The sequence below is a fragment of the Mus musculus genome, chromosome 19 (assembly GCF_000001635.26).
Source record: "Mus musculus strain C57BL/6J chromosome 19, GRCm38.p6 C57BL/6J".
In the NCBI taxonomy this organism is placed as follows: Eukaryota; Metazoa; Chordata; class Mammalia; order Rodentia; family Muridae; genus Mus; species Mus musculus.
This window is the reverse complement of record NC_000085.6, coordinates 12,393,087-12,537,265: the sequence shown is the minus strand read 5'-3', so window position 1 is coordinate 12,537,265 and position 144,179 is coordinate 12,393,087. Positions and strand designations below refer to the sequence as shown.

Here is a 144,179-nt window from a genome sequence, read left to right as displayed (position 1 = left end):
GAGAGATTGAACTTCTTCCTTGAATAAGACCCATATATCCTGGAGGCAGAGAGACACACCCACAGTGGGTATATAAATTATGAGAAAATCTGAGGTTAATATTACTGAGGTGGTAGAACTAAGGCCCAATCCTGTAAATATTGCTTTTATTTCCTCACATGAAGTGATGAGATGAGAGCCATACCAAAGCTATTTTAAGACACTTTTCCTTATTTGTTCTAACTATTTGAGGCCTAGGCCTGGAAGCTTCAAGCCTCTTTACAATCCAATCTTCCAATATGACTAAGTCAACTGCTTTGACTGAATTGCTCTGCCTGGCCTAAAGCAAACTTTGGCAATAAGTTCAAAATCTTCCAGCTCCTTCTCTTTCTGTAGCTTGTTCTCTCTTCACCTATGCCTAGCTTGTTCTCTCTGCAATCTATCTCTGTAAACAACTGTCCCAGTAAAATTTACACATACATACACACACACACCATCTCTCTCTCTCTCTCTCTCTCTCTCCCTCTCTCTCTCTCTCTCTCTCTTTCTGTCTCTCTCTCTCTCTCCCTCTCTCTCCCTTTAAGTAGCCTCTCTTTCCTTTGCCATTCTTGTGTGAGTTGGGCATAACCTATCTCTGACTCATTCTGTCAAATCTTTCACTAACTCTTCACTTTGTCTACCCATCAATTAGAAGTCACTTTCCAACACGACTGCTTCCTTCTACAAAGTAACCTTACCTTCAATGTTAGGGATTAAAGGTGCATACTGAGAGTGTGCCTGTATTCCAGCCAAATCATACCATAGTTGAGGTAGTGTCTGCATTCTGGCCGCATCATATATACCTAAAAGATCGTTGGATGTGATCCCTTGCCACAGTAGCCATGTTTCTGGATTAAAATTCCTCTACATAATCCTGAACTGCCTGGGGTAGAGCTGAGGAGTTTTTGGACCCCTCTTGGCTGAAAAAAGGGATTTGTATTATCCTCATTATCTGAGGGGCATACAGTTGTCCCTATAACCATTTTTCTTGGCTGGCAGACTGGGATTATATTACTATCATTAGCAAGTCTAAGAATTTCTCCTTGAGTCCTTATAAGAAGAAGCAATGTTCAATCCTTATAATATTTGGAATGGCATTCTCTTTCTCATTGAAAACTCTTTTTTTTCAATTAAATATTTTCTTTATTTACATTTCAAATGCTATCTCCTTTCCTAGTTTCCCCTCCAAAAATCCTCTATCCTCTCCCTCGTCTCCCTCCTCCTCAACCCACCCATTCCCGCTTCCTGGCCCAGGCATTCCCCTATACTGGGGCATATAACCTTCACAGGACCAAGGGCCTCTCTTCCCATTGATAACTGACTAGGCCATCCTCAGCTACATATGCAGCTAGGGCCATTAGTCTCCCTGTGTGTTTTCTTTGATTGGTGGTTTAGTCCCAGGGAGCTCTGGGGTTACTGGTCAGTTCATATTGTTGTTCCTCCTAGGGGGCTACAAACCCCTTCAGCTCCTTGGGTACTTTCTCTAGCTCCTTCATTGGGGACCCTGTGCTCTGTCTAATGGATGACTGTGAGCATTCACTTCTGTATTACTCAGGCATGACAGAGTCTTTCAGGAGACAGCTATATCAGTCTCCTGTCAGCAAGCTCTTGTTGGCATCTGCAATGGTGTCTGGGTTTGGTGGGTGTTTATGGGATGGATCCCCAGGTGCGGCAGTTTCTGAGTGGTCATGCCTCAGTCTCTGCTCTGAACTTTGTCTCTGTAACTCCTTCCATGGGTATTTTGTTCCCCCTTCTAAGAAGGATTCAAGTGTCCACACTTTGGTCTTCCTCCTTCTTGAGTTTCATGTGTTTTACAAATTGTATCTTGGGTAGTCTGAGCTTCTGGTCTAATATCTACTTACCATTGAGTACATATCATGCATGCCCTTTTGTGATTGGGTTACCTCACTTAGGATGATATCCTCCCGATTCATCCATTTGTTTAAGAATTTCATAAATTTATTGTTTTTAATAGCTAAGTAGTACTCCATTGTGTAAATGTACCACATTTTCTGTATCCATTCCTCTGTTGAGGGACATCTGTGTTCTTTCCAGCTTCTGGCTATTATAAATAAGGCTGCTATGAACATAGTGAAGCATGAGTCCTTATTACAAGTTAGAGCATCTTCTAGGTATATACCCAGAAGTGGTATTGCTACATCTTCCAGTAGAACTATGTCCAATTTTCTGATGAACCACCAAACTGATTTCCAAAGTGGTTGTACCAGCTTGCAATCCCACCAGCAATGGAGGAGTGTTCCTCTTTCTCCACATCATTGCCAGCATCTGCTGTCACCTGAGTTTTTGATCTTGGCCATTCTGACTGGTGTCAGGTGGAATCTCAGAAGGCTTTACAACATGATCCAGCACAACACAGGTCTACCCCATCCATTCCATAAACATTTTATGAATTTGGCAGAAGGTTATGCTTTATGACCAGCATTGTTCAAATGGTGATGTAATAAATATAGATCCAGAGAAAACAAAGATGGCCAATCACTGGCACCTACCACAGATCTCTGAGGAGAGACCATGGAGATTCTGAAGAGTGATGTCCCAGCAGAAAACAGCTGCAGCTGCTGCTTGCCCCTCTAGGAGACAGGGAGTGTGGGACAGAGGTGCTGCCAGCAGCCTTCAAGCACAAAGGTTGAACACTGTGAGCCTCATGGCAGCCAGGAGCTCCCATGGGACCTGCCCTGAGATGCCCCCCCTAGCTGTAAGATCATCCTGATTCTGGGCATTACTGTGTGACATACTAGTTTCTGTACAACTATGACAAACAAATATGTGATAGAGAGATGAGAAAGATGGAGGACTGGAGAGAGGAGTGAGGGTGGATGGAGGCAAATGTAGAGATGAGACAGTAGGGAGGGGTGTGAGAGAAGGTTGTGGTAATGGAAGAACATGTCATTGCTAGTAGAGCATAAAGGGTGCTGTGTGGCATGAAACTTGCACAGACACAGCCCCTGAACACCAGCTACACAACCACCATGGCTCTGAGGAACAATAAGATGTCTGAGATAAAGAACTGTTCATTTTCTTGATTGGACCTCCTCAAAGGACCTCAATGGTCCATACTGCCCCTGAAGGCCATGTTGGTATCTGTGGCTGACTGCCCCAGGCTATGCTGAAACCCGAGGTTCATGTGGATGTTCGTGGTCTGTGCTTCCATTAGAGGTAACGTTGAGGTCCACGGTCTGTGCTGCCAATAGAGGCTGTGTGTACGTCTATGGTCTGTGCTCCTGCAGAAGACCATGTCGATGTCTGTCATCCATATTACTACTCTAGGCCATGTGGATATCTGTGGTTTGTGCTGCTGCCTGAAGCCATGTTGATGTCCATCTGCTGAGCTGCCACCAGGGACCATATTGTTGTCTGTGGCCAGTGTTGTCCCAGAGACCATGCTGATGTTCTTGGCCTGTGCTGCCACGATACACATCATAGTCATATCCATGGCCCTTGCTACAGCAGAGGATCATGTTCATGTGTCCAGTCTATACTGCCACCAGACATCATACTAAGGTCTCTGGCACATGCTGCCTCTGGAGACCATGTGGGATCAGACCATGCTCTGTACTGTCACCAGAAGCCCATGTCCATGATCCATGCTCCTGATGACTGTAAAGGGCAAGGAAGCTACTTTTTCACTGGCATGGATGACTGCAGACTTACAGTTAAGAGAGACATAGAAGGTTTCTGTGAAAACCCCTATTCCCATATCACCTACACTGTCCCCCAAATGTAACAGCATAGACAAATACTCTTAAAAATTATGATAAGGATGCTGAAGTGTAGTTGCTCTCAACTTCTGGAGGGGTTGCCCATGGGATACTTATTCCTCTGCAAATTCCCCATTGCTCTGTTACCTCCATCTTAAAGGAAAACTAAGGCTTAACATCAAGGTAAGTATAACACTTTGAATTCCTGGACTGCAAGCTCCTATGTGGAAAGGTCCCATCTATATTTGAATTCTATCTCTGCTTCAGATTCTCGGCTTGGGCCTGTCACGTCTCTTGTCAATGATATACTTTCCAACCAACAAAATCCAAATATAAACTACTTTTCATGGCAGTTATGGGGCTAACAATTAGAGGTAATTTATGTTAAAATTTTAGGATAGTACTTGACATATAATGCTCCCTTTCTGTTGTTGGGGTTATTGTGCTTGGCGGGTAAACTAACGCTTATTGACTTAGTATACTGGGGCAAACAAGACCAGAGCTGAAATGGAATATGGGCCACCAATTTATCATTTCCTCTGTACAGTATATGACAGCTGTATAGATTCAGCCATAAATTGAATCATTTTGAAATTAGTGTTTCAGGTGAACCATCTGTTTCATCTTTAAGCTATCATGAGCTGTTAGGTGAGCGGGTCACAGAGGTACCTTTGTGATATAAAGACAAACATGAAAACCCTGTACCATTCTTCTCAGTTATACCACTATATCCTGCTATGAAATATACACATAACAGTTTTGGCCATCCTTGGTCAAAATTGCATAGTTTTTCCTGCCAAGAAGTTGCTTCTTTGTATGAAATTATCTCCATTTACATGATTCTTCCTATGTGAGTAGATAGGATTGTAGAAGGGATTTATATTTCAAGTCACATCATAGTAATCTTTTACTGAAGAAAAACTATTGTAATTTTGTCTAAAACAATCACAATGATGATAATAAAAAATCAGGTGTGATCTATTAAGAGAAACTGGAAAATGAAACCAATATATTCAATAGCATGGAAATATCCCGAGTCTAGATGATCTATTAAATCATAAAAACCTATATTCTTATAGTACTTGAGTTTATAAAATGATTTTTTGTATATTGATTCTCACTGTGACCTTATTAGGCAGGTAAGGAAGACTGTTTTCCATATGTTTTTGGAGAGGGACAAGAGAAAGGAATTGCTGGAGGAAAACTGAAGACTTGGGTAAGTTTGATGAAGTAAGAGCTCTTTCTATTCTCCAGCTCAGTTATAAAAATGACCCTTTTCTGAAACCACAAAGGTCCTTGAACTCATCAGGAAGATTGAGTATTGACAAGCATTTGAGAATGTCAGTTCAAATCCTCTGATTTGTTTCTTCCTATCCAAGTTTCATAAAGCTAGAAAACCTGAATAGCTAGAAAAACCATGCCAAGCCTAGATGTATCTCTGTATTACTCTATTGCAGATCAATAATCTGACAACCACATATACTACTTCCCTTTCCCTTAAAACTGTCAGGACAAGTAGACCTGCAATCCTAGCACTCTGAAAGCAGGAGGAGATGTTTACCTTCCTGCTGAATAGGGGCTCCATGTTTTAGGAAACAACAATAACCAAAATACGTATACACACACACACACACACACACACACACACACACACACACACAGAGAGAGAGAGAGAGAGAGAGAGAGAGAGAGAGAGAGAGAGAGAGAGAGAGAGAGAAGGAGAGAGAGAGAGAGAGAGAGAGAGAGAGAGAGAGAGAGGTCTAAATTGTTCCAGATGTCTTTAAATATTTGAAAATCATTTATAGCACTTCATACAGTGTGACAAGGTTACTGCTGGTGAAAGCATTTGGACTGCAGACATGCTTTCCAGGACTTTCCAGGCATGGCCAGAGTAAATTTATATTATCTTATGTTATTCTTAATCTCTACATCTGAAAATATTAGTGTTATTTCAAATGATAGCAGGTTTAGTCTTTACCATACTCTGTCATTGCTATCTTTATTACCACAGTGTAACATTGCTAGAATATGAACCCATGACTGTTGGCATCATTTTCACAATAACATGAGTTAGGAAAAATGAGATCACATGCTATAAAAATGAAAGTTGTGGACAAAAGTTTACAAAAAAGAAATGCATAGACCACCGGGGGATGGTAGGTAACTGAGCATTAGCATTTACACACTTGGTTCCTTTGCTGATTATTACGTGATGTTAGGGAAAGAAATTATAAGAAAAATGTTCAGTCCCTCAATATGTTTCCCAACAGGTCAGGGAGGCCATTTTCTTTCTTGCCTACTTAAAGGATTTAAGTATGGATGTAATAGAAGATATAGCAGATTCTTGCATGTTAGATGCTGGGTGAATGGAGGTACCTATTGCCAAAATAACTATCCCTTATGAGCAAACAATTAGTTAAGTAGTAACTTTTTATTATTGTCATTGAATAGTTCTAAATGATTGTACAGTACTCTTTCTGAATTTGGCATTTTAAAATGAAAACAATTTAAATCCTGGCATGATGAGGTATCCCTAGAGTGTAGGCACTAGACGGTACAAGCAAGACATTTATAAGTTTGAGAACAGCAGGGACTAATTGGAGAATTCCATGGAAACCTTGATTATATGATCAAACCCTATAGCAGAAAAACAGTAACAAACAAATGAATACAATTTCCAGTGCAATATGATAAAAATAATGCACTTGATGAATGGCTTGGCAAAGATAAAAATTATGTTGTTTAAAGTAATAAGCAAGACCTAAAGTACTCCATCAGGAAGTTGGTAGATTTTAAAATATCTGCACAAGCCCTCTGTCTTCTCTCATTTTGTTGGGAAATGACCCTATTAAACACAAGGTTTTTCTGACTGGTTTGATAGGAAACTGAGCTTGTATTTTGGATCCCATGTTAAATTCTGATTAATTATACTCACGGATCTTTTGAGGTTGGTGCTGACTTTTCCACAGGAATTTTGTGAATTGCTCACTAAAAAAAAAGAAAAGAAAAGAAAAGAAAAGAAAAGAAAAGAAAAGAAAAGAAACATTTATACCATTTATTTTTAGGGCCCCAAAGAAGAGCAGAGTGATTGCAGTATTTATCAAATTAAGATGGAATCTAGAAAAAGAGAAAGTGAGGTAACAAACCTGCAGAACCAATGGGAATATTCACTCAAGAAATGTCGGCAAGATCAGACATATAAGACAATTATCATTACCTTAGATGGTAATCAACAGAAAAATGAAAAATTGAAATATGAACTCACACATAAGATGACAGATAGTTTGTATGCAGCACTCAACACCCTTAATGCTGTCAAAAACGAAATAGAAAGTCAAGAGGACAAAGAAATGCTGGTGTATGGCCAAGAAGGAATCAAAGGATATATAAACCTTGGCATGCCCCTCTGCTGTTTTCCAGAAGACAGCCACGTGGTCATTACCTTTTCTAAAATGAAAAAAGAACAGAAAGAAGATAAGCAAGTGTATCGTTGGCAGGACCATGTGTGTACTGACTGTGTGAAATTTTATATTCATGCAGTTGGGAAGAGGAACAAAAGAATTCTCAAGTGTAGAGAACTTCACCAAGAGGGAAAAAAACTCTGTATATATGGCTTCAAGGGAGACACCATTAAGGAAACTCTGAGGAAGGATGGCAGGTTTTATTCCTTTGTAGAGAGTGACCACTGGAAGCTCATTAAAGACTTTGACACCATCATAGAAAACACCCAGATAGTTGATGAATTAGAGGGCAAACTCTTTCAGGTGGAGCTTGAGATAGTAAAATGTCCCCAAGCAGCAGACCCCATTGATTTAGAGAAGCCATCTTATAGGAAACTAAAAGAATACATTGTGGATAAGTACCCCACATTGAAGAAAGAGTGTGAAAAACTCAGAGCATACATCAAGGAAGAAAGTCAGAGAACTTCCTCATTTGAAATACATAAAGAAAACTTCAGGAAACTGACCAAAAACTCCACCCCAGCTAAAGTGCTCAAACTTCTTTCACAGTTCAGTGACTCAGTTGGGCTCATCATTTGGAACAACGGGGAAAATGAGGGTTGTGCTACCTGCTTTGTTTTTACAGGGCTGTACATTCTCACTTGCCGGCATGTGATCAATGACATTGTGGGTGAAGGCATAGAACAAAGTAAGTGGGCAGATAAAATTAGTCAATATGTGAAAGTCACGTTTGATTATGAAGAGTTACTGGAAAAAGACTCCTTCTTTTTTGTTGAACCCTGGTTTGAGATATCTGATTACATCATTGACTATGCTGTCCTGAAACTGAAGGGAAATGGACTAGAACCTGCAGGGCTGTATAATGGAATAACTCCTGTACCATCCAGTGGGTTGATATATATCATTGGTCATCCTGATGTAAAACAGAAGCTTAGTGATGGCTGTGTTGTGATTTCTCAAGATGAGCACATTCAAGAAACAAAATCAATGAAGGGCCTTAATACTATGCAGTATATCTATATATACACCCAAAGAAGTTTCCAAGAAACAGTTCATGAACCTGGTGTGGCTACCTGTGACAACACTTTCTACTGTGGATCTTCTGGATCTCCTGTATTTGATTCTAAAGGGTCTCTGGTAGCCATGCACACTGCGGGCTTCATTTGTGAGTATGAGAGTGGTGTTTCCAGTATTGTAGAGTTTGGCCCTTCTATGGAATGCATCCTCAGTGATATTCAACAAAAGCATAAAATATGGTATGATGAGGAATGTGTAAATCAGCAGGATGTAGACATGAAAAGTCAAAATTATTGAGGACTGGAGAGAATTTAATCTATTTTCTTTTTCCTTTTTATAAAAAAAAATAACACTCTTACTCTTTGAAAGTCTCACACATTTATACAATCTATATTGACCATATCCATCTACTCCCACCTTCTTTCAACTCTTCTAGGACCTATCTCAGTTTCATGTCTTCTTTTTAATTATTTGCTTTTCACAACTTCCTGAATTCAATTAGTACTACTCATATGCCCATAAATATATATGGCCACCCACTGGTACATGAGCAACCTACCAGCAGCCATGTCCTCAAAGGAATGTGACTTTCCTTGCATCAGAAGCCATCAACTGCCAATAGCTCCTCAACAAGGGATAGTATCCTGGAGGCCCCAGCTCATCTTTGCAGAAATTTTGATGGGCTTGATCTTGTTTGGGCAACCACAGCTTCTGTGGATGGACATCTGCTTCATCCTTGCCATGTCTAGAAGACAGTAAGCCACAGCTCTTCTCTCCTTCCTCTGCCTCTTAATATTCTTTGTGTCCCCTTGTTCATCAAGTTCCCTGAGATGATCAGGGTTAATGCAGATGACCCATCCACACATGAACGCTCACAGTTAATTATTCTCAGCACCTCGAGCATTGTTTTAAGTCTTCTCTGACCAATGTTGAGTATGGCACAAATCTCCCCGTGTCTGTAGCCTATTTTCTTCTGCTTTTTAAAAATAGATGTGTATTAGTTCTTTTAAAATCTAAGACATGCATACATTATATTTTGATCCTATTCACCTTTCTGTTCCTCTTCTTAACTCTTCCCAGATCTACCCCACCTCTCTTCCAACTTAGCATCCTCTTTTTTGTTAGTTTTTAAAGTAACACCAGTCCAATTTGTGGTCCTCATATACTGATGGGTGTTGGGCATTACTGGAGCATGTTTGAACTACCAGAGCCAGTACCCTTAAGAAACTGACTTTTCCTTCCCTCGTAGTCTTCAATTGCTAGAAACCCTCAGCTAAGGGCTGGAGTTCATAAACCCCTTCCCCACCCATTTCAACTGAAAATCAAATGATAACAATCTACTTTTATAATTAATCTAACTTAAAGATCTTATGATTTTATTTGGAGTTTATTAGCTTATAACAAATGTCTCCCTTTCTGTTCCAAGATTCCATTCATATTTACATTTAGTTATCATGTCTCCTTTACGTTCCTGAAGGCTGTGGCAGCTTTTCTGAGCTGTTAGTTTCAATGACCCTGACAGTAGGAAGAATACTAGTCAGCAACTTGTAGGATGCGCCTCTACTGAGATTTGCCCGATGACTTTCTGATGATTAGATTGAGTTATGAGTTCTGAAGGTGATCACAGTCAGGTATCATTTTCATGCTGTCACATCAAAGGTTTATTTAGTCACATGAGATTTCTTCTTAATGCTTCAGACTCATGGCACTTGCTGAAGTGGTATTTGCTAGATTTCTCCATTGTGAACTTCAACTTCAACTTCTTCTTCTTCTTCTTCTTCTTCTTCTTCTTCTTCTTCTTCTTCTTCTTCTTCTTCTTCTTCTTCTTCTTCTTCTTCTTCCTCCTTCTTCTTTCTTCTTCTCCTTCTTCTTCTTCCTCCTTCCCCTCCCCCTCCTTTTCCCCTCCCCCTCCCATCCTCTCTCTCCTTTCTGTTTGTACCCATGAGAAGGAAGTCACTATACATAGTCCTTTTTTAAAGAGTTAGGATTTGTGTTCCTCCTTCCTGGGGTAGGTATTCCTAGAATATCTACATAATTCATTAGGCTTATTCTGCAATTGGAATTTCTGTCTTCTTATTGACTCTTTTATTCAATTAGTAGGACTATCAGTAAAGCCACTGAAACTGTGCCCCACTGTCCTATGCACATGTGTTTTGCCTCCAGCCGTCTTCACATTTGTGCATCCATGCCTACCTCTAGTAATGCACTGTGCCCACCAAATTACAAACCTCTTTGCAGAAATTTGAACTCAGAGCTTTATGAATCCTAAATATGTCTGTAGTACTGAGCCACCCTGCTAGTCCCTGAGAATTTTCAGTAATATATTCTTTTCTTTTGTATCTATGTCCCTATATCATGGGAGGAGTGCTTTCCATCTTAAAAATACTGAATTAAAATATGGCAAAGAAATATATGTATATGTAGTAACCTGCATAGATAGATAGATAGATAGATAGATAGATAGATAGATAGATAAATAGATAGATAGGTAGATAGATAGATCTATAAATATTTGCACCCATAACCATTTTTATCTACAGTAAATTGCAGAACCATCATAGATGTCACCAAATCTGATTCATAACTGCATAAAATATTTCAACCACTTCTCAGGGCATCCTTGTAAATTCTCACTCCAACTTTGGGAAACAGATTTTTTTTTCCTACCACATCTCAGTAATTTAGAGAGCTGATTAATCAGAGTATAGATAGATAAAACATAGATGATACATACATATATAAAAGTATAGATACATAGATAATAGCTATTTAGATAACTGCATAGATACATAAGTAATAAATGCATACATAGATATATACAGTTATATGTATAAACATGATATACACAAATATATAAATGTTATATATAGATAAATACATACATATATATATATACACCCATAGATAAATATCTGCTATAGATAAAAATACATAGGTATAGCTACAGAGACATAAATTCACAGACATACATATTATAAAGATATATAATAGCTATTTTTATAAATACATGGATATATATACCCAAATATATAGAAGATAATATATAGCAGTAGCATACATGGCAGAATTTTTCATCTGTACTTGGATGAAAATTAATGTTTTATTAACTAAACAGTGCTCCTGTGCAATTCTTTTGCTTTTATCTGACATATGCCTTTCCCTTCTAAAGTTGAATCAAGGATTCCACCCACCCCACACACACCCCAATTGAGTGAGAGTCTTAAAGCATTTGGAATGGTTACGCAAATAATAAATTCTCTTAGGATAACACACATTCATGCTGTCTTCTGAGCCTTTGAGTTCCTAAATGATTTTGTAAATGTGTATAATTTAAAGCTCATAGTGTGATATTTGCTGGATTTAGCAGATAGTGTAATGTCATTTGTCTCCTAGAGTATCTACTGTAAATGTAACTTTTATTCACCTGATGTAATTGTCATATCTCAGGTTTACTGCCCCAGTCTGCTAACCTAAGCCTAGTCCTTGAAGTTTCTAGCCTCCATAGAAGTCTAGAAGGTTTTTAGCCTTTGAGACTGACTGATAAATAAGGTCACCCTTTCTTGTTCTTTCTGAGCTTGGCTGGCTGGTTTAAAACTCCTGTCCAAGCTGACTGGTTCAATCTGGCTTTTCTCAGGTGCTTACTGAATTGTTCTGCTTATTCTCATACTAACTCTGGTAATCTGTTCTAATATTCTATCTCCTCCTTGTTCTTTGGCTCATTCTGTCTTCATGTGTATCTATCTTGCATGATCAAATATCCTGCAACAATCTACAGAGTAGTTTGGCTATTCTATCAAGTCCCCATTCTATCCTTTCTTCTTCCTGAATGGTGGTGACCATCCATCGTCTTATAGTCCTCATAGTTTTACCTTCTCCAGAATGTCACATAAGTAGAGTCATATGGCATGTACCTTTTTTTTTTTTAACAAGAGCACAAATCTACTTTTATTTATTTACTCTCCATTAGTTTAACTCCGGGATGGATACAGCATCACACGGATTCTGTGTCCAATGGCTTTTGCAGGAAGGTTGCTTCAGAATTTGGCACAAACCACTGTTTCCATCGGCCCAAGTTACTTTTCCCCAGATCACTCTGGTTTTGTTTGGTTTGCCTCCAGGAGTCGCTGTATCATTTTTTTGCTTTATACACACAAACACATCTCTTGCCTAAGTAGAATTCCGTTTCATCTCGGGCATAAACGCCTTCAATTTCAAGAAGAGCCGTGTGCTCTCTTTGGTTTTGGAGACCTCACTTGTACCAGCAAAAATGGCCTTGCACTACAGCCTTCCAGGCATACTTGCTTTTAGAAGTCCTGTTCCCAGCAGGCTTCCACAGGCACCAAGATGGTGGAAAGGGCATGTACCTTTTAAGACTGCCAATAGACCACTAATGTTTCTTGTGTACTTTGTGGGATGATAGCTCATTTCTATTCATTACTGCATAGTGATATGTATATTTTCTACAATTTGTTTATTTACTCTCTTTTGCAAGAGATCTTAGTTGCTTCCAATGTTCTGTGATTAATGAATAAAACTGCTACAAAACTCTGTGCTTTGGTTTTTGTATGACATACATTTTCAACACTGTTGGCCCAATACCAACCAAAGAGTATAATTGGAGTCTATACTAAGACAATGTTCATCTTTGTAAAAATCTGCCAAAATTCTTCCAAAGTAATTACTATTTTGCATATTCCAACAGTAACAAATGAGAGGTCTTATCCCCAGCACCAACATTCAGCATCATACTTTGGACGGCTAGAGATCTTCTGAGGAATACAAGATTTACTGAAGAAGTGGAGGCTAGCTAAGGGGAGCTAGAATATAATGGACTTAAGAATGAGAGGCTCTCTGAGTGTGAGAGGAGGAAAGGGAAGATACCTTCTATAGAACTGCACCTAGAGGATGTTGACCCAAAGCCCTGGAACAGGGAGAAAACTTGCTGAGAGAGGTGATGTGCCATGCTGGGGGTGGGGTGGGGTGTCAGGCCTAGCAAGAGATTAGGAACTGAAGAGGGGCACAGCATCGAAATAAGGCTAAAGACTGATGATCTCTGGCCTTGTAACTCTCTTACTGTTCTGGGGGTCAGAAGTTGATGGCCTTTGGAAATTTAACTATTTTGCTATTCTGTCATTAAAATCTGCTTACTTCTGATAAAATTACTAAAACTGGTAACAGCAAGGGAATTACCAAAAAGGCTTCATTTCTCTCTGTCTCAAGGGCCCCTCCCTAGCCAGGCAAAAAGCTTGGAACTTGTTAACTCTTTGTGCGCCAGAGAAAAAAGAAGAGAAAGAAAGCGAGAAATCAAGCACTCACATAGACACATACAGACACATATATTTTGGCTGGGCTTGACCACCTGTCTCAAAAATTCCACAAGTGTTCAAGCATACTTACATACCTACCATATGGCATGCACCCCTCTCAGTCACCACCAACTGCTAACAGTTTCTCAATCAGTAGGGAAGGCCTCGGGGGTTCTCTCTCCTTGATGCTGCAATAGGGACTGGCTTGAACTTGTGCAGTTCTGTGTAAGCATTCGTATAGGCTGTGAGTTTATCACTGCACCAGGCATGGCACGTCAGAAGACAGTGTCTCATAGCAGTCCTTTCTGACCCCAGGCATTTAATCCTGTCTCCTCCTCTTATACAACATCCTGGAGCTTTGGAGTCAGCTGTGGCTGAGCACTGCACAGACATTTGTTCTCTGCATCTTGACAAGTTGTAAGTCTCTGCAGTAACTGCTGCACACTGTCAAAAGGAGCTTCTCTGACAGGGATTGAAAGCTGGTTTCGCCTATGGGCATAGAGGTAAGTTTTCAGAAGACAGTTTGATACTATATTAATTTAGTAAAATAACAGTAATAGCTTCTCCTCTAAGGCATATGACTTTCTCAATCACAGGTTCTTGGTCAGATTTACAATACCAGGCACAAGTTTCCTCCTATGAAATGGGTCTTAAGCCAAACCAGAAAACAGTTGGTGATTCTTACAATGGTTATACCACCATCACACACTTGGGCATATATCTGACCAATGATTATTGTACCTTACAAGGTTCACACCTAAATAAGATTGTTACTGACTTTTCCTCCAGAAGCCTTCATGGCACTTTCACATGATATGAGAGCTAACCAGCAAGGACTAAACTTTTAGGTTGAAACTAGTTTGTTTTCTTTGTGTCCTATGGACAAAATATGTCATGTCTTTAGCAGTAGAGTCACATCATGTTTTTGTAGGAAACCGAGAACAATGGCAAAAGCCTGTACTGCTTTGGGGGTCTCTGGGAACCACCAGCTTGAAGGGAGGTATTCTACATCTGGCACTGGAAGTCTATAACTTCCAGAAAAAGCATTAGTCACCATGTAGGATGAGTCCACTTAAACTCTCTCTCTCTCTCTCTCTCTCTCTCTCTCTATATATATATATATATATATATATATGTGTGTGTATGTGTGTGTGTGTGTGTGTGTGTGTGTGTAGTATATTACTCTCTCTATATATATATATATATATGTATATATATGATTTTTAATATATATGTGTATAAACATAGATAGATATACATATGTGTGTGTGTGTGTGTGTAAGGTTATATAATAATAATGAAGGGATAAGTTCAATTGGAAGGGCAATGGGGAGGTAGGGAAGACGGAGAAGACTAAATAATGGTAAGGATGTTTAAAAATACCAAAGAAAAACATCAACCTAAAATTTGAATATATATGTGTATATTATGTGTCATATTATGTATATATATATGTATATATACATACACATTTCTTTCTTTTTCCCACTGAAATGACACATAACCTACTTATTTTACATCTTTGATTAGTTTCTACATAGATATTTCAAGTGAACTCTAAAGGCCTTTTGTTTTATTTTCTATCATTCTATTTAATTTATTTGTATATTATGTGTTACATGACTGAAGGCAGAATTCTGTTCCCAGCATCTTCCTCAATCACTCTTTACCTTATTTGCTGGAGGCAAGATCCCTCACTCAGCCTGCACACTGACCATTTTGCTAGACTGGCTGGTCAGCAAGCTATGAGTGCAACCTTCACAGCAAGCACTTAGATCGCATGCAAACTTAAAGGCCTCTAGCATTTGTTTGTTTGTTTGTTAAATGGGAGTTCTGGTGGATGGAAACTATGTCTTCATGCTTATACTACCAGGGTTGACAATCTGAGCATCGCCCCAGCTCTTGAACTTCCCGTCTTTCTGCTTCCTCTTCACTAGTGCTTGAACTTCTGAGTCTCCTGCCTCCACCTCCCAAGCTGTGGGACTAAAGGATTGTGCTGTCAGACACAGTTTATGAGGTGTTGGGGATTAAATCCAGGGCTTCATTCGTGTTAAGGAAGCACTCTATCAACTGAGCTACATCTCCGACTGTCTCCAAAGGCCTACTTCCCTCCATTTCTCTCCCCTACCTTCCCCTCCCATCCCCTCCCCCCTTCTTTTCTTCCTTCCTTTCTTTCACAAAGTAACACATTTTCTAAGGACATTTTATACATACTAAGTTTTAGTTGGTTCTTACCCCTACTCCCCTCCCTTTCTTCTCTCTGCCCCTCCCTGCTGCCCTCTGCCCTCAGTATTTCCCCCTTTGCTTTCATATTGTGTCCTCAGGCCCACTGGCAGATGCTGTTGCCTGCTGAGCACCTCACAGGTCCTCATATCACACTTCCTATTGTTCTCCCGCCCTTCTTTCCTCCCTGCCCTTCTTAATGACCCCTCTGGGTTCCATACTTGTTCTGCCCATACTTACTCCCACTTAAGCATACCCACAGATGCTTTTTTTTAATTCCTTTTTTATTAGATATTTTCTTTATTTACATTTCAAATGCTATCCCAAAAGTTCCCTATATGCCCCCCCCCGGCCCTGCTCCCCTACCCACCCACTCCCACTTCTTGGCTCTGGCGTCCCCCTGTACTGGGGTATATAAAGTTTGCAAGACCAAGGGGCCTCTCTTCTCAATGATGGCTGACTAGGCCATCTTCTGCTACATATGCAACTAGAGACACGAGCCATCCCATAATCAGCCACCAAACCCAGACACTATTGCATATGCCAGAAAGATTTTGCTGAAGGGACCCTGATATAGCTGTCTCATATGAGGCTATGCCAGTGCCTGGCAAACACAGAAGTGGATGCTCACAGTCATCTATAGGATGGAACGCAGGGCCCCCCAATGGAGAAGCTAGAGAAAGCACCCAAGGACCTGAAGGGGTCTGCAACCCTATAGGTGGAACAACAATATGAACTAACCAGTAACCCCAGAGCTCGTGTCTCTAGCTGCATATGTAGCAGAAGATGGCTTTTTTCTCTCATTTGTCCTTTCTACCATTATTCTTTTCAAAATATTTACTTTTACTGCCTATTCTGATACACTTTTCATACTGAATCACAAGCTTAACTATTTTGCCAAATTTCCTTATTCTTATACATTTAAAAAATTATTTATTTAGATCCCAAACACTGCCCCTCCTCCGGGTCCCCCCCTCACAGAGTCCCTCTCCCCATCCCCTTCTCTGAGAGGATGCCCCCCCCCCCTTGCATGCCCCCACTCCAGCACATTAAGTCCCACTGAGGTCAGACGAGGCAGCCCAGATGGGGACTGGCTTCCTCAGTCAGGCTACAGCCCCTTCTGCAGTTGTTGGGGAACCCGAATGGAGATTGAGTTGCGTGGGTGCCGAAGCCTCCGCCTAGCCCATGGATCCGAATACATTTTTAAGATAATCAGGAAAAAAATGAATTTCAGATTTAGAAACCAATCCCAATCTGTACATCCCATAGTACTTAAAACTTTTGTCTGTAATTTACAAACAAAATCAACTAAAACAAAACTTTAAAAAAAAAAGCCAACCCATGGAACTTGTTGTTCATAGAGCAGGCACGTTTTTTCTTAAGTACTTTATACGTTGCAACTTAAAGTCCTGAGATGTGAGCTCCTCCACAGTATGGCTTCCTTCAGGAGGAAGGAAGCCATCTCACAACAATAAAAAAAAAATCATAAAGTACATTCGCTCACACTGAAGAAAGCTGTGTATCTACAAACAGAAAGTAGAGGAGTGGGAGAAGGCATGCGAGGGTATGGTAAGGTGATAGGAGAGAGAACTCACCATCAATTATAAGCTAAGAGAAGCCTTTCCCACAATTCTGTTTATTTTCTAAATATCAGCCAGCACGTGATGAGACGCTTCTCCTACTCTCTGTCATCTCCCAAGGAGATATTCTTGAAGCACAATTCAAATCCAGTGCAGCCACTGTGGTAATCCATCAAATCTAAGACAAAACGCAGTAAGTGATTTATCTTCAATCCCATATTTTCCCCCCAACCTAATATATATATTTTTAAATCCACCTACCTCTGCCTCCCAATTGCTGGGATTAAAGGCATGGGCTACCACTGCCAGGTAACACTGAAACAATTAATCCCCAAATAAATAACCCTAATTTTTAAAAAGATTTATTTATTTGTTTGTTTGTTTGTTTGTTTATTATATGTAAGTACACTGTAGCTGTCTTCAGACACACCAGAAGAGGGCATCAGATCTCTGTTATGGGTGGTTGTGAGCCACCATGTGGTTGCTGGGATTTGAACTTCGGACCTTTGGAAGAGCAGTCGGGTGCTCTTACCCCCTGAGCCATCTCACCAGCCCCCCAACCTAATATTTTTATTGACTCTTCGGGAATTTTACAACATGCACCCAAAAATGTACTTACTTCCTAAAAATGATGTTAACTAATTAACTAAACTCCCTAAAAATCGCCTAAGTCAAATCCTCCTTTTGCTGGTTTTTCCTCATTTGTAACTTTGCACAGAGAACTGAAGAATGCAGTCTCCCAGAGCAAATGGCACAGGACCTCCTTCTAACTTCTTCTCAGCCCTCATACCATGGGCAACTCTCCTCCTTGTGGATGTATTGCCACATTCTTTGTATTTTGTGATGTTTGTATTGATGGTTTTGCTGTGTAAGTGTCTTCCATGAATAATCCTGAAACTTTGCCTAATGTTCCTAACCAAAAAAAAAAAAAAAAAAAAAAAAAAATGACTGTGATCTACCTTATAGGGAAATATATATACATATAAATATATATATATATATATATTCAAACAAGAATGGACACTTACACATTTTCCCATACCCACCCACCACCACACTTGTACACATGATTAAAAAGAAAGTAAATCTCTCTCTCTCTCTCTCTCTCTCCCTCCAGAAATGAACATAAATGAATCTTTATAAATGAACATCTATGTGAGTCAAGATAGTAGTATTGTGTTGAAGCACACCCATTCTGAGGCTTTTCAGAGTTCTAACCCAGGACATGCATATAAGTTAGCTTATCTGGACAAAAGAACTTTGTAGATATAATAGGGGATCAAGAAATGAGATCACTATGAGCTATGTGGCTCTAAATCTAACTACAAGTACCTTCTCAATTACAGGAAAAACAAAAGATAAAATAAGGGGAGGAAGTTAATGAGAATGGAGGTAAAGATGGAGTTTCGTCCTGATCAACCTGCCATTAATTGATAATATTGAAAGTCTGACATGCATGCTGGTGCTTTGGTGCCATCTCTGGAGCAAGGAGCCAAAGGAAGGGCTGGTCATAGCTTTCTGTCCCTCTCTGCTATCCTTACTGCTGCGTTCTAGCCCTGCTTTGTCAGCATCTCCGTATTCCCCGGCTCCTGTGCAGGAATATTGTTCTAAACTTCTGATTTCCCCAGTGATCGAGTTGGGGAAAAGCATTAGAGTCAACTGATTTACGTGAAATTTGCAGTGGGGAAGGGAAAGCAATGAGAAAATTATGAATGAGAGCTCATGAAAGGTTTCAAGTTGCTGTTGTAGGATGTTGTGCTATGTGCTTCACTTCTCCACCTCAGAAGGCACCCTCCTGTTTACCATCGGCTTCCAGTGGACGTGTAGTGTATATCCTTAGTTGCCCTCTGCATAAACTCGCAAAAGCAACCCAGAATCGGAACCGGAAAGTCCTGCTGTGCTTGAACTGAACGCTTGTGGGTACATTCACGGGTTATTTCCAACACAATGTCTCCGCCTGCAGGAAAAAAGCAGCAAGTACACCCTTAAAACTAGTAAAAAAAAAATAAAGGAGCCAGGATTCTGTGGAATAACCTGTTGAAACTGTTGAAACAGAGCCCGGGGGTCCCAGAGGCCTTCTCCTCCATGTGTTCTCTTCTTGGTGTGACTTAACTGAGACTCGCCAACTAGAAAAAGGAACAGCACTTGTTAGAAAGAAAAGGAAAGAGGGTGGAAAGAGGGAGGGAGGGAGGGAGGGAGGGAGGGAGGGAGGGAGGGAGGGAGGGAGGGAGGGAGGGAGAGGGGAAGAGAGGGAAGAGGGAAGGGGAGGAAAGGAGAGGGAACAGGAGGGGAGAGGGGAGGAGGGGGAGGAGAGGGGAAGGGGTAGGAGAGGGGAGGAGAGGAGAGGGGAGAGGGGACTGGAGGGGAGAGGGGAGGAGAGGGGAGGATGGGGGAGGAGAGGGGAGGGGGAGGAGAGGGAAGGAGGGGGGAGGAGGGGGGAAGAGAGGGGAAGAGGGGGATGAGAGGAGGGAGGAGAGGGGAGGAGGAGGGAGAGGGGAGAGGGAGAGAGGGAGAGAGAGAGAGAGAGCTGTCCTTGTGGAGGAATTTTTTCCCTTATTTTCCTCAGATCTTGTCAACACAATGCATGAGATCCCCAGTATGATTCACCTCCGAATATGAGAAGCACACTCCAAGAATAACCAGAAATTCTATAAACTAGAGATATGCTGGGACCTCCTAACCATAGTAAAATCAAATCTTGCATATTCCACCTAGAAGAGAGATGTATAGACTCCACTGGGAAGAAGGAGATATGCCCTCTGATTGCGTTCTTTGAGTCTGGAGGCAGCACAGATCTCAGGGGCTGTACTGTCTCACCCATCTGCAGGTTCACACACAGACTGTCAGCTGTGTCACATTAGAAAAGGGATTGCACATCACGTTAGCCAAAATGCCCAACAACAGAGATCACCTCCAGTAGTCAGACAGGATCCCCAGTGGAGGGATGGGAACACCAACCCACCTACAAAACGTTTGACCCAAAGAAATACAGGGTCAAAGTCGGAGCAGAGACTGAAGGATGGCCAACCAGTGACTGGCCCATTTTGAGACCCAACCCACTGGCAAGCAACAACCTTTGATACTATTATGGATGCTATGTTGTGCTCACAGACCGGATCCTAGCATAGCAGCCCCCTGAGAGGCTCTACCCAGCAGCTGAGACAGATGTAGATACCCACAGACAAACATTAAACAGAGGTCAGGGATCCCTGTGGAAGAGTTAGGGGAAGGATTGAAGGCCCTCAAGGAGATGGCAACCTTGCAGGAAGACCAACAGTGTCAACTAACCTGGACTACTGGAAGCTCCCAGAGACTGATGCACCAACCAAAGGGCAAACATGGGCTGGTCCAAGGCCTCACGATACATATGTAGCAGAGGACTGCCATGTCTGGCCTCAGTGGGGGAGGATGTGCCTAACTCTGCAGAGATTTGGTGCACCAAAGAAGGGGGATGAAGAGGGCTGCCCTCTCAGAGATGAAGGGGAGGGGTATAAACTCTGTGAGGGGGGACCAAGATGGTAGGCAGTATTTGGGATGTGGATAGATAGATAGATATTTTCTTTAAAAAAAAAAAAAAAAAGGAGAGGATCTTCAGAAGAGCCATTGGTTGAGACAGGATACTGCTTTTGTCATGCATCCTGGCTGCTCTGTAGATACTAAAACTATCAGATTCAATACAAGCACAATGAACTGGAAAAAATCACAGCACAGATTTCTGGGATTTTGAACCAAGGCTCATTTTTTTTCCTGTGGGGAGAACCAACTCTCCTGTAAACAGCACCTATGGGTATTTAGCCTTATTCTGAATGACCTAACCGTGAGAACTCAGGTGACTATGCATCCAGAGCTTTCCATTTTGTGTCCGGATTTACAAATCATAATATCAGGAATGGACAAATCACACTCTCTGAGAAGATATACAATGAACACTTAGCCTTGAACATGAGCAACAAAGGGACTCTAAGTGAATTGCATAAGGAATATGGGAGAAGATGCCCAGGGACACACACCCTAATACCTAGAACTGTATGCTAGGCTCCATAGAAGAGAGGATATAAAGTGGCAAGTGAAATTAACAACATGAGTTAGTGGACTTTAAGATAGATAGTCTGGGATAGCTGGGTGGACACTGTAGAAGCACAGTGGAGCTTCCAGGAGAAAGTCTAACACCGAATATCTTGATTTGAAGGCAGGGAGGTCCACATCAGATTTCTGACACATCCCTGGGAAGCAAGGGATATAGATAGGGATGGCTTGCTAGAATACATTCCTGGCCTTTCTTCTTGTTCCTCAGTGTAGGACTCATCAGGCTGCCAGGTCCTGACCCCCTGTGAAGGGAAACACTTCTGCCAGGAGACACAGAGAGGTGTCTGTCACTTCACAAACTTAGCATCTGAGGAGCAGCGGGTAATGATACCAGCTCATAAGGAAGATGTAATTGAGCTTCTATGGCACAGGTAGGGAGAGAAGGAGGGAGGGAGGGAAAGAAAGAGATAGACAGACAGGGAGGGATGAGGAGAGGGAGGGAGGGAGGGAGGGAGGGAGGGAGGGAGGGAGGGAGGGAGGGAGGGAGGGAGGGAGGGAGGGAGGGAAGGCAAAAGAGGGGCAGACAGGGAGGAAGAAAGAGATGAGACAGCCAATCAAGTGATGTATATGGGTCTCTTGGGGACCTCCTTTGCACAAATTTGATAGTGAATTGGCCATGTCAACTCAAGCCTGAGAAAAGCATAACAGACAGGGTTTCAGATAGTCACAAAAGGAAAATTAAGATCACAAGACCATGGAAGATGCCAGTCCTGATTGCATTGCTAGATAAAGGTGTGGGGAGTGGACCGAATAGTGACAAAAATAGAACTGAGATAAACGTAATCCTATCACTGGGTACAGAAAAGCGTTTGGTAAAATCCATCAGGCATTCACAGGGTCTCTCAGCAAACTAGAAATGGATGCAAGCTCTCAAGCAGAAAAGGACAGATATGAAAATTATCCCTGTACCTGCTGTAATTAACAGTGGAAAACTTAAACACATTCCTACCAAGACCAGACACAAGGCAGTGCTCTCTCTCCTCACCATTCCTATTCAATATCACACTACACACCCTAGCCAATGTAATAAAGCAAGAAAGGAGAAGTGAGTACTGTGTGCACTAGGAAGAAAGAAGTGAAGTTACTTTACAGATGCCAGGATTGTATAGGTGATATGTACAAAAACATCATGGCATGAGCAAAAAAAGAAAAAAATGCTTTTCAAACACTTCTAGAATGAAAATAACTATTATCTTAGTCCATTCCTGAAGCAATAACAAAATTCTACTAGGCAGGTTATTTATAAATAGCAGACATTTGTCACTTACAGATGTGGATGTTGTACATATAAGATCAAAGCACTGATTTTAAAGATTTAGTCTCTGGTGAAACCTTCCAGATTCCAAGATGAAATTTGTCCACATCCCTAAAAAGAATATGGGAAGACGAAGACAGAAGGTAACTGGTTCCTTGAAAACATTTTCAGGGGTACCCACCTGCCTCATGGCACCTCTACCTCTTAATGGTATCATGGTGGGTCTTGCATTTGAACACATGAGTTCTAGGGGAGTCCTACATTAAGCCCACAGCCATGATTAGAACAGCCATAGAATTAGCAGATAATAAACAAAAGCTGTTTGCTTAAATATTGACAGGAAAAACTGGAATTCCATATTTAAACCAGCATATTTCCTTCAGCAAATATCTTCGAAATTACCTTGGTAGGATTTCTACAGGCATTTCACTAAACTTATTGAGCACTTAAAAAAAGTTAATTTAGCACTATTGAGTATTCCCATAGTGCATAGTTCCCAATTCATTTGATTATTCACTAGTTTGGTTTGGTGGCTTTCTTCACACAGACCTCATTCAGTACTTTTATATTTATGCATCAGTTGCCTTCTGCTGGTAAGCTGTATGGCCAGTGCTGGTCCTTTCAGCAACAATGGATGATACCACATATGCAGGATTGTCTACCAGGGAAGCTTGCTCAAGCTGTAGTGTCAGAGTTTTTAACTGGAAGGTCATGCAGACATGCCTGACTTTAGTCTCCCAACACTACATAGTCAGATCTGATACTATGGGCTCAAATTTACCCCACAGATATCAGATAAAACAGGCATCCAATCAAAAACAACTATGAGGGACAGAGGGCCATTATCTTATAATAAAAATATCTCACCTAGAAGACAATAATCTTAAAAATGGGCACACAAAACAGCAAGGTGACACGAAATGTGAAGCAAAGCCTATTAGAGCTGAAACAGAAAAAGAAAAGTTTATGGTTATGACTGGAAATGTTAACAGTTCTTTCTGAGAACCTATAGGGCCGTTACATAGAAAACTAGCCTGAGTATTGGTACAGAAGAACTAAATAAATTCCATAAACCAGCACAGCACAGTACAGCGAACACTTTTAGAGCCAACAATAACGCCCCGTTTTACTGAGCAACCCTTGCACAGGGGCAAAGAAAACATCTTGAATTACAAAACACACCTCAGTCAATCTGAAAAGTTCAATTGTATTAATTTATTTGGTGACCACAATGAAATCAAGTTAGGAAGAGTAACAGAAAGACACCAGGTCCATTTCCTCAATGTTGGGATACTAGCAAAACACAAGTAGACAATGCATGCGTCAAAAAGGAAGTCTCAAGAGAAGCACATCAAGCAAATATGAGCACATCAGAACTTGTGGGAAACGGCTAAAGTGGTTTTGAAGGCAAATTGTGTACGTAAATGCTTGAATTTGAATCAAATCCAAGTCACAGCTTCTACCTCAAGAATGTGGAGAAGTTGGCTGGGGAGGAGACCCAGTCGGTAAAGTGCCTGTTGTGCCATCATGAGGACCTAGGCTTGTATCCCCAGCACCCACATCAAGGTCAGGCATAATGGCACATCATAACCCAGCGCTGGAGAGGGTTGGGGTGTGGAGGGAGGAGGAGCAATGGCAATGGCAGGAGTGGTGAGCAGAGACAGGTAGGTCTTTAAAGCTCATTGACCAGCCAGCCCAGCCAATTGGTTGAGTATATTCTAAATCAGCCTGTGGCATCCACATTCACACACTCATGTGTATATATGCACACACAGGCATTTATATGCACATACAGAAACAAAAACATACAGAGAGAGAGAGGGAGAAGTAGAGGGAGAGAGAGAGAGAGAGAGCACTTAGAAAAAGAGAATGACAAAATGGATACACAAAGAATTTACTACTACTATTGATGATGATGATGAGGGTGATAGTAATAAAGGGAAAATGTTAAGAGAGGAAACAGGTGAATTTTCAATACAATATCATGAGTGAAATGGAAGATCATGATAGACCCCGAGGACATCATATACATAACAAACAAGGGTTGTGAACAACTCCACACAATACATTTGACAAACTTGAAGAAATGAATGAAGTAATTAAAACATACAAGCCAAACACCTCCTTAAATTATCCTATAACAACTAAGAAAATTTAACTCATAACAAAAATATTTCTAAAAAGAAATATCCACACCTAGATATTTTAGGGAATTCACATAGCTCTTCCGGAATTAAAATATCATAGAAGATTCCCCAACTTGCATAATGAAGCTCTTATTACTTGAATGTCAAAACCCATTCAAAGACCACAAAGAAGAAAAAGAAAAGAAATGAAAATTTTCAGAAGAATATCTCTCATAAATACATGTCCCCAAATCCTCAGTAAAATATTAAACAGAACTCAGCAATTATTTTCTATTTAGTCACAGACTAAATAGGTTTTATCCCAGGGAAGCAAGTCTACACTTCATTATTTGAAAAGCAATCACATCAAAGAAAATGACATGATTCTATTCATAAATGCCAAAGGTGTATCATAAAACTCTATATCTGTTTATGACTCCAAAACCTCACACTAGAGGAAACTTCACTTTAACAAAGAGAATCTAAATGAAAGACCCACAGTTACTATGATTCTTTTATTTATGTATTTATTTATTTAAAACTACAGATTTTATTCCCCTCCCTCTCTACCCTCCAACTATGACTGTTCCACATCCCATACCTCCTACCCACCCCCATGTCTCCATGAGGATGTCCCCACCCTTCCAGACCTCTAAACCCCCTGCACCTCCAGTCTCTTGAGGATTAGGTCCATCTTCTCTGACTAAACCCAGACTGGGCAGTCCTCTGCTGTATATGTGTTGGGGGCCTCATATCAGCTGGTGTATGCTGCCTGGTTGGTGGTCCAGTGTCTGAGAGATCTTAGGGCCCAGACTGGTGGTCCTCCTACACGGTTGCCCTCCTCCTCAGCTTCTTTCAGTTTTCCCCTAATCCAGCAGCTTCTGTCAATGGTTGGGTGCAAGCATCTGCATCTGACTCTTTCAGCTGCTTGTTGGGTCTTTTGGAGGGCAGTCATGATAAGTCCCTTTACAGTAACAGTGTCCAGCCTTGGGACCTCCCCTTGAGCTGGATCTTGCTTTGGGCCTTTCACTGGACCTACTTTTCCTCAGGCACCTCTCCATTTTCATCCCTGAAGTTCTTTCAGACAGGAACAATTATGGGTCAGAGTTTTGACTGTGGGATTGCAGCCCCTCCCTCACTTGATGCCCTGTCTTTCTGCTGGAGGTGGGCTCTACACGTTCCCTCTCCTCAATGTAGGACATACATGGTATGTACTCACTAATAAGTGGCTATTAGCCAAAAAAAGGTACAGAATACCAAAGATACAGTCCACAGAACTCAAAAGGCTCAAAAAATTGTAAATTGTGCCTAATAAAAAAATCCAACTCATTGAAGACTAGGCACTCATGCTTCCATTTATATAACATTCTTTTAAAACAAATCAGAACACAAAATCAGAGTCAGGAGAGATGGCTAAGAATACTTGCTGGTCCTTCTGATAACCTGACTTCAGTTTCCCAGCACCTGTAACAGGTGGTTCACTACTGTCTATAACTCCAACTTCTGGGGACCAGATGCCTCAAGACTTCTCAGGCATCTGCATGCACATACACACACACACACACACACACACACACACACACACACACACACAATTAAAATTATTAAAATGAAATGTTTTTTAAAACTACAAAATGAACATGGAGAATGTGTAGGTGACAGTCACAGACAGGATGACAGTAGGGAAGAAGTGGGTGTGGTTAGATGAGTGAACAGGAGGAAGGTCAGCATGAGGCATCTTTGCTATAGATGCACAATTGCATGCAAAACAAAATATAGTACAAGGATAGATCAGTAAAGAATCATGATAGTACCTTCCAGATTTTAATTGTGTCAGTATCAGTAATAGTGTATATTGTAGTTTCGCAAACATTGGATGATTATAATCGGATAGTGAGGGGAAAGGAGATACACAAATCTCAGCCTTTTCAACCAAGGGTGATTTACCATGATTTTTAAACAAATTTTAAATAAATAGTAATTCAGCTTCTATTAGTTTTTTTGTCTGGGGTCTCACTTAGCTAGAAGCCAGCTTCTTTGCAGCAAGGGTGCCATGACTGTTGCTTAGGTCCTTGGTCAAAAAACTCTGCCCAAGTTATCAGCTGACAGCAGAGCAAGCAAAGTAAGCAAGTCTATCCCAGTAATCTTATTTCCAGCTGCCTGCAGCTAATGCTGTGTGAGCCAGACGGAGTGTGTTCAGAAACCTTCGTCTGACTTCAGGTTTGGTGCAAAGAAAATGGTTGCTGCTGTTTTTAGCCACTAATTTCAGAGTGGTTTATTACATAGTGATGAATAACTGGAAAAAGTGATGTTTTGCTATGAATACTCCCTGGAAAAAGTTAAAACACTTTAAATAATTAAAACTTGTGGGAGCAATGATAACATTTTTTAAAGCATCACCAAATTCTTCAAGCCTGGCTTTATTCCATTAAATCTCAGGGAGGTTTCACTATAACCACCGTAAATCCAAATAACATGTTGAGTCATTTGTTTAAGGAGTTTTATGTCACGTGTCGGCAAAAGACACTATTTTGGTGATATAGTCTGGACATTCAAATGAGATGTTATTTGAATTTTAGGGGGTTTGTAACCCAGATTAGCTGAGGTTGGGGTATATTTGAAATAGTTTAAGATGTCGATACATTTATAATTATTATTGACTTAGAATTAGAAACTATTATTTGCAAATCGGTTTTTATGAGCTATAAGTTAGTGTGGCTTCTTGCCTCTGCTTCCGGAGTGCTGGGATTAAAAGCATGTGCCACCACACCTGGTGACCTAGATACTTTTGTAACCATAGTTTATGTATTAGTTGCTTGTCTGGTTCCTGTGTCAAACTATCTAAAAGAAGCTACTGTTTGACTCTTAGTTCAAGAACACAGTTCATCAGGGAAGTAATGGTGGAGCTGGTCAAAGTGTGACAAGTAATGAGAAAGAGTGACAGGCACTGGAAGGCCACTCTCACGCTCCCTTTACTTGGTGGGGAACTGAAGTCATGGAATGGTGCTGCCCAAGGTTAGGGTGGGTATTCCTACCTTAGTTAACTGATTCTAGATAACTCCTTACAGGCACGCTGGCAAGTCAGTCTATTGGGTGATTTTAAATCCTGTCAAGTTAACAATCAGTATTAAATCTTACAACTAATTACTATTTTTTTTTTTTTTTTTAGAAAGTTCATGAAACCTACCCAATTAGAACTAATTTTTTTTTCCATTTTTTATTAGGTATTTAGCTCATTTACATTTCCAATGCTATACCAAAAGTCCCCCTTACCCACCCACCCCCACTCCCCTACCCACCCACTCCCCCCCTTTGGCCCTGGCGTTCCCCTGTACCGGGGCACACAAAGTCTGCGTGTCCAATGGGCCTCTCTTTCCAGTGATGGCCGACTAGGCCATCTTTTGATACATATGCAGCTAGAGTCAAGAGCTCAGGGGTACTGGTTAGTTCATAATGTTGTTCCACCTATAGGGTTGAAGATCCCTTTAGCTCCTTGGGTACTTTCTCTAGCTCCTCCATTGGGAGCCCTGTGATCCATCCATTAGCTGACTGTGAGCATCCACTTCTGTGTTTGCTAGGCCCCGGCATAGTCTCACAAGAGACAGCTACATCTGGGTCCTTTCGATAAAATCTTGCTAGTATATGCAATGGTGTCAGCGTTTGGATGCTGATTATGGGGTGGATCCCTGGATATGGCAGTCTCTACATGGTCCATCCTTTCATCTCAGCTCCAAACTTTGTTTCTGTAACTCCTTCCATGGGTGTTTTGTTCCCACTTCTAAGGAGGGGCATAGTGTCCACACTTCAGTCTTCATTTTTCTTGAGTTTCATGTGTTTAGGAAATTGTATCTTATATCGTGGGTATCCTAGGTTTTGGGCTAGTATCCACTTATCAGTGAGTACATATTGTGTGAGTTCCTTTGTGATTGTGTTACCTCACTCAGGATGATGCTCTCCAGGTCCATCCATTTGGCTAGGAATTTCATAAATTCATTCTTTTTAATAGCTGAGTAGTACTCCATTGTGTAGATGTACCACATTTTCTGTATCCATTCCTCTGTTGAGGGGCATCTGGGTTCTTTCCAGTTTCTGGCTATTATAAATAAGGCTGCTATGAACATAGTGGAGCATGTGTCCTTCTTACCAGTTGGGGCTTCTTCTGGATATATGCCCAGGAGAGGTATTGCTGGATCCTCCGGTAGTACTATGTCCAATTTTCTGAGGAACCGCCAGACTGATTTCCAGAGTGGTTGTACAAGCCTGCAATCCCACCAACAATGGAGGAGTGTTCCTCTTTCTCCACATCCTCGCCAGCATCTGCTGTCACCTGAATTTTTGATCTTAGCCATTCTCACTGGTGTGAGGTGGAATCTCAGGGTTGTTTTGATTTGCATTTCCCTGATGATTAAGGATGTTGAACATTTTTTCAGGTGCTTCTCTGCCATTCGGTATTCCTCAGGTGAGAATTCTTTGTTCAGTTCTGAGCCCCATTTTTTAAGGGGGTTATTTGATTTTCTGAGGTCCACCTTCTTGAGTTCTTTATATATGTTGGATATTAGTCCCCTATCTGATTTAGGATAGGTAAAGATCCTTTCCCAGTCTGTTGGTGGTCTTTTTGTCTTATAGACAGTGTCTTTTGCCTTGCAGAAACTTTGGAGTTTCATTAGGTCCCATTTGTCAATTCTCGATCTTACAGCACAAGCCATTGCTGTTCTGTTCAGGAATTTTTCCCCTGTGCCCATATCTTCAAGGCTTTTCCCCACTTTCTCCTCTATAAGTTTCAGTGTCTCTGGTTTTATGTGAAGTTCCTTGATCCACTTAGATTTGACCTTAGTACAAGGAGATAAGTATGGATCGATTCGCATTCTTCTACATGATAACAACCAGTTGTGCCAGCACCAATTGTTGAAAATGCTGTCTTTCTTCCACTGGATGGTTTTGGCTCCCTTGTCGAAGATCAAGTGACCATAGGTGTGTGGGTTCATTTCTGGGTCTTCAATTCTATTCCATTGGTCCACTTGTCTGTCTCTATACCAGTACCATGCAGTTTTTATCACAATTGCTCTGTAGTAAAGCTTTAGGTCAGGCATGGTGATTCCACCAGAGGTTCTTTTATCCTTGAGAAGAGTTTTTGCTATCCTCGGTTTTTTGTTATTCCAGATGAATTTGCAAATTGCTCCTTCTAATTCGTTGAAGAATTGAGTTGGAATTTTAATGGGGATTGCATTGAATCTGTAGATTGCTTTTGGCAAGATAGCCATTTTTACAATGTTGGTCCTGCCAATCCATGAGCATGGGAGATCTTTCCATCTTCTGAGATCTTCTTTAATTTCTTTCTTCAGGGACTTGAAGTTTTTATCATACAGATCTTTCACTTCCTTCGTTAGAGTCACGCCGAGATATTTTATATTATTTGTGGCTATTGAGAAGGGTGTTGTTTCCCTAATTTCTTTCTCAGCCTGTTTATTCTTTGTGTAGAGAAAGGCCATTGACTTGTTTGAGTTAATTTTATATCCAGCTACTTCACCGAAGCTGTTTATCAGGTTTAGGAGTTCTCTGTTGGAATTTTTAGGGTCACTTATATATACTATCATATCATCTGCAAAAAGTGATATTTTGACTTCCTCTTTTCCAATTTGTATCCCCTTGATCTCCTTTTGTTGTCGAATTGCTCTGGCTAATACTTCAAGTACTATGTTGAAAAGGTAGGGAGAAAGTGGGCAGCCTTGTCTAGTCCCTGATTTTAGTGGGATTGCTTCCAGCTTCTCTCCATTTACTTTGATGTTGGCTACTGGTTTGCTGTAGATTGCTTTTATCATGTTTAGGTATTGGCCTTGAATTCCTGATCTTTCCAGAACTTTTATCATGAATGGGTGTTGGATCTTGTCAAATGCTTTTTCTGCATCTAACGAGATGATCATGTGGTTTTTGTCTTTGAGTTTGTTTATATAATGGATTACATTGATGGATTTTCGTATATTAAACCATCCCTGCATCCCTGGAATAAAACCTACTTGGTCAGGATGGATGATTGCTTTAATGTGTTCTTGGATTCGGTTAGCGAGAATTTTATTAAGGATTTTTGCATCGATGTTCATAAGAGAAATTGGTCTGAAGTTCTCTATCTTTGTTGGATCTTTCTGTGGTTTAGGTATCAGAGTAATAGTGGCTTCATAAAATGAGTTGGGTAGAATACCTTCTACTTCTATCTTGTGAAAAAGTTTGTGCAGAACTGGAGTTAGATCTTCTTTGAAGGTCTGATAGAACTCTGCACTAAACCCGTCTGGTCCTGGGCTTTTTTTGGCTGGGAGACTATTAATAACTGCTTCTATTTCTTTAGGGGATATGGGACTGTTTAGAAGGTCAACTTGATCCTGATTCAACTTTGGTACCTGGTATCTGTCCAGAAATTTGTCCATTTCGTCCAGGTTTTCCAGTTTTGTTGAGTATAGCCTTTTGTAGAAGGATCTGATGGTGTTTTGGATTTCTTCAGGATCTGTTGTTATGTCTCCCTTTTCATTTCTGATTTTGTTAATTAGGATTTTGTCCCTGTGCCCTTTAGTGAGTCTAGCTAAGGGTTTATCTATCTTGTTGATTTTCTCAAAGAACCAACTCCTCGTTTGGTTAATTCTTTGAATAGTTCTTCTTGTTTCCACTTGGTTGATTTCACCCCTGAGTTTGATTATTTCCTGCAGTCTACTCCTCTTGGGTGAATTTGCTTCCTTTTTTTCTAGAGCTTTTAGATGTGTTGTCAAGCTGCTAGTATGTGCTCTCTCCCGTTTTTTCTTGAAGGCACTCATAGCTATGAGTTTCCCTCTTAGAAATGCTTTCATTGTGTCCCAAAGGTTTGGGTACGTTGTGGCTTCATTTTCATTAAACTCTAAAAAGTCTTTAATTTCTTTCTTTATTCCTTCCTTGACCAAGGTATCATTGAGAAGAGTGTTGTTCAGTTTCCATGTGAATGTTGGCTTTCTGTTATTTATTTTGTTATTGAAGATCAGCCTTAGTGCATGGTGATCTGATAGGATACATGGGACAATTTCAATATTTTTGAATCTGTTGAGGCCTGATTTGTGACCTATTATGTGGTCAATTTTGGAGAAGGTACCATGAGGTGCTGAGAAGAAGGTATATCCTTTTGTTTTAGGGTAAAATGTTCTGTAGATATCTGTCAGATCCATTTGTTTCATCACTTCTGTTAGTTTCAGTGTGTCCCTGTTTAGTTTCTGTTTCCATGATCTGTCCATTGGTGAAAGTGGTGTGTTGAAGTCTCCCACTATTATTGTGTGAGGCGCAATGTGTGCTTTGAGCTTTACTAAAGTTTCTTTAGTGAATGTGGCTGCTCTTGTATTTGGAGCATAGATATTCAGAATTGAGAGTTCCTCTTGGAGGATTTTACCTTTGATGAGAATGAAGTGTCCCTCCTTGTCTTTTTTGATGACTTTGGGTTGGAAGTCAATCTTATCAGATATTAGGATGGCTACTCCTGCTTGTTTCTTCATACCATTTGCTTGGAAAATTGTTTTCCAGCCTTTCATTCTGAGGTAGTGTCTATCTTTTTCTCTGAGATGAGTTTCCTGTAAGCAGCAAAATGTTGGGTCTTGTTTGTGTAGCCAGTTTGTTAGTCTATGTCTTTTTATTGGCGAGTTGAGACCATTGATGTTAAGAGATATTAAGGAAAAGTAATTGTTGCTTCCTGTTATTTTAGTTGTTAAAGGTGGCATTCTGTTCTTGTGGCTGTCTTCTTTTAGGTTTGTTGAGGGATTACCTTCTTGTTTTTTCTAGGGCGTTGTTCCCGTTCTTGTATTGGTTTTTTTCTGTTATTATCCTTTGAAGGGCTGGATTCGTGGAGAGATAATGCGTGAATTTGGTTTTGTCGTGGAATACTTTGGTTTCTCCCTCTATGATAATTGAGAGTTTGGCTGGGTATAGTAGCCTGGGCTGCAGTTTGTGTTCTCTTAGTGTCTGTATAACATCTGTCCAGGCTCTTCTGGCTTTCATAGTCTCTGGTGAAAAATCTGGTGTAATTCTGATAGGCTTGCCTTTATATGTTACTTGACCTTTTTCCCTTACTGCTTTTAGTATTCTATCTTTATTTAGTGCATTTGATGTTCTGATTATTATGTGTTGGGAGGAATTTCTTTTCTGGTCCAGTCTATTTGGAGTTCTGTAGGCTTCTTGTATGTTCATATGCATCTCATTCTTTAGATTTGGGAAGTTTTCTTCAATAATTTTGTTGAAGATGTTTGCTGGACCTTTGAGTTGAAAATCTTCATTCTCATCCACTCCTATTATCCGTACGTTTGGTCTTCTTATTGTGTCCTGGATTTCCTGGATATTTTGAGTTAGGATCTTTTTGCATTTTCCATTTTCTTTGATTGTTGTGCCGATGTTCTCTATGGAATCTTCTGCACCTGAGATTCTCTCTTCCATCTCTTGTATTCTGTTGCTGATGCTCAAATCTATGGTTCCAGATTTCTTTCCTAGGGTTTCTATCTCTAGTGTTGCCTCGCTTTGAGTTTTCTTTATTGTGTCTACTTCCCTTTTTAGGTCTAGTATGGTTTTGTTCATTTCCATCACCTGTTTGTATGTTTTTTCCTCTTTTTCTGTAAGGACTTCTACCTGTTTGATTGTGTTTTCCTGTTTTTCTTTAAGGACTTGTAACTCTTTAGCAGTGTTCTCCTGTATTTCTTTAAGTGATTTATTAAAGTCCTTCTTGATGTCCTCTACCATCATCATGAGATATGCTTTTAAATCTAGGTCTAGGTTCTCAGGTGTGTTGGGGTTCCCTGGACTGGGCGAAGTGGGTGTGCTGGGTTCTGGTGATGGTGAGTGGTCTTGGTTCCTGTTAGTAAGATTCCTCCGTTTACCTTTCGCCATCTGGTAATCTCTGGAGTTAGTAGTTATAGTTGACTCTGTTTAGAGATTGTTCTTCTGGTGATTCTGTTACCGTCTATCAGCAGACCTGGGAGACAGATTCTCTCCTCTGAGTTTCAGTGCTCAGAGCACTCTCTGCTGGCAAGCTCTCTTACAGGGAAGGTGCGCAGATATCTTGTATTTGGACCTCCTCCTGGCCGAAGAAGAAGGCCCAAAACAGGACCTTTCTCAGACACTGTGTTGCTTTGGCAGTTCCCAGGTGGTACAGACTCTCACCTAAGCAGACTAAATTCCTAAGTTCCTTGGAGTCCCAGGACCAAGATGGCGACCGCTGCTGCTGTGGCTTAGGCCGCCTCCCCTGCCGGGTGGGCACCTGTCCTCCGGTCCGGAAGGTGGCCAGCTGTCCCCGGCCCACACAGGGTGCTGCCTCAGCGCCTCTGTGCTTCTGCCTGTTCCAGAAGCTGTCAGGTTCTCTGGCGCACCCTCTCACCTGTTCAGACTCACAACTAATTACTATATATTCACTCTCTCTAACAAGTTACCCAGGCGCAAATGTTTTCCTGTGTTGTCATTCATTTCACTTCTACTATACTACCCTGCCGTGTTATCGTGGTAGACACAAGAAGACGGAGTGCAAAAGAGAATGGTCAGAAAGTAAACGTTAGTTCTTTCTACTTCCTGTTTGTCCTGCAAGCAGACAGTTAAATATTTCTTAATACCCACCCACACCTTTCCCCAGTTTAAGTTTCCTCTATCTGGAAATTTCTAGTTTATCTGCTTAGGAGCGGTTTTCTGTTTGTCTCCTCAAATATAAAAGGAGCACATGAAACTATGGAAAAGCCATTCCAAAAAAGATTAACAATCTCATTACCAATATAAGATTGCTCCAAATTCCAGCTTCACTTTGTCAGAACGGATTCATTGTGCAGTTCCACCCACGGAGAAACAAAGTGTGTGTTTTCTGACAAGGTTAATACATAATTCTCTTTAAAATGTCTAACTTAATTCGTTTGGAGACCTGGTCTGGATATGTGGCATGAAATTCTCCATCTTCTTGCTTCTCAAGTGTGGAAGTTGCCCGTGTGATGTACCATGCCAAGCAATAATGTGCAATACAGGCTTCAATCCCCTTAGTCAGAACCCACTTTATATTACTTTCCTCTTTAGCCATTGATGATCAAAATGAGCGAGTCTAGCTTGCGTTTGTTCTGCTGTCTCATGGTTTTATTTACATAGACACTGCAGGATGAATTAGTCTACCTTGTGTCTTCTAACAGAAAAATTGGACAGCAAGAACTTCTTTTCTCTCTATGTAAACGCAGGGAACCCTTGGCACTGGCTCTCGATGGTCACAAGTGTGTGGCCTTTGACCTGCACTTGAGGATTTGGACCAGCAGGGGGCATGGAAGCTCTAGATCGCTGGTGCTAGTGGCCATGGGGCGTGGCTTTTGCATCTTTGATGGACAGCTAGGGAACGGTGCAGACGAGGATGAGGTAATAACGGACAGAACAAGGAGAGCGTGGGGCAATTCCTGTGTGTGTGTGTGTGTGGGTGGGGGGTGTTGCGTGCGTGTGTGGGTGTGGATGTATGTGTGTGTGACAGAGAGAGAGAGAGAGAGAGAGAGAGAGAGAGAGAGAGAGAGAGAGAGAATGCGTATGCATGCACGAGCTGTAGGGAGATGCGAGCCTCTGAGCTCACGCCGCGGACACGGCCGGTGCTGAGCTGAAAACAGACAGACAGACAGTTCCATATTTGAACAGGCTGCAAAGTTGGGTCCTGGCAGTGGCAGCTGGGACCGGGATGGCGCGCGTGCTCTCGAGACTGGGGGACCAGGGAAGCCTCCGCGGGCGCGAGCTCGCCTTGGCGCTCTGCCCGGGAGGGGCGACTCCTCCTGGAGGCCACTGAGCCGAGCCGCAGGGAGGGGGAGCTGTGCCACCGCGGTCGGCTTACTCGAAGCGGAGAGAGGGCGGAGGGCGTGACCGTGCGGCGCGATCCACGCGGGCGCCCGCGGAGCCCGAGGCGCAACTGGTGCGAGGCGGGTGCAGCGTCGCGCTCGGGCCGCGCGCCCCCGGGTGGCTTTGCAAGGCGGGGCGGCGAGTGCGCAGGGCCGGGCCTTTGCATGAAGCCGCTGGACCCCTCGGAGCAGCGGCAGAGGCGGCGGAGCCCGGCGGAGCGCAGTCGGAGACGGGCAGCTCCGGGGTCCGTGTCCCAGTGCCTACGCGGCTGCGGACTCCCCCATGGGCCGCAGCTGAGGCTTCCCGCAGCGGTGGGGCGCAGACCGGGGGGCGCGGTTGAGACCCGGAGGCGGCGGCGCCGGAGGAAGCGCAGAAGGCCGGGCCCGGGAGGTGGGCAGCACCGCGCCGCAACCCCGGGCTCGCCATGCTCCTGGCCTCGGCAGTGGTGGTGTGGGAATGGCTGAACGAACACGGCCGCTGGCGTCCCTACAGCCCAGCCGTGAGTCACCACATCGAGGCGGTGGTGCGCGCTGGTCCCCGCGCCGGGGGCAGCGTGGTGTTGGGCCAGGTGGACAGCCGGCTCGCGCCCTACATCATCGACCTGCAGTCCATGAACCAGTTCCGCCAAGACACGGGTGAGCCATTCACATCTCTTGTCTGTCCCAGGAGCTCCCGCCTCGTGGGTCCGCTGTGATCCACCCAGTGGCCAGCTTTGCTCACTGGTATCAGCTATAGGTGTTGAGGGCAGGTGCTTCTCTTCCCTAGGTCCTCACAGGATTCCAAGACCACCTCCAAGTAAATGTCCTTGCAAGTAGTTTAAAGAGTCTTGATTATACAACCCAGCCTCAGCCTAGCTGCAGGAGAACCCCTTTATGCCCCCATCAGCCCCTAGTAGCCGTTTGTGCAAGAACTCTAGGGTTTTGCAAACCGCCTCCCACCCCCCAAGAAATGCTGACTCTTCAGCAAGACATTACTTGAACCTCTTGGCTCACACCTGCTCACACTTGCTCACACCTCAGTTCACCCTGCTTTGCCTCAGGCACCTTTGGGCCTAACATACACTTGCCCCCACCCCCCACCCCCTTTCAACTTTAATGTCTATATGGCCCTCTTCTAGGGACCCAGCCTTCCCACTGTCAGCTCCTGGGTAAGAGACTTGGGGAGGCAAAGGGATCCCCAGTCTCCAATTACTGTCTATTGTATGAAAGGGCTGGGACAATACTGGGAGAGAGTGGAGCATGGGTTCCAGGACTGGAGCATCCTGGATGTGGTGGCATCCGCAGATGCCTCTGCTTGTACACTCCAAGCACTGAAGCAACAGGCCAGAGCAGATGGAGAGAGGAGGCGGGAGGATTGGGCTCTGGAATGCCTGGCAGGGAAGCTGCTCCCTTTGTCCATAGAGAAGGAGGAGGAGGAGGAGGAGGAGGGACGGAGGGAGGCAGCAAGAGAAGAAGAAAGGCTAAGAAGAAACTGTCCTTAGGTTTTTTGCTTAAAATAGCAAACAGGAGCCACCACTCTGACCTCCCAAGGCACTAAACTCCATAAAAATTAAGTTGCCACTAGGTCTGCCGCAAATCTCGCAGCCGTGTAGCTCTTCCAGATCCTAGCAAGGAAGGGAGCTCTATAGGTTACGTTAGAGTGAGGGTTGGGAGATACTGGAGAGAGAAGAAAAGCAAGGGTGCTGCTCTCTTCTTTGGGTCTAGTTTGTCCCGGCTTAACTGATGACTTGGGACAAGTTTCCGTCTCCATACAGTAATCTCTTCAATTGGGGGGTGGGTGGGGTCATTTCTGGAATTCTGGCTAGCCTGTCCCAAGGGTGTAACTGCAGAGCCTGGAGCAGGTGTGGGGGGGAGGGGGGGGGGGAGAAGAGGAGAAGAGGAGGAGGAGGAGGGCCCTGTGACTCAGGGAACAGCTGCTGGACAGGTCCCCCGTAGCTTCCTAGGAAAGCCTTCACATCCTGTGTGCTAATTGGGATTGTCATGGGAAAGAGGTGCAGTCCCTCACTCTTGTGATCTGTAGTCGTAACTCTGAGCAACCTCTTTGCCAAGAATTGTATGACCATGGCCAATAGAGGAAACCTTTCTGGAGGGGGGAAAAAAGTTCCAGAAGTTTAACATCTGGTTGGCTGGAACTTTGATAGAAAAAGCAGGGAAGAGGAGCTGAGAGACAGAGAAGAAGAGAAAATAAGTAGAAATGTTGGGAGATGGGGAGAAAGGATTAAATGTAACCTCAGAGGAAGAAGGAGATGCCCATTGTGTATTTGGTGGAGGATCTGGAAGTGATGCATGGTAGAGAGTGTGGGGTGGGTGTGGGGGGGGGTGCGGGGGGAGCAGCTGAGCCCTGGAGGTGGGATCAACAGACCACCTGACAGAGTTCCAGGCCTGCTCAAAATAAAACAGCAATTTAGCTCTTCTATTTCAGACTAAATCTGTGCAGCATATGGAGAGCTAGGCTAGTAATGGACTGGCTCCCATCCTCTGCCCCATTGTTAGGAAGTTGGAGGCTTAACCTGTGACTTAATGGGGTTCTCTCAGATGACCATAGATAGACCTAAGAGCATCCATGATGTAGAAGTTGCTCTTGACAGAAGTGAAGTTCTGGAGAACATAGAATGAGTGACAGACTCTCTGTCCCAGGGTCTGGCTGCTAGTAGCACTTGTTGAAGGTCAGGTACCTATTGCCTAGTAGTTATAGCAGGTCACGTGGTGTTGGATCTGCTTCTGTTTTATGTCTGCATCTGAGAATAGCCGTGATCCTAGGCAACTACTCTGCCACTGAGCTGTTTCTTCTGCATCTACACCCCTTCTAAAAAAATATGGTCTAAGTATTTATTCTGGTTGCCCCCAAACTGGCCAGCTACCTGTCTCAGCCCCTCACCCCCAGTGCTAGGATTACAGATGTTCACCACCTCCTCTGGCCTTAATTCTTTTTAAAGATTGCATTTGTGTGTTTCACATTCATACTTCTTTGGTTTCACCCCCTCTTTCCTACATCAAGATCACTTTCCTAGGTATCTACTTCCCCTATGTTGAGTGCTAGGCTAGGGTGCTGAAGGCATGGGGCTAAATTCCTAGAAAGGCTGTGCCTGCCAGAGAGCTTATAAATGAACATTAGAATTCTTTCATGTCAGCTCTGACCGCCTCGTGCTCCCCTTTTCGATGACACAAGAACTCAGTTCCTCTGAACATAGATCATTGATAAAATTATGACATGGAAGGAACTTTAAGCCACCAACTCCCAGGCAACCTCAGCCAAGCCTTGGCAATATTTAATTAAATTACCCATTGTCCCCAAGCGATACTTTAAAGCTGGGAACCAGAAAAATCTCTATAAAGACAGACAAGCTCAAAGTTCCTTGCCTAGCAGCAATCACTCTCTCTCTCTCTCTCTCTCTCTTTGGTTGTCTTGTTTTTATAGGCATTTGACGTGAGAGCTTTCTCTTTTCAGAACTGTATGCTTGGATACCTAGTAAGTCTTAGGTCTCTCCATTCCTTAGAGCTCTTGGCTGCATCCAGACTGTCTCCAGGGAGATGGTTGGGAGGTTGCAGACACCCATGTGCCTGCTTCTGTTTGCCCTGGGTTCTCCTTCCCCAGACTGGAGCTGATTTACATTCTAGGCTAGTTTTCACTAGGCATCTGGGCTGGAGAATATTTAGAAGGTAAGAAGAGAGGCGGGTAGGAACCAGTCTTGGCCATTTCTATAAGCCTTGGTAGAGTCTTCTCCATCCAAAGTTCTCTACTGTCTCTTTTCTTTTGTAGTGAGGCCTTTCCCTAACTGTTCAGGTCTTTTCCTTTGTAGATTGAAGAGAAGCCTTCAAAGACCTTTTTCTTCCAGCATAGGCATCTACAGGTGCATGGGCAGGACCGCCACACCAACAATGATGCTAATGAGAATAAAATAGGTTGATGCAAGAGTAAGTCTTTCCAGCTCTAAGTGTTTAGTACTAGCCTATCTCTTTTATCATTAATGCAATGAGAAAGGAGTGAGTGGTATTACAAGATTTGACAAAATCTCTTTTATTGCTTCCTACTTAATGTGGGCACAGGAATGGAGGAGGTAGACATTTGGATGACCATGTGGATGCTGCAGTAGAGAGGAGATGTGTCTATGATATGTTAAGCAAGTTGCAGAGGTGTCTTGTTGAAGGATTATATGAAGACTGTTATTCCCATTTTAAAGAAAAAGGGACAAGTTGAAAGAGCTTAAATTGCTCATGAGTTCAAGTTACTTAGTCAATGGCAGAGCTAAGAGTCTAATGACACATCCCTTGTCCCCTCTATGCCTTTGTGAACACTGTCCACTGACTCCTTGTGCAGTTGCAGGCATGTGGAACATAGCAGTAATAGAATACCCAATGTGTTGCCCATATGGAACATTCTACACTGAGGGTGAGCTGAGGTGGTGCTAGTAAGAGAAGCTTAGGGCCTGGATAGTGGATTTTATAAAAACACAGGTGTGGTTTACATGTCTTAGTGACCTCAGCCCGTGCCTGGAGCACTGTCTTCTCTTTCCCAAGATACAAAACCTCCTGGATGTTTTTGGATGCTTATGTCTGGGTACCTGGGGGAAAGCAACTTTTCCTTCTCTCCCTTCCTCTTAGTTTGTGAATATTCTATATTTCTACCATATTAGAGACCTTCTTCCTTGGTCATCACACAATAGTACAAGATGGAACTTCCTTCTTTAGACCATCTAATTCATGGTCCTGAATATCCCAGGAAGAGGACATTTCAAATAGAGCAGTCTCTAGAGCAATGGTTCTCAACCTGTGGGTCACGCTCCCCACAGGGGTCACATATCACATACCCTGTGTGTCAGATATTTACATTACAATTCATAACAGCAAAGTTACAGTTATAAAATAGTAACAAAAATAATTTTATGCGTGGGGTCTCCACAACATTCATAACTGTATTAAAGGGTCACAGCATTAGGAAGGCTGAGAACCACGGGTCCAAAAAGTGAGATCTCATCTTCTCTCAAATCTCAGATTCAGGGTTTTGACGTTGTGTATTTTTGATGACTACCCTGTAGGACTGAACTCAATTCATCAACTTTGTCTCCAAAAATGATCTCATGTTCACATTCCTCTGTTTGCTACCATTTTGCTGTTTTCTCACGGTCAGCCTCAGGATTCTTTCTCTTACCCAGAGCCTGGGTGGCTAATGTGTCCTGGGATGTGAGATGTGTAGCCATCAGTTGGAATTTTAATGTGCATGAACACAATTGGATTCCCAGGCCAAGGCTGTTGAGTCTTGAGGTCATTGCTGGTTCCCTGGGGATTATGAACAAGTAGCCTTGAAATCTTGTTTGCAGAGTACCCAGCTGTCCAAGCTCAGGTCCTTCCCAGTCCTTTCTGTAGAATCTCTCCAGCTCTCTTTTTGCTTTCTCCAGCAGGCATCTACTCACTCTGTACTGATCAGGAGAGCAGATCTGGCCTTGTCACTTACAGTTAAAACACTTCACTAGCTCTTCACTAACTGATAACAAAGTCCATCACAGCTTGAGGTTCTAGACTTTCCATGCCCTGGCTCAAACTTGCCCCTCTATGCCTTAGGTGTTTCCAGTAGCACTGAGGTTGTCTGTGCCCCTCCTCTTCACATGGGTTCCCCTTGAAGGGATACCCTTTCTTAACACTTGACTACTCAAGACTTACGACATTTGTCATCTATTTCTTTGTAAGTTCTGCAAACCACCGTTACTTCAGCTATTGATCACTATTTATTGAGCCCTCAGGACCAGTCAATCCTTTGGGGCAGAACTAGGATAAACAGTTTGGTGCCTACTGTCACCAGATTGAGGCTCTAGGGAGGGAAGCAGGGCTTTATCTAACTAGCCACATAGATAAATGAGTAAACTTCACATCGAAGTCAGTGCTGTTACAAAGTAGGAATTTGACTTGGTCGCAGACATTTCCCTTTGGTGAAATGAGCTTTATTTAACCAGAAAGAGTAAAGAAAGTGCTTGCTGAGTGCTTCTGAAGGAGGACCTAGCATCAAGAAGAGTCCCAGGGGCAGAGAAGAATAGCAACCGGGGGAAAGACTAGAGGCCAGCATACAAGAAATATGTGTAGACCATGTGAGAAGAAGGAGCTGTGGTGCGGAAGGGGATTGTTGTGCTAGCCTAAGAAAATAGTGTAGGAAGATTTAAACAGAGAAGGGGTCTAGTCATTTCTCTGCCACCTTGCATCTCCTTGACATCCCTTGGCTCCTTTTGTATCATCAACAGCCACTCACACCTTTGTCTCCTAACTGAGGAATGCTTGAGTTTTGCATTCTCCATAGCAACTAATGGGATGCTGAACAATAGGCGATCAATGAGTAAATATGACAGTAGCCAGAGTGTTCAGTCAATCATGGCCCAGTTTATGGTGCTTTTATAACTGCCAGACATAGCACTGGGGAGTGGACTACAAAGAGCTACACAGCTCTATCCCTGCCCCCACTCAGCACCTACAAGAAGAGAAAGCTTAGCCATCTGAAAACAGTCAAGTTCTGCATCTCCAGCTTCCTGAGGGGTGGGGCTCAGAGTAGAACATTTCAAGAATGGATGAACAGAGGCACAAGAAGTAAAAGAGAGGGAAGTTTTAGGACATGAGTGTGACGGAGGTGGGGGGTGGGGGTGGGGGTGGGGGTGGGTTGTAAGCGGGAGGTTGTGGTGAAGAGTTGGGGAGCTGCAATGGAGTGCCTGAGAATTAGGAAGTCTCCATTTGTCAGAAGTAGTGGGAAATGCAGAGGATAGAAGGAGCTAAACTAGGAGCTTGCGTGTGGAGCCAGCAATTCGTTTACGGAGTTAGAGACAACGTTCAGACTTTTCCAGGATTGATAACTGTATTGTCTAAAACCCAATCAAACATCAAAAGTGCAATTTGTAAGGACTAGTCAAGTGCATTGCCCGTGTTCTCTAGAGGGAATGTTAAAAAGTGTCATTAAACTCTCTTGAACTTAATTTTCTTATCTGTAAAAGATGCTCTGTAAGATTGCCATGGAAGTTGTACAGAGCTGGTACCTGTGAGCAGCTGTCTAAGTGTAATGAACGGTCAATAAGGGCAGGGTGATTTTATATTCTCCAGCTCTCTCCCTTATACACAGAGAGAGAGAGAGAGAGAGAGAGAGACAGAGAGAAACAGAGAGAGACAGAGAGACAGAGACAGAGAGAGACAGAGAGACAGAGACAGAGAGAGACAGACAGACAGAGAGACAGACAGACAGAGAGAGACAGAGAGAGAGAGAGAGAGAGAGAGAGAGTCCTCTAAACTGCTCTTTCCCTATAACATCTCAGGACGAGCTATGATAATGATCAGCAGCCATTTGGTTGAGCCCTTGCTGTGTGCGAGGTTCCTATGTGTGGTTCTGTACTTGTTTCTTCGTTTAATTTTCAAGTCCACCTGTTGAAGGAGCTTTGTAGAAACCTAAGAGATGAGGAAAGGAGGCTTCCTCCCACAGCAGGAAGCGATGGAAGCTCCTTATGGACCCTGTGCTTTGTTCCCCAGAAAGCTGACCTGCTGCTAAGGAAGGAAATGGAGGCTAAAACCGGGAACACCCGCCTCCCATCCTGATACCCAAGGGCCCCCAGCAGAGGTCCTGGCACTGAATAGAGGATTGTTCTGCTTCTCTGAATGTTGATGTTTTGGGTCATTAAGGGGCTTGGAGATGGGGTGGGGAGTGGGTTATGACCCTGGCAAAGGCCTGAATAACCATTGTTCCTTTCTTTCCCCCTTGAATGGGATTCTGTCCCAGTCATGGTGTCTCCCTCTGGGTTGGAGGAGGGGTTGGGTCAGAGGCCAGGAAAGGGGAGCCTTTTCCCACCACTTCCTCAGATGAAGCCTAAGTTGGCAGATACAGGGACCCCCTACCCCAGCATCTCAGAGCCCTCTTCAGTCTTGAGCCTTGATGTTGATGCCATGAAATGAGTCTTGATTGGAGACAGAATTTGGAATTAGGGAGGGGAGAGGAAAAAAGAAGCAGAGAATCTGACTCTGTAGGCCAGTTGTCTTGCTGTCCCGCTGGGTCATCTGTGCTGTCCTATTATCTTGTAATCACCCTGGCTCTTCCAAACCCACAGAGAGGCCATCAAATGAAGAGGATGCTATCTTTAGAAGGGTTGAGTTTCTTGGAAGAAAATCTTAGATAATTATTAAATGGTTCTCGTGACCATTGAGAATGTTATTCATGCTGATAAGAGGCTTAATTCTGGGAAACGGGTGAAAGTTTTCTTAAGAAGATGCCCCATCTCCCAATAACACATTTTTGTCTTTAATTTTTTTTTAACGTTTATTTATTTTGGCAGGACAGGGGCTGGGTGGGTTGGGCCATGGCATGTGTTTGGAGGTTAGAGGAAAACCTATGGGAGTCGGTTGTCTCCTTCTACCATGTGGGTCCTGGGGACCGAATCCAGGCCATCGGGCTTAGAATTAAATTTCTTTACCCAAGGAGTTAATCACCAACCCAGTTCTTCCTTCTCTTTAATGTGCTTTGAAAGAGTCGTGGTGAGCTTCATTGCCACCGCCTCTGGCCTTCTAGATGGAAACAAAGTTGTCCCCCTTTCTTCTAGACTTCCAAAGCTCTGTGTTCTTTTCTTCCATAGCCTTGGGTGCAGGCGTATTTACAGGAACAGAGATCGCCTATGAGCAGTTCTATTTCTCTCAAGTGAGAAATCCTGAGAAATCCATTCATAAGAAATCCTGGCATGTGTGAATGTATATTCATTGATTGTATAAACGAATCACCTTTAGTGTTTTTGTTTGTTTGTTTGTTTGTTTGTAAAAGCTCCCAGCAGGGTATTGGCTGAGGTATTCTGAATTAGCTGGAAAGTGAATTGATTTGTTTGAAAACCAGTACCTGAACCCCATGTTTGGAGGTGCATTCTGTTGTTTGGCAATGCTTGCCCTGCCCTCCATGTGGTTGCTTCTACTTCTACTCTGGATTGTTTGTACGCTTCTCTGAATAAGCCTTATTCAAAACTGACACACTACTAGGCAGCATAGGGCCTGCCACACAGTAGGACTCCTGTTATGTTTATCTGTGAATCTAATACAAATCAGTGGGATTCTATACAGGCTCTAATTCCTCCTCTCTCTGACTTTGACAGGGACCCTCCGCCCAGTTCGACGAAACTACTATGACCCATCCTCAGCCCCTGGTAAGGGAGTCGTGTGGGAATGGGAGAATGACAATGGTTCCTGGACTCCCTATGACATGGAAGTCGGCATCACCATCCAGTATGCCTATGAGAAGCAGCACCCATGGATCGACCTCACCTCCATTGGCTTCAGCTACATAATAGACTTCAGCACCATGGGCCAGATCAACAGGCAGACCCAACGCCAGCGCCGTGTCAGACGACGACTAGACCTCATCTACCCCATGGTCACGGGCACTATGCCAAAGACTCAGTCCTGGCCAGTCAGTCCTGGACCGGCGACGTCCTCCCCTGCACCACCTTGCTCCTGTCCACAGTGTGTTTTGGTGATGAGCGTCAAGGCTGCTGTGGTCCATGGGGGCACTGGGCCTCCAGCAGTACGAAAGAACATGGCCCTCTCTGGAGTGGGCAAGCTGCCCCAGCCACCTGGCCCTGGAGCAAAGCCACTAGACACCACTGGCACCATTCGAGGCCCAGGGAAGACAGCCCCATCGCAGGTTATCAGAAGACAAGTCTCTAATGCACCAGCTGGGGCGACTGTAGGCTCCCCTGCCAGCCCACAAGGAAGCAACAGGAAGACTGGAAGGGTGGCACTGGCCACTTTGAATCGGTCCAATCTGCAGCGACTGGCCATTGCCCAGTCCCGGGTGCTGATTGCCTCCGGGTAGGTGTTTCCATGGCTGTGACAGAGCACTTAACCACCTAAGTGATAGCAAGTGACTCACTTCTGGGTCAGACAGCAAGAGGGACTTGCCAAGACAGGCATGTTTAGTCTTCTCAGGCTGAGCTGTCCCTGGCAGGTAGAAGCCAGCCTGGTATGAACAAGGAGGTCTTTCATATTAGGGATCCAAGAGGTCTGGATCTAGCTGGGGTCTTACTTCTCATTTGCCTTGTGGTCTGAAGCCAGATCCACCCATGGAGCTCTGACTCCATCATTAGTGAAACATAGGGCATACCCATTCACATTAGTTCAGCTCACTGTGTTCTGGTTTGACAGTGTTATCATCTCATTTATAATCTTTATAATGACTCTGGTGACACTGTCCCATTTCACAGATAAAATCAAATATATTGTAGGAGTATGGCCTTATAATCCTCTTTCCCCTTTACCTCAGTACAATAGGCACCAAGCAAAGATTGCTTCTTTCCTGGCCCATTGTAGCATTCTCATGACGTGCTGGTGCTGTTGGAGGTGCCATTTGTGTTTCTTATGTTCTCCATCTCCCTCAACCAGCAAACAGGAATGCCCAGCTCCCTGCACTCAGCCTTTGCCTGCCATGCTGTCTTCTTGTCTTTCCATCACACCCAGCAGCCTTCCCTTTCTCTCCAGAGGCCTGGCCCTGCTGCTGTGTCCCAGATGGTTGAAAAGGCTTTAGAGCTGGAATGAGTCCCTAGACTGAAAATCCAGGCTGCCCTAAGGCAATACTATAGACACTCAGCTGAGTCTCCAAACAGAGTCTTAGCATAGGGACAGGAAATGAAAGATACACAGTTGAACTGAAGAGGACTGGGCTGGAACAGCCTCTCTTCCTTGCCTCTCATTTGTGTGAGCCCCAGGATCTTTGCAAGGGTCAGTGTCCTTCCTTGTATGTCAAATGATAGTCCCAAATTTACAGAACCTGCTCATGGAATCACTGTGAAACCCTCCATGGATAGAGGTCATTCCTTGACAAGCCCCCGTTGGGCTTGCCCATGTCCGCCCATTTCTTTTGCTGATGCATTTTAAGCATGGGCACTTTGCTTGAGAGATATCTTCCCTTAGTGGAGAGAAGCTGGAACACAAGCCTTTGTGCACTGTTCTGTCCTTGTTTTGGCTAAAGCCTCAGTGAAGGTGAAGGCAGCTTGTCATGCCGGCCAGAGGCATGGGATGCTCATGACTTCCTCCGTGGGGAAGCGCAGGACAGCGGGGAAGAGGCGCCTGGATCCCGCTGCTACTCTGCTTCTCTACACGGGGTTGCAGCAGAGTGCTGGGTGCTCTAGCAGATTTCCAGGGTGATTGCCAGCCCATAAGAGGAGGCTCAGTGTACGTAGGGGACTCCCTGACTCTTGAGCTTGAACCCAGTTCTTTGCTGTGCCACTTGGAATAAGTTTTGTTTCCTCTGTCTTCAGTGTTCTTAGCTGTTGAGCGACATTATAATAGGACTTCAGTGCTAGGGTTGTCACGTGGGTTAAATGAAGCCTTCAGTTCAGAGACTGCACAGAGTCCAATGGGTATTAGCTGCCGATGGTGATGATGATGATGATGACGACGATCTAATGACTATACCCTTGTGTTAGTGAACTCAAGGCTAAGCTGAGCCAATCCAACTTACACATCATTTTTGTCCCCTTGACAAATGCCCCAGTGACCCCATGCCATCATGAAGACAGATGCCCCGAGATCACCTTGAACTACAACGAGTGTGAGGAACTCAACAGGCTTCGTTTCTTTTGTTTGTTCCCCTGCCAAGCTGGAGAAGTGAGTGCAGTCCAGGCAGCACAATTCAAAAGGGGTATAGAAATGAGTTGCTTTTGCACTGTTTTTCTGAAAGGGGTCCCTCCCACCTCTCTCTGTCTTCCAGCCCTTTCTTCTCACCTTTTTTCCACCTCCTGCATTCCCATTGCCATCTTCCCTTGTAGCTTTTCTTGGCCACTAATGAGCATGTGTTATCCTCTTTGTCTGGAACTGCCATCAACCTTCTGTCATTACACAGCCCCGTCCCCATCCCCTCTGCCCATGACCTCTTCAAGCAACTTTCCCACAGGAAAGGGGAAAAAAAAAAAGGAAGATCAAGGATGGCAGGCAATGTGGGATGAAGAGAAAGTATTGGCAGGGGACAAAAGATACAGCAAATTATTCAGACACAAGCAGGAGGTTCTTAAAAGGGGTGGGAAGGTCGGTGCAGGGCAGCAGTCACCCCTCTCCCCCTCAGAGTCCAGGCTTCGGTACCTCCAGTTAGGCATGGTTGCTGGTTGCCTTAGAGACAAGGCCATTGTCCTTCATGAGGCTTCCTGGGTTGGTGAATAACTCAGAAAACACTAGCCTTCTCCGCATGAGGTCTGCAAGGATCTCTCTCTCTCTCTCTCTCTCTCTCTCACACACACACACACACACACACACACACACACACACACACACACACACACACACACAAACGGCCTGTTCAGGCCTCCTCTCTTTACTGTGTCAGTTCCTCTCAGTTTTACTTTATCAATGGAAATAAAAACTTGGATCCTCCATAACTGGGAACAGCCCAAGAGGATGGGGGAAGGGCTGTCTTCCGATTGGCCAGTGCGTGATTAGGTCAAAGGGCTTTGGCTTGGTTGCCTGGAAGATGGGAGAAGGAGGCTTGCTATTGGACCGCTGCTTCACAGAAGGAGGGGTTTGGGCTCAGATAGCTGAGGCCCTAGGGCAGAGGACAGGTTTTCTGGGATTTTCATTTTAACCAGGAACCATGGGGGAAGGGCAGGCAGGTGCTGCCTGCTCACAGTCCCCAGTACTGCTAGGCTTTCAACTCTGCCAGGCTTTCGACTCTGCCTTTTATACCTGATACCCTGTGGTCAAGATTGTGAGAAAACTGGATTATTAAAGCAGGAAGTGGCAGAAATCAAGCCCTTCGACAATTGGAAAAATAAAAGTGTAAACAGTTGCCCAAATTTGCACAAGGCTCAGCTGTTTATCAACTACTTGACCTAGATCCTACAGCCTCACAGGGACCCCAAGGGAGCAGACATTTATCGGACCTTGTTTACAGCTGAGGTTAAAGGCAGGCAGATTTGATCACAGAACACAGAGGATCTGGCCAGAGCTGCCAGAGGCAAAGCAGGCAGTGTACAGATGTGGGCAGTCACTTTCCATTTCTTCTCATTGTTTGCTGTTGGTATTTAGTAAAGCACACAGCCCTGCCCTCCGCTGAGCCCCAGTGCTGCCCACAGACCAGGGACCAGGTTGCCCCCTTCCTGACACACAGAGGAAGGTTGACCCCACAGGTTGATCCCAAAGTCTTGCTGAGTGTTCAAGGGTTCCACAAACAGGCTTCCCCTATCTCTCTCTCTAGACGCCCCCACACGCCACAATCCCCGGGCTGCTCTGAGGATTGGAGTACTTCCTGGTTGACCAGAGAGTGTGTGGAAACCTGCCAGTCAGGTTTGTGGAAACAAAGGTGGCCTTTGTCACACAGATCACAGTTTTTTATCAGCTGTGGTAGGGGCCCTGGAGATGGTGAAAGGAGGCAGGTGCGGGGGCTGTGCGGCACGTGCTGTCCCCTAGTGGTGAACAGGGGACATACCACAAGGGGCAGACTCTTCTAGCCTCTTCAGGTAGAGTGGAGAGGTGAATCTGCCCTGGAAGGGATTCAGGGCTTCTGACTCACCTTTCTCTCAAATAGTGTAATGGGAAGGTGCCAAGGCGAGACATTCTAACCCCAGATCCCTGAGGCTCAAGCAGTTGGCTGACTTCATGTTATTTGCAGTGCTTGGTTGTTTACACAACCAGGAATCAAGGCCGTTCCCCTTTCCTTGGTCTAGTGGCTTTTATTTTCAAGTCAGCTTTTCCCTCATCTCCCCACATCCAGTCTTGCTTTATTCAGGCGACAGTTGGGAAAGAAAAGTAGCTTTAGGTTTGGCCCGATACATAGCGTCATATGCTTTGATTAGCTTCACTGCTTCTGTCTTCACGGAAAGGCAACAGAGGAAGCGCATCCTACTGGACCTGGTGTGCTCCGGTAGAGAGACTTGGCTATCAGGCCTCTCTTCTGTCCTGATGGTGCCTTCGTGCATTACAGTATGGGGCAATGCAGAGCACGGCATCATGGGAGGCGCAGTGAAAGGACTCTGGAGCCAGATAGTGTGTGTTGGATTCTTGTTGCAATCTTGGTCTAGTTGGCGTAACCTCTTGTGTGCCCCAATTTTGTTACTTATGCAGCAAGATTGACTTTAACACTCCTTACCTAGAGACCTGGGAGGACTGAGTAGGCTTATTGTTGAAGAGTTAGGATTGCCCCCAGCCAGATATGAGCCCTGTGAATCATAGCCCATAGAGGAAGACCCATGGGGTGTCATGCTCACAGCTGCATCTCCAGCATTAAACATGATTATCCCAAAGTAGGGTTCAATGAGTTCTTCTCAAATAGACACATAAATAAATATTGCTTTTTTTCCTTCTGACTTCCCAGCACAGCCCTACCCCAGCTGGACTCTCAGGCTTCCTTGATCCCAGAGGCATCTATCTATCTATAGACAGGCCCACTGGCTTCTCCAAGCCAGCTGTGGAAGCCTGGGTGGCAGAGGGGAATGGCACAAGTCCCATCTCTATGTGTCTTGTATTTTCACCTTCAGTGCCTTCGCCGTGGGCGGCCTGGCCTTTCCCAGGCAGCTGTGTGGGCTCCTCTCCAGAGCTGGGGAGGTCAGCAAGGGGAGGAGTCTCGGCTTGCCTTTATAAGTTTCTGGGACAAGGAGAAGTGACAGCTGTTTAGGCAGTGTTTTCCAAATGCTGGACCAGGGATTGCAACATCTCTGCTCTCCGGGGAACATGGGGGTGGGGTGATATGGATTCCTGTGGTGCATGGATTTGGGGATAGGGATATAACTCTGATCATGGCTGAAGATCTGTATTTTAGCCAATAGTAAGGGAATGTAAGCGGAAACGGGCAGGGTCCTGGAAGAACATTGTAGGGAGAGGAAACGACATTTTCCAAAGGTGCGTAGGCAGGCATGTGACTGGCAGGGGTGAGGACCAGAAAGAACAAAGGTAAAACAACGATGAGAAGAGGCTGGCAGAAGGCTAAGAAGGTTGAGGTAGAGGAATTGGCAGACAGTGCAGAGCTGGGAACTCCTTGCTTTGACCGTGGGCATCCTGGACCCATTCTTCATTCTCAGGTTCTGAGTGGAGGGTGTCAAGATCTGAGTTCAGTTTGAACCTCTCACCTCCCATTGATCTCCTAAGAACCCACTGCACTTTGGTAGGTTTAAACACTGGTTCATTTTGTTCTGATGTCAGAGCCATAATACATCTGCCCTTTACTTCCACAGGGTTCCCACTGTGCCTGTGAAAAACTTGAATGGGTCCAGCCCTGTTAATCCTGCCTTGGCAGGTAAGAGCTCACGAACCTGGGTTTGACTGACGTAGGCTGAAAACTCAGAATCATGGAGAGACTAGTGAACACATATTTATAAAGAGGGGAGAATTTGGATGCTAATGGGAGAAAATGAGATCTTAGGAGCTGAGTAGGAAAGCTCAGTGGGTGGTGCTAAACACCGAGCATGCCAGGGGTCTTGAGAGATAGCTCATTTAATAAAGTGTTTGACTGGCAAGCATGAGGACAAACATTCTAGCCCAGAATCCCTGTTCTTTTTTGTTTTAAAACGGAAAGAGTAATGACAGGCATATAATCCCATTGCCTGAGAGGCAGAGATAGGCAGGTCCCTGGAGTTTGCTGACTACCAGTTTCCTGGTGAGGTCCAGGTCCATGATCTCACAAATCAAGGTGACCATCCCCTCTCAGGTTCAGGAGCCAGAGGAGGGGGTGAGGAGAGCTGTCAGTTCTATCTCCTCAGTATAACATAGACATTCCAGTCATGATCTTACATTAGCTGTGACTGCCTACACTGAGCCTACATAATAATGGCTTGCCATTGGTCAGGCAGGGACTGGGGAGGGCCTCAGAGCATCCTGCACATCCCCGTTGAACGAGTGCCTGGTAGATTCTGAAGGGAGGGAGAGTTGTTGCCTTCAGTTATGCTGTGCTCATGGGTGGTTTCACAACCATGGTCACACAGAAATCCCTGGACAAAATTAATGGGTCACAAAACAAAAAGATGTGAATGTGGAACAGCGGCTTGTTCCTAAAAGTAATTTGTTTTAAGTGAGGTTGTTGGCTTCTGAAGGACAACTTAAAAAAAAAAAAAAAAAAAGCTGACTTCCGGCATTTGCCCACCGGCACGCCCAAGCATGCGACTGCATATGTGTGCATACAGAATGCATGAATTATGAGGACTGTCTGCTGGAGAGGAGAGGAGATGAGCAGGAGGGGGTGTGTGGGGAATCTTGGGAGCGCATTCTTCAGCCCGTTCTCACCCCTGCCCTGCCCCTTCCAGGAATCACCGGGATACTCATGAGTGCAGCGGGATTGCCTGTGTGCCTCACTCGCCCACCAAAGCTGGTCCTCCACCCGCCCCCTGTCAGCAAGAGTGAGATAAAGTCCATCCCAGGGGTCTCGAACACGAGCCGCAAGACCACCAAAAAGCAAGCCAAGAAAGGTACAGGCCTCTTCTTCTGATTAGATAACTGGAGTGAAAAACTGGGCCTCCAGCCCTGGCTCTGCCTGCACCGAGGTCAAAGCCATGGCTTAGCCCACTGGGCTGTCAGTTCCATATCTGCTAAGCAGGTCTGGCTAGTAGACTATGATGAGTCCACCAAAGAGAGTTGGGTCTGGGTCAGAAAGAACTACCCGGAGACACAGAAACATACAAAGCAACAATAGCAAAAGCATGAAAATATTAACTGTTGTAAGTTAGAAGAGAAACATAACTTTGGTGTCAGAAAAGAAACATTGCATCTAGTCCCACCTTTGTCAGGAGCTAGTTGGGTGGAACTTCTGCCTTCCTGTCTTTGTGATGCCTGCAACCAGCAGGTGTGTGCTGGAATGTGCCTATGACAATTGAGAAATAGCCACTATTTCATGTCCCTCTGGAGCCTCTCCATCAACCTTCCTTCACAAATCACTGTGAACCTATCCACAATCCAGCTCTGGAGAGCGAGGGCATCTTCCTTGACCTCAAGGGACTCTGGGCTGGCCATCCTTCTTGCTGCTGTTGGTCATGAAGTGATCTGCTCTCTTAAGCCTTCATCGTATAAACTTCCTGTGAAGTTTCAGTCAGAGGCTGTGTGTAGCACTGGCAAAAGGCAATGGGATCTCAATTAATAGAAGCCCATTTTTTTTTGAGAGAGAGAGAGAGAGAGAGAGGGAGAGAGAGAGAGAGAGAGAGAAATGGGGCAGTGGGAGAGAAGGCCTTGCCTCTCCGCTTTTGGCTCTTGTCCACTAAACTTTCTCAACCGCCTGTCCTACTTTCCCAGTTCATTTCAATTTCTTTGCTTCAGTGAACTCACATGCCCGTTCTTAGTCCAATAAGTCAGGACAGGGCTTTACACTTCTGCCCTGGTTCTGGCACTATTAATAGCACATACTGTCTCTTTGGCAAACTGCTACGGGGCTGTGAATCCATCAGCTCATTAGTGGTCAAAGCATCCATTTTGTAGATACTACCAATCTTCCCTATTTAATGGGTAAGAAAACAGATGGGGAAAGCTAGAGGAATGGCCCAAGGTTTCATGGCTCTCCTTGCTCTGTGGTTTTTTTTTATAAAGCCCTGTGATCCTCCCCTCTGCCTTCAGTTTAGCTTGCTTCCTGAGGACCCAGCTCCCGAAGAGCCTTACTCTCCATGGCTCTCAGCATGTTTCCTGGAGCCTTACTCCTTTCCCCACTGCTGGACTGTGTCTGCTGGCAGCAACAGAAGGAGCTAAAGCCAGGAAGGACTGTCCTGAAACTGGGGGTCACAACTTCCTGCTTTCCCATAAAAATAATTTGACTGTGACACCATGTTACAAAACTTAAGATAGGGCTTTACGAGTTGTAAAAGAAATGCAGCCCGTCTGACTGGCAGTTGTAGAGCAGTGCCAAGAGTTTTTATTTCTTTTTTCTCAAGGGACCAAATGGGCACGTCTAAGCTCTTTGATTATCAGGAAGAGAAACTCAGTTTATCTCAGTTAAAATGCAGATTTGCTGAAATAGGCAGACATGTCAGACAGTGGGCAGGAAGAGGTCAAGACAGGCAGGGGCATCTCATCCTTCCTCAAGCCACTTTGACCGAGCTGGAACAACCTCTGCTCTCATTCATGCTCCTTAAACTGGTGCAAAATAATTTGACCTCCTTTTCTCCTATGTGTGCACCTGTATGCATGTGTGCTTGTGTGTACTTGCATGCACGCCTGCACATAAAACCAAAGTTCAGCCTTAAGTATCATTTCTTGGGTGCCATCTGCCTTGGGTATGTTGTTGTTTTTGTTTTGTTTTGTTTTGTTTTGTTTTGTTTTGTTTTGTTTAAAATCAGGGTCTCTTACTTGCTTGGGGCTTACCACTTAGGCTAGAGTGGCTGTCAGCAAGCCCCTGACATCTGGCCGACTTCAACTCCCTCTCTCTGGAGTTACAAGCCTGCTGTATTACACAGGTTTCCAGGGATCAACTTAGATCTTCATTCTTGCAAGGCAAGCACTCAAACTGAGTCACCTGTCTCCCTGATCCTTTTCTCTTTGAACTTGTCTCTTACTCTATCCTCTCTGAAGTACCTAGAATGGCAAGGTCACTTGATCCCATCTCCTCTGCCTTGGTGACCTAGTGACTCTCCTTTCCCCATAGGTAAAACCCCAGAGGAAGTGCTAAAGAAGTACCTGCAGAAGGTCCGGCACCCACCAGAAGAGGTGAGTTCAGGGGGTATGGGGCAGGGGTCACTTTCTCCATCACCAAGTGCATGACCTCTGTCCCCACATTCTGCAGGACATGGCAGGTACTGTTTCCTAAGTCCTGGCTGACACAGGGCAGATTTAGCTGATGTTCACTTCAAAGTTTAAGGTTTTGAGCTGCAGTTAATGGTTTAACTTTCCCCATTTAGCAGAATTCTAAGTGATTCTAAGTTATCTTCCATGCCTGTCTGAGTTTAAGTAAAACAGTATGCCAAGTCATGTGAACTCCCTTTAGGATGGATTTAATATGGACTAGTGGTTCTCAGCTGAAGTGATTTGTCCCTAAGGGAGCATGTGGCCTTGTGTGGGTTCTGATAACTGACTAGGGAGTGTGCTACTAACATCTAGTAGGTAGAAACCGTAAAAGCTTCTGAGCACTCTATAAAGCCCAGAACACTATCCATAGCAAAGAATCACTCTACCACAACATCAGTAGTGCCCATGTTGAGAAATAGGCCATAGATTTATTTAGATATAAGGCCCCTCTAATACACGTGAAGTTCAATACCTCTACAAAGTGCAACATGAGTTTATCATGGTATCTGTTGACAAGCCACTGGAAATCATTATAATGTAGTTAATGAGTTCAAGCTAGCCTGTATGCATGTATGGGAATTATTTGAGGAATATCTCTGCTGGTAAATTAAGACAACACTATATTTACAATTCCCCCTTTCCTAAACACAGCACCCTTGATTTGTGAAATTTCTAGAAGACTTTTCTGGTGCCTCCCTGGGCTGAGTGACAGTTGATGCCTGTCTGTTCTTCGTTTGCCAGGATTGTACCATCTGTATGGAGCGTCTCACAGCCCCCTCTGGCTACAAAGGCCCACAGCCTACAGTCAAGCCTGACCTGGTGGGAAAGCTGTCCAGGTGTGGCCACATCTACCACATCTACTGCCTGGTGGCTATGTACAACAATGGGAACAAGGTCAGTGTCAGCCATGAGGGCGAGCAGTGTGAGGTCATGACTGGTTCCCGAGTGTCCTTGTTCTCCCACACGTTGTTGGAACTCGTAACAGACACTCCAAGTATATTTGCTACTTTATTTTACTGACTGCTATGACAAAATACTTCAAAGCTGACTTAAAGAAGGAAGACTTTGTTTTGGTTCACAATTTAAGAGAGCTTACTGTGGTGAAGGCATGATGGGTAGGTGAAGTAGCTGGTCATGTTTACCCATAGTTAGGGGCAGTCATGTCTATTCATAGTTAAGGGGTGGTCATGTCTATCCATAGTTAAGGGGTGGTCATGTCTCTCCATAGTTGGGGGACTGAGAGGGATGGATGCTGGTGCTCTCAGCTCAGATTCTCTTGTTTATTCAGTCAGGGCTTCAGCCAATAGAGTGGAGCTGGTTGGCAATCAAGTTTAACCTTCATCCCGGGCAGCAGGAATGAACATGTGTGCTGTTTTCAGGGCTAATTAGATCCCACATTGCAAAATCTGTCTTCATCTTCCCCTTTGGGTCAAGCCTCCCCTTGTTTCTGGTTTGGCTATACAGGGTGGTCTAGCAGAGGTGAGCTCTGTCCATTAAGGTTCTGAGGGAAATGGCCCATCACTGAGTGAACTGGGTCCCCATCAGAGAAGGCTTTCATCATAATGATGAGAAATTGTTTATTCATGATGCAGTGCATAGGTTCCCAATAGCTTTTATTTTTCATTTTTTAGTGGTTCAAGTTGAAATCCACCTTCTCTGGACAGTCAAAACACCTTTGATTGTCCCTGGAAAGACATCGTTAAAGTGCTTAATAATCCCTGCCTTAGCATCCATTGTAGGGGGTTGAGATAAGGCTTCTCTCCATTAACTGACATAAGGTGATGCCCCTCAGTTATAGTTGGTTTCAGAAATCTGTCTGTCTCCCTAAGTGACACTTGCCCTCTTCATTATCTGTGCTTTTTAAAGACATTGACTTGCATTCTTGCCTGTGTCTGGAACCACCTATACCCTCCTTCTCTGTGAGCTTGACCACTACTCATGTCTCTGAACCCAGCTAACTTTGAAACCAAATATTTCTGAACTTCTTGCCCAAGGACATGTCTGGATTTGGGGGTTGCTCCTTATGTCTTGTGTAGTGGGGAAGAACGGAGGCGGCATGGCGGGAAGCACGCCTGAATTGAAACCTTGGCTTATGAGCTGAATGACCCTCAACCTTTTCAAGATTTTACTTTTCAGGTCAAATATAGATATGAAGCTGTAGCTGCATGTGTGTGTGTGTGTGTGTGTGTGCGCGCGCGCGCGTGCGCACGCGCGCGCGTGCTCATGTTTGTGCTCATGTTTGTACACGTGTAAAAAGGAGACTGGAGGAAAACTTTTGTGTGTGTATTTATGTTTCTGTAAGTACATTTGCATGAGAAAGCTGGAGGACAACCTCTGGTGCCATCTCTAGAACATTGCCTACCTCTTTTGAGACAATGGTGTCTCGTTGCTCACCAATTAGCCTGGGATGGCTGGCCATCAAGCACACGGGATCATCCTGTCTCCATCTCTCTAGCTATGCATGCCACCACTTCTGGCCTTCAGGCTTGTAACCAAGCTGCTTCCCATCTGTGCCATACTTCTAGACCAATGGCTACCTCAGAGTGTTATGACTGCTATTTTTCAAAATTATATCTCTTTTTTGGCTATGGCTCTCATTCCCCCCACCCCACCCCCTTTATCTTTATATAACCAGTAAGGTTGACTGGCTAACCTTGACATCTTCCCTGGTGTCTCAGACTTGGTGAAAGATTCCATGTTCTTTCACAGCCCAGGGCTGAAATATTTCACTAGAGCCTTACCTTTTTAGAGGTTTTATGGGGGAGGGAGGTCTTCAGATGTCTTAACACGAATATTTCCTTTTGTATGACTCTCTTCAAAACTGCCCAGTAACTCCATATTTCTATCTGTAGGGCTCCGAGCATGTTTCCCAAGCCACTGTGCTTTGTTCTCCCTTTCAGCAGTACTGAAGCATTTCTCTTCTCTTAAGCACATTGAAGAAAAACATGGGAGAGAATGGACTCACTCGCCCCAGGTCTTGAAGCCAATTAAGGCTAGAGCAGAAAGCAGGAGCGTGGTTGTAGAAAGCAGTGACCATGAATGCAAACTATTATTTGAAAGGAACCAACCATGAATGGAATCATGCCTGAATAGTCCTGAGAGGATCTTATCTCCTGCCCAAAGACCTCCGGTGTCTGCCAGGCCCTCGTTCCTAGCTGAGTAGCCTCACATTCTACACACATGCTTGCTGCCCATGCGCGCTTTCTTCCCTACCCCCCTTTCCTTTTCTGCGAACCTGAGAATTACCTTTGCTGTCTGGGATCTCTTGAGGGTTCTTGTCTGCCCTACCTGGTGACACTTCACCTGGTCCTGCTGCGAGACTACAAGCTTTTATATTACTGTCTCCGTCTGCAGTCCATATTCACATCAGTCTTTGTGGCTATGACATAATGCATGGGGAAGCGATAGAAAGGAAAAGGAAAGACTGGTTTGGTTTTGTTTTTTGTTTGTGTTTGTTTTTGACTCTTCACTTCAGGAAGTTAGTCTGTGGTTGACAACTTCTTTGCTGTGTGCTTATGATGAGGCAAAACCGTGGTAGCAAGCATGTGAGGTGTGACGGAGGGAGTACATCACTGAGGGCAAGCCTTGCATGGGTATATCATGTAGCCTCTGCTTGTGTCCTTCTTTCTCCACCTCTTCTTCTGTCTGGTCCTTTTCTTCCTGCTCTTCACAGTTCTTGGCTGCCTTCAGGTCACTATGTCAGTAGCTTAATCTACCAATAAGGTTCCAGTCCCCGTTATTCAGTCTCTCTACAAAATCTCCTCAGCAGGTAGCCAAGTCTTTAATCCATGAGCCTTGGGGAAGAATTCTGATTCAAACCAGTATAGAAAACTGGGGAGATCTGAGACTTCACTGGAATTCCAGTGAATTCCTGGCTGATGGCAAGTCCTTAAGCCTGTATGTTCTTCAGTTCCCATTACCTAAAGGGGCTCTCATTTCCTTCCCAGGTAAAGCCAATTTATAACTGTTTTTAAGAACCATTTTCTTTCTTAAGAACCATTTTCTTAAAGCCAGTTTGGTTCTTTTCCAACACAGGACCCAACTATTTGTCTCTCCACGGATAGTATAAGCAGCACACTAGTATCATTTAGATAGGACATACTGAATATTTTCGTCATGCATCTCACCTAACTTTCACTAGCCCACTGAAAGAGGATTACATTTCTTGTTTTTACAAGGAAACGGAGACAGGTTGACTTGTCCACGGCTACACGGCAGAGCTGAGACTCAGGCCGGGCAGCTTTATGGTAGAGGTCCTACTCTGAACCCCTGCACTTCTCAGGCTTCCAGTCCTGACACAGTAGACTTGATGCGAGTCTGGGGCTTAGCAGTTGGTAAATTGCTGCTCTTGAGCCGTTACCATGTGTTGCATCCATGTGGGCATTGGCTAAACCACAATTCCCTGTGCTGGCTTCCTGCCCTAGTCAGCTCTTCCCCTCCAGGACAGAGGTGACTCATCTGTGTGCCTCAGTATGGAACATGGGTTATTCATGTCATTTTCTTCCTGTTATCTTAGAGAAAGCCAAAAAGGCTTAAGTAGCTAGAGAGGGTTCGGGTCTGTTATCCACTGGGTAAGTTTTCCCTCTTGAGACCATTTTCTCTGGTGCTTTAGGCGGGTTGAGGGGAAGGTCATGAACAAAGCAGCTTTCTAATCTGACTGTACTGGATTTGGCTTCCCAGGATGGGAGTTTACAGTGCCCAACATGTAAGACCATTTATGGCGTCAAGACAGGCACCCAGCCTCCAGGGAAGATGGAATACCACCTCATCCCCCACTCCTTGCCTGGCCATCCGGACTGCAAGACCATCCGGATCATCTACAGTATCCCCCCTGGCATTCAGGTGAGCCTGCCCGTGGATGCTTCCATTCATGATTTCAACTTGGAATGTGGGTAAAATGTTGTGCTAGGAGAAGCCTCCTTCCCATCTTTGTCCCCAGACTGTGCCTCCCCCTTCACTTCCATTGTTCCTTTTTCTCTGTGTCTTTCCAGCATCCCTTGTAGTACTCAGTGGAGATTGCATCCTCCCCTCCCAGTTTTGCACAAAAAGCCACATTTAGGCACATTGTTTCACACTCCAAATAACAATATGAACCTTAGGGGTTTTTTGTTCTATGTTAATAGAGAATGTCCTTATTCTTATGTCTGTGTAATAATCCATTGTATATATATTTAATTCAACATCTCCGTTTGCTGTCTATTTACATTGTTTGTAATCTTTTAGTACAACAGATAATGTTACAACTAATAACTAATAGTAGTCATGTGACCATGTCTGTAGAATAATTTTCTGGAAGTAGAATTTCTTGGTCAAACAGTTATTTGCATTTTTAACAATTTGATGGTTATGCTTGGCTTTGTCTTTACTGGCATTTCTTTTTTCTCTGGTGTTTGGAAGACTGTCAGCCCTCAAACAAATATGAATGATAATCCTAATGAATAAACGCAATGTAGCTCTTCCCTCACACAGTGTGGAGCCTTTCCTAGGTGTTGTAGGGTGCAGACCAGATTTAACCCTAAGCAAACATTGGTTTGCTCACGCTTCTTCACTCCCACCTGTGCCTTCTTGCTTGTCTTCTGTCTGACAAGTGTTTGCATGTGGGTTGTGCCCGGGTTTGGGTTAGGTACTGGTGAAACAGAGCTCAAATTGATTACATCTTTGAACCTCGAAGTCCCCGTTGTGGTGGGGCCAGGAGGATGGTAAAATAAATAATATAAATAGACAAAGTACTTCCAGAGCACGGCAAGTTATCAGAAAGTAAAGCAGCAACGTGTGATAGTCCATAAAACATGAGGTTTCTTCCTTGGGGCACTTGTAACCAGGCAGAGCAAGATAAATACCTCTCACTCCTCGTCTGGAGAACAGAAACGGATATGCACCACTGATGAAAGTTACACAGACAAAGGGACTTGCAGGGCTTCAAAGTCTTGTGACCCTGGTCCCACTTCCTGGCTGTCTTCAAGGTGCCTGCTTCCTTCTCCTAGCTTCAGATCTTTTTTTATTCTTCATCTGTGCTGCTGGGAATCTGCTAGGCAGAGGTCCAAGGAGTGGGAAAGTCCACCAGGAGCTTCCCAGGCACTATTAAGGTGCCCGGGACTTTGCTTCCTGCTATCTGATTGGCTGAGGTGTGGTAAGGAGGAGGAGGAGGAGGAGGAGGAGGAGGAGGAGGAGGAGGAGGAGGAGGAGGAGGAGGAGGAGGAGGAGGAGGTTATGTGTAGTCTGTCTGGAAGGTGGGAGGAGACTTTTCTGGTGCAAAGCATTCTCTAGTGAATCCCTGAGAGAAATACAGAATACACAGTTAGTTAGCTGCAGGAGAGACAACCGTGGAGAAAAATGCATGCTGAAGAACAGTAGAATTTATTCAGTTGGGAGGTTGGGGCCTGAGACTTGCAAAAGTCATGGAAGGAGGGGACATGATAAGGATATAGGGGGCAGGTCACAGAAGACGTTTAATGCTAGGGCCAGCGATGGGGACTTTGCTTAGGCTCTGAGGAGTCCCTGGAGATGATTGTCTGATTAGGATTACAAGACATGTAACGTGTAAATATGCTTTAAGAGGCCAGTATGACTTAAGAACGGGAGATGAGTGGAAATAAGTCTGCAGTAATATTTCAGGCTCCCGACTAAGGGGAAGACCAGGGTAAAAAAGTAAGATGTGCTTGGCTCAGCCCGGGAGAGACTTGTAGAGTGATTCTGGGGCAGCTGGCTGGAATGATACGGAAGAATGAAAATGTGGGAGTGGGCTGGCAAGATGGTTCACTGGTAAGGGCCCTGATAACTGAAAGCCAGTTCTGATAAACAGAGTTCAATCCCTGAAACCTGCATAGTGGAAGGAAAAGAACTGACTCCTTCATGTTGTCTTCTGATTTCCACACACGTACCAAACACACACGCACACACGCATACACACACACACACACTCGCACATGCACTCTCTAAATAAACAAGTGTTTTTAAAAATGAAAGAGAAAGCAAGAAAGCAAGAAGGAAAGAGTCCAGCAAGGGTCAAAGTAGAACCAAATATCAAGGTGGGGCATCTGTTGACAAGAAGGCCACATTTTATTTAAGCCTCTGGAGTTACCGGACATAGAGAGTCTTCTTTGTAAGTGTACGGAGGGGTCAATGCTGCCTATGCAGGGCCCTAGCACCTCTAGTAACACCCTGGCTTTTGAAAAGGAAACGCATCTCTAAATGGTCAGATGCTCTGCAGACTCACCAGGGTGAGTCAGTAGAAAAGTGTTCTGTGCTTGCTTTGTGAAGCTCCACGGATCACGGATCACGCAGGCCTGGGCTTTGGTGAGAAGCTGAGCTCGCCAAGCACTGCTTCCACTGCAGAAAGTGAGTCCCTGTGGGAGGAGCTCTGGGCCAGGCTGAGGCAGAGTCGTGACTGCTTCACCTGGCAACAGGCCCAGAACAAACGAGCAGCCTTACTGGGTTGGTGCCAGACCTGCTGAGCTGGAAACAGCCAGCAGCCCAGGGCATCAGCAAGGCAGCTGGAGGCATGGTCAGGCGTGGTCCCTCCATGAGGGTGCCTGGCTTGGAGATGTGTGGTCCTGAGGATGAGGCACCTTTGTAGAGATTTTGTCTGGCTGTTAAGTTATAACTCAGTCTTTCCATCCCAGAGAACATTAGTTTCTTTTAGTTCACAGTGACATTGTTCTATCTTTTAACATTTTTCTATGATCAAAATTTACTTTGTACATAAGTAGAATTCTCAAAGAATAAATAAAAATTATACTTTAAAATTTGAATAGTTTTTCTCTTTGGCAATTTTATACATGTGTACACTGAGTTTGTGCATTTTCAAATGCTTTTGCCCCCTCTCTTCTCCTTTCCTTCTTCCAAAACACTTTCCCCAATGATCCCTCTTTCTTTTCTTTTTGAGCCAGTGAATTCAATTTCATTCATTCATTCACTCGCTCACTCACTCACTACAAAGCCATGATGAGTTTATTGATCTGTGAGAGAGCTTGTACCAAGAGCTGCATAAAATTGTCAATATTATATTCTTTGCACTTACAAAGTAAAATCTTTAAACAAGGTTACAGTCTCAAGAGATGAGAGATATTCAAAATTATAGACAAGCATTTGTATGGGTGGAAAGCTGTTACATCAGTCTTCATAAACCATTCACCCCTTGGAGCCTGTGATAGCTCTGTCAGTATGACACAATTTAGTATCATACAGGAAGATAATCCCAATGATGGGTTCATGGGATTACTGGGGAATTTTCTTGATTCTATTAACTGGGGTGGGAGGACCTGCCCACTGTGAGTGGCATTATTCCTTAGGAATGGGGATCTGTAATGTGTAAGCGTGGAGACAACTAGTCTGTCATGCATGCATTAAATCATAGCTCTCTGCTCTTGACTGTGGGATGTGATTATCTGATTTGGGTTCCTGCCGCTTTGACTTCCCCACAAGAATGGACTATAACCTGGAATCATGAGCCAAATAAACTCCTTTCCCTTTCGGTTCTTCTTAGGGTATCTTACCATAATAGCAAGAAGTGAGACTAAGACGGACACCAATTGGGAGGCCTAGTATCTTGTGCCTTTTTGCTGTTGCTATAACAGAATCTCAGAGCTGAGTGATTTACAAAGAAATGAGGTTAATGTGGCTCATGATTCTGAAGGAGGGGGAATCCAGCAGTCATGTCTGGTTGCACTGGGCAAGGATCTCCTAGTGCCTCTCCTCATGGCAGCAAATAGGCAAACAGATGTGTTCAGAAGAGAGAGAACACAACAAGCAACCTTGCTCTGAAAGCAACAGGCTTTCATGACAACTAACCCGTTCCCTTGAGACCAAGATGAGAGCTCTCAGGAGAAGGCCTCATCGCCTCTTACATTTCTCAGCTGCCCACAAGCCTGCAGTGGAAGCCAAATTTCAGCAAGAGTTTTGGAGGGGACAAACAACACACAGTACCATGGTATCTGGGTTCCGGCTCAGCTCTGCTTGGATGTCTTTCCCACTCGGTGTCCTGAGACAGCTTGTGTCCTGGAGTGTTGTGTGATGATAACTGATGTGTCACGAGATTTTTTTTTTTTGTCCTGAACATTGCAATCTATATTGTTGAGTAAGGAAGCAAAAATCCATGAAAACAAAGGAGAAATACCACAAGAAATGTGCAGAAAATTCTCCCTGATTGACTTGGGGCTCAGAAAACTTTAATATTCTGAGTAGTTGACTTACAAGCTCATGCCTCAGGGAACCTGGGCTTAAGTTAGTTTTGGCAAAGTCAGTTAACATTTTTGCAGCCAGTTGACTTTGGTGGAGTGCACTCTTCATCGTTCATAAAAGAGTAGAATAGGTGGTGTTGGTACTGTGATGAGGAAATTTACTGTGCTTTTCCCAAATATGGGCACCAAGCTCCCTGAGTGTTGGTCACATCCCATAGGGTGAGTTTTCCAAGTCACTGTCACCAGAGAGGGGAATTCCATATGATCCAGCAGGGAGCTACAGCTGCAGTCCAAACACAGGTCACATGCTCTATGAGAACATAGACTGTGGTTTTCTGGCTTTTTTTTTTTTTTTTTGGTTTGTCCTTTGTCTGAACTCTGTGGCTGTTGTTATTGTCACACCAAAGCCTGTACTAACTTCTCATCAGAAATGTTTTGCAAGCTATCTTTGTTTTCTTTCTGCTTTCAGGGACCAGAGCATCCGAATCCTGGGAAGAGCTTCAGTGCCCGTGGCTTCCCACGACATTGTTACCTTCCAGACAGCGAGAAGGGGAGAAAAGTAAGAACAGATGTTTTGTAGTAGGCCTAGATGGGGCATTTAATGCTGTTTCTGCATCCCACGGACCACAAGGAACTTGTTTCTTTTAATTCTGTACATATGCAGTAATGAGGTCATATTTGAGTCAACCCTAGGTAAGAATAGATATCATTACAAGTTGTTTTGTCTGTCTGTCTGTCTCTCTCTCTCTCTCTCTCTCTCTCTCTGTGTCTCTCTCTCACTCACTCTCTGTCTCTCTCTCTCTGTCTCTCTCCCTCACTCACTCTCTGTCTCTCTGTCTCTGTCTCTGTCTCTGTCTCTCTCTCTTTCTCTCTGTTGCATGAGTATGATTTCTATGGCATTACATGCACTTATGTGCCACAGTGTGCACATGAAAGTCCAAGGACGACTTTCAGGAGTCAGTTCTCACCCTGCCCTCTTGTTTCTTGCTGCTGCATTGACTACTCCAGACTAGCTAGCCTGAGAGCCTCCAGGTGATTCTTCTGTGTCTACCTCCCATCTCCCCACAGGAGTGCCAGGATTACAGATGCGCATCACGGCATCTGACTTCTAACGTGGTTCTGGGGATCTGAATTCAGGCCATCAGACCTGCACATCGAGTACTTTCACTCACTGAGTCACCTCACCAGCCTGATTAGAATGTTTGTGCAGGTGGTTGGGAGTGGAGCAACTTTTTTTTTTCTTCTCAAAATCTTATTGGCAATAATTTACATACTCTAGGATCCTTATCTAGAGCCCTGTTATTTTAAGGCTGGTCCTGGGGAAATACCAGTGTTAACTCCTAAGAGCTTTATAGAAACTCAGAACTGGAAATTGTTTTATCTTCTGAGGATCCCTGGTTGACCTGATCTGAACACACACCAAAGCATACGCCAAATGTTCTGGGATCCTAATTGGTGGGAAATTATTTTATTTGTTTTCAGGATTCCTTGTAATTCACGATCAGGGTTCTAAATTGTGTAGTTGAAGTAACTGGGCTTTCAGAATCTTGCCTGATGCTAAGAGGGTGAAAAACCACTTGTCTAGGGGAAGTGTTGGGGAAATGAAAGAGGCAAGATTTAGTCAGCTTCCTTTCCAGATCTGAGAAGTTTACTCAACAAATGTCTGCCTTTCTGCATCGCATGTTAGTGGTTATGTTGCTGCTGTGGGTGAAAGTTCAAGACTATGTAAGCATATCTGAGTTGTTCTAGCAAACTACCACAGACTGTAGTCAGAGTGGTTCATAAACAGCAGGTCCTTATTTCTCACAGTGCTCGGGTTTAGGAGGTCCAAGATCAAGGTGCTGGCAGATTCAGGATCTGGCAAGGATTCACTTCCTGCTCATAGACAAAGCCTCTTCTCTGTGTGTCCTCGCCAGGGAGAAAGGGCAAGAATTCCCTTTGCCAGCCTCCTTTTATAAGTGTGTTAATCTCATTCACTGACATTCATTCTCATGACCTAATAGACCCCAGAAAGTTCCATATGATAAGACTCAATTTGGAGGTGTTGGTGAGAAGTTCCCATGAATTTGGGGGGGGGTGTGCATAAGCATTCACCTGCAGACTCCTCATGTGTCTTCCTGCTATGGAAGTCAAGCTGATAGGTTTCCAAGAAGCCTGAACAAAACTTTAGGGTGGTCCCAAGGGACATCTGACACAGGATTCAAATTGATAAAGAAAACCCTAGACCACAGGGATACAAGAAGATAGGGCATCTTCATGATAAAGAAAATTAACAATTTGAGATACCCATAAAATAGGAAAATATTTCTACTCAAGGTCGTATTGAGTATCACGATTTTAATATTCTTATTGAAGAGATATCACATAAAAGAAATAGCTCTGTGTGAGCAACGTTTACACCAAGTGTTAATCGTGCTGGATTTCTTGATTCTCAGCTAGCCAGAGGTTTCAACCAGAAGAGTGGGGGTTTCCATTCCCTCCCTGTATCTCATAATACACCCTATTTTCTGTCCTGCTTCAATGTCAAAGGGTGTGGCTCTGCTCTGTCCTTCCAGGGAGGCAGAGGATAGTTTGTAACAAAGAAACAGCAGTATCAAGAAAGATTCAGTAGTGCTCTGTTCTCAAACTAAGAGTCAGAATTAAGGCAGGCAGCATTCCATCAAGAAACAAATTTCTGTGCCTTAGCCCAAGGTCTGCAGCCTAATGTCTCCACTGTAAATCTGCTGTTGAGACTTCAGTCAGAGTTCCATTGGTAGAACACGTGCCTGCCATGTAAGCAACCGTGGCTTCCATCTCTGACACTTATAACCAAGCAACTAGCACATGCCTGTAATCTCAGCTCCGCTGTTCAGGGTCATCCTTTGCTACCTGTTACGTTTGAGGCCAGGCTGGGGTACATACGACTGTCTCAAACAAGCACAAGACCACATTCATGTTTGCGAGGGCTTCCTTAGACCTTCTTTATTTAACACAGATCCCCAATCCTTGGACTTATGCACATTCACCATCTTGAACTCTTGCTTTAAGTGCCCAGATCCACTCAGCTCATTCCTCCCCCTGCCCTACATTCTAAGCCATTTGATCCTTTAATAACCTCTCCAGAAGGCCTGACACCATGTCAGTTATCCCAAACTCTACTTCTGGGATAAAGCTCCTTTGGTTAAAAGAAATTAAAATTAAAGTTTAAAGGAACACATCCATGTTTCAGTGGCCTTTCCTTTTCTTCTTTAAAAAGTGTGCTTGTCTTAGCAGAATATTAAGACCCTCCTGAGAGGTCCTGGGTCTTACAAAGATCATATGCCCCAATACAGGGGAATGCCAGGGTCAGGAAGCGGGAGTGTGTGGGTTGAGGAGCAAGGTGGGGGGAGGGTATAGGGGGCTTTGGGGATAGCATTTGAAATGTAAGTGAAGAAAATATCTTTAAAAAAACAGAAAAGAAAAGTAAAAAAAAAAAAAAAAGGAAGAAAAAAAAAGAAAACCCTCCTTGCAGTACAGATTTAAACCATCTCTTCTCACCAATTCCCTTAGATATGCCATTATTAGTTAGTGTTCTTCCTACCCACTGGTCCATGACCCTAAACTTTGGCTTTGTTGCAGGTTGGGTATAATAACACCAAGGGCTTTGAAGCTGGGTCATACTTTTGTTTCTGCCACTTATTAATGATGGTTTAGTGAGAGATCCTGTTTCAAAAACAAAACAAAGCAACAGGGTGGAGCCAGTGGTCAGCCAGTGGTCTCCAAGTACATACACATACAGTTGTAGGCATCCATACACTCGCACATGCATATACTATGCATGCACACAACCCTTGGGGTGGGTGATAGAGTTGCCATTTAATAAATAAACAAATTCCATGCAGATGTTTGAATTTGGCAAGAGTTACCCAGTTATTCAATGACAGAGGTGAGATTCAATCTGTAAGTGCTAAGTGTCCAATTTCATATTGTTCTCCTCTGGGTTGCTTAGGGCATCATGATGAAGGAAGGGTTGCGGACATCAAGTCAAATCCACCATCTGACAACTGGTGTGTGGCTGTGACTGAACAACTTCCTGTGGTCTCTCACCCTTGTTGCCCTAGGTTCTGAAGCTGCTTCTAGTGGCCTGGGACCGCCGTCTCATCTTTGCCATTGGAACCTCCAGCACCACGGGCGAGTCCGATACTGTCATCTGGAATGAGGTTCACCACAAAACAGAATTTGGCTCTAATCTCACTGGCCATGGCTACCCAGATGCCAATTACCTGGATAACGTGCTGGCTGAACTGGCTGCCCAGGGTATCTCTGAAGACAGCACTTCCCATGAAAAGGACTGAGGAGGGAGGGTACTGGGGACCACAGGGCAGAAAATGGAGAGAGTCAAGGTTGATGCCATGCCTCCTGACTCCCTCATGTCCCTTCTTGTATTATTCCCATCTCCCATCCCTCTCAGTCACAGAGGGCGCTGGATTAAGATGATGTCGTTCTTACACTTCATCCAAAACGAACCAGACACGGGATGAGGGCCAACCTCCTTCTGTCCCCATGGAGTCTTCAGTTCTGGGTAGTCAAGGACCTGCACCTCTCCCCACCCCTAAGCAGGGAGTATGTTCAGCATATTTAATGTATGGGCACTATTGAGGTATTCCATATCCTGGCCTTGTGAAGCTGAGATCCCTATCCTCAGCTGGCTTCTTGCTGCTTCCACTCTGCCTTGAGAGTGGAGTTTCTGCTTTTTTTTTTTTTTTCTCCTCCACTGGAGTCAGGGAGCTCTCACTGTGCACAATTGGGGAGAGAGGTGTAGACTGCTGTGACATCAGAAATTGGATGCCTTGGTGCAGTGTAAGGAAGCAGTTCATGTTAAGAGGGTCAGAGTCAAATGCCTCTGGGAGGAGCCTGGGCCCTTCCTTCCTCCTCATCTATTGACCTGTCCATAGGCATCTGATTCTCTCAAGTGGGTGGGAGGGCTCAGGAATTCCTCTCTGGGGTGGCATCCCATGATGCTGTTTCCAAGCAACCGCTCTCTGATCCAATCAGAGCCTGCATCCCAGTGAGCATCTGCACTATCCTCAGGGAGAGGAGCCCATAGCCTTCTTCCCAACTCATTGCAAACCAGCTCAGTTTCATCAAGTCACTGTGAGTTGGAGCCCACACCAGGCTCTTTGTCATCTGTGTTTGTGCATATGTTTGTGTGGGTGTGTGTGCATTATTGGGCCAGGTTATTGGGAAAGTCCCATCACGTCTCTAAATTCTGTTTCACGTGCCAAATCCCAATTCTGTTGGGGATTCTATAGTAAAGGCATGGCCCTTTGACTTTTCTCACCTTTGCCAGCCCATCTCGTAATAAACTTGGACCCTAATGGACATAGAATTGTACTTGGGAAGATGTCTTGATTCAAGAGCTAGATTGACCCTTCTCCTTCTTATTAATATTAGATCAGAGCCAGCTTCCATCCAGTCTTCTTTATATAAGAGCTCAATTCATCTCCCCACAGATTTGCTAATTCAAGACCAGAGACATTATTGTTCCCTGTCCCAGCCCCTTGCTCTAGCCCCCATCTAGCACAGATTGGCCAAAACCATGGTGGCAGAAGTCGCTTTAGCTCATTCCTAACACAGTTAGGAACACATTCTGGTCTTCCCTAACCGGCATCTGGGTGGTGTCCCAAGATCCAATCTATCCCCAACATCTCAACTTTGGCTCCATTAAAGAATGGATTAGGTGTCAGGTAAAAGAGAATGGAGAATCAAGAAGGGAAAATAATTTCCCCTTTGTAAGTGGGTTCTTTGAACTTTGTGTTTGGGGAAAGTTCCTCTGGATACTAATTTGAACTTATATACCTCATGTCTCGAGGGTTTGACTATATATATGTGTATATATACACATACATATATATCATAAGATTTGAAACGTTTGATGCTTGGTAAAAATAAGTGAGAAATTCAACAACCTTCCACATTTGTACTTACGTTAGAACTGGAGTCCACATTTTCATACCACCCTGCACCAGAGATGCCTCCTGTTGGGCTTCCACCATTGTTGATATTGCTGTGGCCAGTAGAATCACCCAAGTGTCCCTAACCCACTTCCCTGGTGCTGAGTTTTCTTTCACTCTACAAATGGCTAATGGAATTTTAATCGCCTTCCACTAGGGGGAGCTGTGGTTGGAGGGAATGTTCTGCCATCTTAGTCCAGCCTGTCCTATCAATGGGAGGCCATTTTGTCTCACAAGCAGAGCAGAAGATTGCTGCATTCACTGCACCTCGGGGAAAACTCCTGCTAAAGTAGAGAAAGATACAGCAGAACTAAATGGAAGGCAAGTAGCCACGGGCGTTAATGTCACACCCTTTTATCAGGTTACCGAATTTCAGAGATAATCGGACCCTCATTGAAGGCTTACAATCATGTTTGTCTTCAGTTACTCGTTGTTATCTACAGTCCCTGCTTCTTGGCAACAAGGATGAGAAATTAGACTGGGAGTTCATGGATAGGAAAGTGAAGCAGTAGGAAGTGAAGAAATGAAAACAGGCTCTGAGATGTGGGAATGGCCAGTGGGGGATGTTTTCACGTAGCAAAGGAGGTAGACGCAGGAAAAGCATAGCATGAGGCAGAAGGAAGAGCCCAGAAGGACATCTCAGGGAGTGACTGTTCTACAAGAAAGACCATTTTGAGGGTTAGTCTTCAAGAATTTCCCCAGAGGACTTTAAAATGTCTATGTCTCATTTCCTTATTCCCCGAGGATGCTCTGAGAGGCTACCTCACCCTCAAGTTTCACTCTTTCAGCTTTCTGGTCTGATGGAAGCTTGGCAATCTCAACAATGTGTGGGTCAAGCAGTAGCTGGTACCTTACTCCTTCTCTTGTGCCAACCCCCAAATATACAGAATTCATTTCAATGAGATTAGGCCCTGGACACAAGCGACTTTGACCCAGAGTGCTTCCCCAGAGAAGCCCTGGTGTGCTCTACTGGGCCAAGCAGGGAGCCCCCATGCCCTTTCTTTTACAGTCTCAGCACCAGCAGCCATGTTCTTCCTTCATGAGACTCCCGGGGTGAACAAATGGGATTGGAGACACAGCTATGAGATGCTTATCCCTTGAAAAGCTATGTGGTATATCTGTGGTTGTCTGTGCCTTTGTGCTTCCATTCCCCTGTCCTTTTTGTAAGATTTAGACTTCTGTGTGATTTTATACTTCAGTCAAAAGTACTTGTCCTGGCATCGCATTGCTGTGTGCATGAGAGGATTGGGAGAAGGCTGCTGTGGCCCAAGAAATAACCACTGCCCCACCCCCCCTTGCTTGTTCGTTGGTCACTTATATCTCAGTGGGGGTTTCTGGGAGAGGGCTGGTGAATGTCCAGATGTCAGGTGTTCTGTTAGTAACTGCTGTGATTTGAAGTTGTTGGTGTTGTTCTGTGGGAGGACATCGCCCCCTGGTGCTCATGAGGTGTACGTGCAGAACAATAAACTGCAAATGAACAAGCACAAATTGTCGTTACTCCTAAGGGCCTGCTTTTGTAGAAGTGCTTTGGCAGCTGGCTCAGAAGCATGAGGATTACTTCCTTTATCTGCGGGCAACCTCAGTCCAACTAGTTCGATAAAGGGAAACTCTTCTTTCTTTATTTTCTAAAACTTCCCACATCTCTTCTACTCCCACATTTCACCTGACTTAACTCTGGGTTTCCCCTCAAAGAAACGGGCCATAAAGCAACAGAAATGAATATGTGAACTTGGGGGGAAAGGGTCATCTTTAAAAACATGGAAACTGGCTTCTTGCATGTTGGGGGATGCATGTGTGTGCGGGGATGTATGTGTGTGCGGGGATGTATGTGTGTGGAGGTGCATATGTGCGAGGCGATGCATGCTTGTATAAAGGGACACGTGTGGGGGGTGCAGTATGTGTGTGTGTGTGTGTGTGTGTGTGTGTGTGTGAAGGTCTGCTGAAGCTAAAGGTTGACATTAGTTATCTCCTCTGCAGTCTTCTACCTTATCCTTTGAAGCAGGGTTCTCTCAGTGAACCTGGAAATTACCATTTTGGCTAGGATAGGCTGATGGACCAATGAGCCCCATGTGCCACCTGTCCATACCTGCGAGTGCTGAGATTCCAGGTTCATACCACCATCCATGCTTTTACAGGGGTGCTGGGGATACATACTCAAGATTCTCATGCTCAAATAGCAGGCACGCGACTGAACCATCTTCCCAGCCGTGAATACTGACCACTTAAATGGCTCCTTATTTTCAGGCAGTTTTAAATTTTTCCAGTAAGCATTTGTTATTAAACATCCCAGTAATAATAGGAACACAAGAACAACAAGGAACTCTTGAACAACAAGTCTAGCCTCTCTTCTCACCAGACTATCTCCATCTCTGATCTCCCTTGGAGTATGGTTTTCTCAGAAACCAGCCCTGGTCTTTCTGCAGACCCCAGCCTTAAAGTCAAGACTGGGCAGAGCCCAGGAGACCTATGACATGGCTTGAGGGTGAACTGGAAACCCCTGTATTCTGACTTCATACAGATGAACACCAAGATAAAATTTTGCCAAGTACACATTTTAATGCATATTTATACTCATTTTTGTTAGTAGAGTTACATGTTTATGGGACAAATATTAAAAAATTCAACAGGAAGTTTCTGCATTAAAGATCTGGGAGTCTTCTGATGTGCCTTGCTTTGCAGATTCAGAGAATTTACAGAAAGAAGTCTCTCCCCGTTCCTGAAGGCTGAGACACTTGGAGCTCTTCAGGAGGGCCTACTCTGTGCACAAGAGCTTGATTGTAACTAGTATTTTCAGAAAGATGGCTGGCTTCAATGAAACATTAAAATATAGCCCAAACCCACAAAGCACACAGAGGTTAAGAAGAACATTTTAACGCTCAAGAGGCAGGTTCGATGGAGAGGTTGTGCAATTAGCCCTCTTGGCTGGGCAGGTGGTAGGGCAGAATTCCAATTCAGTCATTCATTCCTCTCTGTATCTCAAATGGAAACGAATGAGGAAGTCTCTCCCTGTTCCTGAAGGCTGAGACACTTGGAGCTCTTCAGGAGGGCCTACTCTGTGCACAAGAGCTTGATTGTAAGTGTTAAAGCAAGAATACATCATCTTTCGTAGAAGATAGCTCACTGATGTGTTGTGGTGAATAGATACATAATTTCTAAGACAGCTGTAGAGGAATTTCCGTGTTGTAGAGAATTAAATTCTCAGATATGAAAATTGAGCAATACCCCAACTATTGCCAGTTGTCAATCACGAGGCCTTCCAGATAACCCATGGAAGCCATCCTGGAACTGAAATACATATCATGGCCTTTTCCCAGCTAACTGTGACATAAATTTTGTTTTGTTTTAAATTACCCCACCCCTCTTCCAAGCAGCGCGAAAAGGCAAATCCTAACAGACAGAAGACAGCGCTTTCCCAATAGCTTTAGTTTTAGGGAGGAAGTACTATGTAAGTGCAGGCTCACTGTGACTTGCGCATTTTTCACCCCTAGGCAGATAAAAGCTTCTTGCTACAGTCCAAGGGGTTTGTGTGTATTCCTGTGCACCCTCAGCTGTGGTAAGAAGACAAGGGGAAAGACTGTCCAGAGAGAGGAAGGAGTTACATTTTTGACACATGAACGTGAAACCATACTGCTTGATCTGCCAAACTAGAGCTCTGTTTAGTTCTTCATTTATAACCCTGTTAATTGACAGATCTAAGAATTCAAAGTTTCCTAGAATACTCTCATTGTCTCCCGAACCCCGGTTTTTAGCCTTAATTTATTACTCATTTCCTTACTGTTTCTTCATCCTTCATCCCCTAACAGAAAATTATGTTATATTCCCCCCCCCCCCCCCAGGACTTGTTTGCACAGTTCAGAAGCCCAAGACTGACCTAGATTAGCTGTGAGGAAGTTGGGAAATGGAATTTGTATAAACCCCACCCGCTTCTCCTTCAAATGCCTGTGAGGTGACTCATGGGGAGGGCACTGTCAATCAACACCAAGTCCTTAAAGCTAAAGAGTAGGGGGCATGTAGGCCTCCTGTGGCATTTCAGGGCACTGTTTACTGAAACCCTGAGGGCCTCTTTGAAAACACAAGAAAAGAAGTAATGTACTTAAAGCACAGACCTCTTCAGCTTACAAACTGGAAAGCCTTTCAAATTCAGACTAAATGCACCAAATCCAATTTCTCCCCCACCCCTCGTTCCACACACATGCATTCAGGTACAGACAACTATGAGAATGGACGCATACACCCCGAGGCTTAGTCCCAGTCCAGCTTTTTCCAAATGAATCATACCCCTCCCCACACCTCACTTCAAATGGCTCCTTTAATTTCCTGGTGCAGAGGCCTAAGAAAATACTGCCAGGGTTGTAATAGCTGCTTTCTTCCTATGGCGACTGTCACTTCAGTCACTTAGGAAGGCAGAAGTAGAGAAAACAAAGCAAAAGATGTGCTTGAAGCTGTGGCTGGAAACTGTTTCCTTTGGAGACAATTAAGCTGGACTTGGATCCTCTTCTCCATTAAGGACTGTTGCATCTGTTGCTAAGCTTCCAACCAAACTCTCCTGCTCCTCAATTTCCTGGTATTCCTTCTTCTTGTACTTCCGAGTACCATAGATGGCCAAGGTAATGACAACTCCTAGTGCTATGGTGACTCCCAAAGTGATTCCAGCAGCTTCCCCTCCTGACATTCCATTACTGTCCCCATGGATGACTGTCATGGCCCTACGAAGCTCCAGAGGTTCTCCCAGCTTCCACTGGTTGGTCTGAGGATCCTTAATCCAGGATCTGGCAGTCTCACTATTGGTCACTATGACAGTGTTGGTGGCAACCTGGCTCATAAGAGGTGGTTTGGTATAAGGTGGGAGCCTGACAGGGAGCAGGGACCCTCCTGTGAAGATTCCAGCCTTGACACAGTAGGACACTTGGCATCCATCACTGATAACAGCTAGGTGTTGGCTGAAGCCCCCGGGACACTTTTTCAGAGATGGTGCTCTGACGTCTTTAGCTGTATCAGAATTAACCAAGGGGTTCCCCATTATACAACTGAAGAACCCACCAAAGGGGACTGAAAACTTGAACCCCAACTCATAATCCAGGGACACACATACCTTGAGGCTTTCAAACAGGTTCAGTGGGATGTAGCCTGCTGGGCATGACTGTGCATTTGTCATAGGGTTGATGGTCTTGTCAGTGAAGACTCCTCCAAAGAGAAGTCCTGAGTTGTCAGGTACTTGGCCAGCAGCCACACACCAATAAGCCCTAAATTCAGCCTTGGCCACTCTGAACACATCTTCACACACTGTCTTGCAGAAAATCTTGAGGGTGCATTTCTTTTTACATTCCAGACGACTGTAACCCTCTTCATGGGTCTGGGAGAGCAGATGGACAGGGGTGTAGCCAGGGGGACAAGAGAAATCACCTGTGAGCAGGTTCTTCTGCTCCAGGTTTTGGCAAAGAACATCACCTGACAGTTCAGTGCATTCCTGATAAACTCCACCAAAGGTGAAGTTGGTGACTTTCGCATCACAGGAATCATCATCCATATTGGCTTGAAAATTAAAGTTGGGGGAATCAACATTTGTGCATCCTGGGTGAGTGTTAAAAGTGTAATAGTGTCTCACAGCAGTTTCCACTGTCTTCGACAGCTTCTTCACCAAGGGACCTGGCAAGCCAGGTAGCTTGTCAGGTTTAATGAAGAAATGCAGAGGCAAGCCAGCACGGTCTATTGCCACTAGGTGGTTAGTGATGCCCTTCTGCCAGGTTTCTAAGGTGATGCCTGGATAGAAGGGAACCCCTCCAAAACTCTGCACCCTGGAGTTGGTCCTGTTCGACAGGTAGTCCTTCGTCAAACTGGTCTGAGAAATGTAGTCTGTTTCAACTTTGAAGTTCACAATGTTTAAGAAGGCAATCCCTGCAGAAGCGGTCACGGTGTTCTGGCTATTCTGGTTGTCCAGAAGGAAGGAGGACCTTACGTGATCCTCCTGAACCAGTGCAGCCCCAGCATCCACACTAGTGATTACGTGTGTGCCATAGTTGAGGATCAAGAGCTCTGCCAGGTAGGTGGCCATCTTCGTCTGGTTTTTCTCTAGTTGGTCACAGATGTCCATAAGTGCCTTCGTAAACCCCAAGCTGAGCTCTGAAGTTGGGGTGGTTTTCACTGTGTAGATCCGGTTTCTTACCTGAACCCTGGTAGTCACAGCTTGGTCCTTTACTTGAAGGGTCTTCATCCTTTGGAACTCAGTAGAGAACTTGCCGTTGACTCTGGAGAAAAGGGCGAGTTCTGTGTTGATAGAAAGTGAGGTGGTACTCTGGTAATTCATCCAGGACTCCAGGACTTCTGAGTTCATCTCCAGGTTGCTCTCTTTCTGAGGAATAGTATACACTTCATCGGGGATGATGTACTGCCCATCTTCTGTGGTCTTACAGTTGGTGTATGTCAAGTCCATCACCCGTCCCATGTCTACATTTCTCAGATTATCCCAGCCTCCTCCTGGTAGGACCTCCAAGACAGGTAGTTTCAGGGCATTCTTGCATATTTGAAATCCAGTGGTACCCGTTTCTCCAAGAGGCTTGTCTGCTTCAGCACACGCTATTATCATCCAGATGAGGACCAAGGCCATGAAGCTGTTCATGGCGCAGATGGTTTTGGCCATATACCAGCCCTAAGCATTCACCAACAAGACTGGGGCAAACAGAAGGATGGAAAAGAAAGCGGTTGTTGAAACAGAAAATTCTACAGTTCTCCTAAAACCATCAGTTCCTCTTTATGCTGCTCCAATTGCAAAACAGAGAAGTGAAAGCTGGTTGGAATATTAGAGACCATTAGTACCTTGTAAAAATTATTCTACTCTGGATATGCAAAGATACACTCTTCAATCCCCCCCCCCCCACACACACCCTATGTCCCTCACCCTGCCTTTCTTCTACACAGGGGTTTGGCACCCAGTAAAAGTGTGGATTCAACAACTTACCTCTGTCAGAAGGCTCTGTCTGGCTTTTGTTTCACTCTCTTTGACTTCAAAACCTGCCTTTCTCTTCTTTTGTGAAATCACAGTATTAGTTTCTTTTTACTGGAAACGCAGGAGTTAGTAGCAACCTTGTGCTTATTTACATACCCCGCCTCCAGGCTACTCTGTGTCAAGGACAAATCTTAGATGTCTCATTGGTACACTGAAGTTGGGGCCTGCCCCCTGAGAACAAAAGTGTAAAATAATAAATAAATAAATAAATAGATAACCTCAGATGCATGCTTTGTGAGGTCTCATTGTTACAAACTCAAACAGTCCTATTTTGGAGATAGACTTATCTAGGGCTGAACTGCTCAGGAAAGCATTCCGTTTGCTGGGAACCCTCACCCTGAATTGTTCTGGGCATCCTGGGTGAGGGTGAGGGCTTCCACGCTGTTCTGTTTTTCTCCGTTCAGAGAGAAATATTCAAGAGAAGACAAAAGCCACACTACAAATTTGCAAAGTTTGGTTTACTCAAAGCATACAAACGGCCCAGGAGCATCCGTGCTTGTGTCCACACATTTGTCTGATCGTCTCCATGTGTGCAATTTTTAAACTAAGCAGCAACTGACCACACGTTTAACTTTTTCATCCAAAAACTTTTTTGTCAGCAAAGACAGCAAAAAAGGAAACATGCTCTTTATTACATGGGTTAAAAGTACTAAAATTCATTTCTTCTATTGTCAGGAAAACATAATGAGCACTCTTTTCTCAACACCCACCTCTTCTTTTTGTCTAGCAGTGATACTAGCTCCTTTAGATTTGTGATTCAGAGAGGAGTAGTCTGTGCTAGCGATCAAGTATCAGAATTAAGGGAGGCTTAGGTGAATTACACAGTTGTAACACCTGGAGTGTCTTGGTTCATTTAGCAGCAGCCAGGAACTCTATAGCAGATAATAAATCTTCACACAGCACCCTCATAGCACCCCAGATCATTTTAGGAGCAAGATGCAGGGCTAAGACTTTAAAAGCAGAAACATGTTTCAGCCGTGGGTGAAGACTACCACCTGTGTATAGGCTGTGAAGATCTTAACGAACTAAATTATCTCAGGTTGTCATTGAGGAAGCAACAAAGCATTTTTGAAGGACTTGAGCTTCCCTAGCCATGATCCAGGCTCCAGTGGTGTTCTGTAAATCCATAAAAGCCTTAGCATGGTTCTATTCATGCCAAGGTGTTTGGGGAAACTGACTCACACCAGCCTCCAATGAGGAATGAGTTTGTGAACGATGTCCAAGCTATACCAAGTTGGAGAACCCAGCCGAGTCACTGCAGAGGGTGCTCTAGTTCATATATAAGCAGGGTTATGTATTTATACCTCAGGAGACAGCACCTAGAGTTTAAAAGCTGAGACTTGAACGCCCTTGAGTGCTTGCAATAACTCAGTAAGTGCACTCTTCTATTTTAACTGGCTTATGCACACCTATTTGATGACAGGCAGGCTAGCAATTTCTTCTTGTTCTCTCTTTTCTAAATCACGTTGAGGGCTGGGGACGTGGTTATGAGGGTGCAGTGTTTATTGTGCAGGTACTAAGTCCTGAGTTTGGATCCTTAGAACTCGCCTAAAATGTGCACACAGCAGTGCATGCCTGGATCTCCAGTGCTGGAGAATCCCAAGAGACTGCTAGCTAGTGAGTAAGCTAAGCGACTGCTAAGATGTTAAGCTTCAGGTTAAGTGAGAGACCCTGTCTCAAAAATAAATAATAAATAAATAAATAAATAAATAAATAAATAAATAAATGCAGTGGAGAAGCAATTTAGGAAAAATTATGATGTCAACCTCAGCTTCTGCATGTGCCTGTGTGGGTGACCCCATATCACATACACACACATACACACACACACACACACACACACACACACACACACACACACACCACAGCACACACAAGAATAATATAAATAAGCCATAGATCCTGTTGAGACCTTGATATCCTGAAGCGAGAGGCAGGTAAAGTAAGCACAGATGGTTCTAGATTCAAGTCTTAGCAAATTGCTAAACAGTCTCTCATTATTTTCTGTCCTTTCTTTTTAGTACAGTTTTCCACTCTAACATCACATAAAATGGAAGAATGGCAAAATATTCTACAGACAACACAAGTTTTTCAAACAATGTTTATAATGAAAAATTATTGTGTTATACAATGATATGTAAAAACAATAGCATCATGAACCCAGATATGGCCAAGTATATAAAATTAGAGGCTCCAACACCAGCCAATTGACAGTGTCTGGTCAATAGAGTTTGTTGAATAATTTTTTTACTCTTAAATCTCCAGAGATTCTTTGATTTTCTTGCGTTTTCAACAATGATAATGTCTTAGCTATGAGGTTTTTTTTTAAACTGAGCATTTATTAACTACTAAATAACAATGACTATCAGTTTATATTCAGTAAAACAACTCAAGCAATACAGATATATATTTTAAATTTTTTAATTTTTGATGTAGAACACAATTAAAACATTTCTCCATTCTCATTCCTTCCCACAATCCATCCCATATACCTCTCCCCACTCTACTTCAATTTCATGGCATTTTTTTTACTAATTGTGAATGCATACATATATGTATATGTATGTGTATGTGTGTGTACATGTCTCTGTGTACATGTGCTTAGGTGTGTACATGTGTCTATGTGTATGTCTGTGTATGTGTATCTGGATGTATATGTGTGTGTTTGTGTACATGTATGTGTATGTATGTATATAAATATATATTCTTAAATGTAACCACTCAGTCCTTATAACGTTACTTATATTTTCAGGACTGACCATGTGGCACTGGAAAACCAATTAGTATGCTCTTGTTTTTTTTTTAAAGCATCAAATTACTTTTGGCATTTTCGTGTGCCCGTGGAGGTTGAACGCATGGCTTTTATGATTTCTTTGGTGAAGGAGGTTTAGCTGGTGAGAAACAATGAAAGAAGAAGTGAAATGGTGAGACTCCAGGGCACAACCTCCATTTGCATGCCAGGACAGGAGGGCGGTGCTCAGAATGTCCGATGGGAGGACATTGGTGGGGATTTGACTAGCACCTCCCACCTCCATTTGTCCTGTTTTCCTCCTTCCAGTAATGTTCTCTGCTTTTTCTTGAACTGAAATATTCCTATAAACACACGTTCTCTCCAGATGGCTCCCCTGAGGCAGTGAAGGGCTGGGGCTAACTTCTGAGCTCTGGCTTCTAGCAGAGAGAGGCAATTCTTCCACAGAAGGTGTGCTTCTCTGGTGCCGCAAATCGATTTCACTTCCTCCAGCAAGCAGCAAGAGGGAAGTCACACATCTGCTTTCTTTCTAAGTCTGAGCATGTTTGGCACTGTGTCACGAGCAGTTAAGCCATGATTTACGTCTAAGGTTCACTTCTGTGTGGGCTTGGAGCCTGTTTGGGGGTTTCTGACATGCACACCTCACAGGTGATCCGAGACGGTTGTGCTAGCCAGCCTCAGCCTACTTTGTTTGCCAGAGATCCAGGAGACAAGTCTGACACCTGACATACAAAGCACTGTTAAATGGAACAGAGAACCTGACTGTTAGAGACCATATTTTGATGACAATGACAGACCTGTGTGACACAGAGCACTGTGGCTGTTTTTGTTTGTTTGTTTGTTTGTTTGTTGTTTTTATTTATTTATTTAATTCCTGGGCAGTTGACTTCTAACCTGATATTCTGAGAGTTGCTTTGTCAACTCAGAATGAATTCTTTGCACTAAGATTGTTTGTCTACTAATCACACACACACACACACACACACACACACACACACACACACACACACACAAACAAAACAAACAAACAAAAAAACCCCAAACTCAGTGGTTTCATACTATCATTTTTTCTGGAGGGTAAAAACAAAAGACACTTGGGAAATTCTGCAGAGTCATATTAAATGCTAGGCCAGAATTTGTCCACCCTCGCCATTTTATTCTGATATTTACCTGAGACAAGGTCTCACTGTTTAGTTCTGACTGACCTGGAATTCTCTAGGTAGGCCAGGCTGACCTTGAACTCATGGAGCTTCCACCATGCCAAAACAAGGAGTCTTTGAAGGTCTGTTGAAGCAAAAACACAATTCTCACCTCAAGGAGAAAAAAAAAGCATCATTTATTCTAGGTTCAAATATGAGTGATCTGTAAACAGATTCAGGTCACTCCAACATCCAAGCAGTTTCATGAAGTTTTTATAGAGAAAGAACAAGGACATTCATAAATCAAGGAGTTTTTTAAATGCAGTGGTGGGAACACCAGGTAGTGGGCTTGAGCAAAACTTCAAAGTCTTCCGTATAAGTCTCAGATGCCATCTGATGGCATTCTTAGCCTTTAGGTTGGTGGAAGCCAGGGGTTTGTTTCTACATCCCAAAAAGGATTTTATCTGATAGCAAGAAGGATTAGGTCAGTCGTGGGGGTAGGCAATAAATGGCTGTTATAGAGACTAGAGAACGCTCATGATAACCTGGCTTTGATCATGTAACACCACACGGTTTACAATTGTGACGTTGTATTATCAGTCAACTCCTCAACATCACTGGAGCAGCCTTTGTTCCGGAACCTTTAATTCACTGTTTCTGGCTTTGGTTATAAATCGCATATTTGCATGGGTAGGCCAAATACCATTTCGTGGCCATTGGTGCTGGAAAGCCGGATTCCTAGGAACTAATAGAAATGAGATTGACGAGGAAGGAAAGCAGACTTCTAGAGAGCAAGACAGAGTTGGTAAAGGCATTAAGGGAGAAACCTCTCTAGCCATCATGATCCAAGTTTGATTTTGTGTATCAAATACAACATTTATATGTTATATATAACAGACACATTATACCTAAAGATAAAAGAATTAAGGACACAGGATAGCCTAAAGATGTAAAGGCAGTAGAAGAAAGAAACAGTTATTTTAACCACTCAAAAACCTTCATTTTAAAAAATATTTATTCACTTAGTTTTATGTGCACAGTCTGTGTACGTGTCCTCCTTGTCAAGCAGCGGGTTGGATTCCCTGCCTGACATATGAAGTGCTCTTAACCATGGTGCTATCTCTCCAGACCCACAATTATTCTTTTTAAACTAGATTGGCTATTCCTCTTGTGTCTAAAGCTAATTATACTCTGTATTGTTTTGATTTTTGCAACATTTGTTCTGGTTCGATTTCTTTCAGTTTTAGTTTTCTGTTGGCAAACTTGATTTTACAGCTACAATTGCAGAAGTGGCTTGTTTTAAGTTTACAAAACATTGATCTTTAATATCTGAGCTATTATAGTGTACCTTGTGGACTATAATTGGATCTATGTTATTATCTTGGTATTGTGCCAGATTTTAGTTTGGGAAAGGAAATAAAAGTAAGTTATATTATAGAAGAAATCAGTAACAGAAATCAGTAATGTTGCTTTAAATAAGCTGAACAACACTCTACTCAATGATAACTTGGTCAAGGAAGAAATAAAGAAAGAAATTAAAGACTTTTTAGAGTTTAAAGAAAATGAAGCCACAACATACCCAAACTTATGGGACACAATGAAAGCAGTCCTAAGAGGAAAACTCATATCTCTGAGTGACTCCAAAAAGAAACTAGAGAGAGCACACACTAGCAGCTTGACAGCACACCTAAAAGCTCTAGAACAAAAGGAAGCAAATTCACCCAAAAGGAGTAGACAGCAGGAAATAATCAAACTCAGGGCTGAAATCAACCAAGTAGAAACAAAAAGAGCTATACAGAGAATCAACCAAATCAGGAGCTGTTTTTTTGAGAAAATCAATAAGATAGGTAAACCCTTAGCCAGACTAACTATAGAGCTCAGGGACAGCATCCTAATTAACAAAATCAGAAATGAAAAGGGAGACATAACAAAAGATCCTGAGGAAATCCAAAATATCATCAGATCCTACTACAAAAGGCTATACTCAAAAAAACTAGAAAACCTGGATGAAATGGACAATTTTCTAGACAGATACCAGGTACCAAAGTTGAATCAGGATCAAGTTGACCATCTAAACAGTCCCATATCCCCTAAAGAAATAGAAGCAATTATTAATAGTCTCCCAACCAAAAAAAGCCCAGGACCAGATGAGTTTAGTGCAGAGTTCTATCTGACTTTCAAAGAAGACCTAATTCCAATTCTCCTCAAACTGTTTCACAAAATAGAAACAAAAGGTACTCTACCCAATTCATTCTATGAAGCCACAATTACTCTGATACCTAAACCATACAAAGATCCAACAAAGAAAGAGAACTTCAGACCAATTTCCCTTATGAATATCGATGCAAAAGTGTTGGGAGCCGCGCCCACATTCGCCGTTACAAGATGGCGCTGACAGCTGTGTTCTAAGTGGTAAACAAATAATCTGCGCATGTGCCAAGGGTATCTTATGACTACTTGTGCTCTGCCTTCCCCGTGACGTCAACTCGGCCGATGGGCTGCAGCCAATCAGGGAGTGACACGTCCGAGGCGAAGGAGAATGCTCCTTAAGAGGGACGGGGTTTCGTTTTCTCTCTCTCTTGCTTCTTGCTCTCTTGCTTCTTGCTCTCTTGCTTCTTGCTCTCTTGCTTCTTGCACTCTGGCTCCTGAAGATGTAAGCAATAAAGTTTTGCCGCAGAAGATTCTGGTCTGTGGTGTTCTTCCTGGCCGGTCGTGAGAACGCGTCTAATAACAATTGGTGCCGAATTCCGGGACGAAAAAAAAAAAAAAAACTCGGGACTGGCGCAAGGAAGATCCCTCATTCCAGAACCAGAACTGCGGGTCGCGGTAATAAAGGTTCCCGTAAAGCAGACTGTTAAGAAGGATTCAACTGTATGAATTCAGAACTTTTCAGCTGGGGAACGAGAGTACCAGTGAGTACAGCTTTACGAGGTAAGTCTGATCTTGAACTTTCTAACGAAATTCAAGACAGTCTATCAGAAGTAAAGTGGAATATGTTTGGCCTTGAATTTTTTCTGGTGTTAGGAGCCCTTTTGTTCCTTTTCACATGTTATCAAGTGGTTAAGATAGGGAGGATTCTAGAGGAAATTCAGGACAAGCTATCAGAAGTAAAGCGGGGAGAGAGAGTAGGAGCAAAGAGAAAATATGGTACACAAAATAAGCGTACAGGCCTTTCCAAGGGTCTTGAACCCGAGGAAAAGTTAAGGTTAGGTAGGAATACCTGGAGAGAGATTAGAAGAAAAAGAGGAAAAAGGGAAAAGAAGAAAGATCAATTAGCGGAGGTCTCTAGGAAAAGGAGCCTGTGCTCATCGCTGGATGGGCTCGGGGAGCCAGCTCTTAGTAGCTCTGAAGCAGGTGAAGAATCCTCCTCTGAGGAAACAGACTGGGAGGAAGAAGCAGCCCATTACCAGCCAGCTAATTGGTCAAGAAAAAAGCCAAAAGCGGCTGGCGAAGGCCAGTTTGCTGATTGGCCTCAGGGCAGTCGGCTTCAAGGTCTGCCCTATGCGGAGTCCCCGCCCTGCGTAGTGCGTCAGCAATGCGCAGAGAGGCAGTGCGCAGAGAGGCAGTGCGCAGACTCATTCATTCCCAGAGAGGAACAAAGGAAAATACAACAGGCATTTCCGGTCTTTGAAGGAGCCGAGGGTGGGCGTGTCCACGCTCCGGTAGAATACTTACAAATTAAAGAAATTGCCGAGTCGGTTCGTAAATACGGAACCAATGCTAATTTTACCTTGGTGCAGTTAGACAGGCTCGCTGGCATGACACTAACTCCTGCTGACTGGCAAACGGTTGTAAAAGCCGCTCTCCCTAGTATGGGCAAATATATGGAATGGAGAGCGCTTTGGCACGAAGCTGCACAAGCGCAGGCCCGAGCAAACGCAGCTGCTTTGACTCCAGAGCAGAGAAATTGGACTTTTGACTTGTTAACGGGTCAGGGAGCTTATTCTGCTGATCAGACAAACTACCATTGGGGAGCTTATGCCCAGATTTCTTCCACGGCTATTAGGGCCTGGAAGGCGCTCTCTCGAGCAGGTGAAACCACTGGTCAGTTAACAAAGATAATCCAGGGACCTCAGGAATCCTTCTCAGATTTTGTGGCCAGAATGACAGAGGCAGCAGAGCGTATTTTTGGAGAGTCAGAGCAAGCTGCGCCTCTGATAGAACAGCTAATCTATGAGCAAGCCACAAAGGAGTGCCGAGCGGCCATAGCCCCAAGAAAGAACAAAGGCTTACAAGACTGGCTCAGGGTCTGTCGAGAGCTTGGGGGACCTCTCACCAATGCAGGCTTAGCGGCCGCCATCCTCCAATCTCAGAACCGCTCCATGAGCAGAAATGATCAGAGGACATGTTTTAATTGCGGAAAGCCTGGGCATTTTAAGAAAGATTGCAGAGCTCCAGATAAACAGGGAGGGACTCTCACTCTTTGCTCTAAGTGTGGCAAGGGTTATCATAGAGCTGACCAGTGTCGCTCTGTGAGGGATATAAAGGGCAGAATTCTTCCCCCACCTGATAGTCAATCAACTGATGTGCCAAAAAACGGGTCATCGGGCCCTCGGTCCCAGGGCCCTCAAAGATATGGGAACCGGTTTGTCAGGACCCAGGAAGCAGTCAGAGAGGCGACCCAGGAAGACCCACAAGGGTGGACCTGCGTGCCGCCTCCGACTTCCTATTAATGCCTCAAATGAGTATTCAGCCGGTGCCAGTGGAGCCTATACCATCCTTGCCCCCGGGAACCATGGGCCTTATTCTCGGCCGGGGTTCACTCACCTTGCAGGGCTTAGTAGTCCACCCTGGAGTTATGGATTGTCAACATTCCCCTGAAATACAGGTCCTGTGCTCAAGCCCTAAAGGCGTTTTTTCTATTAGTAAAGGAGATAGGATAGCTCAGCTGCTGCTCCTCCCTGATAATACCAGGGAAAAATCTGCAGGACCTGAGATAAAGAAAATGGGCTCCTCAGGAAATGATTCTGCCTATTTGGTTGTATCTTTAAATGATAGACCTAAGCTCCGCCTTAAGATTAATGGAAAAGAGTTTGAAGGCATCCTTGATACCGGAGCAGATAAAAGTATAATCTCTACACATTGGTGGCCCAAAGCATGGCCCACCACAGAGTCATCTCATTCATTACAGGGCCTAGGATATCAATCATGTCCCACTATAAGCTCCATTGCCTTGACGTGGGAATCCTCTGAAGGGCAGCAAGGGAAATTCATACCTTATGTGCTCCCACTCCCGGTTAACCTCTGGGGAAGGGATATTATGCAGCATTTGGGCCTTATTTTGTCCAATGAAAACGCCCCATCGGGAGGGTATTCAACTAAAGCAAAAAATATCATGGCAAAGATGGGTTATAAAGAAGGAAAAGGGTTAGGACATCAAGAACAGGGAAGGATAGAGCCCATCTCACCTAATGGAAACCAAGACAGACAGGGTCTGGGTTTTCCTTAGCGGCCATTGGGGCAGCACGACCCATACCATGGAAAACAGAGGACCCAGTGTGGGTTCCTCAATGGCACCTATCCTCTGAAAAACTAGAAGCTGTGATTCAACTGGTAGAGGAACAATTAAAACTAGGCCATATTGAACCCTCTACCTCACCTTGGAATACTCCAATTTTTGTAATTAAGAAAAAGTCAGGAAAGTGGAGACTGCTCCATGACCTCAGAGCCATTAATGAGCAAATGAACTTATTTGGCCCAGTACAGAGGGGTCTCCCTGTACTTTCCGCCTTACCACGTGGCTGGAATTTAATTATTATAGATATTAAAGATTGTTTCTTTTCTATACCTTTGTGTCCAAGAGATAGGCCCAGATTTGCCTTTACCATCCCCTCTATTAATCACATGGAACCTGATAAGAGGTATCAATGGAAGGTCTTACCACAGGGAATGTCCAATAGTCCTACAATGTGCCAACTTTATGTGCAAGAAGCTCTTTTGCCAGTGAGGGAACAATTCCCCTCTTTAATTTTGCTCCTTTACATGGATGACATCCTCCTGTGCCATAAAGACCTTACCATGCTACAAAAGGCATATCCTTTTCTACTTAAAACTTTAAGTCAGTGGGGTTTACAGATAGCCACAGAAAAGGTCCAAATTTCTGATACAGGACAATTCTTGGGCTCTGTGGTGTCCCCAGATAAGATTGTGCCCCAAAAGGTAGAGATAAGAAGAGATCACCTCCATACCTTAAATGATTTTCAAAAGCTGTTGGGAGATATTAATTGGCTCAGACCTTTTTTAAAGATTCCTTCTGCTGAGTTAAGGCCTTTGTTTAGTATTTTAGAAGGAGATCCTCATATCTCCTCCCCTAGGACTCTTACTCTAGCTGCTAACCAGGCCTTACAAAAAGTGGAAAAGGCCTTACAGAATGCACAATTACAACGTATTGAGGATTCGCAGCCTTTCAGTTTGTGTGTCTTTAAGACAGCACAATTGCCAACTGCAGTTTTGTGGCAGAATGGGCCATTGTTGTGGATCCATCCAAACGTATCCCCAGCTAAAATAATAGATTGGTATCCTGATGCAATTGCACAGCTTGCCCTTAAAGGTCTAAAAGCAGCAATCACCCACTTTGGGCAAAGTCCATATCTTTTAATTGTACCTTATACCGCTGCACAGGTTCAAACCTTGGCAGCCGCATCTAATGATTGGGCAGTTTTAGTTACCTCCTTTTCAGGAAAAATAGATAACCATTATCCAAAACATCCAATCTTACAGTTTGCCCAAAATCAATCTGTTGTGTTTCCACAAATAACAGTAAGAAACCCACTTAAAAATGGGATTGTGGTATATACTGATGGATCAAAAACTGGCATAGGTGCCTATGTGGCTAATGGTAAAGTGGTATCCAAACAATATAATGAAAATTCACCTCAAGTGGTAGAATGTTTAGTGGTCTTAGAAGTTTTAAAAACCTTTTTAGAACCCCTTAATATTGTGTCAGATTCCTGTTATGTGGTTAATGCAGTAAATCTTTTAGAAGTGGCTGGAGTGATTAAGCCTTCCAGTAGAGTTGCCAATATTTTTCAGCAGATACAATTAGTTTTGTTATCTAGAAGATCTCCTGTTTATATTACTCATGTTAGAGCCCATTCAGGCCTACCTGGCCCCATGGCTCTGGGAAATGATTTGGCAGATAAGGCCACTAAAGTGGTGGCTGCTGCCCTATCATCCCCGGTAGAGGCTGCAAGAAATTTTCATAACAATTTTCATGTGACGGCTGAAACATTACGCAGTCGTTTCTCCTTGACAAGAAAAGAAGCCCGTGACATTGTTACTCAATGTCAAAGCTGCTGTGAGTTCTTGCCAGTTCCTCATGTGGGAATTAACCCACGCGGTATTCGACCTCTACAGGTCTGGCAAATGGATGTTACACATGTTTCTTCCTTTGGAAAACTTCAATATCTCCATGTGTCCATTGACACATGTTCTGGCATCATGTTTGCTTCTCCGTTAACCGGAGAAAAAGCCTCACATGTGATTCAACATTGTCTTGAGGCATGGAGTGCTTGGGGGAAACCCAGACTCCTTAAGACTGATAATGGACCAGCTTATACGTCTCAAAAATTCCAACAGTTCTGCCGTCAGATGGACGTAACCCACCTGACTGGACTTCCATACAACCCTCAAGGACAGGGTATTGTTGAGCGTGCGCATCGCACCCTCAAAGCCTATCTTATAAAACAGAAGAGGGGAATTGAAGAGACTGTACCCCGAGTACCAAGAGTGTCGGTGTCTTTGGCACTCTTTACACTCAATTTTTTAAATATTGATGTTCATGGCCATACTGCGGCTGAACGTCATTGTTCAGAGCCAGATAGGCCCAATGAGATGGTTAAATGGAAAAATGTCCTTGATAATAAATGGTATGGCCCGGATCCTATTTTGATAAGATCCAGGGGAGCTATCTGTGTTTTCCCACAGAATGAAGACAACCCATTTTGGTTACCAGAAAGACTCACCCGAAAAATCCAGACTGACCAAGGGAATACTAATGTCCCTCGTCTTGGTGATGTCCAGGGCGTCAATAATAAAGAGAGAGCAGCGTTGGGGGATAATGTCGACATTTCCACTCCCAATGACGGTGATGTATAATGCTCAAGTATTCTCCTGCTTTTTTACCACTAACTGGGAACTGGGTTTAGCCTTAATTCAGACAGCCTTGGCTCTGTCTGGACAGGTCCAGATGACTGACACCATTAACACTTTGTCAGCCTCAGTGACTACAGTCATAGATGAACAGGCCTCAGCTAATGTCAAGATACAGAGAGGTCTCATGCTGGTTAATCAACTCATAGATCTTGTCCAGATACAACTAGATGTATTATGACAAATAACTCAGCAGGGATGTGAACAAAAGTTTCCGGGATTGTGTGTTATTTCCATTCAGTATGTTAAATTTACTAGGACAGCTAATTTGTCAAAAAGTCTTTTTCAGTATATGTTACAGAATTGGATGGCTGAATTTGAACAGATCCTTCGGGAATTGAGACTTCAGGTCAACTCCACGCGCTTGGACCTGTCCCTGACCAAAGGATTACCCAATTGGATCTCCTCAGCATTTTCTTTCTTTAAAAAATGGGTGGGATTAATATTATTTGGAGATACACTTTGCTGTGGATTAGTGTTGCTTCTTTGATTGGTCTGTAAGCTTAAGGCCTAAACTAGGAGAGACAAGGTGGTTATTGCCCAGGCGCTTGCAGCTCTAGAACATAGTGCTCCCCCTGATATATGGTTATCTATGCTTAGGCAATAGGTCGCTGGCCACTCAGCTCTTATATCCCACGAGGCTAGTCTCATTGCACGGGATAGAGTGAGTGTGCTTCAGCAGCCCGAGAGAGTTGCAAGGCTAAGCACTGCAATGGAAAGGCTCTGCGGCATATATGAGCCTATTCTAGGGAGACATGTCATCTTTCATGAAGGTTCAGTGTCCTAGTTCCCTTCCCCCAGGCAAAACGACACGGGAGCAGGTCAGGGTTGCTCTGGGTAAAAGCCTGTAAGCCTAAGAGCTAATCCTGTACATGGCTCCTTTACCTACACACTGGGGATTTGACCTCTATCTCCACTCTCATTAATATGGGTGGCCTATTTGCTCTTATTAAAAGGATAGGGGGAGATGTTGGGAGCCGCGCCCACATTCGCCGTTACAAGATGGCGCTGACAGCTGTGTTCTAAGTGGTAAACAAATAATCTGCGCATGTGCCAAGGGTATCTTATGACTACTTGTGCTCTGCCTTCCCCGTGACGTCAACTCGGCCGATGGGCTGCAGCCAATCAGGGAGTGACACGTCCGAGGCGAAGGAGAATGCTCCTTAAGAGGGACGGGGTTTCGTTTTCTCTCTCTCTTGCTTCTTGCTCTCTTGCTTCTTGCTCTCTTGCTTCTTGCTCTCTTGCTTCTTGCACTCTGGCTCCTGAAGATGTAAGCAATAAAGTTTTGCCGCAGAAGATTCTGGTCTGTGGTGTTCTTCCTGGCCGGTCGTGAGAACGCGTCTAATAACACAAAAGTAGTCAATAAAATTCTCACAAACCGAATCGAAGAACACATCAAAACGATCATCCATCATGACCAAGTAGGCTTCATCTCAGGGATGCAGGGATGGTTTAATATACGGAAATCCATCAATGTAATCCACTATATAAACAAACTCAAAGAGAAAAACCACATGATCATCTCGTTAGATGCTGAGAAAGCATTTGACAAAATCCAACACCCATTCATTATAAAAGTCTTGGAAAGATCAGGAATTCAAGGCCCATACCTAAAAATAACAGAAGCAGTATACAGCCCACCAGCAGCCAACATCAAACTAAATGGAGAGAATCTTGAAGTAATCCCACTAAAATCAGGGACTTGACAAAGCTGCCTACTTTCTCCCTATCTATTCATTATAGTACTTGAAGTCCTAGCCAGAGCACTTAGACAACAAAAGGAGATCAAGGGAAATTGTCATTCCATGTACTAAATATTATTAGTGACCAGGATAAAATCTAGAGGTCAGACATGTCAGAAATGAGGATCCAACATGGTTTATAGCCATAACCAAAACTCATCTCCAATTTTATAATCAGAAATAAAAATGTTGAAGGCACTTTGTAATATTTCTCACTTACTTTTTATTGGCAAAATACTGTTCAACTTTGGGGATCTGAAGAGACTAGCTGCATGCTATTAACATGTATAATGTTTAGTCCTTATTATCAGTTTAAAAATACACAGGGCTAGCCTTAGCATGTACGAGACCTAGGTTTTATCCCCCAAACAATTTTTTAAAATATTTTTTGATGCAGAGACTCACTGTAGCCCAGGCTGACCTATAAATACATTTTCCAGCACAGGCTGAAGAGAACTCACAGCAATCCTTATACCTCAGCCTGCTGAGTGCTAGATTATAGGCATGACCACATTATGTTAGCGTTAACTTGTTTTTTCTGTTTAAGTAAGCAAGTAGATGGTCATAGTAGAAAACAGCTTTAACGCAGAGCTCAGAAGACAGAAGAAAGTAGATCTCCAAGAATTCCAGAACATCCAGGGCAAAAAGTGAGGCCCTGCCCCATAAATTAATTAATTAATTAATTAATTAAATTACATTTAAAAGTAAACTGAGCAGTGGTGGCACACACCTTTAATCCTAGCACTTGGGAGTCAGAGTCGTCAGATCTCTGAGTTCAAAGTCAGTCTGATCTTTTCAGTGAAGAGTTCCAGGACAGCCACGGCTACACAGAGAAGAGGTGGGGGACAGAAACAAGAGTATGAGCTGCTCTTCCAGAGGACCCAGCTTCTAATCCCAGCACCCACATAACTACTCATAACTGGCTGGAAGTCCAGTTTCAGGGCATCTAATGCCTTCTTCTGATCCCCACTCATGGCTATGGTACATATATACACATAGGCAAAAGCCTCACATACATAAAAATTTAAAAAAATAAATGTTTAATTTTTTAAAAGTTCCTTGCTAATTATACTCTTGGGTCCTTTAAGTATTCATCTATTTAAAAACACCCCAAACATCTATCTAAAAGACACCCCAAATTATATCAGTTATTAGCATTGCCTTCAGTTGTCTTCTAGAAAAATAACATAAGATACTATTGCTAAAGATTCCACACACATTGAACCCATAACTTAGAGGAATCTATATGGATCTGACCTGAAAGCCTCAACCCTGAAAAATAGCTCTTACAGTATCAGACAGAGCTATGCAAGCGGCTAAGGGAGCAATCAGTCATCTTATGTAGCTATAACATCTGCAAGCCACAATGATCATCACTGCAAGATATTCTGAAAGGTCTGATAGTAGCTCTTATATCATGGAGGTACTCAACAGCCACCGAAACTTGACTGAAGGCTTACTCAGTGGGAAAGAATTCACATCAGACACTGTAAGGCTAGTCAACTGCCCACCTGGTGAAACCAGGGAACTCAAAGGACAATTTACTATCTTGGTATTATGACAGATTTTAGTTTGGGAAAAAAAAATGGAAAGTCACATTTTCTAATTTCTGACAGAATTCTAAGTACTTGACCTTATATCCACAGATAAAGGTAGCTCTCATTCCTCATCCAGATAGAGAGCATTACAGAAAACTAAAACTGGACAAAACATAGAAAACCACTGATCATAGGGCACCCAGCCTATGATACACCTAATTATAATCCTTACACCTAAGGTTCAGGGGACATTATGCAAGAAGGGACAGAAGAGTGTTGTAAGAGCCAGAGGATGAGGACATCTGTTGCGAAATAGAATCCTCCAAAAAGGAACCAGAGGGCCAACAGGAAGTGGAAGAGTATAGGGAGCGGGGTGTAGATCTGGGAAACGTTGAGGGAGGATTGGGGCTTGAATATGATCAAAATACACTGGGTGAAATTTTCAAAGAGCTAACATAATTATTATATCTTTTAAAAGTGGGTGGTTGATGTATAAAATGCCATGAATATTGTGCCATCGGGCACTGATTGCTTTGTGTATAATTTGGGTAAGAAATATTAACTCAAGTCCTAATATGCCCACTAGGCTCAGCTTTAAAGCTGCAGCTGTTTTAAGTAATCAATATCTGAATGTGCCATAGGGCTTTCAGAGCTTTGACTTTGTCTCATTTTAATGTTTTAAATATCAATAATGACCTATAATCTAGTTAGTTGAATCCAGTTAATATTCTTTACTTTTTTAAAGGTAAGAGCTTGATATAAGAGTTTTGAGTCAAAATAGAGGCACTCCCCTCTTATTTTAAGTCTTCCAAAAGATTTATCAATGAAAAAGAACTTAAAAATTTAAATCCAAATATACTGACTAATGAGAGACATTGTTTTACCAAGGTAGTAAAAATACTTGAACCTTTTCAAAAATGATAATTTGTTCAAGTAAGGTAGGAAGTCCAGGTAGACAATCAAATCTAACATGAACGTTATTAATGTAAAAACCCAGCACCCTTATCTGTAACTTTACTAAAATCAATATTAGTAAATATTGATTCCATCACTTAGGTTTATACCAAGCAAATTCCAAACATCTTAGATAATTCAAAAATATCTAGAATGAAAAGGTTTAAGAATATAAAAAGTGAGGATTAGTAGAAATATTGTCAGAGACCCTTCTAGTACAGTCACTTGGAGAGCTCGGTCGCCAGTATAGTTGATGACAGTTGTCATTTGGCTTCTTTGAAGTCCCCGTGGATGAGTCCTCCCACGTAAGCACAAGTCTGAGGTAAGAAATATGAATGTAAGGATTTATCTCTTAAAGTTTTACAGCACAAAAGTTAGTTAGCAGTACCTGGTCCAGTCCTCCAGGCTAAAGGGGTCTTGGTGTTAGTTCATTTCCCAAGTTCCTCATCTTTCAGTGGATTCCATATTTAGGGCTCGGTTTGAAGTCCCTTATGAAATTATACAATCTCTCCTTTTAATGGAGGTGACTCCTGATTCTTTACACAAAGATTGTAAGACGTGGCACTTACTTATGCGGAGACATGGCTATCTCTCAAAGGGAGGTAAATCTTAGCTTCATCAACACTAACAGGAGTGTCTTCACTATGGAAGCTATGAGCTTTTGTTACTTTATACATTTAGAGATTTTTGTTTATTTATTCACCAATACAGAAGATTTAAGGTACTAAACATAGTGAAAATGTGTACCATAGTCCAAATTTTACAAACGTATTTATACATTTGCTCACAAAAATTTTTATGATTGTTATGTAAAGGAACACCCCAAGTAGGAATATGTTGTTATAAAATTTTTCCTACTGGTTAGGAAAGCATACAGGTAGTGACTGTCCAGCTTCACTCAATGGGAAAACATACAAAGATAGATTTGGATAAAACCTAATCACATTTTAAATGACTCAGTGAGTAAAAGGATACAAAGTGATAGCTATGAATATGGAGAGATGGCTAAGAGTTTAAGAGCAACAAGTGCTGTTGTTCAAACCAAATAAAAGTGAATTTGCTTCGCAGCACCCACATGGAGGCTCCCAACTGTCTCTGATTCCAGTGCCAGCAGATCTGACACCCTCTTCTAGCCTCTGTGGGTGCCAGACATGCATGTGGTACATACTTAAAACATGACATCATTAAATCCAAAAACATTTTAAAGACATTATTCATTTCATAAAACCTTTGTTGTATAAGCTAGTTTTCCTGTAAATATTATTAAAAGAAAAATCAATATATAAGAAAACATTAGTGTTTTAAATAGAGAATCAGGCACCATTTCTACAGAATATAGAACATCGACCTTGGGAATTTTTAATAGCCTTTAATTACAGCAACTGAAAAACATACATTGTATCTTAAATATCTAATAGTTATAAATATAGGCACAACAGTGAGCCTTTTCTGTGCTCTTTTAACAAATTTAAACGAGCTATTTCTTAAATATTTAAATCTTATTATAACAGATATTTAGAAATTGCCTCTGTTTAAAAATAATAGGGAGGGTGTTGCAAATGCAGACAATGTCCTTGGCCTGTGCTGCAGCCCGAAGCTGTGTTAACATCTGTGAGGTGTGCTTCTGCCAGAGGCCATATTGATGTGAGCGGCTGCACTGTTACCTGAGGCCATGGTGATGTTCGGAACTGTGCTGTCACTGATGGCCATGTCTGGTTTGTGGTCCTACTTCTATAACTGTGTTTGTGGTGTGTGCTGTCACCAGGAAGCCAGAGACCACGAGGAAGCCTGTGATCCCATGACTCTGCTGACTGTAAAGCAGGAAGCTACTTTTGCTATGATATGGATGACTGCAGACTCACAGTTGAGGAACAGGGACATGGAAGACTTCTGTGACAATCCCTACCCCCACCAACCCTCACTCCCTAAAAAATGTAGCAACCTAAACAGAAAGCCATTGCAGATTACCTGTAAAAAGTTTGATAAGGATGCTGAAGTTAGCTCTCCGCAACTGCTGGGTGTGGGAGGGGAAGGACTTGTTCTATTTAAGGGACAGGAACTGGGAGTTTGACCGTGCTCCAGTGAGAATATAGATAACAGGAATTAGACTTAGATTGTTTTCTTTTTAATTCTTTTATTTTTCTTGGTCTGTCACAGGGGAGGGTGGGCCATGAAAGGACTGGAAGATGAGTGCCATGGGGTGCATTGTGTGAGACTCAAAGAATCAATAAAAATACTATGTTGAATAAAAAGGGGGGAAAGGTGGGGGATCTTTTCATTTGAACTGGGCATCTCTGTCTCAACTCAGCTTCATCTCTTCTACTTTTTTCTCCCTCCACCTTCGTAGTAAGCGAATAAATTATTTAACAAGCATTCTACTCAAACGATTTTGCTTTTCTTTCCTTAAAGCTGAAGGCACAGAGATTAATTATTGTCTCAAATACATTATAAAAGATAAATTTTATTTATGATATATTGAAACATGTGAGGATGAATAGTAAACCTTTAGATACATTTGTAAGATTTTATGTAGGCTAAGTGGGGTTTTAAACAACAATCTTTTCTTTAGTTCTCAAATTTTAGAGTTATATCTTAACTCAGTTTGACTAAGGATCTTGAAATAAACTTTTTTTTAAAGAGGCAGAATTTTTTTTTTAAAGCTATGTTTAGGGATTTTAGTTCAGAGAGGTCAAAACACTTCAAAACAATTATATTAACATAAACATATGTAATACAACCAGAATATTCTTGGCAAAATAAAATAGTTCACATCTCTACGTCATCCAGAAGAAAGGCCTTCCAAAAGGACAAACAATCAAAGGGGAAATGTGTTGTTGTATAACATCATTAAAGCTATTTTTTTTTTTCAGATGCGTTGCTAGGAACATCAGAGAGAGAGAGAGAGAGGCAGGCTAAGGAAGAACGGGAAGTTTTTGCTGTGTCAGATGTTGGTTGAAAGGAGTGATCTGTGTGTACATTCCAAATTTTTTTTTTACCTGTTAGCCACAAGGATGTTAAGTCAAACACAGAGGTGGATGATAAATAGCTGCTAGGAGGCTAAAGGTAACTCAATGTAATTTGGATCTGAACATGTCGAGTATCATCTGTCCATAGTCACAGAAATTGCACACAGTCAATTAGCATCTTTAACACAGGTACCGTTTCTTGGTTGCTTGGTTGGTTGCTTGGTTGCTTGGTTGCTTGGTTGCTTGGTTGCTTGGTTGGTTGATTGGTTGGTTGTTTTTTCTGGGAATTTAGGTTTGCAGATTGAATAGTGGAGAACAGACACTCCACTATTCCTATAGCAGACGTCGCTAGCCAGACCTTTGATTTCCTCTTGAATTCTGAAGCTGCCTCAGACATCCTCAATTCAGATGTCTAGGCTATTCTAATGGAAACCTGTCTCATTATCTATTAGGTAAACAGGGACTGAATATTTGTTGTTAGACAGGTGTAGCCTCCCTCAGCCTTGAAGCAGGCTGATGCAGACTTTGACCTTGCTGCCACTAAGAAGGAGATCACCTAGGGTAGAGCCTTCTGACCTTGATGGCTCTATTTGCTCTTCACTAAGACTCTGCTTCACACCCTGTAGATCGCCTATAGGCTGGCTCCAGGCACCAAGAATGGGCTTGGGGGGTGGGGGGGGGGATGGGCCTACCCTCTTTATTAGCAGGGACTCTCAGTAAACTTCAGAGGCTTTGAACAGAAAGGTTTGTCTTGGCGCCTTCTGATCTCTTTCAGCCCCAGCCGGACTTTCAGGGGAACCCAGTTCACAGGACGCAGGAGGCTACAGACAGGCATTCATTGTAGGTGCTTATTGTGCGTTCACTAACATCAGATTTGAGGCTCGGTTTCTTTTGAGCCCAGAGTCCACAGTAGTTAGGCAGCTTGCTGCGATGAGTCCTGTCTCTGCCTTCAGTATGCTAGGTTACAGCTGAGCCACCACTTCCTCTCAGCATGTATGCAGGTTTTGAGGATGTGAACTCCAGTCCTCCGAATTGCAAGCCCTTTACCCCACTGCTCTTTCTCCCTAGCCCTCTTTCCTCTTCTGTCCCCCTTCAAACTCAACTCCACAAAGCTTGAGCACAGCTAACTCCCTTTTCTTCCCTTCCAGCTTCTGATTGTCCCTCTGACAGCCTGCTAGGCAAAGCATCTTGTGTATCTTTCCTCAGCTGGAAACAGGATGTTGACGTGGAGAGCTCAGCACAGAATTTTATTCTGTCTTTATTTTTTACTCCTCACATCTTTCTGGCCATGTGACTTCTTACTTGAGAAATATTTGGGCAAAAGAAGTGATTGAGTAACTTTGGGTTTATCTGAGTTAACTGTTGTCAGAGTTCACATTTCCACATTTGTTTTATTATCATGCAACTCAGAATAACAGCTGAGGTTTCCCTAAAATGAAATTTTTTATTATTTATTATAATTGCTAGGTTTTGAAATGTATAAACTTATTTCTGTTAAATATATTGAAATAGTCTGAACCATAGCAAATCTGTTTTATTGCTTCCCTTGTGGCTATAGGATTGTAATTCTTTGCATTTTGCTGGGTATAGTTTTTTCTGTTTAATTCTAAACAATTTTTCACGACAATTTTTCATTTATTGAGCACTGAGCCCTAAATGGGGCATCTCTATCAACATCACCAACACTCCTCCAGGCTCAAGGAACATTGTGAAGGTTTGAGCAGGAAGAATGTAAGAGCCAAAGGCTAGGGAAGAGTACCATGAAATGCTGTCATCCAGATGTGACTCAGCCTTCATAAATATGTACACACAATGGCACCAATTCTTGCATAAGAGTGTGTTCTTCAACAGTTCATAATGGGTAGAGATGTCATGAGACCCAGCCCCTCCCCAAGGAACTACTGTTGCCTACTAATGGTTCCTATGGGAAGAGGGTACCATTTTCTTCAATGTTTTGCTTATCTTCATTTTCCAGTGGACTATGGTGAAACAAAGTCAAAGTTACCATCAAAATATTCAAATAGATCAAAGTAGAAACAAGAGCATTAGCTTAGGTAGCTATTCCATCTCAGCATATATCTATATTTTGGGACCTCTGTTGAAATAGAAGGAGTGTGTGTGTGTGTGTGTGTGTTTGTGTGTGTGTGTGTGTAAAAGTTAAAAATTAGGTTAACAGCATGTGCTGGGTTGTGGGTTTATTCAGTTCCTAGATTTTGTTCTGTTTTACATAGTCACTCGAGTTTCTGAGTTGCGATTTTGACATATAAGGATGTAAAAAAGGAGATTTTAGAACTGAAATAAAATTAGTATCCAAGGGCTATCATTGACAACAGACAAGTTCTGGGTTTTCCCTAAACGTTCACCTCTACAGCAGTGAAGCAAACAATAGCACCTACATGCAAGTAATAGGCGAAGCTGCTCTGAGGCATCTTCTGGCTCCAGGCATCAATGGAGCGGTCACAGCAGTCACATAGGCAGAGGCTTGATGGCTATCAACTTTTGCCTTCTGAGTTTGCTGGCATGTCTGAAGATTGTTTTGATAGCTCATTCCTTTCAGGATTTGGAAAAGGGCATGTTAGTAGACCTGAGGAACATGCCGTTCCCCTGGCAACGTATGACAATATCTGGAGCCATATTAACTCAGAAGGATGTCTGAATATTTTATTAATATCCTGGACACAGGGAAACAGTTGTAGTGACATTTGAGTTAATGCATGGGACAAGTAGAAGTGTTGCTTGATTTATTAAAGAATTCATTCTAGACTTCCTTTTGATTGGAACAGACAAATTTTTCCTGAAAAGGACCGACCTTCTTGTAAGTATTTTAGGCTTTGCCAGTGAATTGCCTCTTCTGATTTTTGTTTGTTTGTTTGGTTGGTTTTTGTATAAAGATAGATGAAGAGTAAACACAGTCATGACTGTGCTCTATTAAGTTATTACTTATGAAAATGGGTTAGAATGGACTTGCCTCGGGATCTGTTGCTTACTGATCCCTTATTAAGGATAACAGGATTATAAAATGTCTCGATTTAAACATGGAAAAAAATGCTCACCCTCACTCCCTTATCATGAGGAAATAAAATGAGCAGAGGTCTCATTCATCCCCGTGAGAAGATTATTAAAAAAGACAAATAAATGTTGACAAGGACTCAGAGAAATGGAGAATCTTAAGCACTATTGATGAGAATGGAAGTTAGTATAGACATATAAAAAATGGTATGGACACTTCTCAAGTATCTCAAAGTAAAACTTCAGTATCTTCTAGCATCTCAGGTATCTTCTAGCATCCCAGGTATCTTCATTTCCCAAAGGAAATGAAACCATTATACCAAAAGATCCTTGCATCCCCATGTTTGTTACAACACTTCCCACAGCAGCCAAAATTTGGAACAAACCAGGATGCCTTTCATCCAATGAATGAAGAAAATCAAATACTACTCAGAACAAAAGCATGTCCTCTGCCAGGAGCTTCCTGGCCCAGGCCCAGGTAGCGGTAGAGTCACAGAGTCGGACTCTGGTGATGACTTTAAAGTCTAAGGGTCTCAGGGTCTTCTTGATAACTTCTAAAAAGTCCTGAAAACGTTCTTGCTTTTTCTGAGGGTAAAAGACTGCTGGCTTAGGTGATTAACACCTGTAACCTAACAGTGGAGGACTAAGCAATGCAGCCTTTGTTCTATCTCAGCAGGAACTGCTGGGCTCTAACTTTTAGCCTGCTAGTGGAAGTTGAGGGAAGAGAAGACACTTAGAGAAGTGATTATAACGCTTATTACTAAGTTGTAAAGAGTTTCCTATGAAAGCTATCTAAGGGGAAAGCAGAAAGATCCTAAGAAGGTAAAGGGAAAAGTGAAGAAAGGGAAAAGATTCTACTCTAAGTGGGGAAAAGCAAAAAATCTCCTCTATTGATCCCGTTCTCTCTCACATCTTTGTCCTCAGTACTTGTACATCTTTCCGAATACATGATCACATGCTACAAAGTTCATCACAAGTTCACACAAAAAATCAAATCATAAATTGAAATAGAAGTTTACAACAGCGGATGTTTACAGGCACATCCGTTAGGAGTAAGTATCTGGCTAAACATCCATCACCTGTTTGAGTTCCACAGGTTCACAGAAGGTTTAAAAGCCATAACTAACTTATTAGTGAAGTTTTGGATATTTAAACCCAGTCGATATTTTATCTTTTGTCCTAACACCTATAATAAATCCTTAGTTCCCTTTTTATGACCTTCGATCAATTGTTTTACAACCTCTTGAAACGTTCTTTAAGTAGGAGAAAGTCTGGTTACCATCTAAGAGCAATTAACTGGTGACACTTGGGAGACTGGCAGAGTTCTCATTGCAGCTTTGATTATCAGGAAAGGACCTGGTAGCAGTCCCATTAATAAAAGAGCTTAATAATCACAGATAAAATTTTAGGAATTCTTACAGGATCATCAGTAAGAATAAGTCATCTATTTGTCTATATATCATCACTAGAACATAGTACATCTTTGTGCATCTGCAGAGATCTGCTCCAAAGGGGTGTGCTCCTACTTAGTGAATGTTATATATGTTTAATAATAACAGGAAAAGCATATTCATACCAAGAATCTTTCCTAAAATGAGTCCCTCACAGCCTTGCTTAATGAGGGCTCACCTGTTGCAGATTATATAATAATCTGAGGCAGGCCACTTCAGGATGATCACCTGCTAGTTATTAGCTTGTCCCATTATGGCCCCTGACAGTCCTCTGCAGTAATTTTGATGGAGTTAAAGAACATTATAGTAAATGAATCTATATGGACACAGAAAGAGGTACAGAGTAAGTTCTCAATCATTTATAAAAACCAGCAAGCTTGTTGATACACAGAGGACACTGGGGTGAGAAGAGCAGGATGCAACAGGATTGGAAGAGAGTAAGAGGGGATTTTATTTTATTTAACAGCTTTACTCTTTGACAATAGCATACTTGTATATAACACATTCCGATCATACCCATCCCTCTGTCTTCTTTTATCTTCCACCAGTCCTCCTCCTTCCCCCATCAAGTTCCCATCCCATTTTCTTCTCTTCTTATTTTACTTTTTGTTTTTGCTTTGTGAGCCACTAAACTTAACCAGGACTACTTATGTGGGCTTGGATGGGAAGATGTCCACTGCAGCATGTAACTCACCAGTGGCTACTTCACTAAAGACAACTACTTCCTCTCTCCCAGCAATCTTTAGCTGACCTCTGCTCCCTTGTGTGAGTCCCAGTGGGGACTCATGAGTTCCTTCCCCATCTTGGGCTAAATATTTACTGTCTCAGTCTTGTGCAGTTCTCTTGTTAGCAACTGTCACGAGTGCATGAATGCCTGCCTTGGTCATGTCGTGACCAGAAGACAATGTTTCAAGGCCTTCCTTCCTATCATTAAGCTCTTACATGCTTACCTCCACAAGAGGGAATTTTGGAAGTGGGAAAGGGTCTAGAGAGAGGGAAAGCAGAAGAGTGGGAGGGTATGCTCGGTGCTCAATATATGCATGGATAAGAATATCACAGTAGGCTGAGGAGATAACTGTCAGTAGAGTGCTTGCCATGTAAATATACAGACCTGAGTTTGGCTACCCAGCACCCAGACTGGGAAGCACAGAGGCACAGATCTTGAATCTCAGTGCTGGGTGGGGAGCAGAGACAGAGGATCCGTGGAGCTCACTGGCCAGCCAGCCTAGCCAAATGGTTAGATTCAGATTCAGTGAGAGACTTTGACTCAAAAATTAGAATAAAATAAATGAGGGAGAGAATGATAGAAGATGCCCAACTTCCTTCTCTGGCTTGACCTCCACATATGTGTACACAGGAACACACACTCATATATACTTGAATTTCACCTCTCCCCCTAACACACACACACACACACACACACACACACACACACACACACACACACACACACGCATACACATACACACAGACACACACACACACACACACACACACACACACACACACACACAAAGTAACATTGAGCTAGCTGGGAACATGGAGAGACTGCATTCAATGCCTCCTCATTCTGCCACTAAGCTGCTGGTGGCTAGAAGGAAGTCAGTTCTGTTTTTGAATCTCTGCCTATTTGCAGAATCTGCTAAAGTCCTTTCTAGTGTGTCTGATACATGGTCCAGGATCTGCAAGCCAATTATAGCACTCTTATTGACTCTAGACTGTGGCTGAGGTGTTTCGTTAGGTCAGTTTAAGGATATTCTTAGTTTATGCCATACACATCCCCTTGAGTGCATCTGCTAACACTTCCTCTTACTGAGTGCTTCTCTTGTGCATTGTGGGATTTATGAAACTTAAGTTTATTTCCACTAGAACACTTTGTGGTGAGGTGGGTTGCCCGGCTTGTGGTAGTATCTGTCCCTAGTCCCTGAATTTTTAGCTTTGTCTCTTGCTGAGAAGCCTGAGAGACTCACATGGTGTTTATGCTAATTCCTTGGTTTGGGTTAATGGGAACTAGAGTCACATCTGTGTTGACTCAGGTCTTTTTGACTGTTGAGACAGTTCGTAACCCCTGGAACACTGAACACAAGACCAGTGGCCCGTGTCCTTCTCAAGTCCTTCAAGGCCCCAGGAATCCCCTTGGAGTCAGGGGGAAATCTCTTGCCCTTTCTCTTGTGCCAACCCATAAAAGTATAGTCACTGATTTTAAGGAAGTCAAACCGTGGACACTAACAACTTTGTTTCCCAAGAGAAGCCCTAATGTGCTCCCCTGGGCCAAGAAGAGGTTGGTCCTCTGGCTTTCACAGTCTCAACACCAGCAGCCATGTTCTCCCTCCATGAGACTCCAGGGGTAGCAAATGGAGTTGGAGACACACCTTGTGGGATGCTGATCCCTTGAAAAGCTTTGTGGTATATCTGTGCCTCTGTGTTTTCATTCCCCTCTCCTTTTTGAAGATTCAGACCTCTCTGTGATTTTATAGATGGTCAAATCTATATACCTTGCTCTTTCTCTGCTTTGTGCTTATGTTGTGTAACAATATTTCAGGAAAAGTGAGAATAAATTTCTACTCTTCCCAAATAACAACCAAGTATGGATACCACCAAAATCCATGTTGGTGAGCCAATGAACTTTTATTTGTTTGCTTTTGTTTTCTTAAAGTAATATGGGCGAGGAATTACTTAAAGAATCAGAAGTGACACAAAGACTGCTGTGTCACCAATGACCTACCCTAACATGGGTGGCAACTCACAGAAGTTAGACACCTGGAGCTCAGGTGATAAGAACCTCTTCCAGGTAACTGATGATCGCTGCTTCTTCCAGGCATCTCAGCAGTTCTTACTGCTTGTATATGCTTGCTGAGAGTAGAGCCTAGTGTACCTAGTTGTCTTAGTTAAGATTTTATTGCTGTGGGAGATGGCATTACCAACTTGTACAAACGTAAACATTTTTATTGAGGCTGTCTTACAAAGGCTAAGTCCATTGTCATCATGGTGGGAAACATGGTGGCATGCACATACACATAGTGCTGAAGAAGTGGAGAGTTCTATATCCAGATCAAAGACAGAAAGAAGAGAGACACTGGACCAACCTGAACATTTGAAACCTCAAAGCCCACCCTCATTGATACACTTCCTCCAACAAGATTGCATGTACTCCAACAAGGCCATACATCCTATATGGAGGGTCACTTTCATTCAAACCTGCACACTGATCAATTTCAGGGACTTCCTGAAGCCTTTGAGTTGATTATTTCCTAAGCTTAGGGAGTGTCTTGGTTAGGTTTTTTTTTTTTTTTTTTTTTTTTCCCCAACTTGACACAAGCAAAAGTCATTTGTCAAGAGGGAACATAACTTAAAAAAAAATGAACCCAACAGATTGACCTGTGGACAAGCCTGAAGGGTGCTTACTTGATCAATGGTTATTGTGAGAGGGTTCACATTGATGTGGTACCATCCCTGGACTTTTAGTCCTGGGTTATATAAGAAAGCAGGCTGAGGAAGCCATAGGCACTGTACCGCTAAGCAGTGTTCTTCCAAGACCTCTGCTTCACTTCTTACCTCCAGATTCCTGCCTTCAGTTCCTGCCCTGACTTTCTGCAGCCATGGAGTATGACCTACATGATGGAATGTTTAATTTCCCCTTAGAACAGTCTGTGTCTTAAGAAGTGTCCCTCCAAGATGGAATGTTTTTATCTAGGAGTAGATTGATATACAACAGCATAAAGCATGGAGAACAGATCCACCCAGCATAAGAAACAATTACTGCCCCCTGTGCTTAGCTGTTGCTAACAGCATCTGAATGAGAGTTGCTGGGGGAAATGTCTCTTGGCTGGCGAATGTCTGGATGTCAGAGCTGTGTTTGTGGCTGCTGTGATTTGAAGTTGTTGGTGTTGTTCTGTGGGAGGAAATCGCCCCCTGGTGATCATGAGGTGTATGTGCAGAATAATAAAGTACAAATGAACAGTTATTACTCCTAAGGTCCTTTTGTAGAAGTGTTTTGGCACCTGTCTCAGAAGCATATGGATTATTTCCACAATCTGTGGACAACCTCAATCCAACTAACTAAAGAGAAACCCCCTTTTTTATTTTCTAAAAATTCCCACATCTGTTCTACCCACACATTTGACCTAGTTTGACCCCTAGGTTTCTTCTAAAGAGACAGACCACAGAGCATGTGTGAACTTGTGAGAGAATAGTTATCTTGAAAACCATGACTATTAACTTCTTTGATCTTAATATTTAGTTATCTTGATTTTATGTTTATGAGTGTTTTGCCTACATTAGATCCCCTGGAACTGGAGTTTCAGAGGGTCGTGAGCTGTTGTATGGGTATTACAAATACAACCCCAGAGGGCAGCAAGTGCTTTCAATTGCTGAGCCATCTCTCATCCTGAAGGTTAACTTCTTGAAAGTGGCTTTGCTTGTGATTACAATGTAGTACCTGCTTAACTCATTTGCAGACAATTTTCCCCCTTCAAGTAAATGTTTAATATTAATCACTTTAACATAGATAAGGGAGCAAGAATAAGAAAGAAATGAAAAGGTTCAATTACCACCAAACTCTGTCTTAATCTCTTATATACTACAGAACGTGGCTTTCTCATAAGCCAGGCCTCATCTAGCCACAGGCACCAACCATAGGAATTCAGGACCCAGCAGAGCCCAGGAGCCCCACTCAGGGATCTGGACCTGACTTCTGTGAGGGAGCTTGAGTGTGAACCAGAAGCCCTCAAATTCTGATTTCATACAGATGGCCCTCAGACAGAAGGTTATAGGATACACATTTTAGTAAATGTTTATGCATTTTTAGGAATATAAGTTAGTGAAATACTTTTGTCTCATTGGGACATTTGTTTCTTAAAGGTCTAGGGGCCTCCTGCTGTGCTATGCTTGGCAGACTCAATAATCCTTAAAGAATTTACAAAGGAAAATTAGTACTTTAGAAAAAGTCATTAGCTTGGCTGAACATACAAAATTCACTCAGACCCACAGACCACAGAGAAAAATGTCTTAATACTGAACATTTTAATACTGAAAAAGGCAGGTTTTGTGAAGAGCATATACAATCAACCCCTTGGGTGGATAGCCAGTAGGGCAGACTTCAAACTCAGCTATTCACTCCTCTCCACATCTCAGCTGAAAACAAATGAATAATTTTTCCCCTAATCCCAGAGGCTGAGACACATGGAGCTCTTCAGGAGGGTCTACTATGTGCACAAGCCCTTGATTGTTAGCATAAAGGAGAGAACACATCGTTTTTCATAGAAGATAGCTCACTGATGATGTGCTATGGTAAATAGATACATAATTTCTAAAGCAGCTGTAGAGGAATTTTCATGTTGTAAAGAATTAAATTCTTAGATATAAAAATTGAGCAAAACCCAGCTATTGCCAGGTGTCAGTCATGCAGCCTGCTGGATGCCCCATGGAAGCCATCCTGGATCTGAAATGCATGTCACAGGTGATTTTGGGTGTCTGTTCCAGCTAACTTAATGATGCAACTTTTTATCACATCAGCCCTCTTTGTAGCAGTGAAAACAAGCAAACCTAAATGGACAGGACATGATGTCTTCTGTTTGGCATTAGTTTTAGGGAGAAAATAATAGTTAAATGTGGGATTATATTGATTTTGACATCTTTCACTTCTAGGAAAATAAATACTTCTTGCTGTAATAAGGGTGTATCTATTCATGTGACTTTGTATCTGTATTCACACTTCTGATGGGAAGACATTAAGGGTGAGTGCTAGTTGCAGAAAGAGAAAGGGTTATACTTTTGGTAACATGGAAAACTAAACCATAATAATTGATCCATCTCAACAACAGTCCCTTTCCCTGTCCACTATATGATGAGCTCAAAGGTAGACATCAGTTGGCTAAAAGAAACCAGCAAGTTCCTAAAACATCGGAGTCCTCTTCAGTTTTTACATTTCTTGATTTATTTCCAGTTCCCCACCACCCTTTTGCCTTGGACATTGCATGGGAAGTTCACAAGTTAAAATTGCTCTAAAAGTAGGTTGAACAAGGTAAATTCTAACTGTGCAGCAGACAGAAAGTGGACTTGTTCTGAACTCTGTGCCCTTCAGGCACACAGGGAGATGACGCAGTCATCAGTACAGAGTTTTGGAGTCTCCACAACACTGGTTGAACTGGACCATCTGCATGTTCTCAGAGTTTGGGTTGTCTTTAAGAGGCTAAAATACAAAACAAGATACAGGGAAGGCAAAGTGTTCTGCTCACAAATTGGAAAACCTTTGCCAACTTCACAATAAGAGCAGCTTCATCCCAAAGTTCTTGTTGCTCTCCACCCAGTTGTTCTTTCATGCAGAGATTCAGGTGAAGACACCAGTGGCTTGTGTGGGAATGAGCATTCCGACAATGGCTGAGAACCTGGGCTTGTTTTTGCTGACTGGGTTGCAAGTTTTCCTTCCCCTGCCTTATTTGCACAGATCCTTTAATTCCCAATGTATAGTCATAAACATAACCACAAAGTTATAAAAAACCTTCTTTCGGTTGCGACTTCTGCTTTAGCTCTTAGGAAGGCAGAGGTAGAGGAGAAAGGACTGAAAGAGGAGCTTGAACCTGTGTCTGGAGATGAGAGGAACTGTTTCTTTAAAGAAGAATTAAGCTGGATTTGGATCCTGCACTCCATCAGGAAAGACTCTAACTCTTGGAAAAGGAAGCAATGCCTGTTGTCTTGGAAGTCCATTGGGTTTATTCTTCTTAAACCTCCGGTTGCCATAGATGGCCATAGCAGTTAAAACTCCTAATGCTAGGATAACCACAATTGTGATTGCAGCAGTTGATCCTCCTGATAGTCTACCACTTTTTGATGACTCCTCTAGGTTCCATTGCAGGGTATAGGGGTCCTTAACCCAGGATATGGGACTCTCCCCTGTCATCTCAACTGAGTCAGTGGAAAGCTGACTCATAGGTAGCTGAGTGTAAGGTGGGAGCCTAGCAGGAGCCAGAGATGCTCGTGTAAAGACTCCAGCCTTGACACAGTAGGACACTTGGCATCCATCAATGATCGCAGCGAGCTGTTGGCTGAAGCCCCCGGGACACTTTGGCAGAAATGATTTCTCTAAGTCTCCAGATGTGAAAGAACCATACAAGGGGTTCCCTTTTGTGCAGCTAAAAAACCCACCAAAGGGGACTGAATATTTGGGCCCCAACTCATGATCCAGAGAAACACATACCTTGACGTTCTCAAACAGCTTCAGAGGAAAGTAACTGGTTGGGCACGATGGTTCATTTGTCATAGGGTTGATGCTCTTGTCAGTGAAGACTCCTCCAAAGAGAATTCCTGAGTTTTCTGGTACTTGGCTACTGGCCGCACACCAATAAGAGCTAACTTCAGCCTTGGCCACTCTGAACTCATCTTTACACGATGTACGACAGAATATCTTGAGGATACATTTATCTCTACATTCCATTCCAGTATAACCCTTCTCATGGGTCTGAGATAGCAGATGGACAGGGGTGTAGTCAGGCGGACAAGAGAAATCACCAGTAAGTGGATTCTTCTGATGGAAATCTAGGCACATGTCATCGTAATCATGCCCTGATAATTGACGGCACAACTGATAAACCCCTCCAAAGGGAGCGTTGACCAGTTTACCATCACAAGAGCCATCATCTGTATTGGCTTGAAAATCAAAGTTGGGGGAGTTGATATTTGTGCAGCCTGGGTATGTATTAAAGTTGTAATAGCTTTCCGCAGCAGTTTCCACTGTCTTTGCCAGTTGCTCCACCAAGTGGCGTGGAAAAGCAGGAAGCTTTTCAGGTTTGATAAAGAAATGCAGAGGCAAGCCAGCACGGTCCACTGCCACCAGGTGGTTAATGATGCCCTTCTGCCAGGTTTCGATGGTCATCCCTGGGTAGAAGGGAATTCCTCCAATACTCTGAACCCTAGAACCGGTTCTGTTTTGAAGATAGCCTGTGGCCAAGTTATTTTGATACTCAAAGCCTGTCTCTATTTTGAAGTTCACAACCTTTGCGAAAGTAAATCCAGCAGATGCAGCCACAGCAGCACGGTTTCCCTTATTGTTCTTAAGATAGGAGGACTTTACATGATCCTCCTGAACCAGTGTAGCCCCAGCATCCACACTAGTGATTATGTGTGTGCCATAGTTGAGGATCAAGAGTTCTGCCAGGTAGGTGGCCATCTTCGTCTGGTTTTTCTCTAGACGGTCACAGATTTCCATGAGCTCCTTCTTAAACCCCAAGTTGAGTTCTGCATTTGGGTTGGCTTTCACTGTGTAGACCAAATTTCTCACCTGAGCTCGTGTGGTTACAGCCTGGTCTCTCACTTGAGTGGTCTTTATCCTTTGGAACTCAGAAGAGAACTTGCCGTTGACTCTGGGACGATAATCGAGATTCAAGTTAATGGAAAAGGAAGTAGTGCTTCGGTAATTCTCCCAGGAATCCAGGATTTCTGAGTTCATCTCCAGGTTGCTCTCTTTCTGAGGAATAGTAAAGACATCATCAGGGATGATGTACTGTCCGTCTTCTGTGGTCTTACAGTTGTTGTATGTCAAGTCCATCACTTGCCCCATGTCCATATTCCTCAGATTATCCCAGCCTCCTCCAGGTAGCACTTCCAAAACAGGTAGATTCAGAGCATTCTGGCACTTTTGGAAACCATACTCATGGATCTCTTTAAGTGCCTTCTCCTCTTCAGCATATGCCACTGTGGTCCAGATAAGGACTGTGACAATGAAGCTGTTCATGGTGCAGGTAGTCCCAGACACACACCAGTCCTAAACATCCACCAGAGAGCCTGGGGCAAACAGAAAGATGGGAAAGAGAGTAGTTTCTTAAATAGAAAATTCAACAATTCTCTAAAACCATAAATTGCTCTTCAGCCCATGCTAACTGCAAAATAGACAAATGAGAATTGGTTGGAGTATCTAAGACCACTAGGAGAAGCAATAAATTATAGTGTACCGTATTCCTGACCATATACTCTCCACAAGTCATCCCCCTGTTTTCTTCACCCCAGCTGTTTACCCTGCAACAATGATGAGTTCTCAGAAAAAGCAAATCCCACATTTCACCCTTTTTCTACCTGAAGAGTCTGCTGTAGTGCTTTCTTCACTCTCTCAGGCTTGTTACAATCTTGGCTCACTGTTCTGTTCTCTTGTCAGTCTCCAGTGCCAGATTCTTTTGCCGAAAATGAAGACGCCGTCGCAGCGTCTCCCCTACTTGACACGCTTTTATCTTCACCAGACCCAAGGTATTTCTATCTTATGGACAAGCCTTAGATTTCTCATTGGCTTACTAAGGTTGGAGGCTGTCCTTACAGAAGAAAGGAAATGGAGCAGTACTCACACACATTTTATGATGTCTCATTGCTACTAAGTCCTCATGTCCTGGTGTGGAGATGATGTTATCTGGGGCTGAGATAAAGAATCAAGATAATTCTGTTAGTAGTGTGCTGAGACACCAGTCTGTCTTGTCCTAAGCATTCCATTTACAGAGTTTCTGTTGTTGTTGTTTTTTTTTAAAGATAGAAATAGAAGACAGAAGCCACTCTATTATCTCAATTTTAATTTATCAAAAACATAGTGACCAAGAGCACTGTGCACCAGGATGGTAAGTTGACCCTTAACAGGCATGTTCCTATTTTTCCCCTCCCACTAACCATTTCCTTTGGTCTCTTGCACTGAGTTACGTGTCCAAGCACCTATGCTTTCAGGCTGATCATTCAGGGTGAGTAAATGCCTGGGGTAACACACTAACCAAATTCTGGCCTCAAGCACAGAGAAGCAAGTCTTCCCCCCAAAAGGTGTGAATCTAGGATGTTAAAGGGCACTTTCACTTCCTTTAACAAGCCGGAAGCTATATCTGTTAACTACATACAAGCTTCTGATTCACGCGTAACGTTTATCCTGTACAGGCTTGAAACAAGACCAGATGTATTTCATCATCCAGCCAGGATGGTTACATGGGCCAGGATCATCCATCCCATTTTATGTGGTCTGCAGGAATCTAAGAGGCCCATCTGAAACCCAGCACACAAAGCAGGGAGCTAGGACTCCTGCAGTCTGTGGATTAAACTCCAATCTACAATATGGATGATGTGGCAGTGAGACAGTGATATTTTCTCTTCTCAATAGCTGAGTCCTAACCTCATGTTCTTGGACTTCCTGGTCCACTCCTTCCTCTAAGGGAGAGTTCTCCCACCAAGACTGTCTCTCTACTAAAAGAAGAACCCAGTGGGCTTGCAATTCCTTTTATTATGGAGGGTAGAAAAAGAAAGCCAATAGGAAATGCTTCTGTGTAGTCATATCAAAAACTAGAGAGCTGGAGAGATGGCTCAGAAGTTAAGAGCACTGAAAGCTCTTCCAGAGGTCTTGAGTTCAATCCCCAGCAACCACATGGGGGCTCACAACCATTTGTAATGAGATCTGGTGCCTTCTTCTGGCCTGCAGGCACACATGCAGGCAGAATGCTGTATTAAGTAATAAACAAATCTTTAAAAAAATGACTAGTTAGAAATGAAAGAAAAAAAGTTTAATAAATAAATAAATAAATAAATAACTTGACTAACTTCCAGAAGATGGAAGATTTCACACCAGCACCTCTAGTAAATATACTTGGGACTGTTGGGTGGCAGCTGTCAAGAAGAGGTAATGGGCAGGAATCTTAAGTTTAATAGCAAAGCAAAGTTAAAAAAAAAAAGAAAAAAATTACAAAACAGAATATGAAGAGCCCAGTCCATCCTGGATGGATTTGCCTGGTCTAGAGAGCTAGCTCTCCTCTCCTACTAACAGTGTAACCAGAGCTATGGCCTAAGAGAGAGGGCAGAGGACATTGGGCACATTCTCTATTAACAGACATTTTAAAGAGAAAAGAACAGAAAGAGAGGTTGCAATCAATAGTAGAAAAGATTCCGAATCCCTTTCTACTCAGCCCTCTACCATGGGGCAAGACACTAATTTAAAAAGAGCCACGCTGGAGTCATAGCTTGCTAGCCTCAGACTACCTGTAAGCCATACTTGGGAAACCCAGAACAAGATTTTTTTGCCAGAGTTATAAGATAAAAGGTAGCAGTAGTATTACTAAAGACCACAGGAAGGAACTTTCCATTAGAACTGCATCTGTAATTGTGTTCAGTGAGGAGGAAACTTAGGTCTGCAGGGTAACAGATTCAGCCTCTAAGGTCAGCATGCCAAGCACCAGGCAGCTGCCTAGTAGCAAGGTCAGCATTTATAAGCTGATGGGGAAGACAAGACCCAAATCTGTGAGCCCTTGCAAGGGATCACAGAGTAAGAACAGTGTTAGAACTCCTGAAGCACAACCTAGCAGCATGGACAACATCGAGGTGTGACTTAAGCCTGTGAAGGTCTTCTGACATGTCCTCAAAGGAGGATAGCCTGAGTTGGGGCCAACATTCATAAGCAAATTCCTGAATAGCATCCACTAACAGACTTTCCAAAGATGTGACCATCATCTGTGAGAGGATCCATGAAACATTGTTCAATGATGGTACCAACATGTGTGATCTAACTTTGCAAAGGTCTGCTCAGGGAGGTGATAGGCATCTGAAACTCTGGGAAAGAATGTTGAAGGTCAAGGTTAGGATACTATGTTGTATATTGTAATATTGCTCAATGATTACTACATCTAAATAGCCACTGATCTGTTCTGAGCTCTTGTTAATTCATTGTCTTCATGTTTTAATTGGCACATAGTAACTATGGATTTTATGAGATACTTTATGTTAATTTGATGCATATACATAAAACAGGGTACTAACATTTCGTCCTTTCACAATGTATCATTGCTTTGTGTTGAGGGCTTTTAATAAAAGAGAATAGCTCGCACATGCTGTAAAAAGTAGTGCTTCTTTCTGCGTGACTTATTATTTAACTCCTTTATCAATCTTTCCCTCTCCCCTTCCTATCATCTAACAACCTCCATGATACTCTCAACTTGGATTCTCTGCAAGAGCAGGAAGTACAGTTAACACCCGAGCCATCTAGCCTATCCTGAATTTTTAACAAAGGAATTTGTGTGTATGTTATAGAACTGAAACTTCTATAAAATCTATACATAATACTGGTACATCATAAACTACCAATAAGCATTTATCCCCTTCCTTTGGTTTACATCTCTAAATTACCTACCAGGTAAACTTGATTTATTCCTTTATTAAACAGCCACATTAATCACGTAGTTTGTGGGAGGATCTGCCCAGTGCTTTGGAAAAAGAATAAAGAAGTGCTTAGGTATGGATGCTAACAGTTTAGGAAAAGGCAGCCAGGAAAAAAATATAGTGTCAGATGGAGATAGGTGGTCCTATAGTATTTAATCTAAGGACATATTTCTGTAGTGATTGCCTGGTATGTAGGACTCTAGGGTCAAGAAAGGCTTGACAGGAAACTCTCCTGACTAAATCATCTCCTCCCATAGAAATTGCCAATAATTCAGCTAGTCTTAGAAATTATCAAATGTGAACACTGTGAAATGCAAGAGTAGTAAATCAGAATATTGATAACCAGGACAATATTCATAGTTGGATGTTGTAACTCACCATGGTTTATATACACAATCATTATAAAGCAAGACTTCATCTACTATTTACTCTGGAATTATCTTGAAATATACAGTTAAAGATAATTTTAGTGACATATTCCATTCTCAGTCCAGGGGAAAACTGGACTCTAGTATGCAAACTCTCTGATGTAGATGTCATCTTTTTAGATCATGCTCTGGAATCCTCACCATGGACACCATGGAAGTGGTGACACTTCTTAGAGCATGCATGGAAATTGAGTCAAGGCTAACAGTAGGAAAGCCTGACATCAAGGTTCAGGGAGACTGCAGACAGAACATATACTAGGAGCCATATATAGTCAAGAGTGAAACTTGATCTCATGAACAGATACAAAATCAGAGTGTCTCATGGAAGTTTTTCTCTTCCAGCTGGTCATACATAGTCCTGAGGAGATTTCAGGCCTGGACCTCATGCCATTCTCTTTCCAGTTGCATCCAAACTTTTGATATTGTAACATGGCACCATCTACAAAATTCATGACTGAGAACACAACTGAGTTTAAAATTTTTTTCCCCAAATTGTTTTATAACATTCAAGTACGTTTGCAATTTTGCATTGGGTCACATTGATTACCATCTTTGGTTTCATGTAACCCCTGGACTGAGAGTTGGAATCCCAAGTGTAGGGCCTCTCATATGCTCTATCCTTGCTTTCTCCTCAGATATAAAAGTCGGTGGACTTGGCTCCTTGTATATGATCTCTGTGAACTTTATGACTGCACACTGTTATCCTCTACTCTTCCTAAACATAGTGTACAGGTGCCCCTTTACTTTCCTGCCTCTGAGTTATCATTATTGAAATCATGTCTGTGGGGACTCTTGGGTTCCTAATCCAAAGTTAATATTTCTAGTTAGCACCAAACGTGGACAGGTAGTAATTCAAGACAAGGGGACAGACAATATATCCCAAGAGGTAAGAGAACTAGCAAGAACTATGTTTTATTGTAATGAAGACATCAATAAATGACATGTCCCTATTACTAGGCTTTGACTCATGTCCCTAAGACAAGGTATCTTGAATTCAGCACCTGGGAGCCTATGGTAGACAAATACCATCAAACACATGTGACCAAATTTTAAATCTATGACAAGCCCATAACAAGAACAGTAGAGTGAACAAAATAAATATCCATTAAGCACAATTGCCCAGTAGATATGTTTGTTGAGGAGGTCTTGCTTGAAATAGCTTCTTTAACTTACTACCAATTATCTGAGCCACATTGTTATTTTATTATTTACATTCAACAAAAGGCTTAAGTTAGTATTTGTTCTTTTTTTAACTAGGAACTACATAGCACAGAGACAGGACATCTGCTTCTTCCTCTTCTTGAGTTTCTTCAATGCTTCTTTGATCTCCTTATTTCTTAGGCTATAAATGATAGGGTTCAACATGGGAATCACTGCACCATAGAACATGGACACCACCTTATTTTTGTCCTGTGAGTATCCAGCATTAGAATGGAGGTATGAGAAGAGACCAGAGCCATAGAAAAGGATCACTGTAGTCAGATAAGAGGCACAGGTGTTGAAAGCTTTCATCTGCCCATGGGTTGAATGAATCCTCATGACGGCAGCAATGATGTAGCCATAGGAGACCAAGACAACCAGTGCTGATGCCCCACCAACCACACACACAACCAGGAAGTTCACTACTTGGCTGAAAAAAGTGCTAGAGCAAGACAAGGACATTAGGGGTGGCAAGTCACAGAAAAAATGATTAATGACCCGCGGCCCACAGAAATGAAGTCGGAATATGGAGCTAGTTTGGATCAAGCCAGTGAGGAACCCTCCTGTGTATACTGTGATGGCCATCCCCACACAGATGGTGGGTGACATGAGGGATGGATAGAGTAGAGGGTTGGAGATAGCAACGTATCTGTCATATGCCATGGCTGCCAGGAGACAGCACTCAGTACCTCCCATCCCAACAAAGAAGAAAAGCTGTATAGCACAGCCTATAAAGGTGATAGACTTCTGCTCCCTAAAGAAATCACAGAGCATCTTAGGGGCTATGGAGGAGGTGTATGAGACATCAACAAAGGACAGATTACTAAGGAAGAAGTACATAGGGGAGTGGAGGTGTGAGTCCATCCTGATCAAGACAATGAGGCCCAAGTTTCCAGCCAGGGTCACCAGGTAGATCCCCAGAAACAACACAAAGAGGACAATCTGCAGCTGGGGACGCTCTAAAAATCCCAAAAGGATGAAATTAGTCACCACGCTAATGTTTCTTCCCACAGCCATCTATCAGACAGCATCTTCAAAGGCCCAGAGGTAGATTCATGGGGGCAACAAAAATCCAAGTGAAGAAACTCTTCTGCTTTGTCAAAGAATAAGAGACTTCTACAACCAGAAGACATCCCAAAAGATGAACATCCCATGTCTGGTGCAGAATTCCCCTCCACAACGTGTGGAGGTCATTATCATATTTATCTGATGAACTTGTTAGTGTAAAAGCATACCAAGATAATAGTCTTTGAAGTATTGTGATCACAATGATCACAATAATGATGGAGTAACTTATTAGTGGTATTTGGACTAACACTCTCTCTCTTTTTAAAAAAGTTGATCCAAATGTTCTACTGCACTATTAGATCACTTAGATTTAGACATGCATTCTTTTCTTTTTTTTTTTTAAAAAAAATTTATTTAATGTATGAGGGCTCTACTGCATATATATCCACAGGCCAGAAGAGGGCATCAGATCCCCTTATAGATGATTGTGAGTCAACATGTGGTTGCTGGGAATTGAACTCAGGATCTCTGGAAGAAAGAACAGTGCTCTTAACCGCTGCTGCCATCTCTCCAACCCATTTTTTTTCCTTTTAAAGAAAAGAAAAGAAAAGAAAAGAAAAGAAAAGAAAAGAAAAGAAAAGAAACATATCATAACTAAAAATGCTTGCAGAGGTAAGTTTGTGTTTCTTAGTTTTGTTTTGTCTTAACTGGAAATCTATGCAATATATTCCGATAATGTCTTCCCCTCCCCAACTCCTCCCAATCCTCCCCACAGCCCCACCCACCCAACTCTGCACCTTCTTGTTCTCTTTCTTTAGAAAAGGCAGGCAAGAAAATAACTAAATGATTAAATAATTTAAATAATTAAAATAAATAAGAGTTAAAAGAACAATAAAAAATCACAAGCTACAGAAAAAGGCAAAATTCACAAAAACCACAGTAAGATTAAAAAATGAAAGGTCCAAACAAAGCAATATGAGACAAGAAAAAAATCCACAAAAATACCACTGAGTTCATTTTATGATGACCGTCTACTGAGGGCATGAGACTTCCCCTTCAGTGTGATTTATATACCCACTGAGTCTTCATTGGAGAAAACTAAAATTCCCATGCAGTTTTAGCATTTTACTTATAACCAGGTTTCACGGAATGAAATACTTTCTGTATTCCTCCCAACTGTTTCTGTTTCTCTCCCCCCACCCCTTTCTTGTTCCCCCCCTTTCATCGTCTTAGCATGAAGTACATAGAGACGAAACTTGGAAAAATGCTGAGCAAACCAGAGGGTGAGAAAAATGTTTAAGCATGTAAAATTTGAATGTTTTTCTACACAAATCTCACACCGTATGCTTGCTAGAGCTAGATGCCAATGATGTGAATATTAATAACACATTATTATGTTTTGAGCACTCAGCAAAATGTATAGTACAGACAGAAAAACAGGTCGTCATTAGCACAACATGTCACTGTGCTGTTGAAGAAACATTTATACGCTTCCCTGGAGCCTCGGGATAGTAGGTAGTGGTTTTAGAAAAAAAATCTGTGAGGAGAATTGCACAGACGAATAAAGGAGTCCTAGTGTGGGAAGACACTGTGTGAGAAGCTTGGGGGAGTGGTTTTGCAATCTTAATTTTAAGCAGGAGGAGAACATTTGCAGAAGGAAAGGGGGGCAAACTTAGTACTTGAGAGGTAGAAAATGACCAGGGCACAGAGAGGGGAGTAGAAGACACCGAAGGTAAGTTCTGAAAACCAGAGATGGGGAGACACGTTGTGAAAAATCCTTGAAAGCTTAGGTGAAAAGGATACATGTTTGTTTCAAACACACAAAACGTATACATATACATACGCAAGTAATTATATAAACTGTATACCATTACGTACATGTGTACATTCATGTTAAATTTCAATCTTCTTTCCACTTTCAGACTTCTGATCCATTTATGTGGCTCAATCCATTGATAAGACTCCATTTTCAGACAGAAGTGATCTCCTTACAATGTTGCATAGCTTCAATTTGTTTCTTAATATTTTTGTCCTTCACCAGAACAGAAGCGTAACAAAGACTGCTGTTTTTAGAATATTTTTCTCTTTGTTAACTAAATATCCCAATCACTTAAACCTACACAGGGCATATTATGTTAAAATGGACAAATATGTTAAAAGGTTTGACCTTCTCCCTGTGGGCAATACAGAAAGCATGGATGTTGCCTTCTTTTCTTTTCTTTTCTTTTCTTTTCTTTTCTTTTCTTTTCTTTTCTTTTCTTTTCCTTTCCTTTCCTTTCCTTTCCTTTCCTTTTCCTCTCTTTTCTTTTCTTTTCTTTTCTTTTCTTATAAACATTCTGGTTTCTTAATGTAAGCAGGTGATTAGGTAAATACACAGCTAAAACACTTGTGATGTAAGCAGGGTCATCCAGATGCATACGACTCTTTCCTATTTCACCCAGACCACGGTTTCTAAGCTTACATTTTTAGAATATGGTGAAAGCTAATCACTAATTAACTTATATAATTCCTATGTAGACAGCTTGGTTATTTTGACCTAAGCTATCTACAGGAGTGTGTGAGACCCACTATATTCCCATATAGTATTACTACTTTCTGTCTTTTTTCATGGCATGAGCATCACCATCACTTGTTTGTTTGTTTTGGGGTATTTTTGGTTGGTTTTGTTGTTGTTGTTGTTGTTCTCGTTGTGTTGTGTTTTCTTTTGTTTTACAGTGGTTGTGAGCTTATTTAGCATCTTTACACCCATTATCCTATGCATGGCTACTCAAAGCAGGGCTTGGAAGTCAAGCAGAGCAGAGGTAGCTTCTAGCCTTTGCATCTCAATTAGTCAGTTTTGACACACTGGATGTGCCAGTGGTGCTGGGAACTGAGTTTTGAGCCTATTGCATAGTACACAGGTGTTTTCACTGGTGATCTATGTCCTAGAACAATAGGATATCACATATAAACCTCTCCACATCCACATAAATTTTTTTCCTGTAAGTTCCTTTAACTTTAAAATAAAAGCAGCAACAGGACTGACTATTCCAAACATATATATCAAGATTGGAAAGAAAAAGAAATAATTTCATTTACCAGTGATCAGCTCTACCAGGTTTTAAAACAAGATCATTCCATCTCTATACGGTCTGGTTCTCACCTGTTACTACTATAGGCTGAATGTGTGTGTGTGTGTGTGTGTGTGTGTGTGTGTGTGTATGTCTGAGTGACTGTGTGTGCTTGTGCAGGAAAGGAATGGTTACACCAACACTTTCTCTCATGCTATCAACAATCTTTATAGCACCATACTGGTTCATTTACAACATTTCACATGCTTTGTATTTTTGTTAGCTCCCTCACTTTTCCTTAATAAGTTATGAGATGACATTACACCTGATTTCTTTGCACCGAGTAGACCTGAATTGCACTGATTTATAATTTTTAAAAGTATGTATTATTGACAAGAAATGTATTGACATTATGGAAGAACAAGAAATTATTAAACTGTTGAGTCAACATTTAAGCTTTTAACTCTTTGACTTCCAAGTTTGTTGTTACTGATGCCTAAACCAACCTGCATGTAAATGTGAGCAATTGATGGTACTTGAACACAACTACAACTGCAGCATGTATGATCCTTCACAGAGCCCACATGACTAGATAAGACCAGAAACTGAAAATGACTATAAAGAGTTTTCTTGTCCTCAATCTTGGCAGGAAGATTAATGTTTAACAGTCAAGCTAACATGTCAAGATAAAAAGAAATAGATCTCTGAGTTCATTCCAAACTAAATAATGTCTTGGGAGACATCTGGGCATGCAGTGTGTACCTATAGTTCAGTGGGTTCTATGGGGTGTGGTGAACGGGACAGAAAGACTGACACGAGGAAAGACTGTTTACACGAATCACTTTCCTTCCATCATTTATCAGAGTGCCTGGATTTTTCACAGATGCCCAGCAGATATTTTGCTCATTGACTGAATAAGGGCTACCAAACAAGCCTTAGAAATGTATTCTATTCACAAGACCAAGAGACTTGCCTTGGTTAAGCACTACATGGATGCTCAAAAAACAAAACAAAACAAAACAAAAACAAAAACAAAACTAGAACATATTTATTTAACTAACAAACTATCACAGCTGGAAATCAGCTAACTTAGATTTCCCCACTAAGATAATAAAACCAAAGCCAAAAGATAGAATGCCTATAAAGTTGGTTAGTACTGGAGGTGAAAGTAGAAACCATATCTCATGCTTTGGAAACAGCCATTTACCCTCTACCTTGTTCTAAAGCTTGGCATCTCAATGAGAAGCACAGAGACTTTTGACTTTGCAAACAGACATGCCTCAGTGTGCACATCCCCAAGAGTCTACAGCAACATAAAAATCACTAGCTTGAATACTGATGCTGATATTATTATTTCACCTACATCTTACTGTGTGACCTTTGGAAAGCATATTTCCTCCTCTGAATGCTAATCTTCTTCTCATCTGTAGATGAAACAAAATGATTAACTTAGATCAGTATTTGTTTAGTTCATTTTTCTTCCCATTTCAAATTGTAAACAGTAGAAAACTTTCAAGAAAACATTCTCAAAATTCTAAAATCTCAAATAGATAAGATACAGTTGCCCTTACTAAACTCAGAACAATGAGGTCAAAGTTCCAATAGTCTTTTCTGCTCCACATTTTCTTCCTAGTCACTCATTCTGTGATCCAAAGATTCACAGGTAACCAGTTCAAGGAAGGGGAAATGGCAGACTCACCTGGAAAACCTCCAACTCTGTGTTTCACTTAGCTGGCTGAGGCCAGACACTCAGAAAGCAAAGCCCATTTGTGCTAGAAGCTAGAAGACAGGTCATAATGGAGACAATAAGTAAGGTTTGGTTGTAGCCATGTTAAATTTCCTGCCAAGAGAAGGATTTGGAGTAGGGGATTTGAAGAAAATACAGTTTTCTCCAGGTGCTGATGAGGCTCTCTAGGCAGTGATACATCCCCAAGAGTCCTAAAATGGGCAGTGTCCTGGATACCTGGGCTCAGGAGCAAAAAGGATGCCAGCTTTGTCTGAATAAAGTTGGAATTAGCAACTTACCCTGTTTGTTTGTTATTTTATATTCCCAGTCCCCCATCTGGCTCCAACTCCAGCTCTCTGGAGTCACTGAATACAATTCTAGTTTAGCTATAAAATGGGCAACAGCTCTCTATAGTAAGAGTCAACTTTGTAAGAAAGTGGGTGCTTTCTATGATCTGCTTGAATTACTCAAGGGTTAGAACTAGGAGTAAATTAGTGCAAACCTCAAAAATAGAATGGAGAGAAAGAATGAAGGGAGAGAAAGAGAGCAGGAGGAGGGGAGGGGAGGAGAGGAGAGAAGAGAAGAGAGAAGAGAGAAGAGAGAAGAGAGAAGAGAGAAGAGAGAAGAGAGAAGAGAGGAGAGAGGAGAGAGGAGAGAGGAGAGAGAAGAGAGGAGAGAGAAGAGAGAAGGGAAGAGAAGGGAAGAGAGGAGAGGAGAGGGGAGGGGAGGGGAGGGGAGGACAGGAGAGGAGAGGAGAGGGGAGGGGAGGGGAATAGAGGAAGAAGAGGGAGGGGGAGAGAGAAGAAATTCCTCATCACTAGATGAGTATAGCTATAATGAACCGGGTCATCATTCTATCATTCAAGAGTCTGAATTAACTAATTTGTGATTATTTTTTAAATCCAAGGGTTTCAATTCTCTAAAATAAAGAGGAGAGGACACAGAAAGCTGCTAACATTTTCATTGCATGGACAGCAAACAGCCTCTCTCACAGTTTACTTCATAATACCCTTGAAGAACTCCCAAAGAAAAGACATCTGCAGTGTATTTTCACACGAGAAAATGGAATTTTGTAGAAGTTGCTTGCCTATAGTCACATAAGCATCTCTTGGCAGAGCAGAGACTGCAACAAAATCCTTCCACTATCAAAAGGCCAGGCTTGATCCTCTACCTTGCAGTACCCTATAAAAAGATAAATGACAACAAAAAAATAGCTTTAAAAAATCCACAAGTGGGGCTTTTAAAAGAAATGTAGACTTTTGACCAGAGCAGGATTTCCCTCGTGCATGTGTTTTGTCTTTGAAATCTAGCTTTAAAGATGTGAGTGTGTTTGTATGCTGCAGGGAGGAGCATAGTAGAAGAGAAGTAAGTGGGCACTGTGTAAGCCCACAGGACACTGTGGCAGCTCTTCCACTTCTATGAAGATGGGAAAAGACTGTTGTAACTTTGCTTCTCCCCCACAGCCCCACCAGCTTTCCCTCCCTTGTGCCAGTATCTTGTACCATACAGCCAAACAAATTCCCAGCTCTTGGCCCTCTGCCTACATTTTTGGGGACTCTCTCAAGCTTGACATTAAAGAATAGATGATTATGGTTAAGTGATAACTTCTATGTAATTAAACCTTTTCTAGAGAAAACAAAACCACAACAAAACCAAAACAAATTTCTGGTCTTACTGCAGACTGAAATATGCATGGGTGTGTTGGAGACTGTAGTGTTTACAGTTCCTTTCTGTCTCCCTTTCTTCCCCCTTCAGAAAAACTCTCTCTCTCTCTCTCCCTCCCTCTCCCTCTCCCTTTCCCTCTTCCTCTGTCTCTCTCCCTCTCCTTCTGTCTCTCTCTCCCTTTGTCTCTCCCTCTGTCTCTATCTCTCTGTCTCTTCCTCTGCTTTTTTTCTTTCTTATTTGAACCATTGTCAAGGAAATCTTTTCTCATGCCATTTACCCCCAGGCAGTTGTTTGAGGAGGTCCATAAATTTTTAAATTTGATTGTTTACAAACTGCCATGATTTTATAAGTGGTGTTTATCCTCCCTGTTATTTATTTATTTATTTATTTATTTATTTATTTATTCACTACAGATTTTATTCCCTGCTCCATCCTCCAACTGTTCCACATCCCATACCTCCTCCCACCCCCTGTCTTGCTCTTTACTAAAGAAGTTCATTTGTCTGTTGCTTGTGAATAGCCCCAAAACATCCACTGAGCCCTCAGTATTCACTGATGCTTTAAGAAATCAGAGGTCAATGTGAACAGATGTGCCAAGAAGGCAGGAAGCTGTGGTCTTCACAACTAGTGTTGATAGACTCAAGAGCAGAGCTACAGCAGTCTCAAACAGGGGTACAGCAATGGGTTCAGGTGATATTTGAGTAAAGCTAAGTACTACAGGTAAGTTTAGCAAGAAGAGAAGAAAATGGAAGGGCTACAGCCATGTCTTAGTAGTTGAGAGTGCTTGCTGCTCATCCAGAAGACCACAGTTTGATTTCCCACATCCACTTCAGGAAGCTCACAACAACCAGTAACTCCAACTCCAGAGAAGATAATGCCTTCTTCTGGCCTTTGCAGGCATCTATATGCACTTGGCAGACACATATACACATATGTTTTTTTTTTTTAAAAAAGGAGAAGTAAGTGCAGTTGGTAATATGTGCAGATTGTCAAAACCAAGCAAACTTGGAGAAAAAAGCAGGGGTCACAGAGAAGCTTTTAGGCAAGGATTATCCCAGACTGCACATTAGGTCATACCCTGGCACTGGCAGAGCCAGATTTCCTATGACTGGATATGTAAGAAGATGGCAGTCAGAGAACAGGCACCAGCAAGACCAGAACTCAGAATCAGACAAGGACCTGGAACAGCCAAAGGAGATGTCCAGAGGCTCTTACATTTTTCTTCAGAGCCTTGCCTATCTCAGCTTGCAAAAAATAACATAAAAATTCATCTATCTCTTTTTCTGGATCCAGGGGAAGGGTGAGAAAAGCCCCTGAGATCTTTTCAGGCCTAGAACAGTGCTGTAAGCAATTGTGGGAAAACCAAGCAAAGAGTGGTAAACCACATCTGCCAGGCATCTGTGGCACCACACATGGTGTTATTATCTGTTCTCCATTTAGACTCTGATCCTTTGATCTCTGCTCACAGTGGAGGGAAGCAAAGCGCCTCTTCTGGAAAGCCACAATGGAAAGGGACGATCCACTCACAGCCCATCTGCAACTTTTATTTTTGTTTATAGAATAATGCATGTGAGTATGTAGTGTATGTGTGTGGGAAGGTGAATGTACACATATGTGTAGAGACCAGAGGTTGAGAGTCTTCCACTATTTTCCACCACCTTATCACTTGAGACAGGGCTCAAACCCAGAGATCACTGGTTGGCTAAGTTCATTAGCCAGGGAGCCCTGGCAATTTTCCTGTCTCTCCTGTGACCTTGTTCACTTTCTACCTGAGTGCTGGGGAATCTAAACTCAGGTCTTCATACTTCTGCAATGGGCACATTACCAGCTGAGCCATCCCAGAGACTGATGAACTTTTCTTTAAGGAGTCTTTTGGAGACTGGGAACACAGCAAGCATGTGGCTACTGGAAATAGAGCATCCAGTGCTCACTTGGCATTGCAACATTGAGTTGTCCCTTAAAATAGAGCAGAACATGATGTGTCTCCAGAAAAGTACAACTGCCTACAACTTGCTTGACTTTAACAGTGATGTCTTGCTAGAGGGGTTCAATTTTAAGAAGTGGCAGCTACAATTCAAAGAAGGCATTGATGGATGTCTGTGGAGAGGCTTGGCCAGCTGTAGCCCAGATGGTGAGAAAGGCTTTGTCTATAGAAAGCCATAAAGATCCAGGCAAATGGAAGACATTTGTGTTGGCATGGAGATGAATGGTTTGAGAAGACTAGCAGGGGAAAGGAGAAATGATGGTTATATTCTTCAAGCATCTGCTTATTTTATAGAGTCATTAATTAGCACTGAAAATGCAAAGTGAGTCATTGCCTTGTGTGTGTGTGTTGCATGTGTGTGTTGTGTATGTAGGTTTGTGTGTACAGAGACTTTATATTAAGATGTTATTCTCTATCATTCTCCACATAGTTCCCTTGACACAGGGTTTCTCTCTGACCTAATCATTTATGTAGCAATACCGAGCTAGCCCTTCTGCTGTCTCTACCATCTACAGCACTGTGTAGCCATGTGGCCACACCTAGCTTATATACAGGGGTGCTAGGATCAGAACTCATGTCTTCATGCTTGTAAGCAAGTGCTTATACTTACTGAGCCAAGTCACCAGCCCCCCAAAATTAACCATGAATTTTTTTTTTCTACTGGATGGGACAGAGAGAAAGAGAGGGAAAACAACAGCAACCATCAAAACAGTTTTTCTCTGTGTTCCCTACATCCTTTATTGTAACCTGAAGATGGCATCCTTCTCATACTGATCATCAGTGTGCTTGGGGATCAGCTTTGAAGTAACCACATGACTAAGTTGGCCAAGGGTGACTTCTTTTCCTCTCTTCAAAACCGAATTTCAAAGCCTGCCATGAAAGAAATATTTGTAAGCTGACTTTCCTCTCTGAAACTGTTTCATTTGATTGTGCATATCTTAGCCCTCTATGATTGAATATCCTCTATGATGGAGAATACTTTCAGGTAGGATGGGAAGGGACCAGAAAAACAAACCCAGTGTCTCCAGACTGATACGTCTCAGAATTCCCTGGCTGTACATTCACTGCCTTAATCTCTGCCTCCACCATCAGAAAATTGCAACATCTCAGATGCAAGATGTGCCAGGGAGGACCATCTCAGATTTACTATAATGGGAAACTTGTTGCTGCTTAAAATTCAAATGCCAAGATGTTTATCTGCCAGAATACCCTTTTTCTTTTTCTTTTTTCTTTTTTATTAGATATTTACTTTATTTACATTTCAAATGTTGTCCCCTTTCCTGCTTTCCCCTCCAAAAACCCCCTATTACCCCCCCCCCTGTTCACCAACCCACTCACACCTGCTTCCTGGACCTGGCATTCCCCTACAATGGGGCATAGAACCTTCACAGGACCAAGGGCTTCTCCTCCCATTGATGACCAACTAGGCCATCCTCTGCTACATGCAGCTGGAGCCATGAGTCACTCCATGTATACTCTTTGGCTGGTGATTTAGTCCCTGGGAACTCTGGGGGATACTGGTTAGTTCATATTGTTGTTCCTTCTATGGGGCTGCAAGCCCCTTCAGCTCCTTGGGTCTTTTCTCTAGTTCCTTCATTGGGGACCCTATGCTCAGTCCAATGGTAGGCTGCGAGGATCCACCTCTGTATTTTTCAGGCACTGGTGAAGCCTCTCAGGAGACAGCTATATCAGGCTTCTGTCAGTTAGCACTTGTTGGCATCTACAAAAGTGTCTGGGTTTGGTGACTGTATATAGGATGGATCCCCACGTGGGGCAGTCTCTGGATGGTCATTCCTTCAGTCTCTGCTTCACACTTTGTCTCTGTAACTCCTTCCATGGGTATTTTGTTCTTCCTTCTAAGAAGGATCAAATACCCTTTTATTAGTGGACTGTTCCCTCAGACTCTGTTCCATCTTCATCCCTGCACATCTTGTAGGCAAGACAAATTTTGAGTTGAAGGTTTTTTGTGGGTGGATTGATGTCCTGTTTCCTCCTCTGGAAGTCCTGCCTGAGTATGGGAGGTGGACACTTTCATCTCTATGTCCCCCTCTTGTAGAGTCATCCCCCATAGACTTTTCATATACTCTCCCATTCCAGACCTCCAGCTAATCCCAGGGGTGCTGGAAATCATCCAGTAAACTTGGTGGATATCATCTATTTCCATTCTTCCTCCCAGTTCTCTTCTCTCCCTTCTCTCCCTACATCTGAACACCATCCCCATCCCCTCCTCACCCCATCTCCTACACAGTTTCTTCTCTCCATCAACTAGGTGACTATTTAGTGTTACCTTCTGAATGATAGTCATACATCCTCCCCGTGGGAACTCATTACCTGGTTATTTTGGGTCTGTGGGTTTGTAGTACAGCTACACATTCTCTTTATCTCTTTGTCAGTTGAGGGATCTCTAGGTTGTTTCCAGTTTCTGGCTATTATGAATAAAACTGCTATGAACGTAAGTGAATTTTTAATTCACATAATTCCCATTTGTCACATTTGGGTGTTATTTACTGTGTAAATCAAATCATTTCCAGAAAGTTCTTGTCTATACCTATATCTTGAAATTCTTCCCACTAATAGTTTCAAATTTTCATGACTTTGATCCATTTTGTGTTGATTTTTATTCTACAAAGGGGCTTTTAAAAATACAATAGCTTTAGAGAGTAGCTGCAGACTTTGGAGGGAGTTGTTTGCTGAGAAGAATCACCAAATGTGAAATATGTTGTCCACTATCTATTGCTTCATAGTAAGCTAGCGTGCTTTTGCAGTCTTAAACAACAAAGCTGCACTAATCAATTCTAGAGGTCTGAAGCTGAGAGGCACTCTCTGCCCTGATGTTCTTCCTCAACAGGATAGGACATATTTTGAGGTGTTTTAATACCAACTGCAAGAATGATACCACCTTTTTTTGTATCTTCAGAGATAGGAAAGGGGACCACTTGTATTTCACTTTGCAGAGTTAGGAAAGTCAAAGATTGAAGCCACTTGATTAATGGTTATGGCTTAGTTCAAGGAGGACTTTTATAGCCAGAGTTTTGATACTTATTTAGAAATAAAGGAGAAGAAGAGATGCTTCAGAGGGGTACTTTGTGCAGCGGACTGTGGATAATAGAGAATGTTACAGCTGACCAAAGTACAGGGAACAAGTGTCTGCCTAATGTTCAGTCATAAATGGGACATCTATGTTGCACCATCTTGCCCAAGACTCAGAGACCATCAAGGAAGAGGGAGTGGTAAGATTGTAAGAGCCAGAGGAAGAAACAGTATCTTCTGGGCATGACAAGGACTGCATATTTCAGGAACTCACAGTGCCTGTGGCTACCTGCACATGACCCACACAAGATCAAGCTAGTCATCACGTCAGCATGAAGTAGGGAGAGCCACGTGAGCCCCACTCATAGCTGAGGAGCTACTGACAGTTGATGGCTGCTAGGGGAAGGAGGCTCAGTTTTCTTTAGGGGTGTGATCCCTGGCAGGTTGACACTATATAGTGTCCCAGAAATACACCCCAAGACATTTGGGGGACAGTGTCACTTGAAGTAGCAAGTAGTTAGAAGACTAGAATGCTCTTTGCATGGGTTTAATAGGAATGTTAACATCATCCCTGCTTGGGTGATACTAGTGCACATCCATATCTGCCCACTATCTGCAGCTGACTTGCTGGGTCATCTTCACCAAGTGTGAGCTGAGCCTTTACTGTCTCACCTGCACATGTTGCGAAAACACTGTGTGGATATAAACTTCAAAGGCTTACACACATAAAGTTCAGCATAGTATTAGCTAGAACATTAGACTTAGAACTTAGCATTATCCACAAATAAACCCTCACACCCTTCTCTATGCTGTTTGTGAGTGCAGAGTCTTGGGATGATCCTTTCTCTGCTGGTTAATAAGAGCTTAACAGGAATTCAGATTAATTTTTTAAAATTAATTTTTGAGAATATTATACATGCATTCAACATATTTGACCATATTCCCTTACCCATCTCCCCTCTTTCCTTTCTCTTCTCTTCTTTCCCCTCTCCAGTTTCTGCCCCCCACTTCGTCTGAATGCCTCCTATGTGTTTCGCTCAATTTCATGCCTTCTTGTTTTCATATAACCCACAGAATCCAATGAAGGCATGCTGCACATAAAGACATGACTATGGAGCCATCCCCTGGAACTTGGTCAACTGGCCAGGACCACACCCTTAAAAAAACTGAGCCTCCTTCCCCTAGCAGCCATCAACTGTCAGTAGCTCCTCAGCTATGAGTGGGGCTCACGTGGCTTTCCCTGCTTCATGCTGACGTGATGACTAGCTCGATCTTGTGTGGGTCATGTGCAGGTAGCCACAGGCACTGTGAGTTCCCGAGATATGCAGTCCTTGTTATATCCAGAAGACACTTTCTTCCTCAATCTCTGGCTCTTATAAACCTCTCTCTTCCTTGGTAGTCTCTGAGTCTTGGGTAAGATGGTGCAACAGAGGTGTCCAATTTATGACTGAATATTTGGCAGACACTTGTTCCCTGTACTTTGGTCAGATGTAACGTTCTCTATTATCCACAGTCCACTGCACAAAAATCTTCTCTGATGTAGGTTGAGAGGATTTCACATTCTGATGGCTTATTGTGTCAGAGACATAGGTTGTATGGAAAACCGTGTTCTGTTTTACATAGTGCTTTATGTTTATTGGCTATTTTTGTTCTTTTAAGAGCCATGTGTCTATTCCAACTAGCCCATAAATAAACCAAATTGGTACAAGTCAAGTTATGTTTTAAACTCATATAAATTGAGTATTTCCAGGGAAACTATGTTAACTTTATCATTTCTACTTCTAAAGAAAGGGCTGCTCCAATTCATTTGGCTCAGATCTGTGACATAATATGATTATATAGTGGCTAATACATAAAGACTGTGTCACAGAGCAATAGGTGAGAGGGGGCAATGTTACAAACCTCATAGTTTTGAACAGTCAACTGCTTTACTGAAGTTTGAGGTCTGAGACTGCAGAGCCCCACAGGTCACACAGAACATGTAGCTTGTATATTGTATACTTTTCTAAATGGTTGACTCTTGTGTCTTGTGATGATGAAGAGACGTTTCTTATTTGGTAATTTAAAGTTTAGTTTTTACATGATTTTAAACTTTGCTTAAATCTATTGTTTCTGTGGATTATTTCTTTTTCTTCTCTTCATTACCATAACTCTAAGGATACTCACGCCAGGATGACACCTGGCCAAATATCACCTTTGATCTGATGATACAGGTTCAATCTTCTTTCACCTTCTCTTTATCTCTTCTCCCCTTTGTTCCCTCACTTCCTCTTTTCTTTCCCTTCCTTCTTTCCTCCTTGCTTCCTCGTTTTTCTCTTTTTCTTCCTCCTTCCCTTCCTCTCCCTTGCCTTCCCTTTCTTTTTTTCCATTTCTTCTTTTCTTTTCACTGTAGATATGTACATCCTAGTGAGATTCCACTGGAGAAAACAAATCTTTCCTTTTCTTATGAACATAAATTGCAGATAGATTTTAAAAATTGGAGGCAATTTCCACTTTCCCTTCACAAGCGGAGACCCTATCTACAGAACCTTCGCCTATGGCCACAGTCTGTGAGTTTGTATGTACATCAGTCCTGCTGTGTTTGGAAGATATTGTTAGGGAAGGTAAAATTTTTTAGGGCATATTAGGTCTGTGTTTTACTGTATATTTTTTTTCCTTTCCTTTCTTTTTTTTTTTTTGTCTACAATTTATTTTATTTTATTTATTTACATTCCAGTCATAACCCCCCTTCGGCCCCTCCTCCCACAGTTCCTCATCCCATTCCTCCTCCCCCTTGCCTCCCGTAGGGTGCTTCCCCACACCAGGATTCTCCCTTCACTAGGGCCTCAAGTCTCTCAAGGATTAAGTGCATCTTCTTCCACTGAGGCCAGACCAGGCAGATCTCTGCTACATATGTGTCGGGGCCTTGAGCCTGTGTATGCTCCTGGTTGGTGACTCAGTCTCTGGAAGCTCCGTGGGCTCTGGGTTACTTGAGACTGCTGGTCTTCCTTGGGTTCGCTCTCCTTTTCAGTTTCTTCAATCATTCCCCTAATTCAAGCATAGGGGTCCCTAACTTCAGTCCAATGGTTGGGTGTAAGTATTTGCTTCTGTCTCAGGCAGCTGCTGATAGGGCCTTTCAGAGGAAGGCCATGCCAGGCTGCTATCTGTAAGTTCAGGATAGCATAGTAGTGTCGGGCCTTTCTCCACATCCTCGATAGTATCTGCTGTCACCTGAGTTTTAGATCTTAGCCATTTGATTGGTGTGAGGTGGAATCTCAGGATCATTTTGATTTGCATCCCCTGATGACTAAGGACTTTCAACATGTTTTAAGTGCTTCACAGCCAATCGAGATTCTTCTGTTGTGAGTTCTGATTAGCTCTGTACCCCATTTTCAATTGGGTTATTTGGGTTTTTGGAGGTTAACTTCTTGATTTCTTTATATATTTCGGATATTAGCCCTCTGTCAGATGTAGGGTTAGTGGAGGACTTTTCCCCAATCTGTAGGCTGCTGATTTGCCCTACTGACGATGTCTTTTGCCTTACAGAAGCTTTTAAGTTTTTTGAGGTCCTATTTATCAATTGTTGATCTTAGAGCCTGAGCTTTTGGTGGTCTGTTCAGGATATTTCCACCTTTGCCAATGAGTTCGAGGTTCTTTCCCACTTTCTCTTCTAGATTCAGTGTATCTAGTTTTATGCTGAGGTCCTTCATCCACTTGGACTTGAGCTCTGTGCAAGGTGATAAATATGGATGTATTTTCATTCTACATATGAACTGCCAGTTATACCAGCTTTGTTAAAGATTTTTTTTCTTTTTTCCACTGTATGTTTTTGGCTTCTTTGTCAAAGATCAAGTGTCCATAGGTGTATGGGTTTATTTCTGGGTCTTCGATTCTATTCCATTGATCAACTTGTCTGTCTCTGTACCAATACCATGTGGTTTTTGTCACTATTGCTTTGTATACAGCTTGAGGTCAGGGATGGTGATTCCCCCAGAAGTTCTTTTATTGTTGAAAACTATTTTTGTTATCCTGGGGGGTTTTGTGTTTCCATATCAAGTTGAGAACTGCTCTTTCCATGTCTGTGAAGAATTGTGTTGGAATTTTTATGGAGATTACTATGAAACTGTACATTGCTTTTGGTAAAATGTTCTTGTCATACAGATCTTTCTCTTGCTTAGTAAGAGTCACAGCAAGATATTTTATACTATTTGTGGCTATTGTGAAGAATATTGTTTCCCTGATTTCTTTATTTGCCTGTTTATCATTTATATAAAGGAAGGTTACTGGTTTGAGTTAATTTTATATCTTGCCAATTTGGTGAAATTGTTTATCAGCTGTAGGAGTTCTTTGGTGGAATTTTGGTGTTTGCTTATGTATACTATCATATCATATGCCAATAGCTATACTTTGATTTCTTCCTTTTCCGAGTTGCATCCCCTTGATATCCTGTTGTCTAATTCCTCTAGCTAGAACTTCGAGTACTATATTGAGTAGATAGGTAGAGAGTGGGCAACCTTGTCTTGCCCCATATTTTAGTGGGATTGCTTCTAGTTTCTCTATATTTATTTGGATATTGGCTGTTGGTTTGATATATATTGCTCTTATTATGTTTAAGAATTTGCTATGAATTCTTGGTGTCTCCTGGACTTTTAACATGAAGGGATGTTATATTTTATCAAAGGCTTTTTCAGCATCTTATAAGATGATCATATGGTTTTTTTTCCTTGAGTTTGTTTATATAGTGTATTGCATTGATGAATTTTCTTTTATAAAACCATCTCTGTGTTCCTAGGATGAAGCCTACTTGATCATAGTGAATGATAATTTTTTCATGTGTTCTCAGATTTGGTTTGCAAGAATTTTATTGAGTATTTTTGCATTGATTTTTAATAAGCAAGATTGGTCTGAAGTTCACTTTCTTTGGTGAGTCTTTGGTTTAGGTATCAATGTAACTGTGGCTTCATAGAACACATTAGGTAGTATTCCTTCTCTTTCTATTTTGAGGAATTTTTGAGGAGTGTTGGCATTAGCTTTTCTTTGAAGGTCTAGTAGAATTCTGCACTAAAACCATCTGGCCCTGAGCTTTTTTTGGTTGGAAGGTTTTTGATGACTATTTCCTTAAGGGTTATAGGACTGTTTAGATAGGTTACCTGAGTCTTATTTCTCTTTCATTATTACATTTAAAAAATCATTTTATTCATTTACATTTCAAGTGATATCCCCCTTCCTGGTTACCCCTCCATAACCCTTCCCATCTATCCCTCTCTCCCCCTCCCCTCTGTTCCTCTATCCATTCACCCATCCCCACCTCACCACTCTAGAATCCCTCTATGTTGGGGCATCAAGCCTCCACAGAGCCAAGGGCCTCACCTCCCATTGATGTCAGATAAGGCCATCTTCTGCTACATTTGTATCTGGAGCCATGGATTCCTCTTTGGTTGGTGGTTTAGTCCCTGGGAGCTCTGGGTGGCCCAATTAGTTGATTTAGTTCTTCCTATGCGGTTGCAATCCCCTTCAGCTCCTTCATTCCTCCCCATAGCTCTTCCATTGAGGTCCCTGGGCTCAGTCTAGTGGTTGGCTCTGAGTGTCTGCATCTGTCTTGGTCTGGTGCTCATAGAACCTGTCAGGGAAGAGCCATACCTGGCTCCTGTCAGCAAGGGCTTCTTAGTATCACTAACAATGTGGGGGTTTGGTGTCTGCAGATAGGATGGATCCCTAGGTGGGGTGAGGTTACCTAATCTTGATTTAACTTTGTTACATGGTATATGTCTAGAAAATCAACCCTTTAATCTAGATTTTCCAGTTTTGTAGAGTATAGGCTTTTGCAGTAGGTTCTGATATATATATATATATAATTATATAATATATAATATATATATAATATATAATATAATATATATTAATATAATATATATTAAATATATATATTTGATATTAAATATATATATATATATATTTGATATATAAATATATATATATATATTTAAATTTCCTCAGGTTCTGTTGTTATGTTTCCCTTTTCATTTCTTGTTTTGTTAATTTGAATATTGTTTAGTTTCTTTTGTTTTCTTGGGTGTAATCACCCTCCTTGTGTTGAAGGGTGATTTCACTCCAGCATCTTCTATAAGGCTGGATTAGTATAAAGATATTGTTTAAATTTGGTTTTGTTGTGGAATATCTTGGTTTCTTCACCTATGATAATTGAGAGTTTTGCTGTGTATTGTAACCTGGACTTGGATTTGTGTTCTTTTAAGGTCTAGATGACATCTGATCAGGATCTTTTGGCTTTTAGAATATCTGTTGAGATTTCTGACATAATTCTGATCGATCTGCCTTTATATGTTACTTGGCCTTTTTGCCTTAAAGCTTTTTAAAATTCTTTTTTCTTCTGTGTATGTAGTGTTTTGATTACGTGATGAGAGGATTTTCTTTTCTAATCAAATCCATTTGGTGTTCTGTAGGCTTCTTGTACATTTAATAGCCATTTCTTTCTTTAGGTTAGGGAAGTTTTTTATGATTGTGTTGGAGAGGTTTACTAACCCTTTGAGTTGGGATTCTTCATCCTCATCTATTCTTATTATTCTTAGGTTTAATCTTTTTATTGCGTCTTGAATTTCCTGGATATTTGGGGTTAGGATCTTTTTACACTTTGTGTTTTCTTTGACTGATGTGTCAATGTTTTCTATGGTATCTTCAACACCTGAGATTCTCTCTTCTATATGTTGTATTCTGTATTCTTGTATTCTTCTATCTCTTCTATCTCTTGTATTCTGCTGGTGATACTTGCATCTGTAGCTTCCGATCCCTTTCATAAGTTGTTCGTCTCCATGGTTGCCTCCCTTTGTGTTTTCTTTATCGTTTCTGTTTCCATTTGTAGTTCTTGGACTGTTTTGTTTAATTCCTTCACCTGCTTGATTGTATTTTCCTGTATTTCTTTAAGTGAGTTCTTTCTGTCCTCCTTAAAGGCCTCTATTATCTTCATGAGATGGAATTCTAGGCTATTACCTGTTTTTTATGTGTGTTATGGTAGCCAGGGATTGCTGTGGTGGGAGAACTGGGTTCTCATGGTGCCAAATTGCATTAGATTCTGTTGCTTATGATCTTCCACTTGCCTCTGGCCATCTGATTCACTCTGGTATTAACTGTCCTGGGTGTCTCTGGCTGGAACTGGCCTCCTTGGAGGTAGGTAGAGCTTTGTGGCCTGAGTAAGAGCTGGTCTCCTTGGAGGCAGGCAGTGTTGTCTCTAGTTAGTGTGGGCCTCCTGTGTCTCTGGATACTGTGGACCTTCTGTGCCCTTGGTTATTGTGGACTCCCTGGGAGGCTTGCAGGCTGTAGCATTTGGGCAGGTTTTGGTTGGTCTGCTGATCTGGCCTGGGTGAGGAAGTGGACTGGAAGGAAGGTGGAGCTCAGGGGGTGGGAGATGGGGTTACGGTCTGCATCAGCTGGCTATATGGATGTCCCAGCTGGCATAGGTATTTGGGCAAAATTCTCATCTGTGTCCTTGGTCACTGCTTACTGTATACTTTCAACTGCCTTGTTCTCTTTAATTGTAATTTCAGTACCTAAAGGGTTTTATTAACTTTTTAAAATTTCATAAATGAGTAGCACTGAATTTATATAATTTCCACTCAATTCTCTTTCCATTTTGTTCCCTTGCCCCCCCCAACACCTTCTAAAATCATGACATCTTCTTTACTTATCATTACTATATATAAAATATTAACAGATAGTAGCCTGCTAAGTCCATTAATGTTGCTTATATGTATATGCGTTTAGGTAGGACTGCTTGGAATTAAACAACCTATCAGGGGCTTGTATATAGATAAGACTTTTTTTCTCTTTGAGCTGCCATTAGGGATGGGGCCTTGAGACACTACCTCACTGCTGAGATAAATTGTAATTAATTTATGATGTAAATGTATTAATTGACAACTCATTGTCAGTTGTTCTCGAAACCTACGATTACCAGTTGTAGGTTCTTGTAATGGCCTCTCTTCACTATGCAAAGAAGCTTCTTTGACAGGGGGAGGGAAGCACACTTTTCTGTAGAAGTAAGGAGGAATTTTAGAATGCAGTTAGAAATTAACCTATGCTGGCGTGGGAAGTGGCAATAGTAGGCTCTCTTCTCCCATCAGTTGCCCAACACCCATGGGCAATTGGGTGGGTTTACTGTATCATTCATGACTTCTCTTTTACTGACTGGACCTTCCATCCAATTAAATGGCTGTTGGCTACTCCCAAGATTTAAGTGAACCCTATTGAGGATAACTTACTGTGCTGATCAGTGTTGTGGTTTGTAGGCTTTTCAGCTGGCTAGGGTAGTGATTATAATTTTCATTACTCCTACAGATACTATAAAAGCTCGTCCTTGGAGAAGAGGTTTTTTGTCCATTACAATTCAGTTTCTCTAACTCCTGAATCTCAAGTAATTGTTGTCTTCAGCAATAGGGTCTTACTTTCAAATTCCGAGAGGAAATCAAGGACAACAGAAATATATTATACTATTTTGGGAGTCTTCTGAACTTCCCTAATCAATAACTCCAAGAAGGGTTTTCTATGTCCAGCACTGAAGGCTTTGCTAGATAGTCTATGGCTTTTGAAGTTAACATTATTAGTGGTGTAACTTCATTTAAAATACATGTAATTTAAGTCAATATAAAATTATATTTCCATATAGCTTGTGTCAAACACCCTTGGTGTTATTTATTCTTCTTTCTCCCTCTGGATCATTTGTGGGGCTGTAAAAAGCAGCCTGTTTTGGTTGAATGAGGCTTGCCCCAGAGACCCGGTAGAAAACTACAAGGGACAGAACAGCAAGCCATGTTCTCAGAGGCAGGTGCCTGACACCACAGAGCCCCCAACTCCATAATTCTGTGACTATCAGTCACGCCCACAGCCCTACAATAATTCTTCCCTTCTGGCAGTTAAAGTCTTGCAATTCTGTTTGTATGGTCAAGTTTCTACCTTGAAATTCCTGGCTATGGGCATTTGGCTCTGCATATTGTATATTGTATTTCTTTTTGCTATGAGATGTTTCTTTTCTTTAACACAGTCTGTAGGGTGTCTGGGTTTTTTAGGAAGGTGATCTTTCAGACCAATTGAGTCATGTTCTGGCTTGGTCTGAAACCCTTCACTATCCAGGCTATCTACACAGTATATTCACCCAAGTAATCTATAGCTCTGTTATGCCTCCCTCACTTCTGTTCAATAAAATCCAGTTTGGTCCTTGATTACTCCCTTGCTTTCCAATTTTTCTTCATCTGAGTCTAGATTATGCCACATTTTCACAAAGTGAGAGGACAAATTGTAAAGGAATTTTAATCCAGCAACATGGCTGCTCTGGCAAGAGATCACATCCAAAGAACTTCTAGGTGTGATCAGGCTAGATGACACACCTTTAATTCTTATAGCTGGAATACAGACATGCTCTTAGTATACACCTTTAATAGGAAACAATGAAGGTAAAGTTAGTTTGTACAAGGAAGCAGCCATTTTTTAATGTGACATCTAACTGAGGGGCTGGCAAAGTGATGAATCAGAGAAATATAAATGAATGAGTCAGAGATAGGACATGCCCAACTCTCATAACAGACAGGAAAGAGGTAACTTAACAGCAGTCAGGAGTGGAGGGCAGTTCAGTGAGTGCAGTTCAGCTGAGTTCAGTTCAGTGCAGTGCAGTTCTGTGCACTTCAGTTAAATGCAGTTAAGTTTTGTTACTTTTGTGTAGTTCTAGCAGTTCTGTTCAGCTCATGCAGTCAGTGCAGTTCATTTTGTGAAATTCAGAGGCAGTTTTTCTAAGCAAATCAATTCAGTGAGAAGCTGAGGGAAGCCAGTTTGAATCTGTCAGCTTGGATTGGAATTTTGAGTCAGAACAGCTGAGTTGAACCAACCAGCCAGAATTCAGAAAGAACTAGAAAGGGTGAGCTTTTTCATCAGTAAGTCTCTGAGATGACTGGGAGAAAAGGAAGAAGTGGAGATACAGCCAGCTGACATGGTGGTGAAGAAATTCCATCTAGTGAATAAAAGTTTCTATTACAACACATAATACATATATGATGACTTTATTTCAATTCCAGTACTTCTATAATTCTAGGTATGAGGGTCATATTTACATAGATGAATATATACACATACTACCAGTTGAAGGAATCCATAGTAAACTTCATTTATTCTCTTAACTAGATTTTTATTTCCTCTTTATTTTAAATTCTAAATTTATTTATTATTAATTATCATAATTATCATTATCTGCTTGAATATATGTGTGTGAGTGTGTGGGTGTTATGCATGGGTGAATGCAGGTATTTGCAGAGTCCAGAAGTAGGCAATGGATCCTCTGAAGCTAGAGTTACAGGCAGCATGAGTTACCTATGTGGCTGCTGAGAACTGAACTCAGGTACTCTGCAAGAGTAGTGCCCACTCTTAACCACTGAGCTATCTCTTTAGCACATAAATAAAGTTCATGTCTTCTTGGCCTTTACACATTTTGAGATTTGTATAATACAGTTTTCTTTAGGAGATTATTTAGGAGAACTATTTTTATTCTGGGCTTAGTCTGTTAGAAACCCTAAGAGATGGAGTTAGAGAGATGGTTCCATGGCTTAAAGCACTAACTTCTCCTGCAGAAGAACCACAGTTCCCAGCACCCCTGTCAGGCTGCTCACAACTGTCTGTAACTCCAGCTTCAGAGGATCCAACAGTCTCTTCTGTGTTTTACAGACACCTACATATAGGTGGCATCACACATACAAACACATAAATAAAAATCATAATATGCTTCTATAATAATATTAAGGCAGGATTTAACTGTGTTTTTGAGTGGTGTGTGTTTCAAGGTGCTTGCCACCCTATCAAATAGTGTTAGGGTACCTTGTGTGAAGGTATATCTTCATATATTCAATTGTTAATTCTCTACAGCAGAGAGCTAAATGTTGGCGTGGTCTTGGTATTGTTATTTATCGTATTTTGTAAATATTTGTTCTTCCTCACTTGCCTAAGGCAATCTAGGATTGTATCTGATTGGCTGTAATAGAGATCTGATGGTCAGGAAGTAGAAGGCAGAACTTCTGAACAGAGAGAGGGAGACTGGGCAAAAGGCAGAAGTGGGAGATTCAGCCAGCTGACATGAAGGTGAACAAATGGACCGGAGCAGAGGAGAGAGGCATTTTTTAGAGTTAAATAGATTCCTCCCATGTGGGAAAGCTATCTTCAGAGCTGTGTATGATCTTAAGATTGCTGTTTTTGCATTATGCAAATTTACATGCATGAAATTTCCATTTTTATTTGCTCAAAAATATACTTTAAGATATTTTCTGGAAATTACTCCACTCAGTTCCATTTGTTACTTTATAGAAGTTATGGTATATGAACTTTCTCTGGGAGATCTGAACAAATATTTTTTCACCCCAGGCAGAGTATATTAAAAGATCAAAGTATCAAATCCACTGAAGTCTAACTTAGTGAATCGATGAGTTTGATAAGGGCAGCTTATAGGATCGTGGGTAAGGATTATTTACAGAAGGACGAGTAACTATGAGCAGCCATAACACTGAAGAAAATGTGGCTTTCCCGCACAGTTCTCTCAATAAGCCCAGGTTTTCATTTATTGTTCTCCAGTCCTAGATATTCATGAGGCCCTCAGCTAACAAAGTCCAGTGTTCCTTATAACTCAGATTAGCCAGGCAGTCAGACACTCTCTTTCCTCATGTTGACACGTTATGTAGCCCTTGTCTCTGGAATTTTCCATCTATCTTCATGCTTTTGATCTTCAATGTTCTCTAAGAGCCTCTTTAATTTCCTGTTTAAAGTCTATCCCAATTCAAATACTTCAGAAGCAAATAATCTCTGATTATCATGGTTTCCTGTACCAGGTCATCTGCATGCTGTATCATGGACTTCCCACTTCTTCACATTAAAGATAGAACCCAGATGTCCCTCAACAGAGGAATGGATACAGAAAAATGTGGTATATTTACACAATGGAGTACTACTCAGCTATTAAAAAGAATGAAATTATGAAATTCCTAGGCAAATGGATGGACCTGAGGGTATCATCCTGAGCGAGGTAACCCAATCACAAAAGAACTCACATGATATGTACTCACTGATAAGTGGATATTAGCCCAGAAATTTAGAATACCCAAGTTACAAGTTGCAAAACACATGAAACTCAAGAAGAACTCAAAGAGTGGTCGCTTTGGCCCTTCTTAGAATTGGGAACAAAACACCCATGGAAGGAGGTACAGAGACAAAGTTTAGAGATGAGATGAAAGGATGGACCATCTAGAGACTGCCGCACCTGGGGATCCATCCCATAATCAGCCTCCAAACACAGACACCATCGCATACGCCAGCAAGATTTTGCTGAAAGGACCCTGATTGAACTGTCTCTTTTGAGGCTATGCTGGTGCCTGGCAAACACAGAAGTGAATGCTCACAATCAGCTATTGGATGCAACACAGGGCCTCCAATGGAGGAGCTAGAGAAAGTACCCAAGGAGCTAAAGGGGTCTGCAACCCTATAGGTGGAACAACAATACAAACTAACCAGTACCCCCAGAGCTCATGTCTCTAGCTGCAAATGTAGCAGAAGATAGCCTAGTCAGCCATCATTGGGAAGAGAGGCCCCTTAGTCTTGCAAACTTTATATGCCTCAGTACAGGGGAACACCAGGGCCAAGAAGTGGGAGTGGGTGGGTAGGGGAGTGCGGGGGCAGGGTATGGGGGACTTTTGGGATAGCATTTGAAATGTAAATGAAGATAATACCTAATAAAAACTATTAATAAAAAAGATTGAACTTGAAGGGTATCTTCAATTATTTCTCCCTCACCCTCTCCCTTTTATTCAGTTCTTCCTATGGGTTGCATGTTTTTCAACCTCAAGAGGGTATATTTATCACTGATCAAAACTGTATTCCTTTTCTCTTATATCTCCCAGCAAGAACTCATGAAGCCAACATCCTGATAGCATCTCTCTTTCTTCTGTCAATTCAGAGGCTACTGTGGATGACAGCATCTGCATGTCATTTTCTCATTGTAATTTTTTCTGTAAACAGGCAAGTTCTTTGTGAGGACACACATGGTTCAGCCATAGTTGTAAATATTATTTCCAAGAGCAAGGAAATGTAATTGATGCCACAGTCAACTTACAATCTCAACCTACACATACCACTTTCAGTGACTAGCCCACTAGTCATTTGAGAGGCATCCAAATATTCACCCCTTATCCTCAGATGGTGGATCTCATTCATCAAGAAGTCTCGCCACTTCATCCCACGTATAGAAAGATAGATACTCGGGAATTTCCTCCAGTGGATAGTCCACTTTCAAATAAATTGATCTTAGTTACATGTCTTCTCATTCATAGCATTGATAGTGTAACCACCACTGTAGTAAGGAATAATGACACATGGGGAAGGGTTTTCCTCCTGATCTGTTGTGACCTATGTTTGAGCATCAAGGATTGTATGAACATTTTCTGGGATACATGAACAAATATCCACTCACCCAGTGTGTAGCAGTTTCACAAGAGCTTGAAACATTGCATTCTACAGGAAAGTTCATTTACTACAGTAAGGAAACAAGTTCAAAATAGCTTTTGGAAGTCCCTGAAACCAATCCTAGTGAACTAGATTCACTAGGCCTGCCATTACCAAGAGTGTATGAGCAGTAAAGATGGCTAAAAGTCACTCTCAGAAAGCCCAGTCTTCTGGAAGAAACTGAGATCAGCTGAGATTCCTGAAAGTCCCAGACTAAGCCACCTGGAAAGGACACTTTTCAACCTGGTGAGCTACCTGCAGACTGCACAGTATACTCCAGGTTCTCAGATTTTGTGAATTGTAACCCACACTGGGGTGGGTGTTGGTGATACAACTCTCCTTGAGTCATTTCTGTTTCTGTAACTAACTCCCCGCCCACATTCCTGTAAGTGACCTCAGTAAAATTCATTGGTTCATCAAGCTGGACTTTGGTATGCATACTTTGGTCTGTCATTAATTTATTATAAATGTGTAGACATTTGTTCAGGTCTTCCTAGTAATGGTTTCATGCAATGTCATTCCAGATAGGACAGCAATGACAGAAACAAAGACATGATCCCATCCATATGTAGTGTAGTATCATTAAAATCATTTTGTTCATTCAGGCTATTTATGTATGGTTCTGAAAATAATTTTCCAAAACACAAGTTCTAGAACAAACACACCATTACATATTTTTTCTTTGACAGATAATTTGGATAAAAGTTTAGAATGACACTTTCTTCTGCATTCATGTCTTCATCAATCGGAACTTGCCTAAGCACCTTGTCATAGAGTTTCTGTTGTGATAAAACACCATCACCAAAAGTATCTTGGAGAGGAGAGTGTTTATTCAACTTACATCTTGTAGTCAGGCATGAAGGGAAGTTGTAGCTGGCATTTGCTACTTTGTGGGTTCTTCTTTTTCTTAACCTTTATCCTCCCGGTTTCACCCCTAACACTAGAAGGGAGAGAAAAAAGGATAGAGGAGGGAAATGCCTGAATCTAATTTTTTTCCCCAACTGTTCTTCCCAGTTTCCAGCCCAGCCCCTTTAAATGTATCTCCTGGCCAAAAAAAAAAAAAAAAAAAAAAAAAGTTTCTCCCAACCCCAAAGTTTGCTTAAATAGCCCCTTCTCCCAGTTTTTCCAACACTATCAACTCCTCACTATAACAACTGTTCTATTATATCTGTTCAGCTCAGCTTTTCCTGGCTCAAATGTCTCCAAACTATATCTTTTGCACCAACTGCCTTCTCTGACTCTGCTAGCCCTACCCCATGGCCCTGCCAGTCTCATCTGACTTTTACTATATCCTATTCTGTTTCCAGAAATCCAAGAGGCAACCAACATTGATGGTCATAGAGCCGAGCAGTTCTAACTTCTAAGAATTCTTAAAAAGCCGGTTGACTATAACTGGGGATCCTTTGAAGGGTCCAGTCAACAAAATAAATCACACTACAGGAAGTCAGGAAAAGAACTCAAAGTAGGAACATGGAACAGGAGCTGAAACAGAGGCCATGGCAGAGACTCTGTTCACTGTCTTGCTTCCCACAACTCAGTCTACATTTTTTTTGTAGCATTCAGGGCCACAAGCCTAGAGTTTGTAAAGCTCAAAGTCAGGTGAGTCCTCCCACATCAAGAATTAATTAAGAAAATGTCCTACAACTTTTTTAAAGGCTATCTGATAGACCCATTTTCTCAAATCCAGTTCTTTTCTCTGGCTCACTCTAGCTTGTGTCAAGATGATTTTTAAGAAAATCAAGCAGGACAGATCTCAAGAGCTTGGTCTCAGACCAGTAACGTCGTCATTATACTGCCTGAGATATGGTGACTGAGGAGCAGTGTTGGCCTTGTGTTTGGTACTATTTTCTTTGCCTTACGTATTTGAAGTTATGAAAAGAAAGAATAAGGGTTGAGGACTTAAGAACAAAAGATTGCTACTTCAAAGAAATTAGAAACTGCTCTGTGGTGCCACTTTGGTATAGGAGAGGAACCAATTTTAAGACTAAAAGAAGACAGGACACAGGATTCACATACCATAAGCCAGCCCTGGAATTTGATGGAGTAGCCTGCTTGCAACTCCACCACAGCATCAGAGTGTTTGAATCATATTACATGCCCTGCAGAATACAGAAACTTCCAATCAACAGACCTTTAACTAACAGTGGCACTGAGAAAAGCACTTATTTTTACATCTCTGAAGAGCATCTTTTATTTCCTTGTTCCTGAGACTATAAATCAGAGGATTCAACATGGGAATCACCACTGTATAGAACACGGAAGCCATCTTGTCATAACCCTGGGAACTGTTGGAGCTGGGGCGCATATAGACAAAGAGTCCTGATCCAAAAAAGAGGGTGACTGCTGTCAGGTGAGAGGCACAGGTATTGAATGCCTTGGACCTACCTTCTACTGAGCTGATATTCAGGATTGTGCCAATGATATAACCATAGGATATCAGGATAACAATGACAGATGCCACCCCAAAAATCACTGCTATTACAAATTTCAAGACTTGCAGGGGAAAGGTTTCAGAGCAGGAAAGAACTAATAGCTGAGGCAGGTCACAAAAGAAATGGTTTATAATATTTGGCCCACAGAAATGGAGCTGAAGTATAGCACACAGTTGAATCAATGAACCCAAGAGACCAGTACTATAGGCTCCAACCACCATGTGCACACAGAGTGACGGGGACATGATGGCTGTGTAGAGAAGAGGATTACAAATGGCAGCATACCGGTCATAAGCCATGGCTGCCAGAAGGCAGCATTCGGACAGACCCAGGCTTGAGAAGATGAAGTACTGCATGGTGCACCCAACAAAGGAGATAGATTTAGACTTCTGGAAGAATCCCGAGAGCATTTTAGGGGTTGTAGATGAAATGTAACAGAAATCTAAAAATGACAAATTGCTGAGGAAGAAGTACATAGGTGTGTGTAGGTAAGGGTCAATCCTAATCAAGATGATGAGGCCCAAGTTCCACACCACTGTGGAGAGATAACTTCCCAGGAAGATAACAAAGAGAACCAGCTTGAGCTTTGGAAAATCTGAGAATCCCACAAGGATGAACTTGGTGATGACTGTGCTATTCCTCCCTCCAGGCATCGTCTCGGAGCACTTTGAACCTGCAGATAGATGCTCGGATTAAAAATGACTATGTTAACATTATGGGCCTTCCTTGTTTTGCCTACAGTACAGGATGAAAAGTTATCCACAATCAAGCTAACTTTAACAAAATCAAGATATAAATATTATTCTGAATATTTCTAGAAAATCCTCTTCCTACCACTTCACAGTTTGAGTTACAGTCCTGCAGTTCTTCCCACACATAAAAACAGATGTTGCCAAATTCTTGTCTAAATGTTGATACTGATTTTCACTGGTATAAAGATTTCATGACAGTGTTTCATGTTATTTTATCATCACTATTGCATATACTTATTTAGAGTCAACCTTTGACAATCTTACAGGTTAAATTTATTTTATTGTTTTAAATTTGTATCTATTGATTGCCATCCTTTCCCAACTAGGTTTGTATATGAGACTTTCCATCAAATAAATAGTCTTAATTCACTCTTCCCTAAACTTGGCAATTATTTTTCAAGTTCATCACTCATTGTCAATATTAAGTGTGATCACAGTTTTAGTATACCCATCATTTTATTTCTATCAGTTCAACTCCACTTGATAATGATGGTCCTACCTTTGTGCTACACTGAAAAAAATTTATTTACACAATTCAATAAGACGATTCTCTACATTTCACTTAGTTTGAAAATTTTATATTTGCATTAATTTTTGGAAAAAATTTAGCACATTATAACACTATAAATCTGACATTATTTGGGGTTTTTAATTGATTGACACTCATCTACTACAATAAATTAAATTATTTGCCTAGCAATTAAAATGACCTTTATAATGAGATCAATTACAGAATCCCCATTTTACTCAATTTTTAATCCTAGTTCATGTGCCATCTGTTCTGTCCTAGGACATTTTATAACTATTTATGATAATATTTTATAGGTAAGCCATAGAGCATTGTAATGACTGACAAATATCCCTTCAGTTTTCAGAAATTACTTTGATGGTTCCCATGTCCATGTCTTCAGAAGATGTGTATAATGAGTGCATCAAAGGAAATAAAATTAGGATTACCCTGCATTTCATTTTTCATTAGTCTAGGAGAAATGACACATAAAAATTCTTTTATCTCAGTTGATAACTAACAGCACAAAAGAAGTAATACTAACTCTTAATAAATATTCATTACTGCTATA

At 42.5% G+C, this 144,179-nt stretch overlaps 5 protein-coding genes and 1 pseudogene across 7 annotated transcripts; 2 read left to right on the top strand and 4 right to left on the bottom strand.

Annotated features, from left to right (window-relative positions):
- Gm6545 (predicted gene 6545) lies at positions 6,747-8,503 on the top strand (annotated as a pseudogene).
- Positions 35,087-70,937, top strand: Dtx4 (deltex 4, E3 ubiquitin ligase). Of its 2 annotated transcripts, none has more exons than XM_006526816.3 (9): positions 35,087-35,162; positions 44,716-45,430; positions 50,776-50,837; positions 51,841-52,002; positions 54,159-54,220; positions 55,040-55,192; positions 58,979-59,140; positions 63,947-64,036; positions 67,557-70,937. In XM_006526816.3, the coding sequence occupies exons 2-9, from the start codon at positions 44,823-44,825 to the stop codon at positions 67,788-67,790; spliced, it is 1,533 nt and encodes a 510-aa protein (XP_006526879.1). In that variant the 5' UTR covers positions 35,087-35,162; positions 44,716-44,822; the 3' UTR covers positions 67,791-70,937. The 2 variants fall into 2 exon arrangements, with proteins under 2 accessions (XP_006526879.1, NP_766030.3); NM_172442.3 differs by lacking the exon at positions 35,087-35,162 and adding an exon at positions 35,270-36,259 and having other exon boundaries at positions 67,557-70,930.
- A 1,043-nt stretch (positions 70,938-71,980) lies between these two features.
- On the bottom strand, positions 71,981-76,496 carry Mpeg1 (macrophage expressed gene 1). Of its 2 annotated transcripts, none has more exons than NM_010821.2 (2): positions 76,405-76,496; positions 71,981-76,233 (listed from the first exon to the last, which is right to left on the bottom strand). In NM_010821.2, the coding sequence occupies exon 2, from the start codon at positions 76,063-76,065 to the stop codon at positions 73,924-73,926; it is 2,142 nt and encodes a 713-aa protein (NP_034951.2). In that variant the 5' UTR covers positions 76,066-76,233; positions 76,405-76,496; the 3' UTR covers positions 71,981-73,923. The 2 variants fall into 2 exon arrangements, with proteins under 2 accessions (NP_034951.2, NP_001361597.1); NM_001374668.1 differs by having other exon boundaries at positions 71,986-76,115.
- A 28,659-nt stretch (positions 76,497-105,155) lies between these two features.
- On the bottom strand, positions 105,156-109,361 carry Pfpl (pore forming protein-like). The gene is made up of 2 exons (NM_019540.2): positions 109,218-109,361; positions 105,156-108,929 (listed from the first exon to the last, which is right to left on the bottom strand). Exon 2 carries the CDS (start codon positions 108,877-108,879, stop codon positions 106,771-106,773), a length of 2,109 nt encoding a protein of 702 aa, NP_062413.2. The 5' UTR covers positions 108,880-108,929; positions 109,218-109,361; the 3' UTR covers positions 105,156-106,770.
- A 4,637-nt stretch (positions 109,362-113,998) lies between these two features.
- On the bottom strand, positions 113,999-114,955 carry Olfr1441 (olfactory receptor 1441). Its single transcript, NM_146683.1, has one exon. It carries the CDS (start codon positions 114,953-114,955, stop codon positions 113,999-114,001), a length of 957 nt encoding a protein of 318 aa, NP_666894.1.
- A 27,098-nt stretch (positions 114,956-142,053) lies between these two features.
- Olfr1440 (olfactory receptor 1440) lies at positions 142,054-143,001 on the bottom strand. Its single transcript, NM_146684.1, has one exon. The coding sequence runs from the start codon at positions 142,999-143,001 to the stop codon at positions 142,054-142,056; it is 948 nt and encodes a 315-aa protein (NP_666895.1).
- Between the last annotated feature and the right edge of the window lie 1,178 nt (positions 143,002-144,179).

What these genes read in the sequence shown, in the direction of transcription:
- Dtx4 (NM_172442.3), top strand. Translation starts at nt 36,049, where the DNA reads ATGCTCCTGGCCTCGGCAGTGGTGGTGTGGGAATGGCTGAACGAACAC. An exon ending in TGTTAATCCTGCCTTGGCAG is followed by an intron (nt 50,838 to 51,840) that starts GTAAGAGCTCAC and finishes TGCCCCTTCCAG; the next exon opens with GAATCACCGGGATACTCATG. An exon ending in TGTACAACAATGGGAACAAG is followed by an intron (nt 55,193 to 58,978) that starts GTCAGTGTCAGC and finishes TTGGCTTCCCAG; the next exon opens with GATGGGAGTTTACAGTGCCC.
- Mpeg1 (NM_010821.2), bottom strand. Translation starts at nt 76,065, where the DNA reads ATGAACAGCTTCATGGCCTTGGTCCTCATCTGGATGATAATAGCGTGT.
- Pfpl (NM_019540.2), bottom strand. Translation starts at nt 108,879, where the DNA reads ATGAACAGCTTCATTGTCACAGTCCTTATCTGGACCACAGTGGCATAT.
- Olfr1441 (NM_146683.1), bottom strand. Translation starts at nt 114,955, where the DNA reads ATGGCTGTGGGAAGAAACATTAGCGTGGTGACTAATTTCATCCTTTTG.
- Olfr1440 (NM_146684.1), bottom strand. Translation starts at nt 143,001, where the DNA reads ATGCCTGGAGGGAGGAATAGCACAGTCATCACCAAGTTCATCCTTGTG.